General features: G+C 41.6%; 2 protein-coding genes and 4 pseudogenes across 2 annotated transcripts; 2 read left to right on the top strand and 4 right to left on the bottom strand.

Annotated features, from left to right (window-relative positions):
- Window positions 1–22,520: 22,520 nt before the first annotated feature.
- LOC107520363 lies at window positions 22,521–23,113 on the bottom strand (annotated as a pseudogene).
- Window positions 23,114–26,560: 3,447 nt separating this feature from the next.
- Window positions 26,561–26,678, bottom strand: LOC118602467 (annotated as a pseudogene).
- A 6,580-nt stretch (window positions 26,679–33,258) lies between these two features.
- MRPS6 (mitochondrial ribosomal protein S6) lies at window positions 33,259–104,283 on the top strand. Its single transcript, XM_036218887.1, has 4 exons — window positions 33,259–33,723; window positions 34,476–34,592; window positions 82,224–82,363; window positions 103,659–104,283. Exons 1-4 carry the CDS (start codon window positions 33,259–33,261, stop codon window positions 103,846–103,848), a joined length of 912 nt encoding a protein of 303 aa, XP_036074780.1. The 3' UTR covers window positions 103,849–104,283.
- SLC5A3 (solute carrier family 5 member 3) lies at window positions 33,594–67,350 on the top strand. Its single transcript, XM_016164091.2, has 2 exons — window positions 33,594–33,723; window positions 55,828–67,350. Exon 2 carries the CDS (start codon window positions 56,167–56,169, stop codon window positions 58,321–58,323), a length of 2,157 nt encoding a protein of 718 aa, XP_016019577.1. The 5' UTR covers window positions 33,594–33,723; window positions 55,828–56,166; the 3' UTR covers window positions 58,324–67,350.
- LOC118602587 lies at window positions 41,881–41,999 on the bottom strand (annotated as a pseudogene).
- Window positions 104,284–140,300: 36,017 nt separating the features above from the next.
- On the bottom strand, window positions 140,301–140,414 carry LOC118602609 (annotated as a pseudogene).
- Window positions 140,415–140,604: the final 190 nt, after the last annotated feature.

Below are 140,604 nucleotides of genomic sequence, written 5' to 3'. Positions count from 1 at the left end.
AACACTCGAAGAAAAGGAATCAGGGAAGGGGAGGGAGAGATCCTGCAGACTCTGTTTGTGATTTTTTTTTTTTTGAACGTGTATTTGTTGTGGAGGGGTGGGGGCAGGGCAGTGGGAAATGAAAGGACTGTATTGTTATTTTTGTTTCTGTTTTTTTCACCTAAAGAAATTTCACCATGGCCACTTCCAACCTGATCTCTCTAGATTTCAGAGCCTTCTAAAGTTAAGCTCAAGAACAAAGAGGTGGTATTTTTCCAGATGCAATCCTGGTGAGCCAAGTTTTGATACCTAAAAGAGGATCTGGAATTCGGGAGGCAGACGATTTACACCCCACAATTTTCAAACTCATTCAGATTATGGACTTTTAAAAAATGGTTCAGCAGCTTGCTAAAACACTTTGCCCATCTCTTTCCATGTATAACACCTGTGTGGTCATATCTTGCAGAGCACGTAAACCTCCACGCACATACCTTCCGTATGAGCTAGTGTTATATTTTGGTACACCATTTGGGACTACTGGGTTTACATCAGTATAAACCTGACACACTTCCGTGGTTTGCTAGCTATTTTGAGAATGATAGGAGCTCAAGACCCTGGCTGCCATTAGTTGGCCTGGAAGCCCTCTTTGCACTCGATGGCACAAGACCTCTCCCCACCGAGCAGTCGTGATAGCTCTGGAATATGAGCGTGGCATATGATATGGGCATGAGTTTACACAGAAGTGGAGGCCTCATGAGGTGTGTGGTGCAAGGCCTCAGGCATTCGGATGGGCCCCCAGTGGAATGCCGAGTAGGGTGGAACTGCTCAGTTAATTCGCTTTGGCATGGAAAGGGCTGCGGGGGGTTTGGATGAGACTCCCCCCCAGAGCATCTTCATTGGACTCATAACAACACCAGCCACTTGTTGTGCAATGTATGACAATGCAGGCTTGACCTACATCGTCTCTGTCTTCTCACCATACCTGGAAGGTAGGTAGGGAAATAGAGGGGCAACTCCTCCCGGGCGCCCACATTTCTCCAGCTGTTTCCAAACTGGGTACCCTGAGAACCCACAGCCTGTGGTTCTGGAATGTGAGAGAAGCATGGAGTATGGGCAATGCCTGTCGTCTTCAGGTTGAGCCAATTAGCACAGAAGTCAATACCCTATGGGGGTCACGGTGCAACATAGCATTGTGAAAAGAATGGGATCATGGGTCTTCAGCCATAAGTATGATATAATTATATCAAGAGGATGTGTCAGGAAGGGAGCATGATCGAAATTGGAGGTGAGGAAGATGAATCCTGATCTTCCATACTGGGAAGTAAATAGATTAGGTCTCAAAATTGAAAAATGAATAAGAAACCGTATAAACACGTTATTGTGAGCTAAAAGAGTTGAAGGCAGTTGGTTGTCTCCGAGGAACCAGTAATGAGGGCTGTGGGAGGCTCAAGCTTTTCATAACAAGCCTTCCAGAACAACTTAGCTCTTGAAACTACCGTGTGATAAAAAGAAAGGAAATCTAAATTAAAAAAAATTAAACTATGAATAAGAGTTATATTTATTGACTAGGAAACATTTCTATGATTTACTTTGGAATTTAAAATGCAAATTTCAGAGTAATGTGCATAATATGATCCAATATTCATTATTTTAAAATAAAAAGAAAAGAAAAAAATCATGAATATATATATATATTTGCACATTTGTGTCAGCATAAAGAATGGTGTGAAAGGATATACAGTAAACTTTAAGAGTAGTTGTGTCAGGGAATGAAAACAGGTGAAGAGAAAGAGAGATTATTTTCTATTTTTACCATTATCAACCATTTAAGAAAACAAATTTTAATGTTAAAATTAAGTACTTTTCTCCAGATAGTAAAATACTTTCTAACCTATAAAAAAGTACAGAAGATCAGGATCAGAAGATGATGCTATAAATCAAGGGTCCCCAACACCCGGGCAGCAGACAGGTATGGGTACCAGTCTGTGGCCTGTTAGGAACTGGGCCGCACAGCAGGAGGTGAGCGGTGGATCAAGGAGCAAAGCTTCATCTGTATTTGCTGCTGCTCCCCAGCACTAGCATCATGGCCTCAGCTCCACCTCAGATCATCAGGCATTAGATTCTTATAATTGCACTGGTCCCTGGTGCCAAAGAGGTTGGGGATCACTACAAATGGAGTCATTTGCTCTTGCTGAGTCCTCACTTCCTCATCTGTGCAATGGAGGATGCCACTCTCACTTCCTCCCAGGGTAATGGCGAGGATCAAAGGAGACCTCATGAACAAATGTGATTAGTCAAATGTCAAGGCTACATAGACACGGTGATTATTGTCCTAGGTCAGGGTTGTGGGGTAATATTCCTTCAGGCAGTGTGAGGGAGTACTTGCCTTTGGCAGGAAAGGACACCCAGCGGGGAGATGAGCACCAAGAGAGGGGGGTGGTACCCGGGGAGGAGTTAGTACTCAGGGAGGAGGTGTACCTGGTCCCAAGGATGGTACTCAAGGAAGACGTTGTTACTCAGAGAGGAAAATAATACCCAGAGGGAAGGCTGGACCCAGTGGGAAGGTTGGACCTTGGTGAGACTTGTCACCTGACTTGACCTCTAAAGGAGACTACTGGCAAAGGTCAGATGAGATAGAAAGAGACTACTTGTGAAATTCTTCACATTTAAATACAGAGCAGCAACACATCCCAAACCTTTGTGCTCTGCCCACAGTTAGGTGTTTTAGAACATCCATTCGTCCATAATCGTTTTAGATTTCTGCCCCAGGAACACTAGTTAAAATTAAAGTCAACATTACTATGATCGAACTGATCTCACATTTCTCCTGCCTGGAAATACCTACAATTCCTTAAAACAATGTTTCAATTTACCCCAAGTCCGGTGGCATTTTAAAGTGTAATAAAAAACCCACCCTCCTTTTCCTGCCTCCCACTCCTGGCGTTTGGGAGACGCCAGCACACACACACGGACTTTCAATCAAGGGGAGACTGTTTGTCCTTTGTTTTGTGCACCTCTGTTCTGCTCAAGTGAATTGCCGTAATAAACCTACAGATGCTGGTGACTCAGGTTGGATCACGGGAAGGAAGTGGGCGAGTCATGGTTGAATGACTTTGCGGTGTGCTTGCATATCCACCTGACATGTTCCAGAGCTTAAGTTAGAAGGATCATTAGGCCACTTTGGATTTGGAGCCATTCACTCAGCTAGCAAGCTTCCCAACCCACCTTCTTCCCGTGCATTTGCCTGCATTTGCATCTGTGGTCAGGCCTGATATTCTGTAGGTACATCTCAATCTATTAAAATATTGAATTACTTTCACACTGATTGCCAACTAATCATTGTCTGGACACTTCCGCACCTCCCTGAGGGCCTATGTCCATTCCAACTGGCCATCACCTGTTATTACTCTGATTGTTAACTAGTTGTGACCCTAGTGAATGGGGCAATGAAAACAAACTCCCACCCACACTGACGCTCCATTGACAAGGACCAGAATTAATGTCTGCTGGGTTTGGTTTATTTGTTTGTTTTTGTACTAAGAAAGTCCCTGGAATAATTCAACCAGATAAAATAAGCAGACATATGTCCTTAAAAAAAAGTCAAAGTTTGTATAATGGAGCAGATGCCATCTGGCCCAGTAGGAATTCATTGAAGGTGGGATCATTCTCTTTAATGTCAAAACTACCAGCATTGTCATCTATTTGTAGAGTCTTGGGGAATGTTGGAGGCAGAATTCAGAAAGCAATTCTAATTTGGAGCTTTTTAATGCTGAACTACAGTTGATCACCATAAGACGTGCTCACACCGCAAATCTCTCATTAAATTAATTTCCATATGTTTATCCCCTGCCCTGCCATAATATATGGTCACTGTAAAAAAAAAAAAAAAAAAAAAAAAGATATCTGAGTATATATTTTCCCCACCCCAGCTACTGCCAACCCTTTGCCTTCCCCAAAGAGTCTGTTAGTGATTTGATGTGTACCTTACCTAACCTTCCTAATGCCTGTATATAAACTTATATTTTAATGCTTAACATATGAATCATAGTATCTATGAGCTTCTTTTTCACATTCTGTACAGCAGACTTCTATAGCAGAGAGCACGGTGTGCACCCCAGACCCTGCTTCAGAGTTGAGGCACACATTTCCCCAGCTGTCAGGAAGTTAATTGGTGACAGATCACAGCCTAGTCTTTACTCAGGTTACCCTGGGCCAAAGCGATGCCTTCTCCCAAGGGACAACTCGTTTCCAGGGGTCCGGTCAAAGCAGGATATAAAGGCTCAGCCTTCACTCTGAGAAGTCTCCAAGCTCTCTGAGGGCATTTCCTGATAAAATGCCAGCCTGTATGCCATCTCAGATTCTATTTCCTAGGCACCAATCTAAGATAATGCCCCATCTTCTCAATATCTACCGAATATTCCGTTAAACAGAATCTAACAAATATGTTTAGTCTAGTCCCTTTAATCGTGTTTTATATTTTCTGTTTACTATTCTTTCTTGCTGCTTCCTTCTAATTTTTAATGGATTTTATCTTACCAGATTAATAGTTTTCTTTGTACTTTTTTCCCTTCCAGACAAACACTGTCTAATAGAAATATAATGAGAGCCATATACGTAATTTAAAATTTTCTAGTAGATACAAAGGTGTGATTCATTGGGGATCATCTTAGATTTTGATTATCACATACATTTAAAAAAAGCAAAAAAAGTGAAATTAATTTTACTAATATATATTATTTAATGCACTATAGTCCAAATATCGTCATTGAAATAAATATTAAAAGTAAAAAAATTAAGATATTTTAAAATTTCTTTTCGTTGTATTAAGTCTTTAAAATCCAGTAGGTATTTTACGTTTACAACACATCTCGATTTACACTAGCCACATTTCAAGGGTTTGATAGCCACACGTGGCTAATGGCTACTGTACTGCAAGGCCACTTCCAGAGATTTGACCATCAAAACTATATTCGAGACATCAGCAAAAATGGTGAAGTAAAAGACCTCCAAAAATTCTCCCCTTCATAAAAGCAACAAGCATGCTGGCAGAAAAAAATGTCAGAATCAACATTTTTAGAACCCTGGAAATTAACCAAGGGCTTGCAGCAATCTGGGGAGCATTTATTCAAGAAAAAAGAGCTGAATCTTGGTAAGAACAATGAGCTTTGTGTCATTTTAACTTGCCATTTTCCCATACCCTCCTCCCCAGCACCACAGTAGCCTTGAAATCCAAACAGTCTGTAATCACAGTGAGTGAGAACCAGGAGCCTGGTAGTCACTGGAGGAGACAAAACGGGGGTGGAGCTCCTTCGAAACCCCATTCTTAGAGAATTGTCATTATTTGACTTGTCTTATGTTCCTCGGAAGACCCCACTTACAAGGCTGCCTTCATTTGATCTGACTCAGAGCTCATCTAGTGCAAATAGCTCTTTTCCCTGGGGTGGGTGTTGATAATAATCAGAGGTGATGCAATTACAGAACATCACAGCTGCCTCAGGTGGTGGATAACAGCTGGGACAAACAATCGGCTAACTAAAAAGTTTAAAAGGAAAAGCTGGGAGAGAGATGTCCATAGGAAGCTTTCAAAACCTGCAATGTATTTCTGGGATTCTAGAAGACCTTGCAAAAATGTAGAGCCATGTGCGTGTCCAGGGCTGTGTGTGTGTTTAAGAAAGACCTGATAAGGCCTTAGCTCTCACCACTGGGTAAGATGGAGTTGTAGTAAAGTGCTTGGCTGAATGTTGAAGGTGTCTTTCAAAATACAAAGTGAACTTCTTGGCAAAGACTGAGAGCCTTATTGGTTTCAATTATCAAAGCAAGTGTCCATTGACCACTAAGCTAAACTAATCGGAAACTTCAGTGGCCTAATACAACAATAAATATACACTTTACAGAATTAGTTAAGAAAATTCAGTAAGCAAATAAACATTCAGCAACAACAAACAATAATAACAACAAACCTGGGATGGGATCTGATTTCTAGGGTTGCTGTATTATATTATTTTAAATGTCCAGTCTTCAACAAACAATTATGAGACATACAAAACAACAAGAAAGTATATCCCATAGACGAGGAAAAAAGCAGTCAAAGGAAACAGTCTCTTAGGAATCACAGACATTGGATTTACTGTACAAAGTAAATCAACTATGTTAAATATGTTATAATGACAACAAGGAGAAACCATGGCTAAAAAACCAAAGGAGGAAAAAAAGTCTTGTATATAGGAAATCCCAAGGAATCCACAAATATACAAGATTGGTATACAAAAAGCAATTGTATTTCAACACAATAGTAATGAACAATCGAAAAATAAAATTAGGAAAACAATTTTATTTATAATAGTATCCATAAAATGCTTAGTAATAACAACAACAAAAAAAGTACTTGTCCACTGAAAACCACAAAACATTGGTGGAAGAAACTAAAAAAGACCTACATAAATGGAAAGACATCCTGTGTTCATGGTTTGGAAGATGGCAATACTTCCCACATTGATTTTCAGGTTCAACGCAATCCTTATCAAAATCCCAGCTTCTCCTTTTTTGGAGAAATTGACAAACAAATTCTAAAATTCATATGGAAATGCAAGGGATTCATAATAGTCAATACAATCTTGAAAAAGAGGAAAAAAGTTGGAAGACTCACACTTCCCAATTTCGAAACTTGAGCTGCAGGAATCAAGATTGTGTGGTGCTACCCAGGGATAGACATACGAACAATGGACTAGAATTGAGAATCCAGAAATAAACCCATACCTTTATAGTTGATTGATTTTCAACAAGTCTGTGAAGACAATTCAATGGGGAAAAAAAGAATCTTCTCAACGGATGATGCTGGGACAACTAGATATCCACATGTGCGAAAGAATGAAATTGGACTCTTCCCAACTTCCAGAATTGTGAGAAATAAATTCTTGTTGTTTATAAGCCACCGAGTCTATCATATTCTTGTTATAGCAGCCTGAGCAGACTAAGACAAGAATAAAAACTATATATTTTGGAAAGTTTTATCATTTTTTCTAGAATATTCCCAATGTCTTTATGTTTTTACTTCCCCAATGGCTCTCCAAACAGGTTTACCTGTCCCATTGCACTAGACCTGTGCAATCGTGTCATTCAATCTAATCCACATTGCATCATATCTGGACAACATTTATCAGAGTTTGTAATAAAAGTTTGGAGTTTTTGTTAGTTCCAGTTAGAAGCAGTTTTCTTCTCTATTTTAGTTTCATTTTATTTATTTCCTTCTCTACAATTTTTTTAAATGAACCATAACTTCATAGGTTAACATTTATTACGTAAGTTTATTAAATCATACCTTAATTTTTATGACAATAGAGACTGCTTGAAGATCGATGTAAAAGGGTGATGTTGTTTTATTATTCAAGAGTTGACATATGAACAGTTTTAGTTGCGCTTTTATTTTTTTCTTTCTTAAGATGTTATTTTTACTGTTTTATTAAGAAAACTTTTTCTTAAATTCTTTTGGTGATATTTCTGTAGTAATGAGTTTACATGAACTTATAGGATTATTATTTTTCAATCAGTATTTTTTTTTTTCACTGAGCCCTTCTGTATAATTATCACTGTCTGAGTGCTATGGGAAATTTGAAAATATCTTTGTCCTTACCTTCAGAACATGTAGTTTGCTTAGAGGGCACAAAACAAACAAACAAACAAAAAACTCATAAAAATTGACAATTAAGAACAAATTGGGATATAGAGATAAAGATATATAAATGTTCAGAGAACAAAGGAATCAGTGTAGGATAAGAGAGTCATCAAATTATACATGGAAACTGTGAAACTTGTATGAAGCCTTAATAAATGAGTGTCATTTGAAAAGGCAGAGAAGTAAAGTCTGGCTTTTCAGGTGAGAGAAACAACACAGGAAATGGTTTCTGTGACAGTAAAGAGCCAGGCCTAATTATGTTTAAAGTAGTCCAAAAAGGCAGAAATTAAAAAGGAGACATCACTATAGATCCTACAGCCATCAAAAACGTAAATGGAGATCATGGAACAACCTTATGCCAATAATGAAATGGGAAATTCCCAGAAAATTCCTCATAGCAAAATAGACTCAAGAAAAACATAATATCTGAATAACTATTAGAGAAATTGAATACGCTATTAAAAACTTATTCTCAAAAAAACTCCAGTCCCCCAAGTCTTTAATGGTCAATTTAAACAAACATTTAGAGAGAGAGAGAAAGAAAAAAAACACCAATTTTACACATACAGTCCCAGAAAATAGAAAAAGAAGAAATTCCACAAAACTTTTTACATGAGGAAAGCATAAGCTTGTTGCCAAAACTTGACAAGGACAAGAAAGGAAAATTTAAGTCAATCGGACTCTAGAACTCCCAAACAAAAATCCCAAACAAACACTGGCCAATCAAATCCAGCGTTATGCAAAAGGTCATATCATGACCAAATTAAATATGTTCTAAGAATAACATTAGAAAACGAATCAATGTAATGTGTCACATTAACAAATAAAGAAAACTATGACTATACCATAGTCATATCCCAGAAAAATCTTTTGATAAAATTTATCATTCATAAAATTATCCTTAGAAAATCGGCAATGGAAGAGAACTCCCTCAATCTGATAAAAGTTCCCTGGGGGAGGAGGAGACAACAACCCCGTAGTAAATATTATAGTTATCTGTGAAATGTTGAAGGATTTGCCTTTGGAAATGACAGTAAGACACAAATGTCCACTCTTACTCCTATTCAACATTGTATTATAGTTCTTAGCCAATGAAGGAAAGTTAAGATATGTAAATTGGAAAGAAAAATGTAAAACTCTCATTCATAGATGATATCATAATATATATAAAATACCCAAAGGAACCTACAAGTATAGAAATACAGAAGGACAAGAGTAGCAAAGCGCTCTTAAGGAAAATAATAAGGCCGAAAGATTTGCTCTACTGGACATCAAGTTATTATAAAACTACAGTAATTAAGATAGTGTGTATTAGTGGGTGGGTAGACAAATGTTTCAGTGGAATAAAACAGAGAAATCTAGAAGCAGATTTATGCATATTTGGGCACTTGACATTGGACACAATTCTCTTTAATAAATGGTGCTGGGACAATTGGCTATCCATACAGAAAAAAAGAAACTCAACCCATATTTCACACCATACATAAAATTCAATTCCAGATGGATTATATACCTAAATGTGAAAGGTAAAATAAAACTCCTAGTTGATAATATCATTTTTTTTTTACTTTGGTGCAGGAAAGCCTTCTTAAACAGGACACAAAATGTATTAACCATTAAAATAAAGATCAATAAATCATACTTTATTAAAATTAAGAATTTTTGTTCAATAAAAGATATCATTAAAGGAGTGAAAAGGCAAGCAACTAATCAAAATTAAAAAAAAATCTTTTACAAACCAATAAGAAAAAGATAACTCAATAGTAAAAAGGACAACCAACTTGAGCAGGTACTTTACTAAAGAGGTTATCCAAGTGGCCAATAAACCTATAAATCAGAGATGTACAAATTAAAAACACAGTGAGATTCAACAACAAACACATCCATAAGAATGGCTACAATTAGAAAGACTGATAATAATAAATGTCGATGAGGATGTAAAGCAAAGGGAACTCTCATACACAGCTAGTAAAAGAACAAATTGCTACGGCCTTTTTGAGAAACAGCTCAGCATTACCTATTGAAGTTGAAGATACACATACTTTATAATCTTACAATTCAACTCCTATATCTAGGTAGAAATATGTACACATGCATGCACAAGAATGTCCAAGGGGATTTCCCCAAAATCTCAAACCTTAAACAGCACAAATGTCCATCAGTAGTAAGATGGATAAATAAATCCTGTTATATTCAGAAAGTAAAATAATGTAAGCAATGAAAATTAATGAACCTTAGTTGCATGAAATAAGAAACCAAAGGAAAGAAACCACATGCAAAAGAATGCATACTGCAAGATTCCATTTATATGAAATTCAAAAAGCGAGCAAAACTAATCTATAGTGTTTTGGGATATAAGCTTAAATGGTAAAACTTTTTTTTTTTTTTTTAAATCAGGGAAGTGAGTTCCATAAAAACCAGGAGAGTGACACTTTTATCTAAGAGGACATGTAAAGGAGACTTCTTGGGTGCTAGTGATATTCCATTTCTCGAACTAATTATATGGATGTTCACTCTGGGATAAACCATTGAGCTAAACTTTTTTATTTTTTCCTATCTGTATTTGGGTTTCTCTCTCTCTCTCTCTCTCTCTCTCTCTCACACACACACACACACACACACACACACACACACACGATTAGAAAAAAGAAGAATGGTTAAATACATTAAGATAAACATAAATTATGGCATTATGCATGCTGAGGAGCACTTTGAAAAAATGAAGTAGATTTATCCATAGAGACACTGGAGAGTTTTTGAAGACATATTATTACCACTGACTGAATGGGCAAGCATTTGGTGATTGCATGAAACTCTCACTTTGATAACATTCAAAAACTTCACCATTAACAGGTGACAAGTAGATAATGTTTATAAGAATGATGTGCATTTCTGAGTATTTAGTTACCCAGTCTAAGAACTGTATATGTTCTTATTTAGTTAATTCATCAAATCTTTTTTTTTTTTTTTTTTTTTTTTTTTTTTTTTTTTACCGCCTACAGCACCTGGTCTTCGTAGGTGGTCTCCTATCCAAGTACTAACGAGGCCTGAGCCTGCTTAGCTACGGAGATAAGACGAGATCGGGCACGTTCAGGGTGGCATGGCTGTAGATTCATCAAATCTTTAAAAGTCTTAAAAGTATAACAATGATGGAACAGCTTCTGGAACCCTGGGAAACTGTAGTAGAAATGTTGATAAAACATTACAGAATCAATTAGACATTGTGATGGAAATGAAACCCCAAGGAAACTGGCAAGGAACAGTAAAGAGAAACAGTCGCACCTGAGAAACAGGTATGAATGACTGCCCAGGTGCGATAGTCACAGAAGAGCTTGATATAGGACATGTATGTGAGTCTGTGAGCTGCCAGAAACACAGGCATGTTCTCACACATCCGTCAGGCACAAACGTGCTTTCGTATCCATGAGACAAGCCTCCTAAGCTTGCCTTTGTACTGCCGATTGTCAGTAAACCACAGGGACACTTTCAGAAATATGAAGTCAGAAGCTTCATCTTTCCATCACAAAGCCCCCTGGGCAGCTCCCTGCTTGCCCTCCCCACCCTGCAATCCATTCCCCACCTGCGGTGAGTGCTCCTTTCAGAATGTAAATTAGATCACCTCTCTCTCTCTGGCTTACAAACCTGCAATAAGGACAATTGTTATGGAATGTCAGTGCTGCATCCAAATTTTCTCATGTAATCCTCCAAGTACTCCGATACTGGAGCTGCTCTTGTGATTTCCAACTCACAGAGGCCCCCTGAAGTCACCCCGGCTAAAATAGAGGGGCTCTCTGCTGCTTCCCCAATGCTCGCTTCCATTTTTCTTGTGTTTTCTTCATGGATTTATCACTCTGTGAGATTCCTATTACCTAAGTGTTTATAGTCTACCTTTCCCCACTAGAGTACAAGCTCCACGAGGAGGGGGACTTTGTCTAGCTTTTCTGCCGTCATATCCCCAATGCCAAAATGATGCCTGGCACACTCAAAAAAAAAAAAAAAAATTGTTCCGTAAGCACTGAACAGTTGAACTTAATGCTACTCTCTTCACAAGCTTATTTAATGTTGCATCCAAAGCAACCAAGATAGTTCCTTGCGTTTATAATGATTATATAAATAAACACGTTAAATATGATGTTAACAAGAGTCTTTACATATATAGTTCATTTACCAGATGGTCATTCTGTACCATGCATTGTTGAGCACAAGTGATAAAAATTGTCCTTACCTTAAGGAGCTTATAAGTGTGTGTGTGTGTGTGGGGAGAGGGCGATGGGAAAGAGAGTACAGGCAAGCAAACAATGTCACCACACTGTGTAGTAAATACAGTTGTAGACGTAAACACAGGTGTTGGCGGCATAGAGAAAGGGCAGGCAGATCCGAAGGGAATGGGAGGAGAGTGTTAGGAAAAGCTTTCGAAAGGAGCTGGGAGCACAACTGAATTAGAACGACCACAAGTATCCAAAGAAGTGGGGAAGCCACTTGTCAAAGGCAGAGAAGCATGGTGCTCTGGGGGAGCAGAGAAGTTGTGAGTACGACTATATGGTACAGACAGAGATACATTGAGAGATTAAACGGAAAAGAGCCATTCGCAATGACCTTGAATTTCATCGAATATTATATCACGATGTCTGCTTGATTTCCCAGCGTATACCCACTTCTAGCAAGTGGCTGTCAGATGATAGGACCTCAGTAACTCTTTGCCGAATGAGGGAACGGGTTTGGAATGTTACCTGCAGCATCTCTTGCTCCAGGAGCCAGTTAGAGTTTTAAGTAGGGAAGGGGCCTGATCAGATGGATATTTGAGAAGGAACAACTTTGGGGGCCACGGAGTAGACAAAGGAAGACTCAGTTAGAGAGGGGTGATTGTGGGAGTGAATTCGAGGACCCTGTAGTGAGGCGAATCAGGAGGAAGGGATGGACCGAAGAGCTACCTGGCGACTGACTAGATGGACGGTAAGAAGTAAGGTGAAGTCTAGGAGGGTTGCGGATGTCTGGCATAAGGCCTGGGCGTTCGGCGGTGCCATAGGACATGGGACTGGAGAAGGTATAACCCAAAGAAAAGATACTGGGCTCAGATGGACTCCTGAATCTGAGTTGCATTTGGAACCTCCTGGGAGGGGTGGCTAATAGTTGGCCAAAATGTGGGCCTGGAGCCCAGGAGAGAGGTCTGGGCTGGAAGAGAAGATATAGGTGCCAGCAGGGTCTAAGTAGTGCATGGAACCCAACGGCATGAGGGGAGAGCTCAGGGAGGAGCCCTCCGGGGTGGGTGCTGCAGTGGTTCTTGAGGCATGGGAGAGGAAGAAGCCGAGAGTTGACCCAAAACTGGCCAGCAGGTGGTGGTGACACCAGACTTACGGTTTAAAGGAACCGATGCCAGATGCACAAGGACCTTGCCATTGAACACAATTGCAGCATGAAAGAATGTCCAATAAGACTGAAAGCTGAAAGGATGGAATGAGGTTGGAGGAAGGAGCTAAGGCAGGCAGCCTGAAACCAAGTAGGGAGTGGGTGCTGGAGCTCCCTTGGTACCCCAGGTGAGGTGCAGGTGGGGTGGCTTCTGGCAACCACTGGGTTAGGGCAGTTTCTATCTTTCGGTAACTTTCCATGTCACCTCCCAGGAGATTAGAACGTCTCCATTAAATATTACGCCTCTGGGATCCTGGCCTGCATTTATATTTCTGCTGCAATTCTCCCCACCCTGCCTCTGCTGCATAGCACTTGAGCAACCAGCTGTTCGGGGTGGGGTGGCTGGAGGGAGGGCCGGGTCCACCACATCTGCACGTGGGCAATTACATGTCTAGACACATTACTCACTTTCTCTGGCACAGATTCCCATAGAAATCAGGCAGTTCCTCTTCCTATGTCCTCTGACCTCTTTCCTGGTCCTGGGGAATTTTTGTTTCAGTTTCTTGGATACTGAGAACATGCGGTCCTTGCTGCTTGGGCCTCAGTTTCTCCTAGTTCTGATTCTAATCTGAGACCTACTCTGAACTGTCGGTGCCCCTTTTGGAAAAACTGATAATGGACCCAAGGAGCTAAAAATGATTCCAGAAATTCTACTTTGAGAGACCAGCTGAAGGAAGCATTCCTAAATGCAGAAAAATCTGATTCACTAAGATGTTCATCTTGGAATTAGTTATAAAAATGAAGAGTGAAAAAAAAATGAACTGAAATGTCCAAAAGAGGGGAATGATTACGTAAGCAACATTTCCTGTGAAATATAATGCGACGAGTTTTAACAATAGTTACAAAGGTTAATTAAGAACATGGAAATGCTCCTGTTTCGATAACAAAGAATCAGGCACTGTTTTAGACGCTTTTCTTGTATAAATATGTTTCACTTTCACAATAGTCCCGTGACCCAGGGCTATTACTTTTCTTGAAAATCGATGACGAGGTAAAAGGACTCGACTGATCTTGCACAGCTAGTGAGTGCGGAGCCGAGCTGGAACCCTGCAGCTTGATTCTAAATGCGACACTCAACCAGGATGCTACCACACATTCTGTTTTTGTTTTGTTTTTGCCCCAAACAAAAACTTCCCACACTGCCTCCCTGCACGTCACCGGTGTCCCTCCGGTGACGTAGAACGAGACCTCAGAAGGCACCGTGGACCCCTTCCTCTCTCTCATCCTCCTTCCAATCACTAAGCCTTGCTGATTTTTACCTTCGAAGTTTTTCTTCGAGAGGCAGAAAGATGTGTGGTTTTGGTCACCTTTGGGTCCCCAGTCTCCAGTACATTTAATGACTACTCCACGGTGAGCGAATCAATGAAGCCCATACTTCCGCTTGGCGTGGAGAGGTGGAATCCTCTCCCTTTGGATGAATCACTTTGGTCTGGATGGAGAATGAATGTCCCAGGGGAAAAATCACAACTGAGATGGGTAGATGGAGCCAAATCAGATGATCTGGCTCAGATAAACAAACAAACAAACAAACAAGTAAAATTATTTCAGCACCTCAGGTGGAGAGAAAATATACTCCATTTACATCTGTTTACTTGTTCATCCCTTCCATCAGAATACACAGTGAATGGTTATTAAACACTCCCCACATGGCAGGCAGGCTTCCCCTTGCTTTCCACACACTACTGTGTAATCCTGACCATAACTTTATGCCTTAGGTGTGATTATGTTATGGATAAAGAAACTGAGACCCAGAGAATTTAGTTACTTGGTCGAGGTCACACAGCCATTAAGCAGTGGAACCTGGTTTTGGATCTAGGCAGTCTGGCTTTGGCGTCATATGCTTAACCCCGAGCTCAGCTGCCCCTAATCAGCCACCTTTAGTGAGAGCTGCCCTGCCCAAAGCTCTTCTCCAAGAACCAAGCATCTATACTTCACGGCCATACTCTCTTGGATTCAGGTTGGATGCCCCTTATATGGCGGATCTCAAGTAAGATTCCTCTTCTGGACCAGAGTCGACGGTTAGTATTGGTGGACATTTGAATTCAGCATGAGTGTCCTCAGGACACTCAGGTTATAGGCCAGCAGATCCCACAGCAGGCATGGAGAAGCAGAGAGACAAGATGGGGTGTGAGGAAGAAGGAAGCAGAGTCAGACGCTTCATGAGCAGAGCAGAAATAAATACACGTCATCTCAGAGAAGCCAAAAATGACACATCCAATTCCTCAGGAGCCCCAGCTACACATCCTGTTTCTGGATTCTAGGATATACTCTTGAATTTTTTGATATATCCCTGTTTTTGTTTTTTCATTACAATGATTGCAAAATGATGATTAATGAGGTAGACAAAAATATGAAGAGTGCTGCAGACAGCGTTCAATTAATCCTCATCTTACAGCAAAGAGTAGCTATGACCTGCCGTGGGTATGTATGGGTGTGAGCCTGCACGTATTTATAGGGTATGACTACCCTAATCAGGTGATTAAAGTTGAAACTTGAAAGCTACCCAGAAAACACACGACACAGTATTATGAAACTAAATTTCAGGTGAAAGGTGTGGGCACAAAGTTCCCTCTTAACACAGTGGGCAGCTTCCTACTCTCATGTGCCACCCTTAGTATTCACAGCTGCTCAGCCAGAATCATTCTGGAGGTACCACGCACCCACATTCAGGTCCAGCGTTAACTATTCTACCAAGTCCTTGAATCTATAACTACGTTAAGGTCCTGAATTTTCCACCATTAGATTCAGTTGGCCTAAGACAGCAAATCTCTTAATTGGGTAAGTGACTTTGTGAACCTAGGAAAATGTAGAGATCAGAATATGAGCTGAATCGAAATCAGAATATTGCTACATTTTATTGATTTTAACATCTTGAAAATAGAGGTGCATTGTACAGTCAATGGCACCATACAATTGTGAAGGTGGTATTTCTTCTTCCTTGGTGATATTAAAATAATGTTGCATCTTATAATTGAAAACATCTTAGAGCCCATGAATTTAGCCTTTCTTTTGTGGTAGGGTTAGGAATAAGTTGTTAATCATCATTATAATATACGTGTTATTTAAAGAACTTGAAACATTGAAGAAAATCTAACATATTAGAGAGCCTGGCATGTTGAACTCGTGATTTTAATTTTAAATGTTTGAGGATAAAATTAAGTTTGCAGATAATCTTTGAAAGTCTATTATTGGAGTATAACCTAACTCCAAAGTACAGTGGCCTAAAGGTTATAGATATTTATTTCACTCTCATGTAACAGTCAAGTAGTAAGTGGGCTAGAGATGGAGCCAAGCAGATTTGCTTCATAAGGTCTTCTAGATCCTTCTCTTTTTTGGATCTGCCACGGCTTAAAGTATCATCTGCACAACGTGGTTGATGTTGGCTCACCACCACATCCAAGGGGAGTGGGAAAGAAGTGAGCCCAGAACGAGTGTCTTAAATGAGCTGACCTGGTCATAGCACCCATCATACCTGCTCATGTCCCATTGGCCCAAGCTGAATCACATGGCCACCGCCAGCTGCAAAATGTAGTCTATTGTCGGGTAGACATGTGTCCAGCTGAACTCTGGGGTTTTAGCTAAATGGAGAAAAGGGAGAATTAACACTAGAAAACATTTGACATTCCTCCATCATGAATCTTAAAAGACACTTCATTCACTAGATTGGTTAAAGTTCAATAATTGCTAAAAGGCTTAGAAAGATTTCACTTGTCAGTGTTCTATGTTTGTCAGGTCAGGTATTTGAAGTGTCTTAGAGAAACAGATGTATTTTCATTTTAAATGTCTTTAAAATGTTTTAGAAAATGAAATGTTTAGGATTAATTATTTAGGAGGACTTAGTATGTTAAACTTGAGTCAATTAAACAGTAATAAGAGAAAAAGTGAAAGTGATTAATATTATTTTGTGTAAAAAATCACTAGATTTAAATAAGAATAAGACTTGTGAGTTAAACATAAAGTCTTATGAAAAACCTAGGTTTTAAAATATTATGGGTTTTCAAATTGGCTTTTTAGTAATATACATTTAAATTTCCTCCATGCCTTTTCATGGCTTGATAGTTCATTTCTTTTTACTGCTGTATATCCCATTGTCTGAATGTGCCACAGTTTTTTTATCCATTCACCTGCTACAGGACATCTCAGTTGCTTCCAAGTTTTGAGAACGATGAATAATGCTGCTATAAATATCACGTGTAGGTTTTTGTGTGGACCTAAGTTGTTAACTCCTTTGGTTAATAGCAAGGAGCATGATTGCTGGATTATATAGTAGGAGTATGTTTAGTTTTACGAGAAATCATGAAACTGTCTTTCAAAGGGTCCGCACCATGCTGCATGCCCACCAGCAGTGACTGAGAGTTCCTGTTGCTCCACACCCTCACCAGCATTAGGTGTTGTCAGTGTTCTGGATTTCGGCTATGCTAATAGGTATGTAGTGACATCTCATTGTTGTTTTAATTTGCATTTCCCTAATGACGTATGATGTGAAACATCTTTTCGTATGCTTTTTTGACATGCGTATATCTTCTTTGCTTAAGGTCCTTGGCCTTGGCCCATTGTTTTAATTGGGTCATTTTTTTTCTTTCATAAATTATGCCTTTCATGTTATACCTAAATAGGCTACACACTTTATTATTCCAATTATATGACGGTCTAGAAAAGGCAAAATTAGACAGTAAAAGGATCGATGATTTCCAAGGGTTAGGGAGGAGAGAAGGATAAACAGGTAGAGCACGGAGGACTTTTAGGAAAGGGAAAATACTCTGCATGATAGTATAACAGCGGATACATGTCATTATACCTTTGTCCAAACCCACAGCATCTACAACACCAGAAGTGAAGTCTAAGACTATGGACTTTGGGCAATGATGTGTTAATGTAGGTTCATCAAATGTATTACTCTGGTAGGGGGTGTTGATAACAGGGGAGTCTGTGTGTAGGTGGGGGAGGGAGTATATGAAAAATCTCTGTACCTTCTGCTCAGTTTTGCTATGAATCTGGAACTGCTCTAAAGAATAAAGTCTTTAAAAAAAATTTTGCAACTTTAACACCTTGAATATTAATTAAAACAAGTAACTATAAGTGATCCTCTGCACATAAAAGCCTTTTTCAGATATTAAAAGTCTCAAGAGAGAGGCTTAAGAGTCTTTGGATGGGTTTCTGTTGCCTACAACTAAGTAAGTCTTGAGGAGGACACGATTTCTTTCCCAACAGTATTATTACATCATGTCTAGTCTGTCTCAGTGTTGTATACCTCTCAGCTACATTTCTAAATTTCATTCCTTTCATGACAACCCTCCGCACATGCATGGGCGGATGGCATGTCTACGGGGATGCCCGTCTAGCCCCACTCTTTCCTACAAAGTATTTCTCTTCACCCATGCCCCGCCCCAAATCTACAGGGTTCAGAGGTAGCTACCAGCTTGCCATAAGGATAGGAGATTGCCTACCCTTTAGATTTTGCTTATTGGCCCAAGGGCGGACCGCCAACTCAAGCAAGACTAATAAGAATGCTCATTGAAGGAGAGCTGTAGACTATCTCTAGGTGGCTAAAGGGATTATGTATAGGACAAGCAGCTGGGAATAGCTATTGTCTACTGGACAAACGGGAGAGCAGAGATAAAAGGTCCTTTCAGGGAGAGAATAATTAAGCTGATGGGCAAAGAAATAAAAATGAAAGATGGAAAGCGTCCTGGTTCTAGTCTGTTCCAGAGGCCCAGTCCTGGGAGACATCTGGTCCACTTATAATAATTCATCCTTCCCTTCTAAACAAATTAGAGTCAGTTTCTATTATTTGTAACTGAAAGAATACTGTCTAATTAATATGAAAATATATTAAGCTTATTGTGTGAAACAAACTTGTGGGTTTTATTAAAAATAAATAAATAAACTGCTTGGTTGTCTCAATTAGAAGAACTTTCAATTGTAGATCTGACCTTACTTTGGGTTATACGTCCAGGGACTTGTCCAAGGTGTGTGTCCTATTAAGTCCATGAAATTGAATTTATCTAAAACTCAAATCTTAGAGTAACTCTGGCCTGGTCATCACTTGCAAAATACCTAACATTGAGTTTAAGAAACTTACAGCCAATTAACCACTTTTTGTGTAGCATCTCATTGTACTCAGAGTAGTTTATCAGAAGATAGTTAAATTGCAGTTGGTGGTCTGTGGTAGAAACTACTGGGTTCATCACCCTCTCCCAGCTAAACCTGCATTTCCCAGACCCTCTTGAAGGCAATGCCCCCTTGTTCTTTTGAGCATTTCTCATCTCAAGGTCACAAGACTAAGTTCTGAGCTATGAATGGAGGTGATGCGTGCAACTGCTGGAACACTTCTTAGAAAGAATACCGTAAGACTTTTCTTCTCTTTTCCTTTCCTGCTCCTGCAAGGTGAATATGGTGCTGGAAGCAGGAATAGCCATGCTGGACCACAAGATAGAAGCCACGTGTTATAAATTGAGAGCCACGAGCTGGAAAGAGGCTGGGTCCCTAGCCCTGCTCCCATTTAGGTCTTTCCATGGAGCAGGAAGGGTCTGGTGAATATGATAAATGACCTCTGACTATTCCTCATGTAACCAAGTCCTTCACTCAGGATTCAGAATCGCGGGAGAGAGTCTGATCGTTGTACCTGGATCGTCTTCGATTCCCTGGCTGAACATGGGGTGGAGTAGGAAAAAATTCATCCATGTTGACTCTGGAGCAGGAGTCAATACCTCCAAGAGGAACCAGTGTTCTCTCAGACAAATATTCAGTGCAACCTCTAAGGATGCTTTCAAAGCCCACGAATCTGTGACCAGTGTTTTAGGATTCGGAGGGATTTGTCTATTCAGGGAGTTATCTCCTCTCCACATTCCTCACATCTGCTTATATATATAGTCTTTGCTGAATGATTCCAACGAAAGACTCACTGACTCATAGGTTCTTCTTTTGTAACGTCCTGAGATTCTTTTACAGAAAGCTTTCTTCCTGTCAAGCTTATTTCTTCAGCATTACCATTCTTTGACCCGACCAAAACATCTTGTGTTTATTCTCTTTCCTCTCTTCCCATGTATCCAAATGTTATCCATTCTTCACATTCCAGCTCGAATCCCACATTTTACATAAAACATCCCCAAACCATCCCAGACTAAAGTAATCTCTCTTTGGATTTTTTTTTTCCTGTAATCTTCATTAGGCAGTTAATCACTCTCATTTTACATATTTTCTATTTTTTTTAACCTTGATTCTTAAATCCCATTAGACGTTTTAATTTTAAACATATTTATATCTTCGCTCTCTACCTAGACCACAACTTCTTGAAGACGTGGACTATTTCTTATCCATCTTCGTATATCTTGTAGAACTTAACAAAATTCTTTCCACATAGACTTTTTTTTTTCCCTTAATTGATATAAATACCAGAGGTGAGTGTGGGCTTGACCGCTCATCTCAGAATCTGAGGAAGGGCAAATAGAGGAAGATGAGGGTAAAAGCATTTCAGAACACTGAACTAAAGGGCCTTTCCTCAGAGCATGATAATGACGTAAACGATTTACATTTCCTACAGTTTTTTTGAGGTATAATTGATACATGAAAAAATTATACATATTTAAAGTATACAGCTTAAGTTTTGACATGTATACATCCATGAAACTATTGCTTCAATCAAAATCATAAATACAGTCATCATCCCCCACCATATTTCCTCATGTCCTCTTGTAATCTCTCTTCTTCACTTCCATCTCAAGCAACCACTGACTTTTCTATCACTACAGTTTGAATTTTCTAGAATTTTCTATAAATGGAATCTTTCAATATAGTCTCTTTTTTTTTGGCCTGGTTTCTTTCAGTCAGCATAATTGATATTTATCCATCTTGCAGAATATATCGATAGTCCACTTCTTTTTATTGCTGAATAGTGTTCCATTGTATGGGCATATCGCAGTTCGTTTATCTGTTGATGGTCATTTGAGTTGTGTTCAGTTTTTGCCTACTACGAAGAAAGCTGCTATGGACATATGTTTTCATTTATCTTAGGTAAAAACTTAGAAGTAGAATGGCTGGGTCATATGGTAGGTCTTTGTATAATATTTTAAGAAATTGCCAAAATGATCGCACCTTTTTACACCCCGCTCAGCAGTGTATGAGAGATTGGGTTGTTCCATCTCCTCACTAACATTTGGTCTTATCTTTTTAATTTCAGTCATTGCAATAAGTATGTAGTGGGGTTTCGTTGTGGTTTCAATTTGCGTTTTTCTAATAACGAATAACGTGGAGCATCTTTTCATGTGCTTATTAATCGTCTTCTTTGATGAAGTGTCTGTTTATTATATATTGCGCTCATATAAAAAATTGAATTATTTTCTTATTGGCTTTTGATTTTAAGTATCTCTACATATTTTGGACATAAAGCCTTTATCAGGTAGTTTGTAAATGTTTTCTTATGGTCTGTAACTTGTTTCTTAACTATGTCTTTTCAGGAGTCAAAGTCCTTAATTTCGATGAAGTCCAATTTATCAATATTTTCTTTTTCAAATTGTGCTTTCGGTGTCGCAACTAAGAAATCTTTGTTTAACTTAGGGTCACAAAGATCTCTCTTCTAGAAGTTTTATAGCTTTGCGTTTTTATATTTAGGTCTATGATTTTTTTTTTTTGAGTATTTTGCATATAGTGTGAGATATAGGTCAAAGGTCTTATTTTATTTTATTTTATTTTATTTTATTTTATTTTATTTTATTTTATTTTATTTTATTTATTTTATTTTTGTAGCATCTCCACTGCACTCAATCCCTGACTGAGAGCAGCCTGAGGGATGTGTGGCCTTAGTACCAATGGAGCAGTGGATCCAGAGGGACAGCAGTTAGGGATCTGAGCATCATCTTTTCACTTCTGTCGTGTGCATGTAGCAAGGTACAATTTGTGTGATGATGGAATAAGCACAGGTGCTAAAGGAATACAAATAAGGTGCACCTGGTCCAGACTTTCAAGGTCAGGGTTGGCTTTCTGTGGGGCAGGGGTCAAAACCGAGACCTGCACAGAGAAGAGACATTAGAAAATCAACATATACTGTTGACGAAAGAGCAAACTGGGTCCAACACTTTGGAACACTGCTTGGCTTTATGTAGAAAAGTTGAAGGTTTGCCTACTTCGGGAGGTAGCATTCCACTCCTAGGTACAGCCCTGAGCAGAACTCTTTGCACATGTACATATATAAGCACTGGTCCACGTGTATAAGAATGTCCCCGGTAGTATTATTTGTAATAGTTGGATATAAAGGGGGCCACATACTACACCTGACAAGCTCAGGGGAGGCCAGCATGGCGGGCCTACAAAGTCCGAGACTGAGAGGAACCACATAGGATGGTCTGAACATGAAAATTCCTAATTCGAAGTGGTTCAGGGTGGGTAGTCACATCACAGGCCTGTAGCTTTTTTTGTTTCGTTTTGTTTTTCTAGAGGGTTTTCTTCAGGAGGAGGTCTCTTAGTGTCACAGCTGCTGCAGGCTGCGCAGGGCCTCAGCACAAGCCTGGATGAGGCTACACAGGGAGGTGCTGGAGCCCAGTTCATCTGAGGCCCTGGTCAGCTTCTGCAGGAGGGCCTCCTGCATGCAGGCCACAAATCTGTATTTGGAGGCATTGCAGGAGGGGAAGACACCTGGGATGCCTTTAGCCCTGCTGCAGCTCCCTCACAGTGCTCTGGACAGGGTACTGGGGGCTGAGGAGTGGGCCGAGAGCCTGAGGGGAGCTCTAGGGTGCAGGCGAGCTGGTGCTCCTGAGCTTGGGAGAGGGCAGCTTGGGCATTCAGGGCCAGATTATCTTTATCCACGTCTGAGTTGAGCTCCTGACAAGCCATACGGTAGATTTTCTAGATTTTCCGCTGTTTGCCTTGGAGGAAGATTGTCCCGCAGCCTGTGCAGGTCTCGCCCAGCACGCGGTGACCACGCAGCAAGGAGTCGCCCGTGAGCCGGCAGACGCGGTCCTGCTGCTCCTGAGACGCCTGCAGCATCTTCATTTCCGCTTTGGTGGGAGGCTCACAGGAGAAATCGTCAGCTTTAGCGCAGTTCATAGCCATGTTGTTGTTGTCGCCTAGGCCTGTAGCTTTCTTGACAAAGGTCAGTCTTTACCTTAAGTGAGCCTGTCTACTGTCCTTTTGCATCTAAGATAACAAGCCCTTGGAATGTCAGAGTCTCTCTTTTTTCCAGACACCCCACCCCAGGGCACACGCAGCCCACCGCCCCAGAGCACGAGACCACAGGAGACCACAGAACCCGGCACCCTTATCTTGTCCCCCACATACCATCTCCCCGGGGCTGTAAATGTTAATTATTAACTCTCCTGTACCCATCGATGTAAAAGAAGTGTGCGTTTCTCCATTTGACTTTTTATCCAATCCTGGAGATTTCCCTGCTTCTCTTTCTCCCACCTCCTTAGTCTACCACCCCCGATTTCACGTAAACCTCCTTATGTCTCCTCCTTTGACTCTGATGTATCTGCGAAACTGCCATTTTCAGGAGCATTTTCTTAATCCCTTGAGATTTTGTTTCCTGACAATTGTCGCCAGTTTGGCTCAAATAAACCCATTAAAATTTTCTATAGGACTAAGAATTGATCTACTATGTGATCCAGCAATCTCTCTACTGGGTATTTACCCCAAAGATTTGAAAACATTTATCTGAAAAGATATATGCACACCGATGTTCAGAACAGCATTATTCACAGTGGCTAGGACATGGAAACAATCCAAGTGTCCTACAAAAGATGATTGGAATAAAGAAGCTGTGGTTCATACATACAATGGGATATTACTCAGCTATAAGAAGAGATGAAATACTGCCATGTGCAACGACATAGATGGACCTCAAGATAATTTTGCTAAGTGAAATAAGCCAGACAGAAAAAGTCGAAAACCGCATGATATCACATATATGTGGGATGTAAATCTAAGAGCAAGAAACAAACAGGACAGAGACTCATAGACATGGACAATCGACTAGTGGTTACCAGAGGGTGGGGGGAGGGAGGAGGTAGATGGGGTGAAAGGGGTCAAATAGGTGGTGATGGAGAGAAATCTACAGGCAGTGAACACACAAAGCAATATGTATGACTTATTGTTGAATTATACACTTGAAACTTTAGGATTTCGTTAATCAATGTCACCATAAAAAAAAAAAAAATTCTCTGCAGGTTTGGACGTTTCTTACATTGATAATAGCCACCCACAGAGGAAACAATCCACTTTCATGGGCAGAACAGATAAATAATGGTATAATTGTACAATGTGATAGTGTCAGCAATGAAAATAATGAACTACAGCTACACTCAATAACTTGGATGAATCTCATAAACACAATGTTGGTGGGGAAAAGGCAAGATACTCATACTACATTCAAAAAGTAGACACAAATAAGCCACTGCTTAAGGCGCACATACATAGGTGGGTAAGACCATAAACCAAAGCAAGGGAAGTGGAGAGGGGTGGAGTTGTGTTTCTAAAGAGGCACAGAAGAGGATTCTGGGATGTGGGATTCTGGGATGCTTGTTAAGTAATCATTCTTTAAATTCTCCATATGCGTTTTATGCAATCTCCGTGTGTCTCATAACTTAAAAGTAAGTGGGGAGGGCATAAGAGTAAGCTAACTGAAGCAAGTGAGGTATGTTCCAGGCAGAGGGCAAAGGGCAGGAGGGAAAGTACATGCAGAGCTCAGAGACTTGCAAACAGGATGATGTGGTGTGCGGCCAAGAGGCCAGGGGGATGGAGGTAGATGGGGCTCCAGCAGGAGGAAGGGCCTCACTCTTCAATTGTTGAAGAGTTTGGACTTTACCCTGAGGGCAATGGGAAGCCATTGAAGTATTTAAGCTGTGGAGAGACCGAATCAAATTTGCATTTCCAGAAAGATCCTTCAGCCACAGTGGGAGGATGTGAATCACAATACCCAGGTGAGTGGCATTGAGGTGGTGAAAGAAAGGGTTCCTGGTCCTAGCCTGTTACCTGTGGCATGTATAGGCCCACAGCTGGAGTCAAGTTTAATATACCTGCTTTCAAAGTCAGAAGCTGTTCTTCCTCACCACGAGAAAAAACGCCCTGCTTTGCTGCATGTAGGGTCTTGTCATTTCTTAATCACCGAATCATTAACAACTGGAGGAGATTCGCCTATCTGATTGCTCTCTAATATCAACCAGGCATATTATTGGTTAAGGAGAAAGTGTCATTCTTGGTCCCAAAGGCTGTCTCATTGAGATTCTGAACATTTTGGAGCAGAGGAGAAAAGGAAAAAACAAAAGGATTTGGAAATAATTGATTATTTCAGAAGTTAATCCATAGTAGGAATCATTTAATAATAGCACTGTATGTAATGATTTGTTATCACAAAAAAATGACTTGTTCCATTCACAATAATATTATGGAGGAGCATTGCTCAACATGGTTATTTAAAGTTTTTTTAGTGATTGGGTGTCTAATATTAAGGTCCGTTGTGGACTTCTTTATTCAAGTTGAAAGCTAAATTCCCAGGATATTTCCTGCATATTCTTCTAAGGTTTCAGTAAACCCAGGCTGAAAGTTCAAGATGATTTATTGTGGGAGATATCACCTGATAACTCCCAATTATCTCGCGATTTTAATTGCGTGTAAAGAATTTTTTTTTTTTTTAGCAGCGTAGGTGGAGACTGCCATTGTATTTATTTTTTTAAATATGGGCAATTTGAAAAAATAGATACTATCTAATGGTAAAATATTATATCCCGATCTGATACATTCCAAAGCATAAAATCTTCCGCGTAGCTGCTTTTGAGGGGTTCGGTTCCCTACCAGACAGATAACTTCTCCATTGCAAACCATCACTTACTTCCTGGATATGTTCTCTTCTGGAATCCCTTCTGCCTCCTATAGGGTCTTGACCTCCCTGTCATCTTCTTCTTAGTGAAAGGAAAGTCCAATAAAATTTAGATCAAGGGCACAACTGTTTTGTCAAGGCAAACCTACCACTGAGTCGATGGGGGTCTGCGTAACTAATTTATTGCCTATGGGCTTTGCTCCTTTTACTAAATGTCTATTTGACCCTGTCTGATGACTATGAGAGTGTTCTCCCCCTGTGTAGATCAAAAGAGCCCCAGCAACACGGGGTGAGATGATCCTCACAGAGGACTGGACTTTGAGCCGATAACTTAGGAGAGGAGAAGTACTGGCTGGCAGTGTCACAACAGCCACCTTTCAACATTCCTTGGGTGGGCAAGATCATTTAGGTGGTGGATTCCACCAAGGCTTTAGGACTCTCACCTTCTATCTCTTGGTTAAAGCCCTGAATAGGGAGACTGTTTAGAGCAATTGTCTTGAGAAGATTATAATCTTGCTATGAGAATTTATGCTGGTAAGACATTCAGAGAAGAAAGCACTAATGCATTGAATTGTAATACAAGCTTTATAAATTAGAAGCTGAGGAAATGCCACCTATGGGTGTGACCAGAGCAAAAGAAAGCCAGTCCAGAATGCTTTCTTTTTCTTTTTTCTTTCCTTTTTTTTTTTTTTTAGCACCTACAGTACCTGGTCTTCCTAGGTAGTCTTCCATCCAAGTACTACCCAGGCCTCACCCTGCTTAGCTTCCAAGATCAGACGGGATTGGGGTGTTCAGGGTAGCATGGCCATAGACTAAGAATGCTTCTTGAAAAGAAACCTAGGGACCATTGCTGACACTTGCCTTGCTAGCTGCCCATCAGACATCCAGTCAGTCACCCAATCCTACAGCTTACATCTCCGAACACTCCCTCCTGCAGTCTCTGCTAGCCTTCAGCCTTGCTTTGGCTTTTGTAATGCCCTCAGACCTTTCCCCGCTTGTATGTTTGCCCCTCTTTGAATCCATTGGGGCCTGGCCCTGCACTTCTCAGGCCTCATGCTGAGTAATCTCCGCCCTCCCCGAGTTTATTTTGCAGGGTGCTCCCACCCGCTTTGTTTAGCACCTCCGCCCAGGAAGCCTTACCTCCTGAAGAAGCCCCCTGCAGATGCTGTTTCATCCTCCAGAAATCCCTCTCCAGCTCATGGCCTTTGTTTCCTTTTGCTAAATCTAAAATCCAGCCATATGTATTCTCCTTAACTTTGCACTTGTGGAGAAAACATAAAGCCATTTAGTACCTCCAATGTTAATGACACTTAACATTAAGAATATTTGTGGGCCCACAATAGGTTGTTGAGAACACTTTATAATAATGCTAAAAGAAAAACGAACTCCTTCAATAAGTAGAGATGCAAGAAGTAATTTGTCTTTTTAAAGTTGGAAAGTGATAAAACATATTAAGCATCTCTTTCCTAAAAATGATATTGTCGTAGGAAGAACATCTCCCACAAACATCTAATAATTTTTTTCACAGGGGTGAAGATAAGGAAGCAGCCCATTTAGGCAACATTTGCTTTACCTTTTCATTTCTCTTATAAATGGAGCCCAAATTTGAGCCCCCTCACCATGTCCCCCCACCCCGCAGTAGAAAAACATACCTAGTTGATCGAAATTAAATAAATAATTGGGAAGTGGTGGATTAAGAGAGGAATATATTAAAGAGCTCCCAATATATATGGTACACACAGGGTTTCATTCAGCAAGACACAGCCCATAATAGCACATACAAGTGGGCTGAGTGAGACAGGTGGACATTCATTTAGATAGTACCTAAAGCTTACTAAGAAGACAAAAAAGAATCAAAGTTAAGTTAACACGGCCAAGAGGATCTAAAACAGTGAGTGAGGCTGATTGTAGGGAGTTTAGGAGATGCCAGTGGGGTCATTTAAAAACAAAATACATTTGAAATGTTGTGACTTGGGTCTGGGCGATTGGCTGAGGAACAGAGATCCATACTGAGCAGCCAAGCAGAGGAGGGTTTTACAGGTCTAGGTCCTGGGAACAATTTGCTATGGAACAATCCCAGGTCTTAGTGAAGTGAGATTCAAAAGGTGGAGTGCACTCTCCCAGCAACGGACGCTCACTCTCTCTAGGGAGAAGATGACAGGCTGATGTGAGTGAGGACTGACCGCTTAAATGTGACATGGTTTGATGATGAGATTATTTTCTCCATTAATTGAAAACATTCATATTTCTTCATTTTCTAAGGGTTGTATGTGGAGACACAGAGTTACAGAAGCAGAAAGATGATTTGTGTTTACCTTACTTCTTCCCAATGATAATTAGAAGTCACCTTTTAGAATACTGGACGATTGTCTTCACTGTGGATTTATTCATTAGCAGGGATAAAACTGATATCATAGCACATAGCACATGGATAGGTCAAAGAATCTGGTAAACAAGGGTTTTTTTTCTCTCTCTGAGTTGCCCTAGCCCAGGGGCATATGGCCTGGAATAAATAATTTACCTTATTTCCTTATCGGATTCCTTATCTACAGACTGGGAGATCACTTATTTTATACACTTTCCACTTTTCACCTGTTCTCTTCCGGTAGACTGGGATCCTGGCGGGAAAGATCAATTCAAAGTTCTTGAGAGCCTTACTCCAGTGCACTTGGATGACAGGAATTCAGGTGACGTGGAGGTCCTGCCTTAAATTCTGCTGCTAAGATCTTTCTTTGCTTTGGAGAACAGCCATGTTCAGGTACGGGAAGGAAAACAGACCTAGAAAAGAGAGCCCAGGAGGCAAAGGAGAACCCTAAGAATGCTGGGTCATGGATGCCAAAGAAGAGAACCTCAAGACTGCAGAGGAGTCCCTGACACTGATACCTGGGAGACAGCCACTCGACGGGTGAACGGGAGACCAATGATGAGGGCATGGGTGAACATAGATGGCCAAGGCTGGTAGGAGATGTGGTTAGATCGGACACTTGGAGAAATGTGGCTATGGAAGAAAGAACACCTACAAGTTGAGAGGGCAAGGGGCTTAAGATAAGGCTTTTTCTAGCTAGAAGAGACCTACATGTGCTTAAAGGCATATGGAAGAAACCTGTGCAAAAGAATTTGGTCGCTCAAAGGAGGACCACTTATTTGGGTGCTAGGAGTGGAACTGCAGTCACAAAGAGGAGAGCACACAGTAGGACCTCGATAAACGTTCGCTGATGAGCTGGTGACACAGTTTGCACTGGCTAGTAAACACTGAGGTGCTGTGTGGTATCAGGGCTAAGTGAAGGCTCTGCGTTCTGTACGATTTGGGGCAAGTTGCTGAATATTTCCTAAGTCTCGTTTTTCTCATCTGTAAAATGGGGGACAAATGCTAACACCTGTCTTTGTATAAGAATTGAATGTTAATACATGAAAACACTTAGAACAGCTCCTGGCTTATAGTGGGTGCTGAAAATTAGGTTTAGTAATAAAAAATAATGAAAAATGACAGCTATCTTTAAGAATTTTAATGACCTTGTTTGAGCCCAAGCTCAAGTCTCATTGTATAGCAACATAAAATAAGAAGGTAAAGGTGATTAACATGACCAAGGGCATACACTGGGGTTACTTTTTTGAAATTGGACCAAATTTCAACTTCTGTTCTTATGTTTCTTTCCTATTCCCTCCCATGAAAACATACTTGAAAATAAATCAAGATTTTTGATTAATCAAATCTTAAACATGATCATACTAAATGTTTTGGAGCCCCTAAGTTACAATTTTTTTTTCTCGTATAACTGTAACTTTGTACTCTTGGACTAACATCGCCCATTTTCTCCTCCCCCCAGCTCCTGACAACCACCGTTCTACTCTCTGCTTCTATGAGTCTGACTATATTAGATGCCTCATGGGAGTGGTTTTATATGTTAAATGTAAGTGTCTGTGTCTGGCTTATTCACTTACAAAATGTCCTCCAGGGTTATCCATGTTGTCAGAAATGGTGAGATTTCCTTTTTTTTTTTTTTATTTTTTATTTTTAAGGCTGAATAATTCCCATTGTGCTATTTTTTTAAAAAAAAATATTAATTTCCTTTATTCATCCATGGACATTCACATTGCTTCCATGTCTTGGCTATTGTGAATAATGCTGCAATGAACATGGAAGCGCAGATATCTTCAAGATCTTTATTTCAATTCTAATAGATATATAACCAGAAGGAGGATTGCTGAATAACATAGTAGTTCTATTTTTCCCTCCCCTTATGAGCCTCCATACTGCAACAGTGTGCAAGAATTCCTTTTTTCCACATCCTCAGAACACTTATCTCTTGACTTTCTGATAACAGCTACCCTACCAGGTGTGAGGTGATATCTCATTGTGGTTTTGATTTGCATTTCTCAGATGATTAGCGATGCTGAGTGTCTTTTCCTGTACCTGTTGGTCATTTGCATACCTTCTTTGGAGAAATTCAGATCCTTTGCCCATTTTTTAAACCAGGTTATTTATTTATTTGCTACTAAGTTGTTTGAGTTCCTTATCTATTTTGAATATTAACCCCTTATCAGATATGGTTTGCAAATATTTTCTTCCATTCTGTAGGTTGCCTTTTCATTTTGTTGATTATTTCCTTTTCTGTGAAGCTTTTTAATTTGATGCAATCTCATTTTTTGTTGTTGTTGCCTGTTTTTGTTGTGTCGTATCCACAAAATTGTTGTCAAAGCCAATGTCAAAAAGCCTTTTTTCCTAGTTTTATGACTTCAGGTCTTATGTTTACCTCTTTAACCCGTTTTGAGTTGATTTTTTGTCTCAGGTGTAAGATAAGGGTTCAATTTCATTCTTTTGCATGTGGATATCCAGTTTTCCAAAACCACATATTGAAGAGGCTATTTTTCTTTTTTTCTCCCATTGTGTAGCCTTGGCACCTTTGTCAAAGATGAGTTGCCTGTATATGTGTGAGTTTATTCTGGGCTCTCTTTTTTGTTTCATTGGTCTATATTTCTGTTTTTGTTGTTGTTGTTGTTGTTGTTTTTTAATGCCAGTACCATACTCTTTTGATTACCATAGCTTTGTAATATAGTTTGAAATCAAGATGTGTAATGTCTCTGGCTTTGTTCTTGCTCAAAACTGCTTTGGCTATTCAGGGTCTTTTGTAGCTCCACATAAATAGTACAATTTTTTCCCCATTTCTGTAAAAAATATTATTGGGATTTTGATAGGGATTGCATTGAATCTGTAGATGGCTTTGGGTAGTACAGGCATTTTAATAATATTAATTCTTCTAATCCATGAACATGGGATATCTTTCCATTTATTTGTGTCTATTTAAATTTTTTTCATTAATGTTTTACAGTTTTCAATGTTCACTGCCTTGGTTAGGCTTATTCCTAAGTATTGGAATAATTTTAAAAAATTAATACATTATTGCAGTATTTTTTTTATATATCTAAATGCTGACCATACATAGTATAACATTCCAAAAATCTTTTGGTGTAGTTGATTGTAGTTACAGCAGAGAGACACTAAATATGTAGCAGCATTCCTTGTGATTTTATCACTAATTTTTAATGATTTTTACCAACATTCTGGTACTATGCTTAAAAAAAAAAAAGTCGAAGGGGTGAAAATCAGAGTAACTGCCTTCTCTTTCCCTTTCAGAAGAAAAGGGGTGAGCCGGTGGGCAGACACCAGCTTAGGGGTGGGGGTGCCGACTATGGTGAGGCATTTCCTTATGCCACTTGTCAGGTTAGAGGAAGTAGAGGAAGAAGCCAGATCCTCACGCATCTCTGGGTATTAGGGAAAAATTGTGGAGCTTCAGGAGGAAATGTTAACGGTTGAAGTCAGCTTATGGGACTGCCCTGGTCTTTGGCTTAGCATATTACTTCAGAGTTCATATTTTCTCATTTCCAAACTTTGACATGTGGTCCATAATGTGACAGATCGTGGAAGTAGGGACCATGCCGAAAAACTTGTAACTCACTTCTGAAGGTCCAGAAATTTTTTGCTTCCATGTTACTTTAGTATTCTACTACTTTTTAACTAAATGTGAAATTAGTCTACAGTAACCAGGTAATTTGTACTTAGACCTGTAGGGTTTGTCTTTGGAAGAACACAGGTTATGGAGAAGTCCAAGAATAGAAAATATAAAAAGCCAGATATCACAGAAAAGGTTGTGTTCGAACCATCCTTACCTTTTGTGGGAGATGGAAGGTTGCAGATGAGAAATAGTAAGGTCATTGAATAAGGTAACAAAGGATTTCCATACTTGGTTTAGAAGAAATACATGGTAAAACCACTGCATATCACCCTCTTAATCTGTGTGGTAGGAGAACCAGAGGCAGGACTAACAGTATGGGCTCAGCCTTCATATAGTCTGGGTCTAAGTTTTGTCTCTTTTAGTCTGTTTGACCTGGAGCTAGTCACATAACCTTTGCATGCCTATATTTCTGAATCCCTAAAGTGGGGTTAATAATAATGAGAATTTTATAATACAGGTAACAGCCTCACCGTAGTGCCTGATACACGGTAAATACTCAGTAAGTTTTACCAGTTAACATTAAGGCACTTTAAATAGTTGCAGGGGCCTCCATCTCTAAGGGGTGGAGCGAGAGAAAAATGCATTCAGTACAACTTCTGACAGCGAGTATAGCCAACTGCTGGAGGGAGAGGTGAGCCCTGCGCCCACGTTTGGGGGCCCAGGGGAGTGCAGAATGAGACTCCCCGCCCTGTAAGGAACAACACTCTGATCCAAGGCGGTTATGGTTTTACAGTACTCAGCTGGTCCTCTGAATAAACGCCCAGCATCTAATACTTTGGTTTGAGCCAAAGCATTAGCCTGTCCTTGGCAACAACACGTGGGTCATGCCAGGCTCCCACAACAAATGCCCCGTGTCGCCCCTATGTGCAGGCATGGTTCTCAACGGCTTACGTGCATCAAGTCGCTCAAAGGCATCACTGCCCTAGAAAGTAGGTGCCCTCCACGTCCCCTTTCTGCAAAAGCCTGCCCAAGGTCAGGGAGCTAGCGAGGGAAGGGGCCCGCCCGGGACCTGCGCGGCGGCCCAGTCTGCGCTGCGAGCCCACCGCGCCAGGGAGGGGGCCCCGGGAAGCCGCGCCTGCGGCCGCGCAAGGACGATGGGCAGTGGGCCTGAGTGGCAGGCCGCCTCGGGCATCTCCCACCGGCCTTGGGCACCCAGCGCGCGGGTGGGGAGACGCAGTCCGAAGCGGGAACGTTCCAGAACCTCCGTGCGCAGCCGGGGGCAGAGAGAGCCCCCGAGGCGGTCGCAACCCCGCCTGAAAGAGCGAGGCCACTGAGAAGGTTCCTCACAGCAGGGAGTCACAGGCGAGAAGCGCGCGCACTGACGAGACTGCACAGCAGCGCACGCGCACACGAGGGCGCACGTTCGCCCGCCGCCCAGGATGAAACGGAAGGCATGGAAAGTTCCAGCTGGTTCGAGAATCGTAGGTAGCAGGCGCGGCGGCAAGATCGGAGGGGGCGTGGAGGCTCCGTGGGCCCAGCCCGCGGCGCTGTCCCAGGCGGTCCCGCGGGGGCCGAGCATCCGGCGGGGCCAGGTCGCCAGGGGGAGCACCGCTGGAGAGGGCGCGCGGCCGCCCCGGGGAGGGGGCGTGGCCTGGCGCGGGGGGCGTGGCGCGTCGAAGGGGCGTGGCGGGCCGTCTGCGCAGCTGCCAGAGCCTTTAAGCCCGGGCTCGCGCGGCCCCGCCGCGCTTTCGCCGCCCGGCAGCCTTCGGTCCCAGCAGTTCGGCAGCTCCCCGCGGTCCCCGCCTCTCAAGCGTCCCGGGAGCCGGCTCGGTGCGGAGCCGCGCGCCGTGCCTCTGGGCATGCCCCGCTACGAGCTGGCTTTGATTCTGAAAGCCATGCAGCGGGTAAGTGACCTTCCCCTCAGAGCCCGCCTCCCCGCGCGGGCTCCCCACACGGCCGCCAGGCCACCGCCCCTCGCCCTTCCCGCATGGCCCGCAGGAGGCCAGGGCGGCGGGCGGGCGTCCGCACCGAGGGGGCGCGCGTGGGCCGGCCGGCGCGGCGAGGCCGCGTGCGCGCGGGAGGCGGGGGTGTGCCCGTGCGGGAGCGCGAACGCGGGAGGGTGTGCCTCGCACGCGGCCGGCCGGCCGGGGGGGGGGGGGGGGGGGGGGGGCGCGGGGCGGGCAGTGGGAGCCCAGCGGAAGGTCCGCGGGAAGACACGCGCGAGCGCCCGGCCCCGCTCCCGTCGCCGCGAAGCTGCGTTGTCTCCGGCCCCGCCGCCGTGCGCTCCACCTCCGCCTGCTCCGTCTCCGCCGCCCGCCACCCGCCACCACGCTAGCGCCTGCTGGCCGCCCCGGAACCGTCCGCGCTCAATAAAACCTTCTGCAAAGCGTGTTCGTGCAGTTCTCTGGACCACGGTCGCGTATGAGCTCTGTCACGTTAAACAAACAAACGAAAATATCTTTGACTTCTCTTTTTCTGACTTCAGCGAAAATCCTCCTGGCTCCGGGTGTCTTTAGCCCAGTTTCATTCATCCAAGTTGTGACCTTTTTTGCGCCTTCTAGAAGAAACTTTTCTCCTCCTGCTTTTGATTGATCTTGAGGTAGGGAATTTCAGGTTTGGAGGGATGATAAGCGAACCAGCAGTCCGTTCACTTCAGGTGGTGATGGTGTGGCCAAGGACGGGGGCCCGCGGCCCGGAGGGAGCTCTTCGTCCTCTGTTCTGGGTCAGGTACTCCTCAAGCCGTCGCCGAAACCCCCATTCTTCCGTGAATTCGGTAACGTAGAATGTGGTGTATCCTTTTTTTTTTTTTTTCCCCCAGCTGTTAATAAAAAATACAATGTCTGTACTTTGAAAACATAGCTTCTTACAGCACGAGAGGCCTGGGCACATTTTATGTTTCAATCAGTTTTGAGGAATAGCTATTATTAGGAAGTTTCGTTGAACTTAAACCTGGATCATGGTCCAGTTTCTATAGAAAAAGTAACAATCACTGAGTGTTGTGAAATGGTTACATTCTTTGCACCCTATCAAGTGGGAGAATACACTGTTGCCTCTTGATCAGGTCTAAAGAGTCTAGTCAGGCAAAGCGTGTTATTCCAGCATTCGGGAGAAAATAAGATTGTGTTGTCTAGCCCCTGAAATACTCCACCGTTCTTGGCCCTCCACTTTTCATATTAAGATATACTGCTTAAAGAGAATAGGAACAATGAAAAAACAAAAAGCACATTATTGAAAAGGAAATATGTGTAACTATTTGGATATTGTTTAAGCCCTTCCTTTATTTTGTGCCTTTTAGGAGATACCTTAGAAATTGGAAAATGTTAAATTTTTTTGTGTCACCTTGTTTGAAGGAGGAAACAGGTGATCATTGAAGAGTCAGGGTATAGGTATAATTGAAATGAAAATTTTGAATTCTTGTACTTTGCAATAGCTGTTAAGTGCATTGGTTAACATGGCTGCAAGTATATTAAGTGTATTTTTTTTATCATGTTAATGTATTTTTTTGTATCCAGTTTTTTCTGTGTGTGTGTGTGTGTGTGTATGCTCCCATACATGGAGCATACATTTTTTTTTTACCCTAGTTCAGATAAGCCACCTAGTACAGTTTGGTTAAAATAGTAATTCAGTACCTTCCTTGAAATTCTCACAGGAGGGCAGGGGAAAAAAAAAATAAACCTTAAGCAGATAATCAAGGTGAACTCCTCCCTGGAGGAGGAAGCCACTATTGCCTCTTGTTTGGAGTTCATCGACCTAAATAAGATTAAACAAGAAAAACTGTCTTTTTTTTTTTTTTGGTTCACAAAACTTAATTTTTAAGTAGGCTGTAAATGTATAACAAAGACTTAATGGTTTTGAACAATTTCGCTTGCTTTTAATTCAAGAAAATTGGATTCTAAAATAAGACCAATACTTGGGAGTAAATGAATGGAAAAAGTTAACGCTAGGTTTATTTAATTCAAAATGCCTCTGTGAGGTTGTAGCTCCATTTGAGAGGCTTGAGAAACCTCAGTTCACATCTTAAGCAGTTTGTGATCCTATTGCAGGAAGCCTAGTGTAACTATTCTAAGTTACATACTTTTCATATTTTTAGGTTCTGAAATGTATAACCTTTTACAGTGTACCCCTTTAATGTGATGGCTTATCACCCCATCCCCAAATAATTTACGAATCTTGTAATTGAGGAAATGTCCTCTGTTAGACAACTCTTAGAGCAGAAATGGAAGTTGAGAGAATATACTTTTTCCAGCCTTTTCTTGGATTTCCAGAAGTGTTTTCCTGTTTCTTTTCTGCGATGCTCTGTAAGTCTGAAGAGCATTCCTAGTCTCTTGTAGAGTATCACTCCCCTCTCCCCTACTGTTTTATTTTCTTTGACTCCCTAGCTGGACTCCTTTAAATGGAGCACACAAGAGTTTTTCAGTTTAAGATGCAGGTACAGTGTGGAGGCTCTCACAGCATCTTACGGAGACCCACATGTAGCAAAGTCATTTGTGAGAGTCCCCTTGAAAGATTTCAGGGTGTAGTAGCATATAGAATGAGTCTTTATTGAATTATACAATTGTGTATTAATCAGTCACTTAGACGTTCCATGCTATCTTTTTCTCAGTTTACAATTGGGAGTTACGAGTCTCTGCTTTTGTTGCCCTTCTGCCCTGTGCGTTTATGAATGTAGATACCAGTTCCTCCCAAAGAGGAGTTTATTTGCAGGTGTTTAGCCTGAATTTTATTTTAATCTATGTATATAAAGTCACGTCTGGCCCCTCCCCTTTTAATTTAGCATGAAAAGTAAAAGTGTAGTTAAATTCTGAAATTGGACATAGGAAAGTAATGGACCTTGCAGGCCTTTTAAAGGTAATGACTAAAGCTATTTGGAAACATAGTTGCTTAGACCATATTTATACAAGAGTCCAGAACAAAAAAGATTTTGAAAGTATTGTTATACATATATAACATCGAAAGAGTTTTGTTCACTTCTGGAGAACCAGTATTCAAGGCCATAGTGTGGAAGGGCATAGCTATGGAGGAAAGAGCGCAGGCCACAGGTCTCCAGGCAGTCTCAGTTCAGCCTGTGGAAGACCTTTTCTAAGTGAAAAAGAAACAAATTGCCTACGAGAGGGCACGTTCTCACTCCACTTCCACTTCCACCACAGCCTTGTGCAGTGGGATCATTCAGGTAGAAAGAGCAGGGGTCATGCATTTGGAGAGTGAGGTCTGACACTGATTTCTGAAGTCTTTCCCCTCGAGAGTCTGAGAAAATGGCTGAGGTCCTTTGATTTCGCTTCAAAATTAGATTTAAAAGATTGGTATTTAATTTCAGTTAGGTAAAAGATCGAGTTGCCAATACAAGAATGATAAAGCCACCTACTGTGTAGAGAGGCATAGGAAAAGCTGTGTAAACTGTTGATAACTTTTACACTTGGGATGGGTTGAGGAAGAGATTTTGAGGTGAAAAAAGATCTATGCAGAGCATTTGTACTCTTTGGATACTTAGTTTAGGAACACTTTAATTATCATCTTACTACACTCGCCTAGAGTTGGCATATTTAGAGTTATGAAAGCCTTGGGAGAATGTTTCTTCTTGAAGTCTCTTGCTACTCAGGAATTTTTACACGACTAATTAAAGGCTTAAATAATAACTACCTTAATTGCTAAATGAATGCATGTGTGTATAATAAAATAGCATTTATATGTCCTCCTGTATATATTTTTCTAGTAGGAATAAAAGCAGATAAGTATGGAAATCTTAATTTTTTTTTCTTTAAAACACTTTACAAGTTAATTTCTGTTTAATAACCCTTTTAATTTAATTGAAAAGCAAATTATATTTAAAATTTAAGATAACTCATCGAAATAGTTTTTTGTAGGGTTTTATGATATAATGAGTTTAATTTGCCCCCTGGGTTTTATAAGTTTAGAAATCAAGCGTAGTGTTATTGAGGTTTCTAAAATGTAGAAAGCAGTAGATTTTCTGATTGTACAGTGAAGAGTTACTTCTGTTTCTCTTCGCTCACGCCTTTTTGATTACAAAACCTGAGAAGAGGTTTGTATTTATCCCAGAGTTGTGTCCAAGTTAGGAGTTTCTGAAAGTAACAACTACAAAATGTTTGCACTGTAGATACCTTTGGAGGTGCAGGGTGCTAATGAACTCAAGTATGGGACAGGCCGATCCTAGTCATTGTAGCTTGGCTTGCTTGGCAATTTGATGACTAGGGAATGGTGACATTTCTACTCTCAGGTGGCGGCAGACAAAAGTTCAGATGGAACATCTTTGTTCCAGCTGTCAGATGGCTGAGTTAGTCTCATGGGCCCTCCCTGAAGAGCTTTGCATGTGTCTTAATAATCACCCTTACTGTTTTGTCTGCTTGAAACCAGACAAAATGGTTATCCAATAACGAAAGTCTTGAGCTTTGTGGACAATGTTGTACTTACATTTGGTATTAAAGTTTTCTTGGGTTACAGCTTATTGCCGCAGCAAGTGATTGAAGAAGGAGTCCTGTTTCTGCCCCTGAGCTACCGCTAAGGTACAAGGAGTGGCTTTGGGGGTAAGGAGTCCTTCCTTCCTCACCAGACATGGTTTGTATTTATGAAGAATGCCTGTCGGAAGTTGACATTCTGCCGTGAATTTTTTTCCTAATTGTTACTCATAACTCACACATTCAATACTGATGTCTCTAGGTTTTAAAAATCTAGGTATTTATATGCAGGCTGCTATTGAATCATCTAACCTTTAGATTACAAAATCACTTTAAAGAAAAGAGTTTGAAAGCAATGAGGGGCAAATTCAGAAATAATGTTTTTCATTTAGTGCCTTCGCTGTATTTGTAGTACGGGTGTAATTTTTCTGTTTAAGGTAAGCAATACCTCTTTAGTGGAAGGCAGTGTTCTAATAAAGCTTTTATAAACACAACACATGTAATTATCTCTTAAAGGAATCAAGCTTAAGGAATTAGAAAAATTTAAGGAAAGCGTTCAAATTTAATGAATGTCTGGTAAGTTTTCAGTTTATCTAAAGGAAAAATAAAATACCCTTATAAGTTTAGAAAAGGACAGTTAATCCAGTTCTCTTATCTTTATTGCTATTAGAGCAGGAGTTGGCAGACGGCTCACAGGCCAAGTCCAACCTGCTACCTGTATTTGTATGGCCTGTGAGCTGAGAAAGGATTTTACGTTTTTAAATAGTGGGGGGAAAAAATCAAAATTTTATGACTTGAAAATTACATGAAGTAAACATTTCAAAATCTATAAATATGGTGTGTTGGAATATAACCTCATTTATTTATATTTACTGTCTTATCCTTTACAGAAGAAATTTGCTTACTCCTGATTTAGAGTGTACAGACATAATTTCCTAGGTTTAACATTTCTATTAGCTTCTTATGGTGCTGTTTTCTGACATTTCTGCTTTGGTTTCTTCCTTTCCCTCCTCTTTGTATTCTGTACCTTTCACCTTCACCTGGATGGCTTGCCTTTGGTAACAAGCTAAGAATTCTGGCATTTTGTACTTTTCTTTCTCCTGGTTATAGCCGCCTGGATATTTATTCCCTTGGCACTGCAAACTCAATGTGGTTCAAACTTAATGAGTTGCCTACCTCCAAACTTGTCTTATTTCTGTTTGTGGGTTCTTTGTCTTCTGTCACCTGACAGAAGTTTTTACTTTGTACTACAGTTAATTGGGTGAACAAATTTTCTTGTAATTCTTCAATCTCAATCCCATATAGTCTCTTTTCTGCCTTTGTCTCATATTTCTTGCTTTATTCTTGTAGTTTCTTAGCTGTTCACTCTAACATACTGCTGAGGAGTTAATGCCTGGAGATATGCTTCTTGGTACAAAAGTAAATGTTCTTGAGAAACTTTAAAAGAATTAAATTGAGATGCATTGTTAACAAAATATAAAGCATTATGTAGTGTTATCTTTTTGATTATTTAATTGCCTTTACATAATAGTCCATTGTGTCAACACCGTTGTCAAATTACAACACACCTCTTCTTTTGAAAAAGACATTCAGATGAACTCTGGCATCTAAGGCCGCCTCTGATCGGACTCCCAACATTTTTTTTTAAACTTCATCTCAATTTCTTTCAGTCCCCATTCCATGTACCAAGTAAACCAAGCCACTGTAGATCCCCATTAATACCATTCCCTTTTATTTTATTTGGTGCCTGTGTCACACTGCTTTTCTTGGAATGTCCTCCTTTTCCACATTACCCCCTTATCTCCATGAAAACCTGCTTCAAGTTCATTTAACACATTTGCTACATTAAACAACTGTTGGAGTACACACTATAGTCTTTCCTTTGAATTTGCACGGTGTTTTCCTGTGTCTTTATCACATGGATCCGTTTTTACTTTGTATTGCATACAGTTAATTGGTGAATGTTTCTTATCCCTTTGCTAGATTACAAATTCTGAGGGTGAAATCTGTTTCATTTCTGTCCTCTGCTTACACATAAGGTCTATGCTTACTTAGCTGCCTTACAACGATTACTACTCTCATCTCTAAAACGCTTCTTGGATACGAGATAGCATGCTGACCTCTTGTGCTAGTAAGCTGCTTTCAAGTTAGTGCACTTTTGCTTGCACTGGGCTAGTTGTATACTTGCCAGAAATTGTGTTGCTTTCCAACACTGTTTCATGGCAGGTAATCTTGTTTTTACAATAATCGAAATATGTCGACTGATAAAATGAGTGCAAACTTTTTTTCTCCCTGGAAACCAAGTTGGATTCTTTGGAAAGATTTGATGAAGGTGAGTCACTAAAGTAATGGCTGTAGAATTAGATGTGGCTGCAATAACTAAAAGTTTGGGAGGAAGAATAACTTAGTCCAGGAGAATTCTGTATGTAGACTGCTTTACAAGGATTTCTTAAAGCCGCCCACTTTGATGAAACTGGAAATGGGAATTGTAGATTTATAGATGTGGTTTAGATCAAGCAAAAGGGACTCTACTCAACAAGAAATTGCCCATCATCGATCCTGTTCTCCAAGCGCCTTGACCCCATATTAAGATTGGCAAACAAATGTACATTTGTGTGTTAAACTTAAATAAAATGTTTAAGGTACGTATGTATGATTTTTTTGATTTCCTACTTTGGCTTTAATTCCTTTTTTCCCCCTCTGTTTTGGATATGATTGTTTTGGATACAAAAGCTTCTGCTTCAGTAAGTCGTCTGATGTTTGTTATGTCAGTGATGGAAGAACGTAAGCTTTGAACTGAAGATACTGCTGGTTGTGTTATGTTGGAGTTAAACAGAGAAATGGCACTGAGATACTAGAAAGGGCTTCAGAAAGAGATCAATCTGGTTTTGGCTTCTGACACACCTACTTCCTAAGGATCTTAAACTTTTTGGATCTTCGTGTCCTCATCGATAAAATGGGAGTGTTCCCTACATTAGAGAGTCTTTGAAGAGAAAGTTGAAACATGACCTTGGAGGTAGTAGATAGATGTTCAGTGTGTCATTAAAGTAGCTTTGTGATTCCAGGCAAGTTACTGAACTTCATTGCCTAGTTTTCCATTCACACTTTATTGATGAAGAGACTCCCAGAGATAAAATTTTTTGTTATTTTATCAGAATCTGAGACTGAGTCAATCCCAGACTATATTACTTGCTCAGTAAAGGTTCGAGTTAGTGAACATGAACCATTTTACCTAATAGCTTGCACGCTACTTAAACAAGGGCAAACTCTTTTATCTATGAAGTATACAGAGTTTTTCTATGAAGTACCCAGTGAACTTCACTAACTTAGAATGATCTCTTTGTCACAGAGATGGGTATCATTTATTCAACAGCTATTGGCCTTTGCCAGGCACTGTATGCACTGGGATTCCTCATCAAGGACTAAACTATTTGCATACGAACTTTGTGTTCGTCTCGTCTATCTGACCTTATGTAACTTCTTCTTAGTAAGACTTAAATGTGTCTTTTAGGCGAGAAGGTTGGGAAAATTCAAGTGAAGAGTAGAGAAAATCTATTTTTATTTATTTATTTTTTAAGCGAGGTGACCCTTGGTTGACAGATTGCAAGGACCTTGTCAGCTTACAATCCCTTATTTTTTTTTAATTTTTCACGCCTACAACACCTAGTCTTCCTAGGTGGTCACCCATCCAAATACTAACCAGGCCCAACCCTGCTTAGCTTCCAAGATCAGACAGGATCGGACTTGTTCAGGGTAGAATGGCCATAGACTGAGAAAATCTAAAGAAAATTATGCAGTTTAAGTTTAGGCTTAGGCTTAGGCTTAGGCTTAGGCTTAAGCTAAGGTGACTTGAAGCAGGTGTGGGGGGAAAACTTGGTGTTTTAACTTATTCAGTAGATGTTTGATTGCTAATTGTCCAACTGCTAAAGCTGTAGAAATGACCACTTTTCAGTAGAATCAGCAGAGGGAGCAGATGATATCTAGCCTGATTGATTCTTCTGCAAAGTGGTATTTTCAGTTAGGATTTTACTTTTCACTTTTGATGCAGCAAGATATTATACAACTACATTTTTCCTTTTAATTGGTGATTTTAAAAGGTTTGTTTCATTTCTATTGCTACAGATTTTTTCTTTGTAAAGGAATGAACAGTATTAGTTTACATTATAGCACATGTTGCTGGAATGTATATATTTTATTAACATGCTTAATTGCTTTTTTTTTGTAGTAATTGTCTTATAAGCCAGGAGTACCTGCGACCCAACAAGTCCAAAATAAGACCTTTTACAAGAGAATATGCGTCTTTTTTTGATAATGTGTTTAACCGTCAAAATTTTAAATCCAACTTTATTTCAGACTGAATTTGACATTTTTTTGTAACTATTTCATTTTACTCTTAAGCTGCTTAATGGAATATTGGATAGGGTATTGGGCACTGTATGAACCAGACTTGGGAAATGTGTGTGTGAGTGCATAATGGACGAAGAAACAGGAAGGTGATGATGAATAATAGTAATGCTGGTAACTAATCATTCCCATTCTTTCTGGGAGATGGCAATGTGAAGTATAAAATGTATCCATTGATTAATAAAAGCCGTTTAACAAAGTTGGCAAAGAGTAGACAGGTTGTGTATTAAATTCTAATCATTGTGTTTTAAAACTGGGTAAGTATGAATGTTGTTAGCTTTAGATTATTTTGTCATAGTTTGGAGTGTTTTAATGCTGGGTGGAAAGGCTTGGGTGGGGCTGCGGCAAAATGGAAGAGCTGTAGGGAGAAGGCTGTGTGTGTGTGTGTGTGTGTGTGTGTGTGTGTGTGTGGGCGCGCGCGCGCCCGCGCATTCACACTCTTGCTGGTGCTTATATTCCAGTCTATCATTGGTATGGGGGGTGTGGGCCAGCTCCTTTTCTATCCTGTTTCCTAACCAGGAGATCTGATATTTTGGATGTTGGCAACTTACTCAAAAATATTTCAGGACCATGGACCAAATGTATCTGTTGGTTAACTATGGCCACCATCTCATAATTTCGGATTTAGGTAATTGGCTTTAGGTGTTTTTTAAACATGTCCTTAATTGTCAGTAGACTTCTCTTTCAGCATTTAGGTTTCAGAAACTGCTGCTTATATGTTGAAAAACCCACCTTGGTAATTGGTCATTGGTTTATAGTAGGACTTATAAGATGCTCAGAAAATGGCAAACATTCAATTTTTAAAAGTAGTATCAATTTTTAGTTTTGGACTACTGGATTATGTATCCCACTTTGACTAATGTGTACGTATAGACTGCAGAGAGTTGTACAAGGACCGAAGTGTGACTTAGTGTAAACCGTCAGAAATTAATATTCATTGTCCATTTTTTTTTTCCTTGGGCGTCTGGGCGACTGTGCTAACCTAATCTAGGGGTTTGAAATACTGCTTCTGGGTAAAGGCTGCTTGTCTAGAAAATTACATTTTACATTTTTTTGCTTAGGATATATCTGTAAAGTTCACATATGACCCATGGTCCTTGGAATATCGTGCTACCATGGGAAAAAAAAGTTTGGTGCTTTTCTAGTCCGATTGTAGAATTAAAGGACAAAATGTTTTTTTGACTAGGCTTCGTGTTTCCATAAAGTGGAAACCAAGTTATTACCTTGACTGACTTTCCTTTTTTGTCTTTCCCACTTTCCTACTCTCACTTCAAATATATGACAGCAAATCTCAAATAAAAAAAAAATGAGTGCAATTTATTCTTCCCCTAGCTTTCAAGTCCAGAATACAGTTGATCTATTCTGTCCCCCAGGCCCACAATCGTTGTTACTATGATTGCAGTACCCTAGTTAAAGGAAATCCCTACCCACTTTGAGAATACTTCTGCAGAGGTTGGTGTGGATGAGAAGTTAAAAATGGAATTGCAAGTGAAAGAATGGATTTATAACCTCAGCCTGGAACCCTCAATGTTCACAAGCTGGCGTTTGCCCGCTTCCGCCCCAGAATGAAGAATTCCCAGTTTTATTTTTTTTTTTAGATTTAAGTTTTTAAAGCGTTCTCCTTGACCCCCGCCCTGGCTGTTAAAATGCTTTAATTTGGTTAGCCGAAGACTTACCCAGTAAGTTGTAACAGCCAGATTACTGTGGATGTAGTTGGGCATGAGTAAATTCTCACTGGTGACCAGACTGTAGTGGCACTTGGTGTTGGGAAGGTCCTTGTGTGGGAACCCGTGTGCCTTCTTCTCAGAAGGAAGGAGAACCAGTTAAAGTCCCAGACAGCTGCCCTGTTTTTAGTTTGTGTTCAGGTGTTTTATATGCAAATTAGGAATGTAAAACAATATTCAGTACTGGTTTAGAGATTTAAGGTGAGTTTCTGATGAATGAAAAGCTAAATTTGGGGGTAGGATCTTTGCCAGGCATATGTTATAGGAAAAGTGTCATTAAAAAGTGTCCTTTTAAATTGCTTGAACCTGTTAAGTAAATATATGACCCAGTAGTGGGTCACTTTGATTGTCATTCTTTTGCTGGTGTACTTCTTGCGTTTTGTTAGCATTTATGCGAGAAGGCAGTTGTGTGAGGTATATTGTCTGGAAACCTTAGACACCAGGTTTCCATCAGGGACTATCTAAGTCTGGCAGACCTGGTGGCCCTGTTGGCCTCAGGAATGCCATTCTCACGTGTGGACTGAGGACCAGGAGTTTTTGCATATTTCATTTAAGAAGATTAAAGCGAAGCAAAGAAATTCCTCCTAATGTAATTTCTTTAATATTTTATCTGATTAGGATGAAATAATTGGAAGCTATATAACTTTAAGATCTTGTACCTTCTGACATTCAATGAAGGCAGTTCTGATACTATTTCTCTATTTTTATTCCAGTCTACTTGTTCTATATTTGAAATACAAGAGAAAAACCTAGCTGCATTTGTAATCTACAATGCCATGCCTGTTTTATGTTCACTGCTTAGGTTCAGTTGAGGCCATAATTTCTACTAGTTCTTCCATATACTGTTAAAGTTATCCAATTAATGTGGTGTTACTTTTTACTTCTTAAAAATCTCATATTCCCCAAACCTTAGGGAACATTAAAAAGTTAAAATTTTTTCCAACCAAAACTATCTCCCAATTTCAGGATCTTCTATTTATGACTCAGCCTCCTGGGAGAATTAGAATCTAGTCTACCAGGAAGACTCGTATTTACATTTTTTGGCTTCAGTCACATGGAAAAATGAGAAGCTTTTTTATCTGTTCTTCTAGGAACTGTTTTTCTAGGAACATAAAATTGGAATCAAGTAGGATGAGAATAGAAAACACAAGGGTGACCACAGAGTTGGCCTGGTTGGATGGTCTTCCTCTAGAAACCTTATGGTTTGTAGTACCTAATTCTTAGTGGCTTGTAGAAGCAGGGTTTGTAGGGTTTGTGTGTGTGTGATTAATACACCCACACACACACATATAGATATATAGATCTATATATATAAATAATTTTTTTTTCCTTTTCAATACTCAGCTATATTAAGAGTTAGATAGTGTAATTTCTATTTTACAAATGGAAAAACAAGCAAAAGGTGCCCAGGATCACACGGCAGCTCGGTAAATGGTTGAGCCAGGATTCTAAAGTCAGTCTCAAACTAGAAGCTATACTTTTAATCACTGATTCTGTAGAAAAAAGAGTGTACATTGCAGTGGTAGTACAGGTCAGCGTCCCTTTAGATTGAAGAAAATACTTCACATTTATTTTGAGTGCCTAGTAGATCCCAGCACTGCACTCCCATGTGTTTGGGGAAGATAGTGGTGCACTAAGACAAAGTTCCAGCTTTAGGGGCATTTATATTCTAGTAAGGGAGACAATCTAGCAAGTGCTATCAAAGAGAAACCAAGCAAGATAAAGGGACAAAATGTAGAAAGTTCCATTTTCATTAGCGTGCCCAGGCAAGGCAGAGACTTAAAAATGAAGCTAGGGAGCAAGCCATGACCATTTATTGGGGACAGAAGAGAAGGAGCAAGTGCAGAGGCCTTGGAGCAGTTACATTAACTTGCATTCAGTTCATCAGGCTTTTGTTTTATATGTCATCTTCAAGCCTTTTCTGAAAGAATTGACAGTGCATGATAATTGTTTAATGCATAATTTTTTTCTACAGGACTTTTCCCCCTAGTAATTGATCTTGACGCTGCCTTGAGGTACATGTTTTTCTAATTTTATACAAATGGGAATTAAGACACAGACCTGGGCATAAATAAGAGTGTATATTTTAATGAACTCTGTATTGTAACTATCAGCCAGCTTCAATAGTTAATCAACACTTATCCAATGTTTCCTCATCTCCACCACTTCTCCTCCATTTCTCTGGAGTATTTTATATTTTCTTTAGCTTAAAATTTTAAATCTTTAGAAGAGTTATAAGAATTCAATTAATACCTGTAAGCTTTTTGCTTGGGTCACCAATTGTTAGAATTATATATATATATATATATACACATATAAAAACTGTTGTATCAAGTTGTTGTTTAGCCTCTTTGATCTAGAACAATTCTCAAACCTTTGTCATTAATGACAGTGGCACTTTGCGGAGTCCATGCCTGCTGGTCTGCAGATTCTCTCCATTTGGATTTGGCTAGCTACTTTCTCATAGGTTAAACATTGTTGACATGCATATTACTTAGGGATGTCAGTATATTATATCAGGAGGCATGTCAATTTGTCCCACTGTTGACTTCAGGTAATCATTTGATTTAGGTGATATCTACTAGATTGCTCCATTGTAAATGTACCCTTTTTCCTTTTGTAATTAATAAATTGTTTGTGGAGTGACAAATTTGAGACTGGATATTCTTTTGTCTTACAGTCTTCCACTGGTTTTAGCATCTGGCGGTTATTCTGAATCAGTTATTGCTGGATTACTTTAAATCAAATGCAGATGAAAAATTTCATCTAAGATAAAGGCTTTTAAAAAGATAACCACAGTGCCTTTATGCAATTAACATCTAATCCACGTTCGGATTCCCTGAATTGTTTCAGTTGTTTCTCCATAGTTGGTTTGCTTGAATCTGAACCCAGACAAGGTCAACAGGCTACATTTACTTGATGGCCTCTAGCCACATACCGATGTTTCGGTCAACACCAGAGTGCATATACGACAATAGTAAGCCGTCTAGCCTAGGCGTGTAGTAGGCTATACGTACCATCGAGGGTTGTGTAAGTGCACCCTGATGAAGTTGCCTAATGATGCATTTCTCAGAACGTAACTTGTCCTTAAGTGGTGCATGACTGTAATAGCTTCCCCCGCCCTTCCTCCCTTTCTGAATTCAACCATTTCCTGGTGTTTTATGTTTTCTATGAACTGGTAGGTAGAAATTAGATTCAGGTGGTTTCTCAAGAGTATGTAAGTGTTCCTGGGTGTAAGTAACATCCCATCAGGAGGCACACATGTCTGCCTTTTAGAGATAAGATTAATTCTTGGTGGGTACAAGTATCGTCAGCCTCATCTCCATTCCGAAGTGCCCCATCAACCTTTCTTCACCTAAGGGTTCTATCATCTATTGTAATCATTGCCTAAGGTTCATCATTTCACTAGGGATCGCAAAGGGTGATTTTTCTGATCGCATCATTCCTTCTTTATTGATCTGCTAGAGTTTTTCTAACTTGCATATATTTCTCCTTTTTTATACGTATCGTCCTGGAGAGTCATAAAAGGATACATTCTTCATCTTAACAGAATGTTTCTAGATTCCCTTAGTGATCCTCTGATATATCCTCAATTTTCTCATCTGTAAATTGAGGATAATTGTCATGCCTACCTCCTGGGGTTTTTGTTAGGATTAGATGGTACATGTAGTGTAAAAATGGTGCCTGACGTTACTGTTTGTAAATGGTAGTGATTAAAGTAACTTTCTGTTTTATGGGAACATTTAACTCAAGTGTAATGGAGAGGTGGAGAAGGGAGAGATTCTTTTTCTAAATTGACATCAGCAGGATGCTTGGACTTGTATAGAGTATGCCAGTGGAAAGTGCTGCTTGCCTACACTGACCTGTCTTTTTGACTGCGTGGAAATGACCATAATACCAAAAGTACTTACGAATGGAAGGTCCGCGCATATCACTGCACACTGTGAAGTGAGTGTTGACAATTGCAAGGTGAAATCTGGAGCACATTCTGTAGTGGAGTCAGTATAAGGAAGGGAAGTGGGCCATACTTAATACTGGGCAGTTAGGATGAGATGGTGGCTCCAGATACAGATTTTTACTACATCATGGCCCACTGAGATTTTTATCTAAACAAAAGACATTCTTGCTTTGATTTGCCTTGTCATTCCACACCCCCTCAGTTAGAGCTGTTTGAGGTTGCTGATCACTTTGGTGGAGGAGGAAACACTCTACTCCTTGGCCTTTTAATTTGCCATCTCTTATTGCTTAAAAAACAAACAAAAAACCCTCTGTGATTATATAGGATATTGGAAGTTTAACACTTGATCAGGTACTTAGTTATTAATATTTGCTTTATTCATTTAACAAACATTTGAGCACCTGCAGTGTACTAGACAGTGTTCTAGACACAGACTACATCAATGAACAACACAGACAAGAATCTCTGTCTTCATAGAGTTTACATTCCAGTAGTGAGGAGACAATAAATATAAGGTTTATAGTATGTTAGAAGGTGTCGAGTGCTATGGAAAAATAGGATAAATATAAAGAATGAGATGGTTAAGGAAGTTACTTTTGAGCAAAGTTGTAAATGACAGGAGAAGCAAGTCTTGTGAAAATCTCAAGAGTATAACTCGCATAGGAAACAGCCAATGTCAAGGCTCTCAGCATGTTTCGTACACTATGCATAGGGGATTAAGGGATGACTGCTTGCTCTGTTAATTAATGCCCTGTAGTGGGCCAAGGGCCAAAGCTTGGAAACAGGTTGAAAGGCTGGGACAGTTAGTTAACTGGATGAGATGGGATGGTGATTTGGACAGGGGCCCCTCCCAGCAGTTGAGATGATAGGTGGTCTGATTCTGGATATGTTTCTGAGGTAGAGCCAACAGGCTAATGGATTGATTGTGTGTGGGGTGAGAGAGAAAGTGAGAAAGCTGTTTGTTTAAGGCCGAGGGGTACTTTTGGCTGCCAGCAGTGAGGATTGGAGTTACCATTCCCTGTGATAGGGATACCGAGAGTAGAACAGGTGTAATGGGTACAAGCCAAGTTATTTTTACTCCCTAACAAAAGGATAGGTGGTCACAAACACTTCAGTAAGAACGGCGGTCCAGTTTTTACTATAACTCTTAGATCTGTGGATCATAATATGGCCTGTTCTTTTAACCTAGTGTCTTAAAATAATGTGAGCATTAGCGGTGAAGGAAAATTGGCTTGGATAGATTCATGTAGCCCATGGTAACAAAGTTAGAGGTAGAAAACTTTTGAGACCTTTTTTTCTCTTGTGGAAGGACTAATTAATACTGAGAAAGAGAATGAAGGCCACTTTGGATAGTGAGAACCTGGATAATCCTTGTTATAGCTGACTCGTCAAGGTCTTTCTGTGCTGTGTGTTTATTTACCTTCGAATCCTGTACCTGGAACTTATTTTTGTTTTTAATTTTTTCATTTACATATGATCATACATAAGTACTTAAGGTGAATTTTATCTTATGTGCTCTTTGCAGCCTATTTTGTTAACATTTGGTATGTTCCATCTCAGGTATTTTCTCTGAAAATTTTTAAGCGTGGGTGATGTTTGGTCTTTTGTTAATTAATATTGTTTATGTTTCTATCAATAAAAAATGTCTTTTTCATTAAAGGTAGTATTGCTTAGTGACTAAGGGCACATGCTCTTTAGACAGATGCAAATGTAAATGCTGTCATAAACAAAAATAAATTGCATCCTGGAGCAAGTTGTACTACCTCTTTGATTCATTTTTCTCATTTGTAAAATAATCATGATTGTTGTGAAGATTAAAGTAATGCATACACCATTGTAGGCACAGTACCTACAAGGTGTACTGTGTGTTTATTTACCTTAGAAGGATTTAGGTCATAAGTGTCACGTTTTAGTTTTTTATGTCCATTATTTATAACTTACTCATCTTAAACCAGTGTTTTATAAGCGGATGGTGCCGAGCCTCTTATATACATCTAAGAGTTTACACAAATATTTAGTCATTTGGATTATATGATATAGTATCATAGGCACCATCACTTTATTTCTTCTCTTAAAAAATAGGTTATTGGAGTTTGCTTCATATGTGAATGATACTGGATCATGTGTAAAAATTCAAACCAGCAGTGGTTTCAGAGTTGACCCTGTACCCAAAAGGTCTTCATTTTCTGAGACTTAAAAAACAAAACAAAACAAAAAAACATTGTAAGCCAAACTTCTAATTGATAGAAGATTAAAATGAATGTTTCTTGGCCAGTGTGTTGTGAAATGATGTATCTGGTGGCTTATGAACTTTCTAGGTGAATACATTTTGTTTGAAGAAATGGTCTACTTATGTTGGGGAACCATCCCTCCTCACTTTCCCCTCCCCCTATGTGGGAGACTTCAGAAAGAGCTGTTCTCTTCTGTAGAGGGTCGCTGGTGGCGGCTTAAATCGCTGCTCCCTCTGCCTCGCCTCCTACCCCTGAGATAGAATACAGTTTGACCATCATTTGAATTGAATCCGGGTGTCAGTCATTTCTTAGGTATTCTTAGGTACCTAGAAATGTAGGTACAATGGAAATGCCTTGTCAAAGAGATTTAAGGGCACACTCTTTAAATGTTTTAGGGACTGTTACATCATATGATTACACATAGTATTGCCTTCAGCTCTGCTTGTAGTTTCAAATTGTCTGGAAGTCGTATCAGTTGTGTTAAGAACTCTTGTTTCTCTTTAAAGTGTCACTGATAAACCATCACCATATCCATCCTCTACATTTTTAAAGTAAGCAAAGCTTCAGGAAGGTCTTGTATGAGTAAGTACATACTCTGCCAAGCACCATTAATCTGTTCCACTAGTGGAATTTGCTTTACTCGACCTTAAATCAGGATGACAGGTGAAAATATACATGAAAAGTCCGTAAGTAGAATTTTACATCAATTTAAATTTCTTTGTATTTTACTTGAATAAAGTTATGTGCATAAGTGCTAATAGTTGATGTGGTGGTTGGGACCCTCTTTAAAGTATTTGTGAGAGACTATATTTAATACATTATTTTATCTAGTTCTTTTTTCTATAACGAGGATCCTCGTATGCCTGGCATATAATTGACAGTTTAATTAGAAAGCAGCTGATTTCATTTCCAGTCTGTACAGGTTGTAGAAGATAAAGTGACATTTGTTGAGCACCTGCCTGTTGCACTCGCAATATTACGTGCTTTTTACATGTTAACTATTCCTTAATTAAATCATTAGGAGCTGGGTGGTAGTTTCATTTGATAAAAGAGACAGTTGAAGTTCAGAGATTATTCGCCTGAAGTCCTACAGTTAGGAAGTGACAGAGGTTGGACCCCAGCCCTTAGAAGCGTGACTGCTTTCTTGACTAACTAACTAGTCATGTAAGTTTTCAGAGGTGTCTGTGTGTTCTACAGACCTGTAATTACTAGCTGGTAAAGTTAATATTTTTCATTGGCTCAGAATATGAGCAGGAGTTGGCACGGCTATTGGCAGTGCTGGGCCGGGCTGGGGCTGTTCAGGTTGTGTTCTGAGTGCGTGGTTCTTAAATCAACTCCAAAGCTAAAAATATTGTCGTTTGGTCACTTTTGGGGCAACTGTATTTACCCTTCATTCGCCCATGTGCCTCAATGAATTTATGATGACTTGGAGCCCTGATGGCTCTAGTGATTGTTTTTCTTGTTCTCAGGTTTTTATGACAGGTGACTTTCTTTGTGGTCATATGCCCTTGATTTTACAGGTTGTCCCAGAATCATATCCTAGTTTGGAGTATAAATTTTATGGTTGCCCTAGATATTAGAAGAAAAACGTTGGATTTGGTCATTATAACTAACTATATTTTGGTTATGTTAGCTGAAGGAATTTCATTGCAGATTTGAATTTTATCTTATTTTCCTCTTTCTAATTGTTCAAACACAGCAAATGTTTATGGATACCTCTGTTTGGATTAACTTTTCAGTTGTAATTTAATTCATTCAAGTACCTGAAATTGTACCAAAGTTATATTCTAATTTTGTGAAACACTGTCAATAAAATATTACTAAGGAAGCCCCCTCCTTTGGGAGTGTGCAGTTTCAGAACACCTCGTGTTTGAGATTTGGCTAATTCTATTCTGCCCGTTGCCACTAGGGGACCACTTCCATATTCTGCAATTACTACTTTCATTATGGAACAATTTTCTTAAAAATTTACTACTAAGGACCCAACCTACATACTTAGTGTTTATTATGCTTATTACTTCTCCCACATTTCTCACTTACAGAGATGTACTCGAACTGTGAACCAGCTTAGTCCTAGAAATATAAAAACATAAATAATAAGAAAGCTTCATTTTAGCTGAAGAAAAATATTTTTTATGTATTTTCTTCTAAAAATAAAGGAATTCTGGATAGTGGCCTTCCGTAACCCTGGGTTTCACATTCACAGGTTCAGCCAACCTTGGATTGAAAGTTCCAAAAAAGCAAAACCTGAATTTGCCACGCGCTGAGCAGTACACGCAAATGAAGTGATGTGTAGGCATACCCTGATGTAGCCTATGTGCAAATACTGCGCCGTTTCGTATAAGGAACTCGAGCATCGATGGATTTTGGTGTCCGTGGGGGTCGTGGAACCGATCCTCCATGGGCACAGAAGGATGAATGTATTTCTGTCATAGAAATGTTTGTTGCTTTAAAAGGAAGAGAAATATGTAAAACTTTTATCGTGTATCTTAATTTTGAATTATTTTTAAGGAACACACAGTTTATCTCCTACAAGACTGAAGTTCAAGGCTGTGACAATCTCTGTTCATGACTAGAATGTGAAATGTAGTTAGTCGCATTGTATTACAGTGTTTTATATTTTTCTACAAACTAAATTGACCTATTTTTGGTTTTGTTTTGTTTTGCCTTTTCCATTCTTTACCAGGTGCTGGTCTCTGGATGTGTTTTTGTTTAGATTGGAAAAATCTTAAACCTGCTCACTGACTGGTATGGTATGCAGTAAGATAGGACAGTCGGCAGAGACTTTCAAAGACTCTTTCAAAGAGTCTTAGGCGGCATAGGTGCAGAGTTAATGCAGCCTTAGCTAGTTTTTTGGCCACTCTCTGCTACTTCTGTGGGCAGAACATCTTTTCTTTCTAGCTTACCTGCTGTTGTAGAGAGGTTAGCAGTTAGACCTAGCACAGGAATTTCAGTTAGTCTGCGCATTCATCAGGGAGGATATCCGGCTTGATAAACCATATTTGATAATGAAAACCAATGTTCTTGATACTAGCAGTGTCTCATAGAGATCAAGAAAGGAAGTGCTTGTTTTGCTTCCAAGAATTTTATTCTCTGGACAAATAAGCTGTTGCAGTGGCTGCTACAACATACACCTTACCCTACCTCCCCTCCAAACAAAAACACAACCAGATCTGTCTGGGTAATTGTCTCTACTTCAAGATAAGAGATGGTCAGTTACTGACATTGAGAAGAGTGACACCTGAAAGGGACCTCTGACCAGTGAGTTAGGCTTATCTGTATGAGTTGGAACAATGGCAAGGATATGGCTTCGATGTTGGATAGCTGGGAGAGCTCTGTTGCAGGCAGGACTTCATAACTGCCAGCAATAGTTTTAATTGTAATTAAGGACCTGACCCTTATACTGAAGCATGAAAGGTACCTTTTAAAATAATTAATGCTTATTAGCTGTCTGATAATATTTTATTAAAAATTCAGGTGGTTCCTCCTAAATAATGTCCAAGTTTTTTTTTTTTTTAAGGTTAGAAAGTTTTTTGGGTGGGAAAAATGTAGAAATCTGACCACCTTCAGGGTTTGGCAAATGTGAAGTGATACAAATCCCAACAGTGTATTTTAGGCTTTTGCCTGTGGCAGTTTTATTTATGCCAGTCATTATTGATACTGGCTTTTAGGAGGAAGGATTTTGAGCAGTTTTTAGTATAGTTTTTAGTATAGTTTTAGTATAGTTAAGTTACGCTTAAAAAAGGCATAAAGATGGGATTAAGACATTTCTATCTAGGGCAGCTTTATGAGTTAGACCTAATAACCTAATTCGGTGGGCATTTAACTTTAGGCAGTATTTCCAGCTCCTTTTCTAGCCAGTGAAAGGTGTGTTTTTTTTAGTTTTTAGTAATTCATCTATGTTGAATAGTTTTGAAGAGAAATGGCTTTAGTATCATTTATAGGACTTAAGTTTGATACTGATATTTAAAGGAAAATGCCTAAATCAGCTTTGTCCAGCATGGAAAAATATTTCACTCTGAGGTTGCCTGATCACAAAAGCAGAAATCACTTTAGAGGTTAATGTGTTGAAGGCATTAGGTTCAATAACAAAATGTTTTTCGCTTTTATGTGTCAGCTACAATTATAATTAACTTTGGAGATTCAGAATTTGTATCTTTTCCAGGAGAAAACCCATCAAATTCATAAACTCAACTTTAGGTAAATTCAAATATGTTTTTCAGAATGATTTTGTTAATCCAGGGCTGAAAAATATATGATTGACTTACCGAAGGTGATTTATCATGTAATAGTTGACAAATGTCTGTTTCATTGAGGTTTGGAAGATATAATAAAAATCAAATTTTTCATCTTGCAGAAAACTTTTACCTTATCCCTCCTCTCCTTTCTATACCCTTGAACAAGAAATCATTGAAAGGAAGAAATATTCAACAAAATCAAACCTCGAGTCAGTGTTTTTATCCTTTCAGAGATTCTCTTGGAATTAATTGCCTGATAAAAAGGAAAGGAAGGAAATTACCTCTTTGAACTTTATTATTTTTTTTTAAATCATCCAATGTCTTTTTTCGAGGAGCAGAAACTAAAATTTTAGGGTGTTGAATACGTTGTATGTTCCTAGTTTTCTTGAGTGAAATGTTTTTTTTCCTTTTAGGACAGGAGTCATCTCATAATTTCTGGGTTCCTGTATGATAACTAGTACAGATGTACATTTTTAGTAGGAATCTAGGAAAATTTATGACCGTGGATTTGTACAGACTAAGCATACTTGGTTTTCTGTTTGGGGTTAGATGAAAGCACCTCGTAAACACCACCTGCCTGTTCCATCCAGGAACCAAAGTGGCGGCTATGAAGTGTGTTACTCTTTGGATGCATAGCATTTGGAGATTCATTTTGGTACTTTTTATGAATAATTAGCATCCCCCCCTCCCTCGAAGATGCTTTAAGGTTTTGGTGCCTGTTTGATCTGAAATTACCACATTTAGATGAGAAAGGGCAACATCATGGTAGGAAGTTCTTAGTTGCTAAAGTAGGCCACTTAGTTGCTAGAGAAGTTATGAGGTCGATGAATTTTGTGCTTAGTTCAAAATGATAAATATTCTCACTGACTTGTGCTAGTATAGATTACTTTTTCCTTTGGAACTGAAGTATATTTTGAAAGTTTTTCTTTTATAAAGAATGTCTTGTTGCGCCGTTTTTTTTTTGCTAGACTGAAAGTTTCCTCATCGCTTGGTGAGACCCTCCTCTAATTCAATCTTTGTCTTTTGTCTTTGCTGCCTTGCAGGGTTGGTACAGTAGGCTTCACTAGACTTAGCTGCAACTCAGAATTTCTCCTCCAGCACCTGAGTAAAATGCTGATGGTCTTGTGGAGAGTGGATTAAGAGTACGAGCTAAGTTCTCAATCTCAATTAAGAAGCGGAGGAAAATTTAAACTGTCTCCTTCAAAGTTTATCACAACCACCACCATCAAGACAGCAAACCAAAGGACAAAGACTTTGACCTGCTCTGTTGCTCTGTGTAGTCCAGTTCACGTATGGTTTACAGACTTGGCTGGGGTACTAATGAGTAAATAAAAAGTTGGACACTTCTGTCATTGGACACTTTTATTCACAAAGTTACCAAAATGAGGGCTGTACTGGAGACAGCAGACATTGCCATAGTGGCCCTGTATTTTATCCTGGTCATGTGCATTGGTTTTTTTGCCATGTGGAAATCTAATAGAAGCACCGTGAGTGGATACTTCCTGGCTGGGCGCTCTATGACCTGGGTGGCGATTGGTGCCTCTCTGTTTGTGAGCAATATTGGGAGTGAGCACTTCATTGGGCTGGCGGGATCTGGAGCTGCGAGTGGATTTGCAGTGGGCGCATGGGAATTCAATGCCTTACTGCTTTTGCAACTTCTGGGATGGGTTTTTATACCAATTTACATCCGGTCAGGGGTATACACCATGCCTGAATACTTGTCCAAGCGATTCGGTGGCCATAGGATTCAGGTCTATTTTGCAGCCTTGTCTTTAATTCTCTATATCTTCACCAAGCTTTCAGTGGATCTGTATTCGGGTGCCCTCTTTATCCAGGAGTCTTTGGGTTGGAACCTATATGTGTCTGTCATCCTGCTCATTGGCATGACTGCTTTGCTGACTGTCACCGGAGGCCTTGTTGCAGTGATCTACACAGACACTCTCCAGGCTCTGCTCATGATCGTTGGGGCACTCACACTTATGATTATTAGCATGATGGAGATTGGCGGGTTTGAGGAAGTTAAGAGGAGGTACATGTTGGCCTCACCCAATGTCACTTCCATTTTGTTGACGTACAACCTTTCCAACACAAATTCTTGTAATGTCCACCCTCAGAAAGATGCACTGAAAATGTTACGGAATCCAACAGATGAAGATGTTCCATGGCCTGGATTCATTCTTGGGCAGACCCCAGCTTCAGTTTGGTACTGGTGTGCAGACCAAGTCATCGTGCAGAGGGTACTCGCCGCTAAAAACATTGCTCATGCCAAAGGCTCTACTCTAATGGCTGGCTTCTTGAAGCTTTTGCCGATGTTTATCATAGTTGTCCCAGGAATGATTTCCAGGATATTGTTTACTGATGATATAGCTTGCATCAACCCAGAGCACTGCATGCAAGTGTGTGGAAGCAGAGCAGGGTGCTCTAATATTGCTTACCCACGCCTGGTGATGAAACTGGTTCCTGTGGGCCTCCGAGGCTTAATGATGGCAGTGATGATTGCAGCTCTGATGAGTGACTTGGACTCTATCTTTAACAGTGCCAGTACCATATTCACCCTTGATGTGTACAAACTCATCCGCAAGAGTGCAAGCTCCCGGGAACTAATGATTGTGGGGAGGATATTTGTGGCTTTTATGGTGGTGATCAGCATTGCATGGGTGCCAATCATCGTGGAGATGCAAGGAGGCCAGATGTACCTTTATATTCAGGAGGTAGCAGATTACCTGACACCCCCAGTTGCGGCCCTGTTCATTCTGGCAATTTTCTGGAAGCGCTGCAATGAACAAGGGGCTTTCTATGGTGGAATGGCTGGCTTTGTTCTTGGAGCAGTTCGTTTGACACTGGCTTTTACCTACCGTGCCCCAGAATGTGATCAACCCGATAACAGGCCAGGCTTCATCAAAGACATTCATTACATGTATGTGGCCACAGCATTGTTTTGGATCACAGGACTCATTACAGTAATTGTTAGCCTTCTCACTCCACCTCCCACGAAGGAACAGATTCGTACTACCACCTTTTGGTCTAAGAAGAGCCTGGTGGTGAAGGAGAGCTGCTCCCCAAAAGACGAGCCATACAAAATGCAAGAGAAGAGCATTCTGAGATGCGGTGAGAATAATGAGGCCATCAACCACATCATTCCCAATGGGAAATCCGAAGATAGCATTAAGGGCCTTCAGCCTGAAGATGTTAATCTCTTGGTGACCTGCAGAGAGGAGGGCAACCCAGTGGCCTCCTTAGGTCATTCAGAGGCAGAAACGCCAGTAGATGCTTATTCCAATGGGCAAGCAGCGCTCATGGGTGAGAAAGAGAGAAAGAAGGAAACAGAAGATGGAGGCCGGTATTGGAAGTTCATAGATTGGTTCTGTGGCTTTAAAAGTAAAAGCCTCAGCAAGAGGAGTCTCAGAGACCTGATGGAGGAGGAGGCTGTTTGTTTACAAATGTTGGAAGAGCCTCCGCAAGTTAAGCTCATACTAAATATTGGACTTTTTGCTGTGTGTTCACTTGGAATTTTCATGTTTGTTTATTTCTCCTTATAAACTTTTAAGGATATGATGAGACACTAACTTAAGAAAATACTGGTCTTTGAAAAAAAAAACACATAACCGTTGCATCTCTCAGGCATTGTTTACGCCGTAGGTTTTAGCCAAATTTTAATTAGCAGAAAATCATCTATTTGCAAGACTTTATTTTCCCAGAGATGGATGAAAAGTAAATTTTCAACCTAAATGAAGCAAAACTTGTTTAATGGACTGAATTGTGCAAATGTGGTTTAAAATTTTTCATACCAAAGTAAGGAGAGACCAATTATTCTCATAGAGCACTTAGAACAGAATGTATGCTAAGGTAGCACGAATAAGGTATACTGTCTGCACTGCCAAATCGTGGTAGACCTTGTTAACCTGAAGTAGAAGACTCGATCATTTGAAAGTTTTTTCGTCTGTCTCTGTACTCCCTACTATTAACAACAACAACAACAAAACGGAATTTGTAGACATTGTGTAATCAATTGTGTATTGAAAATCTAATGTGCTAGTGGGGTCCTTGTTTCAGGACAGGTTAGTTGCCAGGTTCATTTTGTTAGCATGAGCCTGTGGGTTCTGATTGCCAAAAGAAAGGAGGAAGAACGTCTTCCTGTAGCTGTTCTTGTACAACCAGTATATGGAAAAATGTTTGGGAAAAAGTTTGTTCCACTTCCATTTTTTTTCTATTTTGACTGACATTTAAGTGAACCATACTCAGATGACCACCAAGTATGTCTTTATAAAGTTATATGTTAATGATTGTATTGTTAAATGATTATGGGGGAGAAGATGAAGTAAACATTGCTGATGATCCCCACATTTATTGACCAAATTAAGGTTGTTTATTTTAGGAACTGGTAGCCCCTAAGCAGTGTTTTGATCAGTTTATGCCAAACAGGTAATTACTCATACTCCACTAATTCTCTAGATATGATGTTGCCATTTGGTGACATTCTTTATTAGCCAGATGTCTTCCAGGCAGATCCAGTTGGAAGATGTGTCTAGAAATTTGAAGAAAAATTGACACTGCCTTTGTGCTGGGTTGTCCTGCTTGATTAAATCACGATATGGTGAGGTTGAATTTTTAGGTGGAAAATTTAATTCTGAGGTCATATTATATCCTTGGTAAGTTTTTTTCTTGATATACTTTTTTTCAAAAGACTCGCCATCTATACCTGGCCTCCTCATTTTTGCTTAAAATGTTACACTAACTTAGAGCATGAGGATATTTCAATGCAAACCAGCTATCAGTAACAAAAAAACTCAGAATGCATGCTTTGGTGTGGGTAGATCGTCAGTATAGTCTTTTTATAGAATGGATAGCATGTTGAAGAGTTGCAACAAACGAGAACTTCTGGGTTTAGTGGTGTGTCTTATGGAGGATACTACAGGACTTGTGTAAGTAATTATAGGACTCTTTATCTTGACGTGGCTTGGTACACAGTCACAATCTTCATAGATGGGAATCTGTTTTTCACAGGCCGATTCCCCTTCCCGAGGACAGGGTACAAAAGATGTTAGAGCCAAGCTCTACAGATTATGTAGTTCTGTGTCTGTGTGTACAACAGTGTCCTTTTTCAAAAACTCCATGACAGATGAAGGAAGCTGATTGTGTATCTACTTTCTTTGACTTTTCTGTAATCTCTGATACTTTTTAAAGTGCATGATTTTATTAAGCTTATATTTAGGGAAAATTATTACTTTTTTAGGTACTTTTGTAGATTTTGAATCAAAACTCAGTCCTAATGATTTTAAATATTTTGTATTATATAACCTAGTTTCATTATGATGGACTTAATTAGTCCAAAGTTGATCTTAGAAATTATCGGGTAGCATAATGTCTTCCCATCTCCAGGAGGCTTTCTGATAGACTGAGTCTGTAGATGAAAAAATAATTCACGTGTGAATAGCATGATTTCTGAGAGCTTAGAGTGCCTTGTAGGATTTTTTTTTCTCAATTCTTATGGTTTATAAGTTGGGGCCAAATAAATAGGGACCATTCATCTCTTGTATGGAGGCTGGGGTTGTGACATGTCCAGGGTTACAAAGTCCACTGGAAAGAACAGAAAACTAGGTGTTCAGATCTGGACTCATGGTTTGTTCTTTTTTCAAAGAACTGTTCCTCCTCTGAGACAACCTTTTGGTATTTGGAGAAATAATAGGGTCTTAGATTTTTCAAAATGGCATCAAGTTGTAGGAATTCAAATTTTCTTTGTCTCTGAATACACTGCTGTATATAACTCAGTAGTAATGATTGGCACTGGCTGAGCAGCCTTCTTACCCATTTTATTTACAGCGTAAATAAATAGATGGTGTTTATGGAGAGTCTCCCCCCTTTATTTAATGTTAGTCCTAACAGTTTGTAGTATTAGGGTCCCCTACTTTCTCTCTGCTGTTGTCTTAGTATGATACGTAAAATACATCATCTTGTGTCTCTGTGTGTGTAAATAGCCGTAGGTCAAGTTTAGAGTACTAATGCCTGTAAATAAGGAATGATTATTAGCATATCCGTTAGGATTGTTTATTCTTGCCTGTATAAACATCACTTTATTTAGACTGAAGTCCCTGAAGCTTGTCCTTCTTATTGCTTCCCAGTAATAGACAGTGTGCTTAAAGTATGTGAATTTCTGATTGCAACTTCATTTCAGGGGACCATTCTTCAGTCTGTTTTTTATTAAAATGATTGTTCATAGAATGATACATGGTCTGTCTTAAGCTAGCAAAATGTTCATAGTTTACACTAACTAAATGGGTCCTAAATGGTGATATTGATCTCTAGACATTAACATGTGTATATTTTTATATCGATTCAAGCTAAGGTTCAGAATTGACTAAGAGTGATAGTGACTAAAACAGCTAAGAGTCAAATCAGAGTGAGGACACTGATCTTCCCAGGTGGGCGAAAATATGGTCTTATTTTCTGTTAATGGTATCCCCAGTTCTTAGATTTTTGTCCTCTCAGGCATCTTAGTCTCAAGATCTGATGAGAAGAGCTTATTACTCTGGTATGTAGAATGATAATTGGTTCCTTTGTTGGACTTCTAATTTTTCTAAGATTTTTTTTTTTTTTTTTTGTCCTGCCACCCCAAGATAGTAAGCAGCTTTTGAAACAGCTGAGCCATTTTTTTTCCTTGGCTGTTCTTTCCTGGTGAGGTTATCACCCTCATCTTTAGGTTAGAGAAGCATCAAGCAGTAGCAATGGCGCAGTGTCCTTAGGCCTGAATTTAGCAGTTCTAATCTCCTGAGGCTTCCTTTTCTCTTGGATCAAAGGATTCATTGTCTTTTTGCACAAAGAGGGTCTATCTAGTAGCCATAGCTCTTAGGGGTGATGCCTGAGTAATTAGCAGGGACCCATCAGTGAAACCTCAGTTTTAAGAATTGAGTGGAAAGATTGCTATCTCTATTCTCTAACCTGAGTGGGGCGAGGAGGAAGCTGAAAAGTCTTGTCAGGGCTTTTAGAGTTTTTAAGTTTCTATTTCTCAGTACATTGCTTTCTTCCCTAGACTGGTGTGTGGATCTTCCCCCCTTTCTCTCTTAATATCGTTTAATGTAGCCTGTGGATGATGATTATTCTTTACCACCCTATAGACTGGCTTTATTATTAGCTATTAAAAGGTTAGACCTGTCAGTGTTGCCACTTGGAACTATTCAGCTTACTTGCTTTCCTTACACTTTACTCCTCTGTGTCATTTTCGTATGAGGTATAGTGACTTGAAAGGACCACATGGGTATCTAGTAGTGACACCTCACCATTCCCCCGGTTTAGGTTGAGCGAGATACAAAGACCATGTCTGTTAAATTATGTTACTACAGAGACTTGCCATGACAAATTTTCCTAAGAAGAAAGAAAAACTAGAGTGAAATGCTGAGAAGTACCTGGGTGATACGTACTTAAGTTGGTAAAAGAAAAAAGCTTGAAATGTGCGACGTAGAATTATATTCATTGAATTCTATAACTTGAAGCATCTTAGCTATCAGCTAGCTTAAACCCCTCCCCATGTAAATTAAGATACCAGTGAATAAGATCTGGCCTGTTAAACCTTGGTTTGATGTCAAATATTATAAAATAGTTTATTAACATATTTGAGGTTAAAATACAGATATTTGCAGTGATACTTTAGTAGGAAAAAATGCTTTTAGGCTTCAGTATTCATAAGATTTCTCATTAGCCAGGTGACTAAATGACTAATTGCTTAAATCATTTCAATGTTGACATTAGTCTGAGTGGCCTTTACAAATGCGGGGTATATTTTATTTGTGTGTATACCCACCTAACCATTCAGAAAGACTGGTCTTTCCACTTATTTTTTCTCCCTCATTTTAATTCTTCACCTGTTCTTTCAGTACTTATCAGATTCCCATTTTGATCTTTTGTCAGCTTAATTCACTTTCAGGCTTATTGCATGGTGTGCAAAAGTGCTGCTTTGCCCAAGTTTTGAAAACTTGGATACGAATAATGATTCATTAAATATAGGTGTGTTTAAGTAATACTAAATTTCTGTTAAACTGTTAATTCTCAAGAATGATTTTCTCAGAATTTGTGTTCACTAATAATAAAAATCCTAATAATTCATCAGTATTCTCAAAACTCCTTTTTTAAAAATTAGGGAGGCAGCAATGGTTAAAATTCATCAGTCTCTTTGAAATGATGGTATCACAGTGCAGAGAGGAACGGAATTTGTTTTGATGCCAAAAAGCCTTGTTCTTGCAGTAATTCAAGGTGAAAATATGGAGCCAGTCAGTTGGCTTCTATAGAAACCCTTTTGTATTAGGTATGAAGCTGCATTACATGAGAAGTAATCTTTTGATAACTATACTTGGTTAGGCTTGGTTGACTTAACTCCGGACTGCAGACTGCTTTTCCTCTAAGGTCACTTCTCTTAATTTAGCATGTTTTTTGTTAAACTCTTACCTCTGTTGGAAGGACTAGGTATATAGGTGGACCCTAGAACAGAATTTAGCTAAGATTTAAAACAGTTAATAGGCTTTGCCAGTGCTGAGTCCCACACCATTACTTACTTAGTCATATAAATGTTTTTATTTAAACTTTTCTCTCCAATGCTGGGACTAAGGCTTTAAACTACTGATTCACTTTTAAAGGAATGTTGTGAGAATTGATGGAATTTCTGTTTCTATCCATCTCAAATTCTTTATAAAAGATAGGACTTAGTTTTTGTTTTGGGTGTAAGCACCCCATTTTCATAACTAACAGTCTTAACCATTGGCATATAGTCTTTTACTGAGAAATAAAAAACATATGATGTGTCTGTATCATTACTCATCTCATGAACTCTGCTTTCTAGGGGAGTACCATAATCTGAAGCTGTTGACTTAAATTATTAATCTTACTTTATGTAATAACTGTTAAAGATTGGTTTGGTTACCTGTATTCATGCAGCATGTTTGAGGAGAGGGATACTGGAATAAAGCAACTGAAGTGCAAGTAAAGACGAAGCACAGCGGTGTTCAATGCATTCCTTTTAGTGTAGCAGCAATAGCTCTGCTCTCCTCAGAGAGAGCACTATACCGTATATTCCATGATAATGCCTACTCCCCACACCAGTTCAAGACAGTTTGCAGTCCTAGAACTCTATATAATGAGGGAAATATATATTTTCAGTGATTTTTGGCAACAGCACAAGCTGACAGTAATCGCGACCTTGTTGGAGACTTATATCTTGGAAAATTTGCCTTGTATCCTAGAGCTACTGGATAAAGGAGTGTTTACTTTTTGTTATGGCCTCTGGACTAAGCCAGTCTAGATAATTTTTTAATATATCAGTGTAGGATAGACTTCTTTAAGTGGAAAGTTCCTTAATAACTCACTTTTTTGTTATAATAATTAGAAACTGAAATTAAGCTCATTGCTGTTACTGAAATCTCAAATTGGCAAAGGCCAGTATATAGGTTATTCTGTAATATAATCAGCTTCTGAAATTTATGTGTTTTGATTAGTGCCTTCTGGTTGCCAATATTGACTCTGCTAGTTTACACCTTTCCCTTTCTTGATTGAAAAGTCTTGTTACAATTTCTCTTTTTAAATTTTGGTATAACTAGTGAAGTAAAAAAAAAAATACACTATATTTACATACTTTATATGCAGCCTTTATTTTAGGTTCAAGGAAACCAGGTAGCTCTAATTCATGTTGCAGTTTAAATGTTATTTATTATCTGTATTTGTTTCTTTTATTTCATTAATTATAAGTATAAAGTTACTTATATTAATTCCGTGAGTATTTTTAACAATCATTTTCCAGTGTAGGTTTGACAGGTATACCTGAGAACGTGTATGTGACAACAGTATCACATTCCGTGATAGGGAAAAGCTTAAAGTAAAAGTCCACAGAAAGCACAAAATTATTTCGCATGTGTGTATCTCCATGTGTAGAAAGCACAAGACTAATGGTATTCTCGTATCCCACAAGTGCCAGTAAGAAAGCCCACCAGGTGTATGTCTGGGGAGTTGTTAGGATGGAGGACCACAGTACTGAAAGCCCTAGACAATGAGATATCTGAAGTTATGGGTGCTAAATGATAAGTGATTCGACGTAGTATTCTGAATGTTTGTATTTCTTTGGTGGAAGGAGAGAATACAGATATCAAGAACACTACAATTATATTTAGGGTTACTATCTAAAATAGGGTCTGTGTGCTCTTTTCCTACAATCTGGAAGCAAAGAAGCAAGGGTAGATTTTTAGGTTTTTGGTGGGTGGAACAGTTTGACAAACTTCTGCTTTAAGCCGTAGAGTCATTACAGTTTTTCGTTTTTAAAAAAAATCTTTTTAGTAAATTCAGCCTTCCATCAACAGTACACTAAAAACATGGAGCAAGGTCACACTTTAATGGGGGAAATACTTTAATGTTTATATAGGTTTGTATGTAAGAGATGAAGTTAACTTTATTTTTTCATACGCACTTCATATAAATAGAGCAGAATTTGATCCAGGTATTCTAAGCATCAAATTGATTTTGAGACAGATCTGCCAAATGATGAGCTACTTTGCTTTTCACAATTGTTTTAAGAGTCTAAAGGAATCTTTTGCCTGTCCCATTACCCACTTCACGCCTAGACTAGATGAGATCTGTGAACATGGGTGTAAAAGAAGGTGATGTGTTTTGTTCTGCTCCGCATTGCTGTGATCCTATCCCTGACATTCTTCACTTGAATAGCCTGTTTTTCACGAACAAGTATATCTTTGTCTTGGGTTTTGCCCATATCTCAAAAAATACAACTCTCAGAGTGGGAGAGAAAAGTGACTGCTTTTGTTCCTACTCTCCTCTGTTTTGTGGAGTGATCTTCTGAGGTAAAGGCTTGGCTAACGTTAGTGGTGTGTGGGAGACTGAAGCTGGTGTGCGTGACGGTGACAGGTTTTAGGAGAGTTACTTAACCTGCGCACTTGGAGGGGGAGATCCTTCCCTCTAGCAAAAAAAAAAAAAGATGTGCACCTACAGCATTATTTTAGATTGTAAAGCCTCAGGCTTTGGGGCAATGAAGGGAGAGGAAAGCCAGAAATGCAGGAAAAAGTAGAGGTTTGAGGAACATTGTTGGCCTAGCAATATGTGATAAGGCAAAGCAGTTATAATCTGTTAGTCCTATGTAGTATGTGTTCTGTACATTTAAAGGTTGTTTTTAAATTTCATATAGTTTGTAAAAATGTAATGCTTTTCAAGATTCCTTTGTCAGACTATCTTTTGTTTATAATTCCATGGAAAATTGCTTTAATTCGTTAGGTGAAAGTAGTCCTAGCAGTGTAAATATGTATACTTAGAATTTTCTGATTTCACTGTGAGATCTCTAACTTTTGAGTGGCAAACAGATCAACAAGTCTTTTGCTCATGGATTTTTCTGTGGGGTTGTTAAAATGCAAAAGCTTTATTTTTTTTAATAATGACAATATTACATAAGCGTCAGATGATGGTATGGAATCTTCCCCTGCTTTCCCCCACCAATATTGCTTCAGTTTATTGATTGCCAGCAGAGTTCAGAAATAGAGCAGGGATTTACCTGTTCTTTGCTTGGACGTCCCATTTTCTGTTGCCCAGACCTATGTTGGCAATCACGTATGAACTGTGTTATGCTTCTCAGTGCTTTTTTTTGTTTGTTTGATAAGGTGGATATCAAAACTAGTTGCTGTGCAAAAGTTAGTAGTCTTCTTCAAGAAGAAAACCAATTCCTTTTCTAATATCCTGTGAAATTGCTTCATTCATTTCTTTATTTTTAAGCCAAATGTCAGCAGAATACTGCTGCTTTTATCTAGTAATTTTGATATGTAAGTATTAATGCATTTTTAAAAGATGTCTACTTTGAGAAATGTTTTTCCAGTGTCCTGCCTATTATGCTTTGTTCAGATTTTTCTGTAAAAGACCAGTCTGTGCACTGGGGGCGTGTAGTGTGTATTGTGTACATGTATCATTTCATCAATTATGCATTATAGACCAAATGTGATTATAAATGAAGTTGTTGAGTTATTGGTGAGTTTTTTGAATTGTAAACTGATCTCCAGTGTACCCTTCATTGTCCGCAAGTTTTTTTTAAAGATGCGACTAGTTGGGTCCATTTCATACAATGTTTTAGTTGCAAACAGAAAGTAGAATTTGGTATAAGCCAGGTTGTTTCCATACTGAAAGGAATACCATTGAAATAGTAGATATAGGATTATTAACCATACATGACAGTTCTAACTTGACTATTCTAACCTATTGTATACAATCTGGTTTTTTTAAATTGTAGAAATATATGATTTTAATTTAATGTGTTTTTTAAAGTGTTTAAAAAATGAAAAAAAATGAAGCAGATCTGTTAAAGAGCTGTCAGTTTTCATTACTGACTGTAAAATACACTGTTCTTCGTGTACCGTGTGTTATTTTGCCAGCTGCTGCATTAGCCTTCAAAAGTATTTGGAAACTGAAGATGAACTACATTTCTTGCAAAGTATATTCCTTTCTGTGGTATCTTGTCCTGTAACTGAAGTATAGTAATTATTTTATGAAATGTTAGCATTTATGTACCAACTTTGAATAAAATGAAAAATTTACATTTCCTTGGCTGAGTATTTTCATTGTGAACACATCTACCCTCAGTTTACAGTGTTCTGGGCCTGAGTTGAAGAAGCTTCACCTCAGTTCCTGGTCTCTTGGCTCATGAATGGTTCCGGTGTTTCCCCTGCCAGTTATTGCTATTGTTTTACCTTTGTAAGCATGGACTCACAGGGATTGACTGAGAATTGAGTTGTATGCAATTCATTGAGGAAATAAAAACATGTTTAATATTTTTCACTTCTAATTTTGAGATAATTTCAGATTATAGGAAAGTCATAAGAATAGTATGGAGAACTCAGGAATCATCTTCATCGAGATTCACCAGTAGTTAACGTTTTGCCACATGAGCTTTGTCATTCTCTCTAACCATATGTACTTTCTTGAGCCACATGAATAAGTTTGAGGCATTCTCATCTGTCCTGTGAGTACATGGGGATGTATCTCCTAAGGACAGTCAGTCACAATATAATTATCAAAATCTGTTAAGTAACAGTGATATATTCTTTAAAGTATTCAAATATTACTTTTCCAATAATGTCCTTTTGCAGCAACTTTTTTTTTTTTAAATCAAGCCAGTCGCATTTTATTTAGCTCTTACATCTGTCTCCTTTAATCTGAAACAGTTCCTCAGCTTTTCTTTGTTGTTCATGGGATTGGCATTTTGGAAGTTTAGAGATCAGCCATTTTGCAAATGCCCCTCCTCAATTTGGGTTTATGTTTCCTTATTATTAATTCACATGATGCATTTTTGGCAGGAATACAACGTAAGCAGTGTGTCCCCAAAGCTTCACATTGGGAGGCATGTGATGTCCCATTATTGACATTAACTTTGACATTTGGTTTAAGTGGTGTTGACCAGGTTTCTCTAGTCAGGTTACTCTTTTGTTTTGGTAATGAGTCATTTGTGGGGAGATAACTGGAGATCGTGTAAATAAACTCGTTAAACTTGAACCCCTACTTTTAGTATCCATTGATAATTAGTGAGTAAGTTATTGCCGTATGGTGCAAAACTGATTCTAAGTTTTTTTTTCTTGCTGTGCTGAAATCAAGATCTTCCTCTTCCCCATTCATTTATCAATATGAACTCATGGGCTATTTTATTTTGTAGGTTATAACCCATTACTGTCATTTTGCTCAAATGTTTCCAGATTTAGCTAGCGGAACTCCCTCAGGCTAGTTTCCGTGTCATTTATGAAACATTTCCATCACTTTTTGAGTGCTTCCTTATTCTCCAGCGCAACTAGGTGTTCCGGGTTCACCTTACGCTTTCCCTGCCTCAGTCTGAATGAAGCAGGTATTCAGCAGGGGGGTGGCGTTTGGAAGTCAAGGTCTGGGCATGCGCGTTCTTGCAGGCGTGATCATGGTGGTTACTTCTGATGCCTCCGGTGCTGAACCAGCCCCAGAAGTTTCTCTTGGGCTTTCTTCCATTCTGTTTCTATTTCTCTTATCCAGCAACAAGAAATGTGATAATGTTGACATGTTTACTCAATTTTTTCAATCTTGCAACTCCTAAGAATTAAAGAGTTTTACATGTCTAAAAATGTCTTTATTCATTTGTTCGAAAATTTGGCTGAACATAGAATTCAGGATTGGAAAGTATTTTACTTTAGAAATTTGGAAATATAAGACCAATTTTTTCTTTTTTTTCTGGCTTCTAGTCTTGTGTTCTGAAATTTCACAATTGTGTGCCTTGATAAAAGCTGTTCTTTCTTTGTGCTGGCCCTCAGTGGACCCTTTCAGTCTGGCAACCCCCTGTCCTTCTGTTGTTCTGGGATGATTTTTCTCCTCTTTTATTTTGAACCCCTTTCGTTCAGCTCTTGGACCTTCTAGGCTGGTCCACTTGGTTTATATAGTCTTGTCTTTTGATTTTCATCTTTTTTCTTTTTTTTCCTTTTCCTTTTTCTTTTTTCTTTTTTTTTTTTTGCTTTCTAGAGGTGTTTCTAAACTTTATCTTCCAATCCTTCTACTGAAAAAAGAGTTTAAATCTTTATCAGAGTTTCAATTTTGAAGAGCACCTTTGTTCCCCAGATTTTTATAGATGTATGCTGTATGATTTCATCTCTGAAGATACCAAGTTTCTCTCATCCTACATTGTTCACTCCATTTTTTTCTTTTTGTGTCAGTCTTTTATTTTAAAGCGTTTCCTCTGCTGATCGTCTGCTTATATTCAGGGTGGACTAAAAATGCTTTTAATGTGTGGGCGGAGCTTGTTGGTATCATTGCCTGACCTTCCCTGCCTGGCTGTTTGTTGGTTGGCTCACTCCTGCAGTAGTTAGAACAGGTCACATTCCCCAGAGAAGATTCTTCCAGTTTTTGATTGAAGGATAAAATGCCCCATTATTCTGGGAGATAAGCAGGGAAAGAGCACAGGGGCCTCAGCATTCAGCTTGCATTTTTTTCTTAATCCCATTTTGGTAGGATAGCCCCACTTGGAGCTGTGTCCTCCAGTCCAGAGAGTAAACCTCCAAACATGCATCTGGAGATCCATTTACTCCTTAAGCTTTCAACCAGCTTTTCAAAATTTTTGTCTCCCACTTCACCCCCACTTTCAGAGGTACCCAGTGTTGCCAAGTCCCAGATATTTTGAGAAATTCTACAGTGTAAGTATGGTTGACTCTTAGTTGTCCCCGATTACTTTATTCCAAATATTTATTGCCGTTATTCCCTCTTTTCTCTCTCCCTCATTCTTGCAGGCGTGTACGATTAAAAACTCCTTTACAAGTAGTTCTAGTTTGTTTTCTGAAGGGAGCATAATTAGGTGGCTTGTTGGATCTCCAGCTTACTGCGAAGTACTGGTATCCACTGTTCACTTAGCATTTGAAGGTGGGAATTTTATAGCCTATTGCCTATTTCTGCCCTTCCCAAAAGAACATGTGACCATCAGAAGCACAGTTGGAGTTTTAAAATTTCACTCTTTTCTATAAGTGCAGCCTGATGATTGTTCACACTTGAATGGGCCTTAGGAGGTGTATATTTGAGTTTTCTGTACAGTGCATTAATGCTACCCTTCATTTTTAGTATGAAATTGAACCTATGTACTCAGGCCATGAAACATGAACAGATGTAGGGAATATGGTTGATTATCATCATTCGTGGTAGTTATATTCTGTAAAGTCACCTTGAACACAGTAAATGTTGACTCTGCCCCTTAGGGGAAATACATGCTTTGCTTCCCGTAAGCCTCTGGCTGGTCACCACATTTTTGTCAGCCAGTCAGTGCATAACCTTCTTTTACGTTTGTTTGCATTCGGAGACATACATAATTGTTGATTTGTAAACATTGAACTCAGGGCCAGTAGCACCCTAACTCATACCTGAATAAAGCTTATTTTCTCCATACAGCACATCGAAGTCTCCTTGTACTTAGGAATACTTAGATAGCAGTTCATTACAACACTTGGGATCCATTCTTTTCCTTACTAGTCACCAACAAAAAACTCAAAAATGCGAAAAACATGGCATTACATAGACCACAAAACAAGAAGGCAGAACCCCACCGTGTTGGACCTCAGCTTAGGAATGTGTGTTGGATAACTGAAATTTTCTACAACTCTGTGCATGCACATGTCTGCAAACAACTGAAAATGAGGCAAGAGTATCAATTTCCGGTTTACAAACACATTTTAGCTAGTAGGCTAATTGGCATTTATAGATTCCACAAATAATGAGAATTAGCTGTAATTGTGAAGCAAATCAAATACCTATGTAACTACTACCCACAATAAATTGAACTTTTTTACCCCCCGTTCCAGAAAGTTTATTTCATTTTAAGAATGTTCTGATTTTACAGTGTTTCTTACTGACCCCAAATCTTGCCTCTTATCTTCTCTTTGAGTATTTGAAACTAAACATTCAAGGTAAATATTTTCTCAAAATTAAGCTTAACCTTCATTCTCTGGGGTGTTCATCAAAGGACATAGATTTCAGACTGTTTACCATCTGGGTCTTTGTATTTTCTTGGACAACTTTGAGGTAATTGATGTCCCCTTTTGTATGTGGCCTCCAGGGTAGACACCGCTGATGTTGGACTGTAGAAATGAGAAATAAAAATGAGGACTAGCATTCCCTTGGGTTTTATTCTCCTAATTCTAATGAGAAATTTCATTGTTGGAGCCAATGGCAGAATCTCTGTAAAGTCCTATTGTCTCTACAAGGGGCTTACTGACTCAGTTTCCAGAAGTTTTTGTAGTTTTTCAGAGTCTGGGTTTTGTTGTACTATTCCCTGTATACTCTAGGAGTTGAACATCCATTGGTTTTTTGTTAATGGCCTAAGAATCTTAGAAGTTTGGAGGTACTTTTATGAGTCTCCCACTGTATCTTTGTTTTTCTGTCTTTCACCTGTTTATTCCTGCTTTCTTGACTCTACATCTCTGTTTTTGACTAATAGGATGTGCTTTAGCTTTCTTATGCCATGAAGATATTATTTTTCCTTGATTTTTATGACTTGGTTTAGTCTTCTTATTAGTTAGTTACTTTCATCTCATCTTTCCATTTATTCTTTGATTTATATATTCATCACTTATTGAACAGTGTATGCCAGGTTCTTTGCATCTCCAGCATCTAGTAGAGTAAGATGCCAACTTGGAGAGGCTTCGTAAGGGAAGATGAACTCTTTAATAATTACACTTGCCAGGTGTATGTGGAATGAGAGGAGATATACATGGGATTACAGAGGAAAGGCACACCTCTAGAAAGTAGCTGAATCTTAAAGGATGGTTTGGGTCCTTTAATTCCTCTGTGCTTTTATACCCTTTCTCCTCCCTGCTCTTCAGAATAGTGCGATCCCTTAAGTACCTTCCTCCCACCACTTAAATTAAGCACAATTGCAGTGGCCTACTTTGTGGACACACTTTTGGTCTGTTGTTCAGCAAGGTGCGCAAATCTGTCTCTTGCTAAAGCCCAATTTTCTGATTTTGTCAGTACACATTTAAAAATTTTCTCTTAATCCAGTCAACTAACTGATATTTTTGCTAAACCCATACACTGATATTTAGAAGATTCACTGGATCTAAGTAGAATTTTCTTATAACTGGTTTGTCTCTACTATTCAAAATCCTTTGCTATTGCTTACCTTCCTTGGTCTCTCTGTCATTCCAATGCGGTCCCCATTCTACTGTCTGAGGAGGTTGAAATAGGAGGCAAAGGTGGGGAATTGAATTGTGCATGAAGGAGAGCAATCAACAGGACAGGTAGCTCAATGACGTTTACCTGATTCCTGCTCTCGCTATCAGTTTCACAAGCTTTGGCATTTCATTTACTTGCTACCATAGTAACCAGGACTCCTGCCAATCTTTTCTGTTTCCCGGCTTTTATTCATCTGTATGTGCATCTGGAGGGGGGATGGGAAGAATAGAAATGGAACTCTCCCAGTAAAAGGATTGTAGATTTCCGAGCATCCTGGTACCTTAATGTTGACATTGTTTCCAGCAATTTAAGTAATATTAACCATGAGTAGTCACCTATTGGGATTGTTGTTTTCCCATTTCACATTCAGGGAGGGCTTCGTTATTGTTGTTAACAAAGTGGAGCTTTTGATCCTTAAATTAGGGTTGGGGGAGATCATTGTTGAAAATCCTTTATAAGCTGCAGTTCAGCCAGAATAATTTATCTCTAGAGAAGTGAAGCAATTCCTACTAGAATATGGTTTTTACCTTTTTCACACCTGGGGAGCTTTAAAAAATTTCTAATGCCTAGGATATTCGACTCTCCAGGCCAATTGAGTAGCAATATCTGAGGGCGAGACATAGCATTTCATTGTCGGCTTCTCATTTTTGAAGCTCCAGGTAATTCTAGTGTTCTCTAACCTTGGCGATTCTGCCTTTTTGCTTTGACTTAGGCAAACCAGGAAAAGAAAGGTTGGTTATATGCAAGTGAGTCCCCCAGTTTGGCCTTAAATGATGTCTGAATGATGTTTTTGGGTTTGAGATCTCAGAAATAAGTGGAATAATGAAGGAACAAACTCTGTTATGTTTGAACCACATAGATTTACTGTTAAATGAGGTACATAGTAACTGACAACTAGTAAATTCATTCAGAGTTGGATCTCATAATAAAAATTTTTTTTGCTCTGTGGGGTTCTTTAAATTGGTTTGTTTATAGCCTTCTTGATACCAATGCTGGTTTTATTATTTTTATTTTTTTATTTTTTTACGTCTACAGCACCTGGTCTTAGGTGATCTCTCATCCAAGTACTAACCAGGCCTGACCCTCCTTAGCTTCTGAGATCAGACGGGATCGGGCTTGTTCAGGGGGTCATGGCTGTAGACCCAATGCTGGTTTTAATAGATGAGTGTGCACTGACTGCAGGGGTCCCTTGGATGACCACAGCATATAGCTTAAATGCATTCTGCCTACCGTGCAGCTGAAGTTACTTTGCCGGTCATCATCTGCCTTTACATTTGCAAATTCAGCCATGCTATGAACTATGACTCTGTTTGATTGTTTGTACTGTGTTATTGCCATGGCATTAATCTCAGCAGTCATTGTACTCTTGTTCCTTTGATTTTTTTTCTTTCATTCTTCTCTGGGTCCTTTTCATTTTCATCACTAACCCCAAATAATACATTTTCATGTTAAGATTTTCTCAAGAATCTCAGTCCCAGTCTCATGACCATAGAATGGGCAGGTTTCTCTTATTTTTCTAATCTTGATTTCGTGGGTTACCGTGTTCTTAGGACCAGACTTGGCCTTGTCCTGTCCCATCTCTTTGGTCTGCCATTATTGTAGGATAAGTTATTTCTGGGTTCCTGACTTCTTGATTACAGTTTCTCCCCTGATTGCTGAGAGAGAGCAGCCAGTTACAATAGTTCGTGATGCTGGAAGTACAGCTTGCAAGGCTCTTTCTGTAGCCACTGAAAACTGTCCATGTGTACCTCTGATTATTATATTACTAAAAACTTACATGGATGTGGAGTCAGTAAACGAGTTCTAAATGTTGAGCCATAGATTCATGGCTTTAGCATAATTCACAGATGATGGCATCTATTAAGATGGCAATTGACATAGACTTAGGGAAAGTTCTTCAGAACAAAACTGAATTTGCCCAAAACGAACTTGGTTTCTGAAACACCTTTTGTTGCTCATTGTAAAATCAGATAGCAAAGGAAAGTATAAAAAAATAAATAAATTTCTGCTCCTGTCATCTTATTACCTAGGGAAAACTAGTAACATGCTCATCCAGACTTCTTTTTCGTGTATTTGTACATAATTAATATTTTTTCTTTTGAAAAAAAATTGTGGATTGGCCCTGCATGCCGACTTCTATCTTTATTATTAAATTATTTTTATCTCAGTACATAAGGATCAACATTCTGTTTGTTTTTTTTTTAACGGCTACATAGTACTTAGTGAAAATAATATATTGAACCAGTCTTCTGTTAATGAACAACTTTGTTTCTATTTATTCACTATCCTAATAACTTTGTAGTGAACATTTTTATAGCTAAATCCTTGTGCCATCGCATGGCAATTTTCTCAGAGCAAATTCCTAGAAGTGACTGGGATTGAAGGTATACACATTTTAAACTAATATATATTGATAAATTACCCTCCAGAAAGTTTACATATTTACCAACAGTGTAGGTGAATGTTTGAAGAAACTGAAATCTTAATGTTCTGGTCAAAAAATTGCTTTGAGTGGAAAAAAGCAGTGGCTTCTACCTATACTAGACACAGTACCCACATTGATTCTACCCCAAATATACATTTCATCAAAATCTTACTGTCATTCTGTCACACTGTTGGTCCAGACCCACTCTGCGAGCACCCTAACTGGCCTCCTTTCCACCTCTTGAAGGGGTTCAGCTGCCAAGGGCTGGCTGAAGTCTGTTGCCTCCAACCCACTAGTTAGAAGTAGTTGCTCCTTCTGAGTTCATGTAGCATTGTTGCCTTTCGCTTCCGTCTTGCCTATGTTTCAACCTGCCTTTTATTCGTTACTCACACGTGTCTGTCTGCATATTTATATCACAAATTTTTAAAGGGCAGGGACTTTGTGTTTCACAATCCCTTTGGCTACTCTTTTGGAGGTGGATGTCACAGTGAGCAACTTGGAAATACTCGTCTTAAGGAAGATACTTTGAGAGGAACGTTTCCAGACGAATATTAGATTGAGTCTTAAGAAATGGTTAATATATGAGTGTTCTCGATTCCCCCAAAAGGCAATTTATAAGGTTCAATATATACTGTGAGGCACAGAATTTTGTCTTAAGAGATCATTCAGTTGTCTCTCTCCATTTTAGGATGACAGGCTGTATATATTTTCTCTTTTACAACTAATTTATTGTGTACATTAACTATATTCATGAGTGCTATTCACTTAATACATATGTTAGCAACTCTTAAAGCTCTGACCATTAATGGTAGCTTTGACCATTAAGTGGTATGTCTGAACTATGAATTACAGCACTTAATATAATGTTTTCTTTAACATGTGGGCTATTTCTGTTTTTGCAATGCATACAACAGTTTCACTGCATAGCAATATTCATTACTTTCCTAGTACACTTCATGTATGTCCCCCATCCTCTCCCACACTTTTTAAGCGTGTTAAGTCTTTGTGCAGTAGTTATTCCATATTTGTTATAAATGGTCTATTAAATATGATTCATGGGAAAAGTAATAGAGCAGATAAATTCTCCAAAGTGTTTTTTATCTTTTGACCTTTATTGGAGCATTTATGTGTCTTTACTTTTTTTTAGTATTCTAAACTTGTCCTTACTGAATTTTATTCTAATTTTTAGAATTACCTGGAGAACTGCAACTCTTCATTCAGCCAACTGTGGGGTGGAGGTGGGGGCAAAATGAGTTATCTTGAGTCAAGAATATTTGATAAAATAGTTCCCGTGGAACCAATTTCAGAGTCGGACTTTGCGAGTGCCATTAGTCAGGGCTGGCCAATGACTTACACACTTCGAGGTAGACGTTGCCCACTCCATTTTTCCAAGATCTTCTAATGACAGAAGTTCCCTTGAAGCCTGTTCTCTTGAAAGGTACTCCAAGATTTTCTTTTTCGAATTGCTTTGACAATCCCACGGTAGAATTTTCAGGAACATTTCTCTAATTAGAAATGTACATTTTTCAAGGAAATTTTTTTTTAAGGAGATAAACCTTGGAATTAAGATTTAGCAAAGAATGAGAAAGGCTTTTACTTTACATTTATATTTTCATAGGTTTAACAGTTTTCTGGTCTCATTCTATCTTCCCTAAATCCTTCTTGCTCCTGAGTTGTACAACTCTTTGTAAAAAGTGAGAAAGGTAAAAATGTAGGTAGGCGCCACATGCCTCTAAATGTTGTGGATTCTGCTTGATTTTTACTTGCTGGTGGACTATGAGGGCATCGCAGTGATAGTTGGGTGCATCCGAGGGGCACTGGCTCAAAACTGTCAGAGAGTCTTATTTACAAGATTGTTCTGTTGACAAGCTAATCTAGGATGAACATGTTTAATTAGATCAAACATTCATTGTCAACCAGTGGTGTTGTTTATGGTACTTCCATAAATTCTTACTTTAAACAATTTAACTGAATGGGACAGTAGAGATGGTTTTCCTTTTATTTTTTCCCATCTCTTTGCTCTCATCTTTATTACAGAAACTTTGCCCATTAGAATCGCTAGACCTGCAGCTTTCAAAATGAGGTCTTAAGGAGCTTTGGCTTCCCAGGCACCCTCTTGGGATCATCACAAAAGCAATAGTGAATAAAACAGCTAGAGCCTTAGTATGAACGCAGGCAACAGCACCAGACTTCACCTGTAGTCAGTGTATTCCTCACTGCCGTGCATCTGTGGTTTTTACAAGAAGCCAATTTCAGTTCGGAATGTCTTTCAGTGGGATGAGTGGTGCTGGAATAGTACTGGAATTTAATCTTGGCAGGGGCTTTAGAAGTTAGCAAGTCTGACTTCCCAGGCAGTGCAAAGACTGATCCGGTGGTCATCCTTTATGTGTGCACTTCTGGTGGTGGCGAGGCCGGTGCTTCACAAGGCGGCCCATTGCACTTTCATGTAGTGCGTTCTTATTTCTATATCCAGTCTCTGTTTCTCCGTAGTTTTTTTAACCCTTTATTCCAGGCTAACACTAGGGTCCAAACAAAATAAAACATATATTTTTTTTGTGAAGTAATCTTGCATATAGTTAAAGTTAGCTGTTGGGTTTTCCCTAATTTTTCTTTTATAGACCGAACCAGTCTGTTCAGTTTTGTAGACCACTAGTATCAGTAGTTAATAATAAGATCAAAAGTTGGTTTTAATTTTGTTTAGGAGGAATTTTCTTTTTAAAAGTATTATTTAGTATACATTTTTTGGATAGTACTCACCTTATCAATAAATAATTAGAACAATCTAAGTTTAACATTTGTATATTTATATATCTGAATTTGATATTTTTGAAATACATGCAGCATTTAGTTTCACTTCTATTAAATGAATTCTGGATTCTTTTCAACTACAGTATCAATATTAACTGCATGTTGACACTATGTAAAATAAATAGAGAAACACTAGTAACTAGTACTATAATTTTATTATAGTCACTACCCTGTTGTTGTATATGAAATATGAGGAAAGTTAGGTTCCTTGAGGAAAAATGGGAATAAGGAAGCAAGAGATCCTCTTAATGATACCCTAATTTATTTAACAACTATTTCTAGTGCCTGCTCCAGGTTATGGACTGTTTTCGACTTTGGGAAATCAGTTGTGTCCAAGATAGACAAAAGTCCTCGCACTTCTGAAGCTTACCTTCTAGTGGTGAAAGGACATTTATAGGTCGCCTTAAGTGCTGGTAGAATGATTTGGGAATCACATAAAGAGCACGTGGGGTGTGAGGGGCACTTTCATGTGATGGGGATATCAGAATGAAGAGCATAGAAAGAAAAGACTCAAGCTTCGTGCGCCCCCCAGGGTATTCTGAGAGTGGTAATGTGAATGTTGTTCATGTGAAACTTGGAGAGACAGAAAATTTGTTGAACAACTAATTTAGCTCGAAGAAACAGAGACACAGATTTAATTTTACATTGATAAACTTTAATAATTTATCCAGGCTTATAGAACTCATTACTGAATGAGCTGGGGCTGGAATTCTTTTACCTGGTTCCCACTCACAATCATTTTCCAGTGTCTTTTCCAGTTTTCCAGTGAACGTTTGCAGTCCCCTTGGTATTGCTGTCCTTTGCCAAGGTTGTGTTTCATCGACAATGGTGGATTGGAAGAAAGACCTGCTTTCAGATGGGTGGGAGAAGCCTGTGAGAAGCATGCTCAGCTCTTTTAGAGTAATTGGGATGAAATGGTTTTAATTAAGTGAGAACTGCGGCAGCAAGATCATTTATTTCTTGTAGACCATGTGTTTTTACACATTGAACATTGTGCTGGATTAAGCAGAACTTTTTTTTGGAAGCCTAAACATTTTATTTTAATAGATTTATAGGTTCTAACAAATGAGGAAAGTTGAAGTTGGCAGTCTGGGTTGATGAGGAGCTTGGTGGATGGCTGGTGATTTTGTAGAATCCCTTCTGAATCCTGTGGCGATTTGAACAGTCAGCGGATGTTGTTTATGAGGTCGGTGTCCACTTGACCCCGTCCCGTGGGGGATTCACTGTGCCTCAGTGGCCAGGCTCATGGTTTTATTTGGGTGTATTTTAGAGTGAGTGGATTGAGGCCTTGCCGACTTCCTCGAACCCATTACAATATAGAGCAGAGAGGTTGGCTAGATAGTAAATAGTTTAGGCTTTGTTGGCAGCATAATCTCTGCTGTCGTTACGGATGTGCCTTTAGCATGTAAACACTTGAGTCGGAATTTAAACAAGGCAAGAGGTATTGGGATATATTCCTTTTTAATCAAGCAAAACTGAAATTTAAATGTATGATTTGGGTAGCTAAGCAAAAGACTAGTAATTAATCAAAGTTGTTTTTGTCAAAAAATCTTACCCATTCTTTATTTGGATAGACTGTTTATCTACCTTATTTTTAAAGTTAATTGATGCACTACCAGGTCAAGAAATAGTTTTAATGAAATGAAATATACCCTGCTGTTAGTAATGAGGCTTCTCCAAAAATATGGAAATATCTGTGAACTAATGAGATGTGAGAAGAATTTAGTCTCCATGTTGATTAGAACTATATTAAAATATGTATGTATACTTTAAGGAGAAATTGCCATAGGCTTTTTACCTAGTGTTAATGCAGAGAGATCTTGGCCCCTATTTTTATTGTGTTCAGGAAATTTTGTTTTATCATAAGGTTTGTTAAATACATAAACAAACATAATTTTCAGTAGGCATTTAACAAATCCCTAGTGGGCTACAATATGAAATGAAAGCAAAAATTTTATTTCTAAACCTTAAACTAATACTTAGTGCAGTCACAGCATTTTAGCAGTTTTCGTCAAAGAGAGCTTATAGGAAAAGCGGATTTTCTTTGGTTACCCGAATGTGCACTTTAAATTGTTCTGTAGTTTTCTTTTGATCAAAACTGAGCCACTGGAAGGTAGCCTTTTCTTAAGTTCACTCCCGCACTTCAAGGTCGCTGCTCGGATCTGAGGAGTCGCGTCCCTTTTCCTTGCCAAGGTGTCCTCCATCCTCCTCCCCCTCACTTTGCCTTCTTTGTCACTGTTCCTTTTCTTTGCATCAGGCTCGTTTACGTATTAGCTGCCATGTAATCTGAAAGTCATGGATCTCTCAAGAGGCCCAGTTCCTGAATGTTAAAGCTCTTTTGCTCGTTTTTTTTTTTTTTCCTTAAGATTAAATATGTAACAAAACACTAGACCAGTGTTGGGGTGGATAACAGTTACACAATAAGTTAGAGTTGCCATTGTTGTTAAAATATCCTACATTTTTTCCTCTTTACTGGTTCATTCCCCTTTATCTACTAACTTGCTCATGTTTCTCTCTCCTAAAACACTTTGCTCAAACTTAGTTACCCCACAAGTTCTAGCACTTTCTCTTCATTGCTATCAAACCTGTCGTGGTAAGCTTTGCAACCTTGCTTCTGGCCTCACCTTGGTAACTGACCATGCAGCCACCGTACTGTGGCTTTGCCTTCCTCTCTCCATCTTCTACCCTGTCATTTTGGGGGTTACCTCTTTTGTTAGTTTCCATGATTCAGCCGGCCTGATCTTCCTTGTTCTGTTTGAATGTACATTTTCTACTGGCTTCTCTGACTTCGAGTCTTCTTGTCGGCCCCAGATATTTGTGCTCCCCAAGGTTCTGTTGTTGATCTCTTTTATTCTCCCCCTACACCCTCCCTCAGTGATTTCTTAACTCCTGGGGCTTCAGATAGCCCTTCCATGCAGATGGTTATTGAACCTGCCCTATTGTTGTTGTAAGTTTATTGTATTCTAATCTGCCCTGTTGTAAATTTAAGGTTTATATCTTGAGCGGTCAGCCTAGAGGAGCTGTCGGCATCTCAGACTCAGTATATTATAGAACGGTGGTCCCCAGCCTTTTCGGCACCAGGGACCGGGGCTTCTATTAGAATCTAACGCCTGATGATCTGAGGTGGAGCCGAGACGGTGACGCTGGCGCTGGGGAGCGGCTGCAGATACTGATGAAGCTTCGCTCACTAGCCAGCTGCTTACCTCCTGCTGGGCGGCCCAGTTCCTAACAGACCCCCGACTGGTACCTGTACCAGTCTGCGGCCAGGAGGTTGGGGACTCCTGTCCTAAACCAAATTCATCTTATATTGTTGTCAACCAGCTTCTTCAGATGACCCTTGAGCTGTTAACAGCAGTACCATTCCCTCAGCCACTCTGTTTTGGGGCCGCCTTTTGCCACACCTCTCCCTCATTCTCCACATTACATGAGTTGCATTTTCTCTGGTTTACCCTTGTAAAGCATATTTCAGCCAGTGTGTGTGTGTGTGTGTGTGTGTGTACATACACAAAGAGAAATATCTGGAAAGAAATTCACCATAATGTTTAAAGTCTTTTTATCTCTGGATGACGGGATTTTGTATCGTTTGAATTTTGTTTTTTGTTTTTTTTTTATAACAGGCATTTATTGTTTACATACTCGTATCCAACCTATAATCTTACTTCTCAACCCTCTCTTGTCCTCAGCTTCATCCAGTGGGACTCCTAGCTATTTCCTCAGTTCACTCATACTTTCTTGCCTTTCCCCCTTTACTCAGTGCCTGGTTCATTTGTTCTTTGCATTTCCCATTGTCATTTCTCAGGGCTTCTCTCCAGTAAGCGTTCACTATGAAATCCATCTCCTAGCTGAATGTGCCTTCTCCTTCCATGGGCTCTCTGGTTCTTGCACCATTTTCTGTGTTCAGGGACCGGAACATAGAACATGGTTTTCTTACATGGTTTTTGTGTTAATCCCTTTATTAGATTGTAAGCTCCATGAGGGCAGAGATTGGGTCTTACTCATCCTTTCTCCCTTTTGGTTACAATCTCCCAATATTTCCTTGGGGGATAATTCCTTGTCCTACTGGCTGTGCTGTTGGTGGGACAGTCAATGTATCCTGCCAAAAGGATGTTCTTTCTCTGGAGTTTGAATTTTGAGTCATGGCACACAAGGACTGACAATGATTGGCGCTGATTCATCCTGGCCAAGGTGCTCTGAAGAAGTCACACTCATTAGTTCCTGCCTCCCAGATCCCTGAAGCTGCTCTGGTCCCTGAACTCTCCGAGGCCTAGTTCTTCAGATTTTCCTTCGTATCTGTGAGCTGTCTCATATTCTTATAATAAATGTCAGTTTCTCTCTCTGTCTCTCACTCTCTTTCATAATTTTAAAGATAGCGAAAGACAGTTTCTGTTGTTTTTACCCAAAGATTTCTACCAAGAGAGCTATTATGATTAGAACTGACCAGACTTAGTCATTCTAGTTCTTATATTTATTCTGATGTTTTTTTTTTCCTTCTTTTTAAATACAAAACAAAACAAACAGCCAGAGACTGCCGCTGCTTTGAAACGTACGCTAGAAGCCCTGATGGACAGAGGGGCAATAGTGAGGAACTTGGAAAACCTCGGTGAACGAGCGCTTCCGTATAAGATCTCTGCCCACAATCAACAGCACAGGAGAGGAGGGTAAGTGTCTTCGTAAATCACTTGAAAAATGTCTTTGATCAGCTCAGTAAAGAACACTGTTTAATTCATCTCAGAAGTTACTAAAATTTCACAGTCAGATCCTTTCGTGCTGGGTGGTGTCCAGGTATTTACCCTAGCAATGTGGTGTGGCAAAAGGGAGGCAGTTACGCTGACCCGTAACAGACTGTACTTGGAGTGCAATAATAGGCCATGCGAGGAGCAACAGGTTCATAAGCTTTTGATTGTGGGAAACTTTTATCAACCCAACCACTGTTTTCTCTTGACATTTCTTTCATTTTTGCTGCGAAAACAACAATTTTGCCTTGAAAACAAACAGTGAGCAATGTATTGTTCACATGCTTGGTACATCTTTCATAAATATGTAGGTTGCCAATAACAAGCAAAATGTACTGCTTATGACTGATGTGTATAACCAGAGCCTAACCCACAATATAAAAATGCTTTTTCCTACTCAAGCAATAATAACAGTTTTCTGCGATGGAATTTTTTCTCCCATAGTGTATAGCAACTTTCTCAAACATATGTCAAGGATTTGATTCTGTAGTAATAACTGTCCTTTGTAGAGATTCTTTGAGATTCTTTGAGACCACTTTCTTGAGTTGGTACGAAGCATCTCTAAGCACGAATGGTGACTTTTTTAGGCCCATGGTTTCTGGTTTAGAGGAAGAATCATCTCATTATTGGGTTTCCTGGAAGTAGGTGATAGAGACGATGGCATTTCGTTATTAGCATGGGGGAAGGGTCCAGCAGAAGAATACTCAGTTCTCTCTGGTACTCACCAGCTGTGTGGCCTCCAACAAGTCATCTAGCTTCTCTGGTTCCTGCTTCTTTGGACACTGAACTTAGGTGTTGTTCTCCCATCCACATTGTCACAAGAATCAAATGAGATAACCTCCGAAGATGCGCTCTGTGGACAGGTACTGGGTGCTGCTTTTCGTCACGTGGAACTCGTGGTCTTGCGCAGGTGCAATACGAGTGGAGTCTCCCACCGAGCCTTTGTTAGAACGTTTAAACCTTCTGCTGAGATGTGGCACCTCCTGCAAATTTTATCTTTTGATTGCTTCACCTTGTTTTGTGCTAGTGTTCAGCTTCTTGAGAATACCTCTGAAGAGAGGGCCTGAGGCGTTGCTAGGCAACATGAAATGCACAGTGGCTATTCCTCTTCCACAGTAAGTGAGGGATGGAGATTGTGTGTATAATATTAAAAAAAAAAAACAACAACCTACAAAGGAGCTTGGTTTTAACAGCAAGGCTGTGAATCCTTTTGCCTTTTTGTTTAAAGAGGAGCGTATAGAATTTGGCCAAGAATTCTCAGCCCCCCTCCAATGGAAGGCACCGAACGGGGTGAGGGGTGAGACGTCAGTTTCCTCACACGTGTGCTTTGAGGGGTAGCAGTAGGAGCGCTTTCTTCTGCCCTTTGCTTGAAGTGGAGGATTTGGCTTTGTCGAGGGTTGGTGTGACCAGCATTCTAGAATTGGCACTTCTCACGAGTGCCCGGCTGGTGCTGATGCTTCTGTCTGAGGACCACACTTTGAGAACCGCTGTATGAACTCATTTCGTTTTCGGGCTCTGTGTACATCCAGTACTAGGGTTGGGCGGTGCTTTTTCTCTCTTATGGATGGAACAAATGCAGATCCTGGAAAAACCCACCTGGACCTACGCCAGAGTTGCTGACAACACTAGCCTTACATTCTGATTCCTGACAAGGTGCTTGTGCCCCACCGAAGCCTGCGTTACCGTGTTCATTTATATCTGAGGATTTTTTTTTAGATTCCTCACTGAAGGAGAAGCAACATTCTTGAAATGCGTTATGTATGGACACAGAAAGGTGGTGCCCAGCCCCGATCAGGGACTTTCCTGTTTTGAGCTTGTTTTTCTGGGATAAATCAATGTCTGGTATTTATTTACATTTGTCCGTCGATTTACATGGATTTTCCATTCCATTCATTTTTTTTTTAATGTGGAAGAAAACTGTGTAAAGAGTCCACCAATATTTTAAAAAATACTAAAGAAATAGGCCAATATAAATCATAAAAATATTCACATATTTTTACAAAAATATTAATGAAAATTTAGGAAAACCAAAATAAATTTTATTTGCTGTCGGTGTGTACTATTATATAAAGCAATCGACCTGTTTAATTGGCACAAAGTTAACTATCTTTATCACTTGAACTATTTGGAAGTACTACTTTGGTTTCATTACATTACTTATGTTTATGTTTTTGGATGATCTTTTTCCTACCCCATGTTTTGTCAATTTTTTATAAATTTTTCGATATTCACCACAACATTTTTAAAAATCTTTTCGAAATTTTAGGGCTCATTGGATGTTTGGATCAATATCTAAAATTGCAGTTTCCAATTATGTGGTCAATTGAAGAGCGTTGTAAATATTTTCTGCAGTGAATGCAACTGGTTCAGGGTCACTGCTGTAATCATCGGCAGGACGGGCTTCAGATATTAAGTGAATTAATTCATTATCAGTTAATTCATAATCAACCAGTGATTCGTTAATATCATCTACATTCAAATTGTCAGAGCCTTCTTGAAATTTATTTAATAAATTAATAATGCTAGTTAATTCCTCTTTAGTTGTTGGAACCATATTACTTGTTACAACTATTTCTGGCCATTTTGCTTTTCAGGAAGCATTTAAAGTTGATGGCTTTATATCATTTAAAGCTGAAACAATATTCTTGATACAGTTTAAAATTGTGTATTTATTCCAGGCTTCTGTAACTGTAAGTGACTCATTATCTCCAAGTTTATTATTAAAAAATATGGTTAACTTCATTTAATGTAATTAATCTTAAAGGTGGAAATAATGCCTTTATCTAAAGAGTGGATCAAGGAAGTTTTATCTGGTGGCAAATATACAACTTTTATATTTGGATGTTCTAAATTGTGTGGATGACCAGTGCATTATTTAAAAGTATTTTTAAAAGAAGACATTTTTCTTTCATATAATTTTCAGCTTCTACAGGAAAATATTTGTAAAACCAATCCCGAAAAACATTGGTAGTCACCCATGCTTTTCTATTTGCCATCCAGTGAACGGGAAGGTCATTAATAATTGTGTGTTAGTAAGTATTAGTTCTTTGTACATTGCTGAGTTAAGCTATGGGTTTTCAGAAAGAGTAATGGCCAGTAATGGAAATGAAAAAGAACAGTGTGAAATGAGACCTCGTAAATGGAAACTGCATATAAAAAATCCATGTAAACGGGGAGTGCTTACTGTATATTAAAAAACTCACATAAAAAAACACCGCGTAAATCGAGGGATGGGTATATTTAAGGTAATGGTTTCCAAAGTATGGTCTCTGAAACACTAGTTCTGTAGATATGCTCCACCAAAAAACATGGAGTCTGTGTGTGTGTGTGTATGTGTGTGTGTGTGTGTGTGTGTGTATGTGTGTGTGTGAGATCAGCGGGACATGGGAAGCTTTGCATGATCTATTCCCTTCTAGAGAGTCACAGCACATATTAACAAATAATTGCTGAGAAGCCCTTCATTCAGATGCCTTCATTTATCAATTTTATTTGACCACGTTACTTTTTTTTTATATTCAATATTTTTCAGAGTGACTTGGTACATGAGATGAGAGGCCAGTGTGGTTTGGAGTTACCTAAGGTGAAGATTTATAATTGAGTGGTGTGTCAGATATCTGCAGTGTGGAGTCTAAGTTAGTCTGATGTTCTCTTGGCTTCATCTCTAGTCCTCCCATAGTTATTAATTCCAGTGCCATTTGCACCAGGCATTTTATTCATTTGGCAAGTTCTTCAAGTGCATTGCACATAGGCACAGAAGGTTTTGCAGACGTGCATTAAACAGATGATGTGCCAGGGTGTGCTGGGTGCCGAGATGGCTCTCTTTTATGAAGTTCAGAAGAAAGAATAGACTTGTCCCTTACACATTTGTTAGCATTCAAAAGATGTTGGCTCTTTCTGAACAGCCGTGGAGGCCACGATGTGTTATCTGTAATTTTGGTGGGGCACTGATTTGAATCCTAAAGCTTTTGCGCGGGAGCCAGTTTTTTTAGCTGGCTAATGAGTAAGCCTAGATGCCCCCAGGGATGTACATTGCATTGTGGTGCTGTTGGTAGTATGTGTTCGTTGCTTTTACATTTTATGGGAAGAAATTATATGTCCTAGTGATATTCCTGGGGCTCAGGATCGTTTCTGTGATCGTCGTGGTTGCTGACGTCGAGTTTTCAGTGGCTCAGCTAGGCACCAGCCAAAGGGGTGTAAGGGCAGGCCTGAGCTGACCGCCACACTTCTCCGCTGCAATTATTTGCTGTCGTGTCGGTGAGTGGCTCTGCCATTCTCTTATCCTCGCCGCCTTCCCCCACACCCATGCCTCTGCTACCCACATGCTGAGTAGTCCTGAAAGAAAACCGGGGTAGAAAAGTGCTCAGGTAGGAGAGACCCTACCTTAGGGTTATCAGGGAAGGAGGAGGCAGCGGTAACTTGAAAGTGGTACCTGATGTTTATTATTATATCAAGTCTGCATATGCAGTTTGTGTCAAAAATATAATTGTTGCGGTCCAAACAGTAATTTGTCCAGTCCCCGCTTTAGAAACAGGTTACATTCCACAAATTTGTAAGTCTGTTTTTTATAACTGGGAACCTGTTTTTTCATTGGAACAACTTAATGGTTAAAATCTCACACTAAGCCACAGAAACTTACCTAACTCATAATCTCTGAAGATCAGTAGAATCGGGCGAGTCATTTTTGTGCAGCTGAGCACCATTTTAAAACTTGTCAAAAGTGCTGTTCTGCGTTCCATCTGGCAGAGTGGAGCTTGAGTCTGGTCACATTTATCAAGGATGGAGACACTACCGAACACGTGTAACTTATTAGTAAGACTCTTTCCAGTGGAGTCACTTCCCATGTCAGTCGTCCCCAGATGATGTGAATTTAGGAACAGGGAGGCATTTCCCAGATGCCCCTGTTGCCATTTGGGCCAGGTTGGGGTGACTGGGAATTTCAGGGCTTCTGGACCAGCCTTCCTGATGGAGGCTTCCAGCCCGATCACCTGTTGTTTCCAGGCAGTGTCTGGAAACCACTGGAGCATCACTCGGAGCCGGGGGCATCTTAGAAGGCCTGGGATTCGTTCTCTCAGCTCTGCATTTGCTTTGGTCTTTTGGAGGCCCCCTAGACTTTCTCTCTACCTTTACAAGCCTCACCTTGGTACCCTCATCAGCTCTGTGGGAAAAGCAAGGTTGGTGTTGTGGAGCTGTCTTACTGTATTCCTCGGAGTGTAAAAGGGGACGATGTCACATGTGCAGAAGGGAGCAAGCAGTTGGGAATAGATGCTCACTTAGACTCCTGCTAAGGGGCAGGCATTGTCCTGAGTTGTAGTAGCAGTCACCTCTCCAGGCCAGCGTCTTCCTCCTGGGCTGCAAACACGAGTTTAAGGCTCTTTTCCCACTAGGTGGGGCTGGACTGAGACAGTGGTTTCTGGCGCAGGAGAGGGAGCTATAGAAGGAACTGCAGCCCATGTTTCTTTGTTGGGCGTGCGCCTGTTCGTAGGATGCCCCAGGTTGGCCCCGGCCGCTTCCACCAGGTCTGCTTCTACGGCAGGGACACTGGGGTGGCTTCTGAACATGTGTGCTGTGAGAACTGTTGAGGTAGTGGAGGTAGCTTTTCTTGCCTGTTCTGCCCTTTCTTTCTCCGTTCTCATCTGCTTTAAAATGTGAATAGGATATGAATAGGTGCTCATAGCAGAGATCTACTGGCCTACATATAAGACGCCCTTCTATTTACGGGTAAGCAGAATGATAAAAATAACTGGCTCTGTGGTGAATCAGTGGAATTTTACTGACTCGTTCCCCAAATGTGTCTGCAGCTTACTCCAAGAGAGCTGGCACCCGCTCTAGAGGAGACTGATTCTCCTCTGTAGTTTTCCCGTTAGCTAACATTTCGATGTTCTTGCGCTTCTTGCCAGCATTAAGTCCGGGCCAGCATCCCGACCAGATTCTCGTGTGTAGGTAGGTACTCTGCCGTGGGGCTTCAGGCCAGGGCTGCAGTGGCTTTGAAGGTTTCTTTTTAGTGGCAGCGCCCCAAGATTTGTAAAGATTCCATAGCAGACTTAGTGTCTTTTAAAATGTAGGAGACCTAACAGATATAAAAAGAAATGGGGCTTTTCCATGCAGAGGCTGTCTTGATTTTAAGGTAAGTAATTCACTGCCTCAGTGAAGCCTGACTTCACAGCAAGGTTCAACCAATACAGTCTAGGAACTGGCATTCGACAGATCTGTTTCCTGACTTCAGAAATGCTCCAAGATGCTTCATGGCTTCACATCCTTCCCCCTCCCCTCCCCGTCCCCCTCGCCCACCCCTGCCTCACTCCCTCTGAGCCACTGAGCGCTTCAGTGGAAATTTCCACTTGTCTGCTAGGGGGAAGGGGAGGCTAAGAGAGTGTGTGGCTGTGTCTGAGAGAGACAGAGACAAAGAACTTTAATTCAGGCAAGCACTTTTTATGGAAAATTTGCACATACAGGGTTAAGACCAAAGTAAAATAAACAAATACAGCTTTTACATTTAGGATCATTACGAGAAAACACATTTTCTCCCTCAACAATGCAGAGGCAGGGAATTTGAGGGGATGGGGGCTGGCAGCCCTGGACTGTCTGCATAGCTTGTGTCAGAAGCTGACTGGGTGTACTAGGGCCTAGGACCTTAGGGAGGAGGAGCAGAAACACACTGAGAGCTTCTGGCTTCCTCGCGCAGCCGCTGCAGTGGAGGGGGTGACTTTGGTGGCATCCTTTTCTAATACTGGCCTCAGTCTTTCCTGGGGAAGCCATTTCTCTGGTTCTTCTCAGATCTCTATGGGGTTTCAGTTATGGTAGTAGGGAGGGTTTTGTAGTGTGAGAGTGTCTTAGGAAATACAAAGAAGGATAAATCAACACCTTGAAGACCACACGGGCAGGTTCTAGCCATGAAATAGTTCGCCATTTTAACTTTTGAACATGGGACTCTGTGATGAGAAATGCATTAGTGTACCAAACCTTATTTTTTATTTTCTGGTCCTTTCTCTTCTTGCTAGGTATCAATCCTTTCCTTCCACTTCTGCAGAGTTGGTGCTGCATAAAAATACTTTTCTTTAAGTATTAAGTGCTTTTCTATAGAAAAGAGAGATGCTTGGGTAAAGCCGATTTCTAGCTTATGGAATAAATGATTCCACAATTAGAACCACACATAGGAAAACCACCTTTAAACACTGCTGGGCTTCGCGTTTAAGGCGATGGTAATGCTTACATCAGCCCTACCTGGTTTGCAGCATCAGTTCACTGGTGCCGTTGAACACATGGCTGCAGGTGCTGGGAATGTGTAATTAGATTTTACGTTATAAGCTGGATGCTTCCAAAATGATCTGTTCATTTATTGATTGTCATTGATTAGTATAAAAGTAGAGAATGGAAAACTAGCTATTTGAAGAACTTCATTATTCTTTTTCTTATTGGGATGTTGGCTTTTGGGTACATGTAGCCATTTGCCATTATAGTCATAATTCTAAACTGTTTTCTCTTGAATGAGGAGCTTATTGTGAGGATGGAGATAAGAAAGAGTCCACATCTGTTATGATTTTGGTCATGTTTTGACTCTGCCTAACTTGATGGGGGGAAGAAAAGAAGCAAACATCGATATTTCATTTTGGTTATTGAATCTTCTTGGTCCTCCCTTTGCTGAGGGCCAGGAGGAAGGGGGGCCAAAAGCACTCTCAGATTCCTCTAGAGACACCAAGCCCCTCTTTTGGCCTCTCCCCTTAAACAGCAGCTCATCTGAATTTCAAAATGGCTTCTCCATGGCAACCTTCAGCGGGATGTAGGCAGTGGATATCAAGGGAGTTACAAGGTCATTTTTTCAATCTAACTTCCATTTCTATAGGTCTGTTATGGATCTGTGCTATCATAGGAAATGGACTCTTGCAGGCCTCCCAGCCTGCCCAGACCCACAACTGCAAGTGAGTTGTTTCTAGACCTCACTTTCTTCAAATTGCTCTCTCGTGTCTGTAAAACATCTCATTGTCATTCCTCAGGGCATCTGTACTTAGAAAGCCCAGCAGCTAGGAGTTGGGTGTTCTTGATAGCCTTCTGCAGGACCTGGAGAGTTGTGGAAGTGGTGGGAGCCTAGGTTTTTGCCAGCACAGCAGCCCTTGTAATTTCCTCTCCCCAGCCGTCCAAATGTTCCAGCAAGTCAAGGCCATGTGCGCCTCATGTTGTTAGCCTCCTTCTGAGGTTTGCCCATAGTAGATTGTTCATTGACTAGTTAAGTTTGTCCCAGATAAGTAGGTGAGAGTATCTACTGGCAGTAACCAGGGCTTGGTCATGGTCTTTCCGGTATGGGAAGCCATAATGGACCATTGACCCATGTTGCTTGGGTCACTAAGGCAGATGGAGATTGACTTTGTCCTGCACTTTCTCATCGTTCCATGGTGGGGAGAGACAACTTGGTTCCCTAGGAGGGGAGGTAAGAAGTTCAGTTGTCAACTGGGAGTGTGAATATATAAGGTCTGCCTATCTCCGAGCCACTTCTCCCTATCTCTGTTTTGATGGTGTTTCCTTTTTGTGGAAATTTCCATGGTGTAATAAGGATCATGGGTGTAGAAACAGCCTTTGCCCACACGAGCCCAAGGCACGGATCAGCAGGGTGATAAGTGCGAAATAACTGCCACAGCTGTGGTTGTGGGCACAAACCCATTTGCGTGTGGCCCTTGCTCTGTTTGGGTTTGGTTGCTAGAGGTGAGTCGTGATTGGGGGAGGTAAAGCAGGGTAGGTAAAAAAAAGTAGAGGCTAAAGAGGTTTTGGTGGTAACAGGAGCCTCCAGAAGTCAAGCTTAGGATTTCCAGGCCTTTTTCTAGGACTTCTCTTCATCCTCGAGAAACCTCCGAAATGCCGGCTGCTAGGTAGCAAGAGATGTGGTCGACAGACTGGGATCTGGACTCTGGGCGGGGCCTGCCTCTCAACTTTGTGACCTGAAGCAGATAATTCCCTGGTAAGCAGCATGGAAGGATTGGACTGCATTGTCTTCATGGTCCTCTTCAGCATTTATAGTCTGTGATTCTGTAACGCATTGGACCCAAAGCTATCTGTAGCTTCTTGTGTCCTGGAGTCAACAGATGGCTCTGTTAGAATCCTGGCTGTGGCCACTTAGTAGCTGAGTGACCTTGAGCTAATGACTTAATGGTTACAGAATGCAGGGGAGGCAATGTGTAGGAAACACTCTGAAAAATACTAGGGTAGTAGTCGTTGCTGGGGTCAGGGCTGCTGGACCCAAAACAACACCAAACACCACTTCCTCTTCTTTCATTTCCTGAATTTCTACATAGATTGGAGCTTCTGCTTCTCCATCATCCTCTTACTCAGAAGCTGTATAAAAGATGCGAAAGTACTTTGCAAATTAGAAAGTTCCATAAGACGCATCCCTTTTAATGTCTTAAATAGGAGGTTTCCGATATATCTGGCTTCTAGTTTCCATCCTTAGGTATCCTTTTTACCCTTATTACAAAATGGTATCCAAAAGCCTTGGGGGTATGTCATAGAATTATTCGGTGAGTGCCAGTGCATGGAGAATACTGTTCAGGAAGACTGTATAAGAATTGATTGTGGGCAGTTGAGTTAGTTGTTGACAACTGTAAACACACTTTGTCCTAGAAACATCTTTAGACTCTGAGGCTAGCCCATAAAAATGCCTCTGTGGTACAGTTGAATGGAAAATGGAGGAAAACAATTTTTGCTAAACCCTACACATGGTATTTGAATAACCTGGATACCTGATTGTCAGGCTTAACTCATGAGAGCAGGAGACGCCTGTGGAGGGGACTTGGAGCCCTTAGGGCTGGCTGTGGTGATTATTACCCGGTTACTGCCCAGAGCATGGCGGGCCCTTGCTAAGTGCTCCCTTCCATGTTACCCTGTGTAATATCTGCATTTCTCCAGTGCACTACCTAAGACTGTCAGCACAGGGCTTTAAGTGTAATAAAGCAAAAGAGGGAGACTCTCCTAGGGAAACCAGACAAAAGGCAAGGAAAGAAGAAGGAGTTCAAAGAGGATGCATATGTGTTTAAAGAAAAAAGAAACCTGTGATAGAATTAAGGATGGTGGGAATGTTGGCAGACAGAAGGCGAGGTCAGAACTTGTCTACGGTAGTTGAAAGGACAGTTTAATGAATACTGAATGAAAAAACAAATGGATAGACTGAGAAGCCATTTCGAGGGTTGTGTCGAGTGAGAGAGTTCCCTGACCCAGCTGCCAGGTGGCCATAATTATTTCGGGGTTGGAGGAGCGAGTTAATTGCTGCGGGTGACAAGGAGAAGGTAATTTAAGGTTAGTCGCACTTACTTTTTAGGCTCTATTTCAGAGTCTTACTCAAGGTAAGTAATCAATAATTAAGTATTCAATAAATGAGAGCTTCTTAAGTTGGTGGCTGCAACCCTCGTGCTTGCTGTATGGAGTAGAAATAAACAAGTGGAGTTAAACCTTGGAAAATTCAGACAGGTTGGTGTATAATTTTCAGGGTAAGCTCAAACGGTGGTCTCACCATTGAGCAAATGTGTAAGTCATCGACTCAAGAAACTCAACAGATAGTGGAGGAGTTTTCACCATTTTGATTCATTTCTCAAGAAACCCTGGGAGTCTAAGTCAGCTGCAATTGCTCCCTTACCTCCGTCACTCCCATATCAAGTCATTTACTAAGTCCTGCCCATTCAACCTCCCGCATACCATATTTATTTTTTTGTTTGTTTATTTATTTTTCAATTAGAGTTGGCATTCAGTATTTTATATTAGTTCCAGGCGTACAGCATAGTGGTCATACATTTACATAATTTATGAAGTGGTCACCTGATTAGTCTAGGACCCACCTGGCACCATACAGAGTTATTACAATATTATTGACTATTCCTTATGCTGTACTTAACGTCCCTGAGACTGTTTCGTAACTGCCAATTTGTACTTCTTAATCTCTTCACCTTTTTCACCCAGCCCCCCAACCGCCCTCCCATTTCGCAATCATCAGTTTGTTTTCTGTATTGATGAACCTTTCCGTTTTGTCTATTTTGTTCTTTAGATACCACATATAAGTAAAACCACATGGTATTTGTTTTCCTCTGTCTGACTTATTTCACTTAGCATAATCCCCTCTAGATCCATCTGTGTAGTTGAAAATGGTAAGATTTCATTTTTTTTTTGTTGTGTATGCCTAATATTCCATTGTATATATGTACCACAACTTCTTTATTCAATCATCTGATGATGGGCTCTTAAATTACTTCCATATCCTGACTATTGTAAATGGTGTTGCAGTGAACATAGGGTTGCATATGTCTTTTTTAAAATTAGTGTTTTGGTTTTCTTCGGCTAAATACCCAGAAGTAGAATTGCTGGGTCATAAGGTAGTTCTATTTTTAATTTTTTGAGGAACCTCTGAACTAGATTCCTTTATATACCATTTTTAAATCAATAGCTTTGTAGAAATATTATTGGTACACTAATTGCACATATTAAAGTGTACAATTTAATAAGGTTTGACTGTATATACTACGAAATCACCACAATCAAGATAATAAACAAATTGGTGACCCCCAAAAGCTTCCTCCTGCCTCTTAGATTCTTTCTTCCACTTGTCCCCCAGTCCCTAGCAACCACTGATCTGCTTTCCTTCATTATAGATTAGTTCATATTTTCTAGAAACTTATTTAGATAGAATTAGATAGTATGTACTCTTTGATTGTAGTTTCTTTTACTCATTAAATTATTTTGAGATTTAGCAACAGTATGTAGCAATAGTTTATATTGCTGAGTAGTATGCATTTATGGCTATACCTGCTTGCTTAATCAGTTTCTGTGTTGATGGATGTTTATGTTGTTTCCAGGCTTGGGTTGTTAGAAATAAAGCTGCAACAAACATTTAAATACCAGTTATATGGACACATGCTTTAATTTTCTCAGATGAATACCTAGGAATGAAATGGCTTAATCATGATGGCAGGGGTATGTTTAACTTTTTTAGAAAAAGTGCAACTGTTTTCCGAAGTGGTTGTATCATTTTGCATTTCCACTAGTAGTGTCTGTTCCTCTACATACATAGAGTACCAGTTCCTCTGTATTCTTACCAACACTTGACATGGTCAGTCTTTTTAATTTGGTTTTAAACCAAATGTGGTTAATTTACTTTGATTTTAATGGTTTTAATTTGCATTTCTCTAATGACTGGTGATATTAAGCGTCTTTTTATGTACTTCTTTACCATTGTATTTTGAGTGAAATGCTTGTTCAGATCTTAACCATTTAAAAAAAATTTTTTAATTAAATTTTAAAGAGTTTTTTATATTCTAGAAACAAGTCCTTTATCAGACTTGTGATTCATAGATCCCAGTCTGTGGCTTGTCTTTTTATGATCTTAACAGTATTTTTCGAAGAGCAGTTTTTAATTTTGATGAGGTCTAATTTGTGAAAATTTTTTTTAAGGATTGTGCTTTTGATGTCATGTCTAAGAAATCTTTACTTAACCCGGGGTCGCAGAGGGTTTGTTAAAGGTTTCTTCTAGTTTTATAGTTTTATGTTTTGTTTAGATCTATGTTCCATTTTGAATTAACTTTTGTATGTGGTACAAGTATGGGCCAAAGTTAATTTTTTTACATATGGATATCGAATTGTTCTAGCACCATTTATTTAAAGGATTATCCTTTCTCCACTGTACCACCTTTGCACCTTTGTCTAAAATGAGTTGTACGTATATGTATGGATCTGTTTATGGACTCTATTCTTTTGATCTGCATATCTTTATATGAATACTATGCTGTCTTGATTACCACAGCTTTATAATAAGTCTTGAAATCAGGTAGTGTTTGTACTTTAGCTATATCCTCTATTAAAGTTATTTTTGCCGTTCTAGGTTATTTTAATTTCCATATGAACTTTAAAGTTTCTAACAAAAGAGTGTACTATGATTTTGATTGGGATTCTGTTGAATCTCTAGATCAATTTGGGATAATTGACATCTGAATAAATTTGAATCTTCGTACCCATGAACAAGGTATACCTCTCCATTTATGAAGGTTGTCTTTAATTTCTTTTAGCAGTGGTTTGTAGTATTTAGTGTACAGGTCTTATACATCTTCTGTCAGATTTATCCATAAATATTTCATATTGTCAAGCTCTGGTTATTCGTTGCTCGTATATAGAAATACAGTTGATTTTTTGTATATTAATCTTATATCATAACCTTGCTAAAGTCACTTAGTATCTTTTTTTTTTATATAAATTTCTACAAATTTTTTTACATACTCAATCATGGTATCTGCAAATAGACAGTTTTACTTCTTCCTTACCGATCTGGACACCTTTTACTTTTTTCCTTATTGTGCTGTCAAGAACCTCCCGTAGAATGTTGAAGTGCGAGAGCAGACATCCTTGTTTGTTCCTGGGGGAAAACATTCAGACTTTCACCATTTATAGTAGGATGTTAATTGTGAATTTTCCAAAGATGCTCTTTATAAGGTTGAAGAAGGTCCCATCTCTCCCTACTGTGCTGAGAATTTTTGTCAGGAATAGATGTGGAATTTTGTTAAATGCTCTTTTTTTTTGGTACCTGTTGTAATGATCATATGATTTTTCTTTTTTAATTTGTTAATATAGTGATTTACACTGATTAATTTTCAAATGGTAAACCAATCTTGTGTTCTTGGGCTAAACCCTACTTGGTTATAATATATTGTCATTTTATATATTTTATTGTCGTCTAAAATTTTGTTCAGGAATGTTTTCATTATGTTCATGAGGGATATTGGTTTATTATTATTATTATTATTATTATTATTATTATTATTATTCCCCTTTTATTGTAATGTCTTTGCTTGGTCTTGGTATCAAGGTAATGTAGGCTTCATTGAACATATTGGGAAGTGTTTTCCTATTTTCTTGACCAATTTAGATCAGAATTGGTATTTTTTTCTTAAATGTTTGGTGGAATTCACCAGAGAAGCCATTCAGGTCTGTATTTTTCTTTGTGGGAAGGTTTTTAATTACAACTTTAATTTCTTTAATAGATATCAGGTTATTTAGATTATCTATTTCTTTTTGAGTTTTTATAGTTTATGTTTTTCAAGGAATTTCAGTGAAGTTGGTCACATTCATTGCAAAAATTATTTATGACTTTCCCTTACCATCTTTTTAATACCTGTAAGATTTTTAGTCATTTCACCTCTCTCGTTCCTGAATATTAGTAGTTTATTTCTTATGTCTTTTTGTTGAGGAGTCTGACTAGAGATATATCAATTTTATTTTTTCAATGAACTAGTATTTGATTTCATCGATAGTCTTCTTGTTTCTCCTTGTTCAGGCAGGGATTATTGCTCTGATCTTTTTTGGTCTTTCTTTGCATTTAATTTGCTCTTTTTCTAGTTTCTTAGGTGGAAGCCAAAATCATTGGTGTAAGTTTTTCTTCTCTTACATAGATGTTTATTGCTATAAATTTCCTGCTAAGTACTGTTTTAGTGGCATTCCTCAAATTTTGATATGTTGTTTTATTTTCTTTTTAATTTCTTCTTTGACCCATAGATTATTTAGACATATATTTAGTTTCCAAGGATTTGGGGATTTTCTCAAGATTTTTCTGTATGACAGCTTTCTTTAGATTTATTGAGACTTGTTTTATGGCCCAGAATATGGTCACCTTGGTAAATGGTCTGTGTGCATTTGAGAACAATATGTATCTTGCTGTTGTTGGGTGAACAGTTCTATAAATGTCAAATCTAGATTGTTGATGGTGATGTTTAGTTTTTCTATGTCATTGATGGTTTTCTATAAACTAGTTTTATGAATTACTAAGAGGAATGTTGAAAGTCTCTAGCTATAATTATGGATTTTTTCTACTTCTTTCTTCGGTTCTATTAGTTTTTACTTCCTGTGTGCCGAAGCTCTGTTATCTGCTATATACACATTTAGGATTGTTGTGTCCTCTTGGTGAACCCATTGTTAATGTATTCTATTTTTCCCCCTGATAATTTTTCTTTGCTCTGAAGTCTACTTTGTCTGATATTACTAAGTCACTCGAGCTTTCTTTTGAGTGTTTTTACATGTATATAAATAAAAGGACATGTTTTTCTGTCCTTTTATTTTTAATTATTGTTTACTTGGATGACTTTCCCATTAGGCTTGGCTTAGAATGAATGGTTGCCTGGGAAGTTTTCTTAGGAGTTTTGAACTTTCTTTATATGGAGTTACAAAAATGCCATCCTTTTTCTCATGACTTCTTTCCTTGCTGAATCTGTCCGTTTTCAATTTGATCTACTGTTTTCTGTGAGGAGTTCACCTTTGATGCTAACACCACCACTTGCAGATACTTACTGTGGACCTGTTACGTGTTACCCTCTGTTCAGGGTGCTGGGGATATAGCCACAAAGTCCTTCTTAGGGCAGTTACGCTTTGGTGGAGTGAGATAGACTGTAAATGCGTACTGTGTCAGTGGTGATAAAGTGCAATGGGGCGGGGGGCAGACACTGAGTAAGGGACATAGAGGAGTGAGACTTGGGTCCGGGCAAGGAGGCCGTTGCTTTAGGAGAAGTCAAAGGTGGCCTCTCTGTTCTGACAAGGTGACATTTGGACAGAGCCATGGTGGTAGTGAGAGATGAGTTACTTGGACCTTGGGCGAAGAACATTTCCGGCAGAAGGAAGAGAGAGTGCAAAGACCTAGTATGGGAATGTGCTTGGGAGAAAAGCGTGGCTAGAATAAGGTCAGTGGTGTCAGAAGGCCATCATAACCAACTGGAGTATTGGAGAAGTCTGAAACGCTGCACTGAAAATGGTCCTTTAACGACACTGCGCTCCAAACCAAACAGTACGGGGAGGCTTCAACTTTTATAACAGAGTGGTGGCCCGGGCAGTGAGTAAGGACCCATCCTCCTTTGTGTTGTTACCTAGCCGAACTGAAGACACTGTTGATCTTTTAAGACCGGCGAGCTGTATGAGGTGCCCCTCTGCATCTATTAGTCTGGTCCGAGAAGATGGACATTAAATTCTCTCACCGAAGATTCAGATAATTTCCATTTTTTCCCCCATGGAGCACACAGTTCAGAACCCCAAAATGAAGTCAGAGGCGAGAGGCTTGAGAGGCTGGGAGTGTTAAAAGGCTTTAATAGATGCATGGCCCCCACCGATCACCTCTCCCGTAGGACTCCTTTTTAGGTTGACTGAGTGACTGTAACTTGAAGATCATGAATTTCTAGACTGTCGCCAGAAAAGCTGCCTTGTCCAGTCTGTAATTCTGCCGACCACTGCACCCCCACTATAAGCTCAAATCCCAAAGACTTGGGGGTCCCAGGGACTGGGATTTTATCAACATGAATAAACAGTGTTCATGTGTGAAAAAGCTGGTGGCCTCACCATCAGACTCTACCCCTTCTTTATGGTACTTTCCCGAAGCATGGCTACTCTGGGGCCAGGTCCCCTGGGTCAGAGGTTTACTCTCCCTGGATGGCCTTCCTCGGCACCCACTCGGGTCTGACCTGGGCCGCTCTGGGGCCTTTCTGCACACTGATGAGGTCTCACTAGAAACACAGTTTCAAGGGCTTAACTTGTCTCTGCCTTGGTCTTGGAGAGAAATATTTTATTCCGAAGTGCAGGTGCAGAAAACAGGTAAACAAATGGCTAAAAAGAAAATGGGCATTCCTTAAAATATGGTTTATATTTCAATGTGAGTTTTCTTATAGTTAGAGGGAAATAATTTGAACTGGAATTGATAATTTGGTAACTTCCATCCTGCTTTTAGGTTTGTACATCCAGAAAACAATGGCTTCTTTTTGGTTTTTACTTTTCTGTTTACCTTCGATGCTCTTCCCAGGTTTCCCTCATCCCCCACCCCTGCCAACTTCCGTTCTCTGTATCTATGAGCTTGTTGTTGTTGTCGTCGTCGTCGTTGTTGTTGAAGATGCCACGTGTAAGAGAGATCACATACAAGAGAGGTCACATAGTATTGGTCTTTCTCCGCCTGATGTTTCCCTTAGGGTAGTGCCCTTGAGGTCCATCCGTGTTGATGCAGGTAGCAAGATTGCATTCTTTTTTAGGGCTGAATGGTATTCGTGTATGTGGCACCTGTGTGTGTGCGGACATGTACCACAGTTTCTCTCTGCATTCATCCATCAGTGGACACTTAGCTTGCTTTCATGTCTTGGCTATTGTAAGTTATTTAGTGAACATGGGGGTACATATATCTTTTTGAGTTAGTGTTTTAATTTTCTTTAGATAGGTACCCAGAAATGGAATTGCTGGATCATTTAGTAGTTCTATTTTAAATTTTTTGAAGAACGCTCCATACTTGTTTTTCATAGTGGCTCCAATTTACATTCCTACCAGCAGTGCATAAGGATTCTCTTTTTTCCATATCCTTGACAACACTTATTATTTCTTATCTTTTTGATAATAGCCATTCTAAGAGGTATGGGGTGATATCATAATGGTTTTGCTCTATGTTTCTTTGATGGTAAATGATGTCGAGCATCTTTTCATTTATCTCTCAGTCATCTACATATCTTCTTTATACCTCAACATAATACCTTTATATTACCTTTATATTACCTTTGTTGAGATTTTATTTATCATAAATGTGTGTTGTATTTTGTTAATTGTTTTTTCTGTATTTATTGAGATGATCATAAGATTTTTATCCTTCATCATTAATGCGCTGTATCACGTTAACTGATTTGCTGATAGTGAACCATCTTTGCATCCCTGAAATAAATCACAATTGATCATAGCGTATGTTCTTTTTAATGTGCTGTTGAATTCAATTTGCTAACATTTTGTTGAAGATTTTGTATCTGTGTTCATCAGGGACATTGGCCTGTAATTTTTTTTCACGAGGCATCCTTGTCTAGTTTTGGTATCAGGGTAATGCTGGCCTCATAAAATAAGTTTGGAAGAGTTCCCTTTGACTTTTGGGGAGAATTGAGAAGGATTGGTGTTAATTCTTAGAATGTTGGTTAAGATTCACCAGTGAAACTATCTGGTTCTGGACTTTTGTTAAGAGGTTTTCGATTACTGATTCAATCTCCTTACTTGTAATTGATCTGTTCAGCTTTTCTATCTCATCATGATTCGGTCTTGGTAGGTCATATGTTTCTAGGAATTTATTTCTTCTGGGTTGTCCAATTTGTTGGCTTATCATTGTTTGCAGTAGTCTCATGATCCTTTGTATTTCTGGGGTGTCAGTTTTAATGGCTCCTCTTTCATTCAAGTCCTCTCTTCTTGAGTCCTCATTATTTCTTGGTGAGTCTAGTTAAAGGCTTGTCAGTTTTATCTTTTCAGTGAACAAGGTTTTAATTTCATTAATCTTTTCTATTTTTTTTTAGTCTATTTAATTTCTGCTCTAATTTTAATATTATTTCCTCTCTTCTACTAACTTTAGACTTCATTTGTTCTTTTGTAGTTCTTGAGATATAAAGTTAGGTTGTTGGAGACTTTAAATTTTTCTGGAGGTAGGCATTTTTCTCTATGAACTCCCCTCTTAGAACTGCTTTTGCTGCATCCCACACAATTTGGTATGTTATACAGGTATCCCCTCCTTTTTGAAAGTTTGTGTTACTTCACTTACTTTTACAGAAAACCTGTGTTAGTACCAGTTTTTGCCTACTGAAATAAATCTGAAGAGGATTTTTGCTTTTACAAAAAAAGGCTAAAAGCAAAAATAGAATTTAGCATTTGTTTTGCGGCGAGTTATTCCAGAAGCAGTGCACACCCCGAAGCAGTGAGGGGCACTGCCGAGCCCTGTCCCCAGGAACTGCACTCATCATCTCGGCATCAAGCCACTGTTGCTTTGAGCTGTGTCTCTGCGCATCTGTGCTTTATCTTGAGTTATTTTGTGCATCTATTAGCAAGATGTGTCCTCAACTATCAGAAAGGCCTAAAAGAGCTTGTTAAAGAGTGTTAAAGCATAGCATTCAACTGGGTGTAATTTAGTGTTTTGATAGTTGCAAATGAATGAAATAAAGACATTGTATAGGCATTGGATTTGGGTCTGGGATCACTCAAACACTTTTCCGTATAAGTTAACGATAATTGCTTGTTTATGCCGTTTTGGCTTATGAAAGGTTGCATAGGCATGCTCTACCTGCACTTCCGTCTTCATTCATCTCACAATGGCTTTTTGATTTCTACTTTGACCCATTGGTTGTTCAGTAGCATGTTGTTTAATCTCCACATCTTCGTGAATTTTCCAGATTTCTTTGCGTAATTTCTGTTTCATACCATTGTAGTTGGAAAAGATGCTTGACATGATTTTAATTTTCCTAAACTTATTAAGACTTGTTTTCTGGCTTAACATAGCCTGGGAAATGTTCCACGCGCACTAAAAGAATATGTATTTTGTTGCTTTTGGAAGGAATGTTCTGGTATAACGTGTTGTTTGGATGGAATGTCCATCTGATATAATGTGTTGTCTAAGGCAGATGTTTCCTTATTGATATTTTTTTTGTCTGGATGATCTGGACATTGATGTAAGTGGGGCATTAAAATCCCTTACTATTATCGTATTGCTTTTTCTCCCTTTAGGTCTGCAAATACACAAACACATGTGTGCGCACACACAGGTGCTCCTATGTTGGGTGCATAAATATTTACGAATGTTATATCCTCTGGTTGGATTGGCCCTTTTGTGTTGTGTGACGCCTTTGTCTCGTATTGCAGTCTTTGTTTTAAAGTCAGTTCGATGTAGGCATAGCTACCCCAGCTTTCTTTTTCCGTTCGCATGGAATAGCTTTTGCGTCCCTTCGCCTTCAGTCTGTGTGTGTCCGTACAGCTAACGTGAGTCTCTTGCAGGCAGCGTATAAGTAGGCCTTGTTTTTCCTCAGTCACTTTAGGTCTTTTGATTGGAGAATTTAATCCCTTTACATTTAAAGTAATTATTGATAGGTATCTACTTCTTGCCCTTTTGTTAATTGTTTATCAGCTGTTTTTTAGTTTCTCTCTGTGTTTTGTTCTCTTGTTTTGCGGTTTGATGACTTTTGTTAGTAGTATTCCTGTATTCCTTTCTCTCTCTCTCTCTCTCTCTCTTTTTTTTGGTTACCATGAGGCTTGCATGTAACAACACTTATCTGTAATCGTCTATTTTAAGTTGATAACAAGTTATGTTTGATCACCTTCTAAAGCTCAACATTTTAGTACCCTCTCTCCACTTTATGATTTTGAAGTCACATTTTACATCTTTTAATATTGTGCATCCTTTAACTAGTTATTGTAATCATGGTTATTTTTACTTCTTCTGTCTTTTACCCTTCATACTAGCTTATAAGTGATTGATGTACTACCTTTGCCGCATACTTACTTTGCTGATGAGGTTTATTCCTTAGTATGTTTTCTTGTTCCTAATTCGTGCCCTTCAGTCCCTTTACCATTTTCTGTAAGGCTTGCTTAGTGGTGGTGAACTCTTATCTTTTGCTTATGTGGAGAACTTTATTCCTCCTTCAATTCTGAACAACTTTGCCAGGTATTCTTGGTTGGAAGTTTTTTTCTTTCAGCACTTTGCCTGTATCATGCTGTTCCCTTCTGGCCTGCAATTTTCTGCTGAAAAATCTGCTTATAGTTTTATGGGGGTTCCTTTGTATGTAATAAGTTGTCTTTCTCTTGCTGCTTCTACTATTCTCTCCTCATCTTTAACTTTTGACATTTTAATTATAATGTGTCTTGGTGTGGTCTCTGTAGGTTCCTCATATCTAGAATTCTCTAGGCTTCCAGGATCTGCATATTTGTTTCCTTCCCTAGGTTAGGGAAGTAATTTTCTTTTTGTTCCTTGTCAGTTCTGAACATGCAAGATAGCTCTAGACAAGTCCCAGGTCTTTTAAAATCTTTTTTCCTTGTTTCGAAAGTATATCTGATGGACTTACTGTATCTCAGGTACATTAAGTTACTTGTAAAATCCTTTGGAAAATCCGAAGACCGCCAAATATGTTTTCACAGAAACCATCAACTAATAGTTTATTGAAAAATTCTGCCTTGAACAGCAAATTCTGTTCTTGCACCCATACTTTCTAGTGTTGCCCACTGTTTGTAATGTCTCAAGCCTTTTTTGCTACCAGGAAGTTTGTTTGGGTTCGGATTTCCACAACAATGTAATGGGAAGAGATAGAAGAAAAGGGAGCCTGGCTGGTCAGCTGGTGGTGTGTATGTGTGTCGTTGATGGCTTTATCTGGGAAGGAGTAGAATGAAAGCTTTGACCAAAATAGTGTTAGTGCTGTATTCAGAATGCAGGAATTCACAAATTTTTATTTTATTGCAGGTATTTCTTAGTGGATTTTTATGCACCAACAACAACTGTTGAAAGCATAATGGATCACTTATCTCGAGACACTGAAGTCATTAGACCGAATATTGTAAAACACCCTCTGACCCAGGAAGTAAAGAAGTGTGAAGGGATTGTCCCGGTCCCACTTGAAGAGAAACTATATTCCACAAAGAAGAGGAAGTGAGAAGATTAACCACATTTTAGCCTTATGTTTAATTCTCTCATTTCTGAGCACCATGGATTAATAATGTACAAGCTTGACCTTTAAAATTAAGAGAATGTGTTACAAGTGCCATTTGATTTTTCTAAGGCATTTTTAGCCCAAGATCCCCTTTGCTGTGAGAGGTGGAGGAATGACTTGCTTAGAGCTACTTTGTAAACTGTGGCACCAGCACATCCTTAATTTTGTTACATTGGTGTAATTTCTTTGTCAGTGAGGTCTTTTTGCTCTGTAACAACACTAATGCCATTTTGAACCACAAAACTTAAAACCGCCTTGGATTGTAAGCTAGTCATTCAGACTGTGTAACCATGTGAAATAAAATGCCATTCAGACTGTAAAACCCTGCTGTCGATGTGAGTAACTTTTGGTCAGAGTAATAAACATGATTTTAAGACACTTGGGTAGGTGTTTTGTCTCCTCGCCCACCCCAGCACAGAGCACGGCCACAGCCCCCGTCGGCCCAGAGTGCTGGCGTGTGGGGCGGGCTACCTGCTTGCCAGTCCAGTTCAGAGACTGGGCGAAGTTGGGTAGGGGTCAGCGCAGTGGGGGATGTGTCTGACCCTTGACCACTGGGCATTCTCTGAAACAGTAGCTTTTCCTTCCTATCTCATAATTACCTTCTCGCCGTGGTGGGTGCTGCTCTTCGTAGAGGGACGTGTGTTCTGTGGCAGCGGAGCCCTGGCCCTGCCTCCTGCCATTCGCATCTCCCTCTCCACTGCCCCTCAGCCCTGGCGGGCCTCGTCGCGGAAGGAGCCACTTTGGAATTCTACTTCTGCATTCTCTGTGCTACGTGATGAGTTGGAAGCCGGTCGCTTTTGTGTTGGGGGTGCCCAAAGCTGGCGCCAGTACTCTGGGCCAGTGGCATGCTGAGCCCTTAATTTAGGGGGAGCTGTGTGAAGATACATCTCTCTCCTTTCTCTCTCTCTCTCCTCTCTCTCTCTCTCTCTCTCTCTCTCTCTCTCATTTGAAACTCTCATAGACCTATTTTTAAAATACATGTCCTGGAAATAAAAAGACAAGTTTTGTTTTGAACGTGTTTGAAAGAGGTTGGCTTTGGGCTGTTGTTATATTTCTGAGACTAAGAACCAACTAGCCTTTGCTTGAAATGGATGTAATTAGGGTTACCATATTTAGCAAATAGCAGCGCGTGATGCCCAGTTAAAATCGAATTTCAGATAAACAGCGAATCATTTTTTCGCATAAGTAAACTCCAATAGTGCGTGGAACATTCTTATGGCAAAAAAAAAAAAAAATGATGTTATTCAGATTTACTTGGGTGTCCTGTATTTTGTATGGCAACCTTAGTATAACTCCAAGGCGTAAACGGTACCTAGCCAGAGACAGAGCCTGCTGTCAGCAAAGCCCTTAAGAGGAAAACGAAGTCAGTACCCAGCGCCCTGGCTTTTCGGCTGACTACGCCGTCAACAAGGTGAGTGTGAAGAGCTTCGGAAGTCACGGACCATCATAGCTGGGATGCTCCGGCTTGCCACAAATGTGTTCCCTCCACTGACCAGAAAACCGATTTGGAAACTAACAAATGTTATTCCTGGTCAGTCCCAGATAATTTACTCTGTGAGCCTGAATTTACACCACAGTCTTAGAATCAGTGAGTGCGACCTGCCTTTTTTTAAAAAAAAAAACTCGTTTTCGTAAAGGTACACACGTGGTCTCTGCCCCAGTCCTAGGAAGCCCAGGACTCACGGTGATGGATTCTTTAGCGGGTGTGGCTAAGGCTTTTTCCCCAAACAGCCCCTGGCAAGTCCTTAGAGCTGGTGAAGTAGATAGAAGAAAGTGACCTGCCTTTTCCCCTTCCCAAGGGGTCCCCTGCACAGGGGATCTGTCAGCAGCAGCAACACGGATGACGAATGCGTGAAATATTGGCGGAAGTACCAATTCCTAAGTGGAATCTGGTTATGTTAATATCTGTAACGAGATCATGTCAAAACAGGGAGGGGGCCCAGAGATCTGGCCTCGGCCCCTTCCGCCATGGTGAGACCGAAGCACAGACGTGCAAAACGTGCCCCGAGAGCCAGGAGGAGCCAGTTCCTGACCAGTCCAGGGCCTCCTCCCTCCGCGACGCTGCCAGGCTCTGCCCTGGTGAACAGATTCGTCGCTTTGCTTATTCTGAAGAGCCCAGACAGTAGCCAGCTTCGACTCACTCCAGAGACAGAAAGCTGTAAAAAAGTCTCTGAAGAGCACTCGTTCGGTAAAGGCCATTAGGAACCGTAGACAGGAAATAAAGGGATAAAGTGGGGATTATCTGGAAAAAATACGGCTTCCTTTGGCATTTCCCGGAACTGCAGGCTCCCACCCTGCAGGCTCCCGCCGGGGCCCCTGGGAACGCAGCCGTCTCCCAGGCGGTCTGCATCTCGATGCTTCCACTCGGGCACCACCCTGGGCACGCCTCGCACTTTCCTCGAAGTCGATCACATGCGTGCTACATGCCACGTGCTGTGCCGGACGCGCTTTCTCTGTTCTGTCATTTAGTCCTTGAGCAGCTCTTTGAGAAAGAATTCTTATCCCTGTGTTTTGGATGAGGAAATGGACTCTTGAGAGATTTGACCTTGACACCCCCCCACCCCCCACCGCCCCGCCTGCTCCCCCGCAACTACCAATTGACAGCTGGGATCTTGAACTGGAGACCCCGACACCATGTGGTCTTTTCAGCTTGTCTTTGTCCCCTTTGGTTAAGGCGCCTGGGTGTCTGGGGTGACTCGGCACCTCTCAGGTAGTAACAGTTGTCGCGGCCTGAGTGTGGTGCTGACCCTTTTGTTTCCCCTGCACTTGCTGGTGCCTGAGAAGGCGATTGACGCCATCGCGCATTCCAGGCCAGGAGGTGTCCGGAATCCTGTGGCACGGTTTAGAGCGTTAGGAAGGAGGCTGGCTGAGTAGGGCGGCCGTGCGGCGTGCCAGCCCCTCTCCTCGGAAGCTCCGAACTGAAGCCGCTGCGCCTTTTCCGGAGGTGCTGATTCAGCAGTGGACCCTCAGCCCCCCGAAGGGGCCCTTGCCCCCTTGCTGCCTGTCAGAGTGCCAGGCGTTTGAGCAGGGCACGTGGCCGGCCGTTGCCAGGCTTCGCGTTTGCCGTCCGAGCCGAGTGTTGGGTCCTTCTGCCCAGGTCAGAGGCACTGTTTCGGTGGCCGCTGCTTCAGCGGATGATTAAGAGCAGGGTGCTGGAAGTGGAGCCGCGCACAGGGCGGCCCCTGTCCTCGTGGGCTGGCGACTCGGAAGGCAGCAGAGCGTGGTGCGGGGCGGGAATGCGGCAAAGGGGAAGAGCAGAGGGTGGGGGCAGGAAGAGACAGCGGGGCGGAGACCGAGGAGCCCCTCGGGCGGTACTGGCAGAGGGCACAGCACGTGCAGATGCCTCGGGGCCCTGAGCTGGAGAACAGAACGAAGGGGAGGAAAGGGGACCAGACAAGGAATCGAGGGGCTGGATCTGGGGCACCAGGCCCGAACACGAAGGCAGAGGGGTCTGCTGAAGTGGAGTGAGCCACAGGGCACGAGCAGCCAGGCCTCGAGGCGGCGACGTAGTCCTGGAGTGCCCCCTTTGGGCTCAGGTCCTCGTGCCAAGGCGTCTTCCTCAGGTTGGCCACCTTGACTGCGGTCTGCTTCGGACGGGGCCAGGCTTCTGTAGGCACTTTGTGTTTTGCATGAGGCAGGCTCGGGGAGGTGGAGAATGAGGTGGAGGCTGTGGGCCCGAGGACTCGTCTCAGACGCGCCTCCGAAGCTGCTTCTGGAGGCATTCGTAAGTCACAGAAGCGTTCCCAGGTGTCTGAATCAGAGACCGAGGCCTGGACCACGGAATGTCGTTAAGCCCAAATGAGCCTTTTATATTTTTGCTGAAAGACCAAATTTGTGCTGAGATGAAATGTTTGAGTAAAGGATTAGAGGAGGTTTGGAAGCCCGAGCTGTGCTTTCGTACTTCCGGCTGAGTCTGAAAGAGTAGGGGTCCCACCTCACCAACACGCCCGCGGGGTACAACGCACGCTTTCAGGGAAAGCTGAGTGTGGGCCTTGTTCCTTTACACTCCTCGCAGCTCCTTGAGGCAAGTCTCACACCCATTTTATAGACGGGACACCCGGATACACCCGTAGTATGGCGTCGGGGGGAGGTTTCCAGGGCCACTGCTGGGATTCTCGGTCACCTTAAAAAAAATGTAGTAGTGGAATGAGCAGGGAACTCTGGGTCAGACACGTCTCTGTGGCCCACGTTGCCAACCACCAGCCACAGGACCTTGGCCGGTTTCTTCTCTTCCCTTGGCCTCAGGCTTCAGTGACTTCGTATGGAAAACGCGTCCAGGGAAACAGAAGAACCCACCCGGTCTATAAGGCCCTGACTGCGTCTCACTGGCCAATTTGCAGAGGGGTTATTCCGTCAACGCCTTTAGAACGGGGGAGTTAAATGGGAAAAGGTTCAAAGAATTTCTCAGGCTTATTCTTTGCACACTTATTTTCATCCTCTGGTAATCATGGCTATTGTTTTCATAGCCCACCAGTAGGCTCTGGGGCTATTACTCTAATTCTCAACAGAATAAGTTCTGCATTTGATCAGGAGAAAACAAGGGAAAGGAGCCCGGGGGCCAGCACAGTCATTTGCTGGGCTCGAATGACCAGTATTCTCTTTGCTCTGAGAATGAAGCTTGAAAGGACATAGACTTAGAGCCACAGCAGGAAAACAGGGTAGCAGCAAAGAAGTCCCTAGTTGTGTCGAAGTCTGGTTTTGGGGGCAGCTGCATTACAACCCCCAAAAGCAACCCTCAAGTTTGTAGCAAGAGCAGCCATACCTAGACAACCTCGCCCACTCTCAGCTCCCCCTAACCCAACGCGGAGATCAGCAGAAGTCGGACTCCTGAAGCCATACCGTGTCTCTAAGATGCTCAAGATCTCGGGGTCGCTGCAATGAAGCAGAACTGGTGTCTGTGTGTTGCAGCTGGCTCCAAGGGCGCTGGCCCTAAGCTGTGTCTCGGGAGGGAAAGGTGCTTTGGTCTTATTTCCCCAAGATTTGCCCCAAGGTGATTCCATCGTGAGTGGGAAAGATGAAGGCGCATTGTCTGGTGGACTACGCCAGAAGTACGAATCATACAAAACGGACCGTTGACCTCTCCCTTCCAAATAAGTGGGGGACTCCGCAGTTTCCATGAAGCGTGTATCCAGTTAAATGGTGTGACTTGGACATAGCGCTCTTTGTCTGAATGGATCCCCGAACTGTAAGCACCTCTTCGTGGAAGACTAGATTTGCTTTTTTGATAGGCATCAAACTGTTAACTGGTACAGTCAACTGTCGTTATTCAAAGATTCTGTTGCAAAATTGTCTGTTCGCAAAACTTTATTCGTAACCTCCAAATCGATATGGTGTTTTCACATTCATTCATGGATAGAGCTGTGAAAATTTGAGTTTCTGGATGAGTCCGTTCCCAGCCAAGGTTGAATAGGGCGACACTCCACATTCTTGTTGTAAACAAGTGTCTTTTTCATGGTCTATTTGGTGACTTTTATTTTTTATTTTTTTTATTTTTTGCATACATGTGCCTTTTGTTGGTGGTTTTGCTGTTTTAAATGACCCTCAAGTGCAGTGCTGAAGTGCTGTCTATTGTCCCTGAGTACAAGAAGGCTGCGATGCGCCTTATGGAAAAAATATGAGCTTCAAGTTAGCTCGTTCGGGCTTGAGTTATAGAGCTGCTGGCCTTGTTCTGTGTTAATAATCAATGATACAAATTAAATAAGGTGTCTTCGAAAAGAAACACATAAAGCAGGATAATGTACTGGTGGGTTGCCGTAAACGTGATCAGAGGCCAGCAGGAACCTGTCCCTGTATTTCCCCTAGGAGCAATGGTTTAGTGTTGTCTAAATCAGTGTTCACAGCAACTTTATAGGACATAAGTATCGTGAATAATGAGAATTGGCTGTATTTGGCTCTGGGGTTTGTGCTTTGTTTTTCTATTGAGGATCTCCTTGACATCTTCCTATAATTCTCCAACTTTTATCTGCAATAAAGGAGACTTTTATTTCCACCCTCGTTCTTATTCTGCTTGTCTGATGTGTCCTCCGCCACACTGCCCAGCACTCTTTCTCATCCACACTCACCTTCATTCTCCTCCTCCGGCTCCCGCCCAGTAGGGAGCCGCGGTCTGCAGGGGCCAGGGTCTTCTCTGAAAGGAATGCGTAGGAAGTACCTTGGCGAAGGGGTTTGGGGATGTGGCAGAAAGAGCTAGGCTGTAAGCGGAGGGCCTGAGCGTGATATCTCAAGGGTTTTCAAAACACTCTCCAAATCAAATACATTTGAATTACCTATAAAACAACAACAAAGGATTGTTCACAAAGCAAAATCACGAGGAATTTTAAGAAGCATCGATTTCATAGTTAGCGATTTTTGACCCAATGTTTTGAAAGCTTGTTTTTCCATATACTCCTTACCAGATATAAATATAGTATATATGGAATAAGTAATTGAATGTGGTTAAGAAAAAACGTTAAGGATTTTTCTGCTCAATGCTCCCTTGTTCCTTCTCACCAGGATGGCATGGTTTTGGGTTGAATCTCTATTCTGGTGAAATGCGATGCTTTAACAATGAATTTCCTCACATTATAGCATTATTCATATTATTCTTTCTCAAAACTTGCACATGGACTCAAACTAGCAACATTCTACTTTTTAAAAAATTCAAACATAAAGTACAGAAGATGCTATAACAAATGAGGTACTTACCACTCAGATGGAACAGATATTATGTCTTTGCTGTATTTTTTTTATCAGATCTTTTATTTTAAAGAAATACAATATTAGATATAGTTCAAGTCCCTTTTTATACTTTTTCTTATCTATTTCTTCCTTCCCAAGAGGTAGCCATTATTCTAACGTCAGTGTGCAACATTTATATCTGTGTTTCACTACGTATATATGTGGCTACCATTTATAATACTGCTTCATGGCTTTTCAATGAACTAAATGGATTTATGGTATGGAAGGTTCAACAATAGCAACATGCTTTTTTTTTCATTTATTGTCATTTTGAGATCTATCATGCAGATCTAGTTCATTGATCACTGCCCTATAGGCTGCCATGTGTGACTGAATCACACTTGGGCCACTTGCCTCTTGATGGGCATTTCCAAGTTTACAGTGTTTCAAGCAATGTTGCAAAGAACGTCCTGGCAGATACATCCTAGGGCATAAGTGTGAGTATTTCACTAGACATTGACTTGCTAGTTCATTGGGTATTTCCATTTTCACCTTTAGAACGTGATGGACCAATTTCAAAGCCATTGTACCAATTTACACACCCAACAGCAAAATTTGACAGTTCCTGTTTTCAAATGCCTCCTAATACGTGGTATTATCTAAATGTTAAAAGAAAAGAAGCCTTCCTAGTCTAATGAGTGTCAAGAGGTATCGCTTTGAAAATTACATTTTCTTGAGCTTATTTTCATGGTAATGGTCATTCTGTTTTTTTTTTCCCCTCCCCGTTAATTGCCTTTTTATGTACTTTGCTAATTTCTTCCCTGGATTGTCATTTTTCTAACCTAAGAAAACAGAAAAGCAATGCTTTCTATACAAATGCAGTACAAGAGTGTCTAAGACCATCACCCTGGCTTGCCCTGCCATTGGCAAGAGGGAGGAGGTGGCCCCAGATTCTACCTGCTTCTGGCAACACCCCTTTTCACTTTGCCTCCCCCGCCCACTACCCTCTAACACACACACACACACACACACACACACACACACACACACACACACACAGAGCCAGCTCTGCTATCTACCTTGAGAATTTAAGACTAATATTACTACGCTCTTTAATGTTAAGGGTGGAAAATTTTCAGATGGCCAACTTCTGCTTCTATAACCTACTTGCTTCTTTAATGTTAACCAGGGTGTAGTTCTAGGAGATATCCTGTGCAAAGGTATGCTAATGGCCAACTTCTGCTTCTGTAAACCTGCTTGCTTGTTTGATGTGGTTTTAGGCTTTATAAGCTACCCCCTCTGGAGGCTCAGGACTGATCTCCTCTAACCCTGCGTGGTAGAGAGTCAGTCGCTGGCCGGCTAATAAAGGCTCACAATTCATCTCAATTGGCTCTGTGGGTCTTAGATTTGATCGCACCACAACACTTAATCTTGTTCATGAGAGGAGTCACGAGAAGGCCAGGATTTCCAGATCATCTCTCGCCCTCGGCAACCCGATCCCCACTCAGCTCAGCCTGTTCCATCTTCTGACTCATCTCCCTCTTCGATCCTGAAACCTGCTCTCTTGCTGCCCCAAGTGGAATTCAGATCACCCCTGGAGCCCCCGCTCCCCTGGGCCCCTCAGTAGTGGCTGTTTTCTCCCCCATGACACTTTTCCCACTAAGCCCAGAGGCAGAGTTGACACCCTGCTCGGTCTTCCGCCCCATCCAGACCATTGCCTGTAAGAAATTACAGCTTAAAAATGGTCTTAAGTAAATAAAGAGGTGTTAGATGAAGACACTCATCAGTTGCGAACCATTTTCTCAGAGGATAGAAGAAAAAGAAGATATGCCCTTAAACTGATTCAGAGAGGGCTTGAAGGAGAGACCCTTGCTTGGGAGGCCGACAGTGGGTTTGCTCAGTCCCAGGAGGACAAAGGTCAGGAAACACCCCACCTGTCTGAGAAAGTCCAAGGAGACTTTCCAGAAGGTTCCTCGACGTTCCTATCCTATGATGTCTCATGAAGGTATAAACTCACCTAATCTGCTCCTGGAAGCCGAAGTGGCCGTGTCCTTGGCCAGGGCTGGTCTTGGGAGAGCCGGCGGCCATCTGTGAGACGGGAGGGTTGCCAAGGCACCGTCCCTGCTGCCAGGTTGAGCCGCCTGAAATTCTACCAGGTGACAGTGACTCTTTGGTCATCAAAAGCCTAATGGAGTGTGAGTGATGCGCTTATGGTTTTCTTTTTTTTTTTTTTCTTTTCAAGTTCAGGAAGGAATGTGTATGGAGATTTTGAGATGACCAGTTTAGGATTTCTGTCTGGAGGAATCGTTAAGAGAAATCACCCAAAACTTAGAAGTAAGACAAAGGGACATGTCCCCCCTGTGTCACATGGGCCCACCCAAGCATTATTTATTTAATCCTTGAGGAGAAATATACCTGGGTGTGAATTTACTATTTACTCGTTGATAAGTCCAGACACAGTAAAGTTACATGTTAACGTGCCGATTTCTGTCCCTTAGAAAAGATAACGCCAACGGCTATGGTCTCCTTCCCATTGACCAGTTTTGTATCTAACGCGTGATCCGACCATCATTCTCAGATTCTCTTCTGTTTTTAAATGCCAGTAAATTCCACAAATGCTCTTTCAACCATCTTTCCGATCCCACCGGTTTGCGCGTTAATGAGTTAAGTACATGTTGGACCCACGTTCAGTTTATTTATGTACGAGAGTCGTGCGTAACTTTTTGAGTTAATACCTTGACAGGAGGGAGGAGAAGGAACAGTAGGACCATAGATTTAAGAGCGCGACGTCGACGCTCATCTGCACAGGTGTTTTTAGGGTCATTCTTCGAGGGAGGAGGATCCGTCCGTTCTCATGGAACCCACGATTAGCCAGCCCCTCCGTGAGCCAGAGGGAGTTGGCTTTTCTCCCACCCGAACAGCTAGCTGAGCAAGGTCAGCAGGACTGGGTATGGGTGAAGCCGGTGCCGCCAGAAAGGAGAGGAAGGAATTCTGATAGAATGGTTCGGATTCTGAAACGGGAACCCCTGATGGATGCTAATGTCAAACTGGCGAATCAGATTCCAGAGGCAGAGGGATTCAGGGAGAGTCGGGGCTGTGGCCTGGCTGGGGAGAAGGGGACCGGAGCTCACTGGAGTGGAGGAGTTAAGGCAGAGAGTGGCCGGGAGGCGAAGGGGCCACCCTTGGGGATGTTGACTTTCTTCCAGGCGACAGACTCTGGCGGTGGCCAGAGGGGTCCTGTCCCCTGATGCCGGGAGGGAAGTAGGGTGCCTGGAGGAGAGCCAGGCTCCATCCAGCCTTGGCCAGAGGTGAGGGACTCAGGAACGCCGAGGACGACAAGGAAAGACGCGTTTAAAATGGAATGGGGGCATGGAGTGGGGTAGGGGTGCCACAGGGCTGTAGTGCAGCGGTCCCTATGAGAATCTAATGCCTGATGATCCGAGTCGGAGCAGAGGGGTGGGGATGGTCGGGCTGGGAAGCAGCTGCAAATACAGACGAAGCTTCACCGGCTCACCCGCCACTCCTAACAGGCCACAGACCAGTACTGTGCCCCGGCCTGGGGGTTGGGGCCCCTGCTGCAGAGGGATCAAGAGTCTAGGAGAGAACTGGTAAGCAGAGGAGCCAACATTTTGGACCATGCCCCAAAAGTCCCGAGTTAAGAGGCACAAAAGGAGAAAATCGGCCATAAGAGGCCCAACTGTCATAGTGAGTCACTGCCTGCCCTGCCCCATGGCGCGGAGACACAGGTCAACCTTAGACATCAGCTTCTATGGTGCTGACGTCTCATTCTCGGTCCTTCTCAGAAAACGGCCTCTTCTGTCTCACAAGGGCCCAGCGATGGGGAGCCTCGGACTCGCCTTTCCACGCCTCGGAAGCACCACGGTGCCTGCAGCCCTGGGGCCCCGGGGCTCGCTCACACTCGGAGGGCAGGCTGCAGACCGACGACCTCCACCCGCTGCTCCCACCCCGGGGCTGCCAGTCGGGCCCCTGTCTAGACTAGATGCCCCATCTCACTGCAGAACCCCACACCCCCCGGCTGCCAGCCGCAGCTCCGGAGTGCTTGGGGCCCCCACTCAAGGGGTCTGAACCCCCCACAGGCATCTCCCAAATAAAACAAAACACCGCGCTTCTGCGCACTCCCTGGGCGGACCTTTGTCACTCCCTGGGCCTGTCCATCGCAGCTACAAACCCCAGCTCTATCTCTGTTGTGTTTTTGAGCCCGTTTGCTTTCGATGACGGTTTGGTTTTGAAAGGGAAGAGGCGCGCGCTATCTAGCTCTCTGTTTCCTTTCTCAGATGGAGTAATAAAGCTTATTTATAGTGAAATTGTTTTTTTTTCCCCCCATTGTGGCATATTTTGTTTTTTTTTCACTGTACCACCTTGCATTTTGAATCGCGTGGGGGAAGTAACGCCTAAAAGAATGTGTGTGTGTGTGTGTGTGTGTTTCTCCTGTTGTTGACGGTGGAAAAAAAAGACGTCACATCCTATTAGTCATTTTGTGCCGTGAGGCTTTTTTTTACCTGTCACCGGCAGAATTACACTTTACACTCAGAAGAACGCTCTGTAGGAACACTTTCGATTCGGCACAGGGGGACGGACGTAAGACTCGGGGCACAGCCAGGCCCACGCCTCACACCCGAGGTCCGCGCCTCCCACCGTGGATGAGTCCCTCCACGCTGCAGCGCACGGCAGAGCCTGGCGGTGGGGCTTCTGGACGGAGGCGCGGAGCGCTGTCACCGTGCCCTTCTGCCTTGCCCATCGGAGCAGCTGGCACGCGGCTCCACTCTAGGTGTTTGGGTAGCGTCTTCGCTCACAGCCGCTCTGTCTGCCCAGGTTGCTTCTCCATCGTTCTGGTCTTGAGTTTCTTGGGCCTGGAAAGAGGACAAGGAGAACCTCTGCCCTTGGAACCGAGGAGGGTCTGTGACTGCCCCCCGGCAGGCTTGCCAAAGCCCCGGTTGTGTTTCACGTGGAGCTTTTGTTACAGGCTCGCAAGTCTTAGGTTTGAATCTGCTTTTTCTAGCATTTTTTACCTGTGTTTGTTTGTTACCGTATTGGGCTAAGTGGGTGCGTTAAATGAGGTGTTTGTGCCTCTGTCTTCAGATCTAGGAGAGAAAATGAAAATGGAATCGTGGGGAGCGTGCTTGCTGGGCCCCAAGTCCCCACGATTCAGGAGGGACCTTGATCAACTAACTCCTCCTGCTCTTGTTTCGGGTGGGGTTGCCGACTGTCCCGTTTTTCTGCAGTTCAGCCTCTCATTAGTTGCTTTAAAAAGCATCCTACCCATGTGAAGAGATCAGAACCTCATGCATTGCTGGCGGGAATCTGAAATGGGCCAGCTGCCTTGGGAAACAGTCTGTCAGGTCCTCGAAAGTCTAGACGTCGAGGTACCATGGCACCCGGCAACCCCACTCCTGGGTGGATCCGAGCAGAGCTGAAGACCCTCCTCGGTACCCAGAAGAACTGAGAAATGCGTGTCCACACAAACACTTGTATACAGACGTTCATAGCGGTGTATAAGAGCCGAGTGTAGAAATGACCCAGGTGTTCAACCGATGAATGGATAAGAAACATGTGGGTATAGTCATACGTTGGAATATTATTTGGCAATAAAGAGAAATGTAGTTACTGACATGGGCGATGACAAGGACAACCCTTGAAAACATGCTCGGTCAGGGAAGCCAGTCGCAAAAGGTCACGAATCGTGGGATTCCATGTGTATGAAATTCCGGAAGAGGCAAATGCATAGAGACAGATTAGTGGGGCAGTTAGGGGGCGAATGAGGAGGGACAGTTAGTGAATCTGGGGTTTCTTTTTCGGGGGTGACGAAACTGTTCTGAAATCGATTGTGGTGATGTTTGCATAACGCCCTGAATACGCTGAAAGCCTCCGAATTGTGCCGTTTGAATGGGTGTGGTGTGTTGCTAGGCGAATGGTGTCTCAAGTCGGCTGTTACAGAAAAAGAGGAGGGAGTCCCCCAGGCACATGGTGCCGTCGTGGTAGGTGACAGTGGGCGTGGAACAACCTACGCGTGTCTCTGGGACTTCAGAATTCGGCTTTTGTGTCGGGTAGACAGTGTGTGGAGACCGAGGCAGGTGGGGACCTCTGCCCGCAGTGGGGACCGTGCAGGAAGAAACGGGGGCCCTTCGTGTGTCTCATCTCGTGCCCTGCCGCCCACAGACTCGCCGCCCCCACGGGGCGTCTCAGACTGCGCCCCGGCTTCGCAGAGCTAGGCAGGTGCAGCGGGCCCACACAGTTCCCCTCTCGGAGCGCCCACTCCTGCAGCGCGTGGACGTGGCCTTCAAGGCCACAGACATTGCTTCCGTTCGGGCAGGCACGCCCGGGGATCACGCACTTTGTGTTCCAAGGTGCCGAGCTTCTGTCTATAAATGACAAGTCTTGTCTCGTCAGGAATTCTAGCGAGATATTTAAACCAAAGATAGAAATAAATCTTAGGGGCGATTTTTGCTTTAAGTCAAGGAAGCCGTTTGTATCGAAACACGTGACGACCACAATACCCATTTGTTTATTATCGTTGTTCTTCTGCACATCTCATTCGAGTCTCACGACAACCCTCAAACGTAGTTGTTATTGCCATTTTCAGATGAGGAAACTGAGGTTCGAAGATGCGCGACGCTTCCTGCAGCCCCTCAGCCTCCGAAGCCCGGCCTTTCTCGCTAGACGGCAGGCTGACTTCCTGCAGGTCTTTGAAACCTGCGATGCCTGCCATGGAGTGGCACCATGGTGGCATTTTCAGAAGCGTGCCATCTGCCTCGGGATGCACTCGCCCTCAGGCCGGCAGAGCCGCGCGGGAGTGATGGTGAGAAGAACCAGCTGCGGTGTGGTTTCGTGTTTTCCGACAAGCACTTCTTCGGGCGAAGAAGCCGGCGCCCAGGCGGGGGCAGCCGCCGCCGACAGCCCTCACCCGCATGGCTCTCGTTAGTGATTAGGAGGCAGACTGGGCATCGGGAAGCAGTTCTGCACCTGCTCCCCAGTCGTAAATGTGGGGGCCCTTCTGAAGTCACGGACAGGAGGAAAGCCTGTAACATACGCGTTCATTCACTCATTCCGATTGCTCATGGGTGATTGTTTTCCCACCCTTGGCTTAGTCTGGGTCTGAGGCAAGCTTCCTGGGTCCACGGGTAGAATTCTTCTAGTTTGGGTCCAGGAGACAAGTCGTTCTTGGTAACTCCTGGTTTCATGCCGGTGGCTCCTTCCAGCTCCCAGCCTCTCCTGGCCCAGCAGCCGTCCTCCTCTTCCAGAGGGGACCCCAAAGCCCAGGGCAGATGTTGGACTCAGCGAGGCCTTGGGCCGTTTTTGATACTTCAGCTACTGTTCACTGCTTTGTGACATCCCTTTTTGTCCAGGGCACTGTCTCTTTGGGTTTGAGCCCAGCTGCATCACAAAATCTGTTGTATTTTACTCAGTGTTTCCATTTATTTGGAGCAGGTCACCCCGCTTTCTCCATCATTTCAGTCTTTTGCATTGACCAGAATGTCTGTATTTCCACTCTTTTCTTTGTGGCCTGATGGTTAGGGACTGAATGTTTGTGTCCCTCCAAAGTTCGTGTTTTGAAATCCTAACCGCCGAGGCGATGATACTAGGAGGGGGTGGGGTGATTAGGCCCCGAGAGTGGAGCCCGCATGAACGGGATTAGTCCGCTAACCAGGACCCCGAGGGCTTGCTTCCTTTTGTCTCTCTTCGCCAGGTAAGGATACGATGAGAAGATGGCCATGTGGAAACCACGAAGAAGGCCCTCGCCTAGAATCCGGTTATTCTGTTCCTCTGATCTTGGACTTCTGGCCTCCAGGACTGTGAGAAATAAAGGTTTGTTGTTTGAGCTGCCCAGTCTATGATATTTCATTATATAGCAGCCTGAACTCTTAAGACACTAATCATGGTCACCTTTTGTAAAATTATTAATGAGTGTTTGAAGAGAATTTGCTTTCCAAGTTGAGTCTAAATATCCACACAGCTCTATGATGTTCAGCTTATTTGTTACTCGCTTTCTCCGGATCTTCACTACCTGCTTGACGGTCTGGCTTGTCAGTCTCAGAGAACCGCTGAAGTATTCTGCAGTGACGGGGTTCATCTGTTTCTTTTATTTTTGAAAAGTTTCACCACATATTTAAAAGCAGTGTCCTTAAGGACCGCATGATGATTCGTGACTCATTTTCTCTTTAGATTGCACCTAATATCGTGATAAAATATTCCTTTCCATCCTATTTAAAGCTATTGGTCTTAAATTCCATTTTATCTGAACTTCTATTGCTTCGACTCTCATTGTGTTTACCCTTTCCTGATTTTTTTCCTCTCTCTCTCTCTTTTCAGGCTTTCTTCGTAATTTGTGTTTGGCTGTTTTTCATAAATAGCACATAACAAATAGTGCTTTAAAGGTGTATTTCAACATATTTGTCATGCAGTGGAGGAATTTAGTCACATTTATTGAGATGTCTGATGTCTTTGGTCCTATTTTTTCAACTTATCTTTTTTTTCTTACAATTCATTAAAGTTTCTTCTTCTCCTGCTATTTTTTTACTTTTTTATATTTTTTTCTCAGCCGGCCAATTTTAAAAAAATTCTTCCTACCCATCTTTGTCCCCATCTTTGTTCGCAATCGGAAGTTCACTTGTGTATCTTTTTTTCTGATTTGATTTTTCTTAATCCAGAGTACCTCTGAGTCTTTTCTCAGAAATAGAGCGTGGCTAGTATACTTAAGTCCCTGCAAGTCCCAAAGTGTCTTCTTTCCCTGGCCTCCCACATGCATGATCCTGGCCAAGCAGAAGGAGCTTGGATCAGAGCCTTATCTCTCGAAAGCCTCAAGCCTGGCTCTCCTGCCTCTGCATCTCAGGTGTTTCCCGTGAGGAATCTGGTGTCACTCGAATCCTCTTCCCTGCGTAAATAATTTGTTCTCGTCCTCTGGTAGCTGGGGGTTGGGAATTCCTTCAGATCATGTCCAGGTGTGATTCTTTTTTTTTTTTTTTCAGTTATTATTCTTAATCTTACTTGGTACTTAGAATTTACATTCTGGTCCAAAATTTGGTCTTTATACAGTTAAAGAGCATTTTCACCTATTTGTTTTTCAAGTTGGTTCCTCCATATAGTTCTTCTCTCTTTCCGGAACTGTAATATTTAATATTCAAGAGCCAGTATTTTCTCCGTGTGCAGTATTCTTGAGTCTATACTCCCTAGATCTTCTATTTTTTATTTATGACTTTCATTTCACTGAATCTTTGCTCTGTGCTCTGAGATCTATCAGATCACTGATCATTCAGATCAGCTTATTACTGGCACCCTTATGAGAAAGCTTGGGGCTGACAGACGGCTATTGACTGTTAGCACATTGTATTTTTATGCAAATTGCTTGGGGATAATTTACACCTGGAGGCAACAGGAAACCAAACTCCTTGATAGGGGACTACTCTGTAAGGGGCAGCTTCTGACTCAGAGGCTGACCCCACACAGCGTTTTCAGTCTAACTGATCCCAGGATGAAACCACTTTGTAGAGGAAGGTGCCGCCGTATTGACGTGTTTGAGATTGAGTTTATCCTTCGACCCCCTTGGTTACTATTTCCTGGGGTCCCTTCTTTTCCCCCTTTTGCTCTGTTTACAGGCCCACACACTTGTTCATCACTCCGCCGCACGTTCTGGGTCTCGGTCCCATTTGTCGGCTTCCTCCCGAGCCTGTGAGCGCCATTCTCCCTCCCACCTGTATTAGTCAGCCCAGGCTGCTATTATAACAGAGTCCCACAGACTGGGCAGCTCAAACAACAGAAATGTATTTTTCACAGTTCTGGAGGCTGAAAGTCCAAGGTCGAAGCGTCCATAGATTTGATTTCTTCTGAGGCTTCTCTCCCCTTGGCTCGCAGGTGGCCGCCTTCTTGCCGTCGTCACGGAGCCTTTCGTCTCTGTGCATACATTCCTGGTATGCCCACATGTCCTCTTCTTTTAGGGACACCAGTCACATTAAGTTAGGGCCCACCCTCATGACCTCGTTGAAACTTAATTACCACTTCAGAAGCCCTGTCTCCAAATTCAGTCACATTCTGAGCTGCTGAAGGTTAGAATGAATTTGGGGTACACAGTAGCACCCCTCCAGAGCTTAGTGCAGACTTGGTCTATAGTACATGCTGAAAAAAGGTTAGTTGCACACCTGAATGAAAGTCTCCCAATTTGTTCTTTTTCCCTATTTTAATTTTTCGGCAAGTTGTGTTGCATGGGATGGCACCAAATGTTTTCTTAAGATAAATTAAAAGAACTATCTATTGCCTATTTTATCCTTAGCCAGTCATATTTTGTATAACACAGCTCTGTAGTGGCGTGAATACATGGTCCTTTCTCCCCGCCCCCCCCCCCCCGCTCCCCCGCCCAATATCTTTCTAGTGCATGGTAAGAAAATGAGTTCTGTGCCTAAGATCAATTCAGCCTCTAGTCTCTGTGACAAAGCCACTTTATTTCTCACAGGTTTATGTACAGGGATTTGAATTGGTGTTATTGTATGCCGGATTTACCTGCCTTCGGAATTAAGTTCCCCTTTATATATTTTAGCATGCTTTCTCTGTTTTATCATTATTTATTTTCATGTTCTGCCCCAAGCTCTTACAAATTTGAATTTTTTTTTCAAAAAGCACAGAGAAGTACATTATACCGATTATGCCAGTTATTTGTGGTTGTTCTTCTAGTTCATAATAATGAGAAGATGGAATTAAAGTTTTTTCCTTTGGCTGTTTCTTTTCTTTTCTTTTCTTTTTTGCATTCTTCATTTCTGTATTTTTCTTTCAATCTCCTCATTGAATTTTCGATCTCTGAAATAGCAGTTTAAAATAGCTATCTAATGGTATATGTATCCACAGCAGCATTTGTTGCCAAGCACACAAAATGAATGGGTTCCTTATTCAAATGTTAAGTGCCTACATAGCAGAGTCTATGTATAGAACTGAGATCTGGTATTGGATTCTATGATGGCTATCACCAGAATGACAGCTTCCAGTGGACCTAGAATGTCATCGATTCTAATAGTCCACAAATGCTATGTAGTAAAACAATCTGATTCTCTTCTGTGCACGGTCTCAAGGGCCCAGAGAAGTTCATGCGCTGGCCATTCTGAACAGCTGGCTATGACCCACATTTTCCATGCTCTGGTTCTCTTTTGATTCATGCGTTTGACTTTCCATCTGCTGAGACACTCTTCCTCTCCTGCTCACTGGGAAGCCTTTCCTAATCCCAAACCAGCCTAGATGCTCTCCAAGGGCTTCAGAAGATCCTAGCGGCCCCTCCTTAGCATGTATTATAATGCTGATTCGAAGTGACTAATGGTATGTCTGTCCACTCTTTTGGCTAAGAGTCTTTTCTATGCTATGGGCCTCTTTAGAAGCTGATGAAGCCTATGGATCATATCTTAGAATCATGCTTTTAAATGCATGAAATAAAACACATCGGAGTTTTTGTTTGTTTGTTTTTGTTTTCCCAGAACAACATAGACTAAGCACATTCCATTCTGTCTCCCAGTGAATCCTACTATAGAATTTGGACAGAATGTGTAGAAGAGTTACTTGAAGACTCCAAAAAGCAAACGGTAGCTGGCAAACTGGAGAAGACAGAATTTGAAGGACCCCTGAACTGGTGGTGAGTTACCATTCTCCCTCCTCCAGAACCAACCAGCCTGGATTCAGCACCGCCTGAAACCATGAAGTGAACACGGCTGTCAATAGAGAGAGCCCCAGTAGAAGCCCTATGGGGAGCAGGAGAAAGGACTCCTAATACTTAGAAGGAGTACAGAAATCCCCCCTCCCTTTTTTTTCTTTTTTTTAACTCCATTCTCTCATGCGCCCGGTCAAACATCCTGTGGTGTCAGGGGCAGGAGAGCCCATAGGATCCTAAAGATGAGGGAGGGGAATCCTCTCCCTGCTTAGAGGGGCTGTGGTCCCAAGTGAGCGGAGCAAATTCCCAAAGCCTTTTCTTTCTCGGTGTCTCCTCGCAACTTGTCCCTGGATTCAGATGCGGATGCAGTTGTGGGAAGTGTCTAGAGGAGCGGGCTAAGTAGAGTCCCAGCTTTCTGGCCAGGGGACTAAAAACAGTTGAGCCCCTGGGAGTTGGAACGTACCAGAGAAAGGGAAGAGCTAGGGAAAGCAACCCCTTAAAGTTGTTTATGAACTTCTGTGCTCACCCCTGATATACGCAAGATTAGACCTGACCCGAAATACATACCATAGACTTTCAGAACTGAACTACAAAATGGATCATTGCCCAGGTTTCAGACTGGCCACTGCATCGCACACACAGGGGAACAGATCCGAAGTCTGGGAAAAGAGAACTTAGAACCACAACACATAGAAAACTGGTTGGAATCATTGACCTGAACTCAACCTGGGTGATTTCCTGTTTAAAAAAAAAAAAAATCTAGAGTCTTTTTAGGCAAAAATCTAGAGTCTTGTAACAATCCGAATTTCCAAGATGCAGTTAAAAATTACTCAGCACATATGAAGAATAGGGAAAATCCCAGTTAGTATGGGAAAAGACCATCAACGGAAGCCAGTGATATAGTCTAAAGCAGCTATTATAAAAATACACAAACACGTAAGGGCGAACATTCTTAAAATGAATGAAAAGATAAAAAGCCTCAGAAAAGAAATATAAGATCTAAAAATATAAGAACCAAAAGAAAACTTTAGAATGGAAAAATAACCGAAGCGAAAATCTCACTGGATGGGCTCAATGGCAGAATGGAAATGACAGAGAAGTAGGTCTTCAGTATAGATCAAAATGAGCAGGGCTTCGTCATCCTGTTGGAAAATACCAAAAAGTCTAACAATCTTGCCATAAGAATCCTAGAAAGAAAGGATGTGGCGTACAGAACATGTTTGAAGAAACTGGCTGAAAAATTGCCAAATTTGTAGAAAGACACAAACTCGTAGACTCAAGAAGCCTAGGAAACCCCAGATAAGATAATCCCAAAGAAAGCCATGCCCGGACGCATTATTATCAAACTGCTAAAAGAAAAAAAATATTTAAAGTAGCCAGAGAAAATACTTATAGGAGACCATAATTTAAATAGCCACAGATTTCTCCAAAAAAAAAAAAAAAGGAACATTTTCAAAGAATATTAAAAAAATTTTTTAAGAAGAACTTTCAACCCATAATTCTATATCCAGTGAAAATATCCTGCATGAAGACGAAGGGAAACTAAGATACTTCATTGTCACCAGCTCTGTTGCTGAAGGAGGTGCATCAGACAGATGGAAAATGAAACCAGAAGGAAAGTTGGGACATTAATAAAGAAGGAAGAACAACAGAAATGACATATACCTGGATCAATGTAATAGCCTCTTCTCCTCCTGAATTCTTTAAAATACACCCGATGGTTAAAAACAAAAACGATAGCATTGTCCGGTGAGATTTTTAATGTATCTTGGTGTAATAAATGCAACTACCACAAAAAGGAGGGAGGGTAACAGAACCTGTTGGAGAGTGATATATCACCTGACGTGGTAAATGCTGAATCTGCATAGACTGAAAAGTAAAGAATGCGTATTTTAATCCCTGGTACGACCGCATTGCACAAAGAGATTGACGGTAAGAATGCAATAGATAGGTTAAGATAGAAAACTAAGAAATGTTTCAATAACATAAAAGAAAGCTAGACAAGGGAAAATACCAAAACAAAATATGGAGACACAAACAGAAAACAAATAAGAAAATGGCAGACCTAAATCCTAATGCCAGTAATTACATTAAACGTAAATGGACTAAACACACTAATAAAAGACAGGTCATCAGAACAGATTTTTTAAAAAAGATTCAGTTATATAACTGTTTACAGGAAAATCATTTCAGGTATAATGACCTAAGCAGGCTAAAAGTAAAAGGCAAAAAATATATATCAGTAATCAGAAAAAAGCCGGAGTGGCCAGAGTAATATCAGACAAAGCAGCCTTCAGGGCAAAGAAGTTACCAAGGATAAAAAAGAACAACACATAATGATAAAGGATCAGTTCTTCAAGAAGACACACAATCCTAAATGGATATATACCAAATTAAAGACCTTGAAAATATATGAAGTAAAAACCACAGAACTTAAATGAGGTTTAGAAAGATTCACAGTTAGTGTGGAGCATTTAATCTATTTACATTTAAAGTAATTTTTGACAGATATGTAGTCATTGCCATTTTATTATTCATATTTTTAATCTTTTATTCTTCTTAAAGAAGTCTCGCTAACATTTCTTGTAATACTGGTTTGGTGTTGATGAACTCCTTTAGTTTTTTCTTATCTGGGATGCTCTTTATCTGTCCTTCAATTCTAAATGACAGCTTTGCTGGGTAGAGTAATTTCGGTTTGTAGGTCCTTGCTTTTCATTATTTTGAACATTTTATGTCAGTCTCTTCTGACCTGCAAAGTTTTTGTTGAGAAAGCAGCTGGCAGTCTTGTGGGAGCTCCCTTGTAGGTAACTAATTGCTTTTTTCTTGCTGCTTTTAAGCATCTCTCTTTGTCTTTAACCTTTCGCATTTTAGTTATGATGTGTCTTGGTGTGGGCCTCTTTGGATTCGTCTTGTTTGGGACTCTCGGCGCTTCCTGGGCTTGTAGCTCTAGTTCCTTTGCCAGGTTAGGGAAGTTTTCTGTCATTATTTTTTCAAATCGGTTTTTAATTACCTGCTCTTTCTCTTCTCCTTCTGGTGACCCTGTGATGCAAACGTTGGTATGCTTGGTGTTGTCCCAGTGCCCCTTAAACTAGTCTCACTTTTTTGGATTCTTTTTTCGTGTTGCTGTTCTGAATGGGTGTTTTCTGCTACTTTATCTTCTAAATTGCTGAGTCGATCCTCTGTTTCATCTAATCTACTATTAATGCCCTCTAATGTATTCTCTATTTATTATATTCTTCACTTCTGACTGGTTCTTTTTTATGTTTTCTACCTCCATTTTTATGTTTTGTATCTCCTTGTTAAAGTTCACAGCGAGTTCATCTCTTCTCCTAAGTTCATTCAGCATCCTTATAACCAATGTTTTGAACTCTGTATCTGGTAGATTACTTGTCTCTATTTTGTTTTTAGTCCTTTTTCTGGAGCTTTGTTCTGTTCTTGTATTCGGGACATGTTTCTTTGTCTCCGCATTTTAGCAGCCTACCTGTTTTTGTGATGGTGTGTTTGGTAGGGCTGCTATGTCACCTGGTCTTCGTAGAGTGGCCTTATGTAGTAGGTGTCCTATGGGGCTCATTGGCACACTCTCCCTGGTCACCTGAGCTGGGTGATCCAGGTGTGTCCCTTGTATGGGTTGTGTTGGGCCTTGGTTGCTGTTTGCACGTCAATGGGAGGGATCGACCCTCAGGCTGATTGGTTGTGAGGACTGGCCGTGACCTGCGGAGGAGCCGTTGTGCAGGGCCTGACCCTACAGAGCAGGATTCACTTTAGCAGGGCTCCTGTGCCTGCCCCGTCTTCCCTCTGGGTGTGTTGTCCTTAGGTGCAGCCCTGGAGGTGCTTTGGCTTGGTCTGAAGCTGACTACTGGCTGTGCCAGCCCCAGGGCCCCTCCCCACCACAGGCCAAATTCAGCCTCAGCCTGTGCGCTTCCTGGGACTAAGTGGCATGAGCTACCAAGCAATCCATAGATGGCCACCACCAGCACTAAGCTTGTTGCTGTCTTGAGAGACCAAGTTATGAACTGAGGATGGCTGCTGCTAGTGTTGGGCTTGGGGCTGCTCAGCAAGAGGTACGGGGCACACTGAGGCCAGATGCTGCTTGTTTGGGTTTTGTGAACTTTTGAGAGATTTGAGAAAAGTCTGCAGCATAAGTCAAATTTGGCTATTTGTATGGAAAAGGCACTGGAGGTGGCTTGGTTGGGCTAAGAAGTTGGGAGGGGTGGGGTCCCAGGGAATCATATGAGCAGGGCGAATGGTGTTAGCCACGTTGATGGAGACTCAGATATGGTGACGCCTGCGTCTGTACACTCCTGGAGTAGGGAGGGCTCAACAAAGGAACAATGGATTCTGCCAGCATTTCTGTCTGGGAGAAAGCTACCCTTCCAGCCCTCACCCGAAAGCCAGACAACTCAGGTCCTCCCCATGTGCCCCTGGCACCTTGCGAGCTGCTGCCTCAGCGCTGGAGCTCAGAGCGAGTGAGTCTGTCACTGAGTAAGTCCATGCGCGGGCCCTTTATGAGAAAAGTCTGGGACTCCTACACTCCACTCTCTCACTCAGTTGTTTTTCACAGCCAGAAGTTGTGGGGACTTCTCTTCCTGGTACTGGAACCCTGTGCTGGGGTGCCAGTGTGGGCTGGGACCCTTTGCTCCTCCATGGGGTCCATGGAGATATCCCTCCTGGTTTTTAACCACCACACACAGGTGTGGAACAAGCCCGTTCAGTGTCTCCGCTCCTCTTACCTGTCTTGAGGTGGCTTCTTCTGTTTGTCCTTGTTCATAGGACTTCTGTTCAGCTAGACTCTGGGCTACTTCAATAATGGTTGTTCTGTATTTTAGTTTTAATCTTGATGTGGTCATGAGAAGAGGCGAGTGCAGCACTTTCCTACTCCAGCATCTTGACCAGAAATTCTAAGAGCAATTTTCTTTATTTTTGAAATGGGTTAAGGACAAGAACAATTCCCTTCTTTCATGCGATTCTTTGGGACTCATTTTAATAAAATAGTGTGGCTTTGTTTTTTAACTAAAAGACGAGGTGAACTATGGATTGCAAATGCTTTCATGACTACTAGAAATATATATATATATATATATGAAAATGGAACGCATAATCTTGGCTTTCTCTTTAAGTAAGAAGCCCCTACATGAAGTCCTTTTTGTGTCTGTATGTAAATGTGGTGGTTAAATTGTCAGTGACATCACAGTCTTTATTAGTTTTCACAAGCCTGCAGTGAACTTCACGTCCGATTCTGCCTTCAGTTCAGGGCTTATGTGTAATGCCTCACATACCCACTGCAATGTTTTAAAACTACTGCGTGGTTCCTTTTCCTTCACTTTACCTCTTTGCATTTCATTTTACCCTCATATCTCACGAGCACACAGTGTCTTCTTTAATGACTAATTGTATTGAGTATCATGGCCAGTCTTAGAAGCATTGTAATCTGAATGAAGCAATCGTTCTCCACTTGATCACTCCTGTTTATAATTTTTTTAAAAAATAATGGAAGTTGTCATGTGAAAATGAGGGTATTAATTTCTTAACCTATTCTAAAACTTTAGTTCATATGTGTCAAGGAAATAGACTGTAAGTGCTAGTATGTGTGTACGCTTGGAGCAGCAGAATAGGAGGAGACCCAAAAAGCCTTAAAGTTAAGTAAAATTTGGAATCAGTATTTAAATTAGGTATTCTTTATGGGCTGAAGTTATTTGAAAGCTGAATAGCTGATGTCAAAAATAGACTTCCCTTTCTTTCCAAAGTGTGGCAAAAATAACCACATGCCTTTCTTGGACTCCTGACTCTCATCCCAAAGGGTTTTCTTGTCTAAGAACCAACAATTCCTTGGATGGAAACACTGGATGGGCTACTCATTATTTTGAGATTTAGGAGATTGCTGATTCTTGGCAGACCTTGGTTGTTTTTCTAGAGTAGTAGGCAAGTAGTTGGACAAAAAGCAAGAAAGCTGATCCATGTAGCTGGCTTCGGGTTCTCCGTTAACAAAGGGGACAAGGTGAGTGTTCGCCCTGCTCATTCCCCTCTTCGTTTCATGAGAAAAGGTTACGGAGGCTACAATTGTGGTGTGGGATCTCGGTCTCCTGAAAAACAGCAGGTCCTCTTCTCGTCACCTTTGGTATTGCCAGCCACTTGAGGAAGACTTAAGCAATGTCTGCCTGTTGCCAGCGTGGCCAGTTGAGGGGTTAGAAATAGCAGGATTGCTTGTCAAGGAAGAACAATCACTTCATTGTCAGATTTTTTTTTTTTTTTTTTTTTTTGCTATTCATCCAAACGCTGGGTTGCTTTGTAGCACAGTTGGAGATACTGTGTTGAGGAGCCTTTGCTCATGGCAACGTTTCCTCTGTTCGCTGTCTGCTGCTTCTTGCGTTGGAAAATTCCATCCTTTAACACTGGGATTATATGTCACCATTGCTGAAATCATAGACAGAGTCCACTTAATTTGCTGCAAGCATGGGAGATAGCCAGAGAGAATAGGAGAGGCATAGCGTTCTCTTGTACAAAGAGAGGATTGAACAAGGTCAGTGAACCAAAGAACCAGCAGGTCACAAACCCTCAGGGGGTCACAGAAATCTTCCCGGGTTTCCTGTCTTCAGGAGCAAAAGCGATGCCTGCTTAAATGAAAAAATAAAAATAAAAAAATGATAACATGTTTGAGATTGACCATAATAATTGAGCTGAGTGAGGTCTTTGAGGGCTCATTATTCCATTTTCTGTACTTTTGTGTATTTTTGGAGATTCCAATGATAGAAAGTTTTTAGAGAAAATATTTAAAGACTTCCATCTTTCATCTCAGGACAATTCGAGAGCCCTCGAGTGGGTATCATGTTCGCATGCGCGGCAGGGCGGCTGCTCGGCTGCGCATGCTCGTGGGTCGGCCTCAGTCAGTTTAACTGTAAACTGAACCGCCAGCGCTTGTAACCCCTTGCACAGTTTCAAATGGCCTTTATTCTCAGCTGCATGTTCTGTGGTCCATATCCTGAATGGATCATTTGTTGAAGACTAGAAGCATTAGCAACACAGATGCTGAAATTCATGTTAATTCAGTAAATTGCCTGATGATAATCTTCGCTTTATCTTATGAAAGATAAAAAATGCAAATATAAGACATAAAAGAAGATGGTCTTTTTGTCATTAAAATCTATCCCTCCTAAGATGCCCTTGGACCTCAGAAATTTAGTGTTACAGAAAGAAAAGACAGTGACGATTATGTCTAATTTTGGTTTTCATTTAGAAAGAACAAACAGTTGTACAGAAGTGATCATAAACAGCAGCTAGTTGAGTTTTTTAAGCGCAAAATATAAGAATTTCAGACATGAAATTCTAATTAATTGCAACCTGTACTTTATTTAATGTGAACGCCAAACAGCTAACACAAAATAACACTTTTATTGACTTCCCCTGTATCTGAAGGCCTCGAAAGGGTTATCATGAAATGTATTGTTTAGTCACCGTTTCCTACAGGCTTTAGGGCACAGATATGGTAGAAGTTTCTAGAAATAGGACACATTATCAGGCTTAAGGGTTTTAGACCTACACTCCTGAAATTCATTTTAAAATACATTGAATATTAAAGATTAACTAATGTGAGATTTAGAGTACATGTGGGTAAAATATAAAATATTTTCCTACTCCCGGTTTCTTCTTTTCCATAATATGCCCCCGTTGGAATCGTCTGTGCCCGTCCCTCACTTTCTGGCCCACTTTGCTGCTTGCCATGGCTGGGGCAGCCAGCTTTGCACAGGTGTAACTAGACAGTGCCTCGTTTCAGCTGCAACATACGTCTCCCTTCCCGCCCTGGGCTCCTCTGAGAGGCCGTCCTGGTATACCTGCCCATGCAACTTGGAAGTCGTGACGGAGTCGACACTCCTTGAGACGACCCTCCAAAAGGGAATGGGAGTCTGTGGGTTCGCGCTTCACTTTTTCTGCTCTCGGGCTGAAAATTCTGTTGTGCATTCTGTACGGCTTAGAGGGCCCTCCCAGGAGATGAGATGGATCTGATGGCCACCTTCTTACCGTCTCTCCTTGCTTCACTGCCTCTTGCCCTTGACTCCTGTCTGCTGGGATCACTCTCCAAAATAACCTCCCTTTCCAAAAGCCCGTGTCACGGGCTCTGCTTTCTATGAGGAACCCAGGCTAAGACACTAACACAATATAATAAATTGAAGACATGTATATGAATTGCTAAGAGATTGGTTGGATTGCTAAGAGATCTCTGTGAATAAGGTTCAAAGGGAAGTTTGGGAAACACTGGGCCAGATCACCATTGGAATCACAGTATGTAGAGTTAGAATTGTCAGGGCCCCATCCAGCTCTACGGGGTTTATGAGTTTCTGTCTTCCATGAAGAATGATGGGAGAAGATCCCCAAGCCTGTTGAATATCTGAGAGTATGTGTGACATCCGAGAGAAGGAAGGAGCAAGACTAAGCAGAACATTTTCACAAACATTCAGAAATCCCACAGTCTCAGGAGTCTTCTGCACTATTTCTGGATGTAATTATAAAACTGCAAGTGACGTTGGCCTGGTCCTAGGTAATTGTCCGTGTCACTCTAGGGTGTGGTCTCTGCCTGTAGGTAAAGGTGGAGGCCCGGCAGGGCCACTTTGCTTCTGTCATGATCCATCCCATGGAAGAATGACCTTTGCATCAGCTCGGTGATTGGCTGGGGTCTAAGATTCTGCTATCTAGTTACCCCCCTGTACCTCTCTGTACTTGCGCAGTTGAGGCCAGAGCTTCTCAAAGTGTAATCCCTGCAGGAGGCCATCTTCTTCTGAAGGCAGGTTTCCCACTAGCAGGGAGGTTAGAAATGCCAGTTCTTGCGTCCCATCTCAGATCTTCAGCGATCTGTTCAGACAAGCCTTCCAGGTGATTCAGGCTTGAAAACCACTGCCCTGGGCCCTTTCCTTCTCACCCTGGCTTTGGAGCTTAGGTGGCCTTCAACGTCGTTTTCACATTCCTGCCCAGAGAATGGGCTCAGGAAACAAAAGATTGCTTGAAGCCGAGAGGTGAGCATGGGGGCTAGGACAGTGTAGGAAGCCAGCTTCCAGACAGATCATGTTCTGGATTGTGGAAGTCAGCTATTTGGGATGTGAGCTGTTTCCCCAGGGTGGTAGACAGGTTCCCACGCCAGCACGCAATGGCGTATTTAATCCTGAATCCAGCTGAAATATTGCTGTGTCATAGTGAACAGAGTGGATCACGATGCTCTTGTAGTATCAGGAACCGATCAAAGCAGAGCAATACATGAAACACGGAGATGGTATTTTATTTATGCTGCTATTGGTGGTGGAAGGAGAGGCCGACTCGGGGAGGTGGATGAAGAGAGACGTGGGGATTTGTCAACATGATGAACGAGTGTTGGCCTTTCTCCTTAGAATGCCATGGTCCTACTTAGGGTTTTCTTGAATGTGGTTCTGGACGGTTAACTTCTCTTTTTCTGAAGGCAAATTTCTCACTAGGAGGGAGGTAATGAATTCTGAGACAGGTTGGCAAGAGTCGAAAAGGAGAGCGGAAAGAGAAAGAGAACTCAGGAGAACGTGGATTTGTCTTTTATGAAACGAGCATCCGGTGAGACAGAATTAACTTGAGTTGTGACGAGTGAGAGGTGGGTGGGCAGAGAGAGGGTCGAGGTTCCCCTGTAACAAAAGAGAGAAAAGAAAGCAGACAAACACTGACCATACGGTTTGGTGGCTGCTGTTCTAGAAGGCTCTCCCCGCCCCTCCCCTCCCCCGCCCCCGCCACCCTTGTATTTCCTTTAGAACTGGCCTTTGGACAGTGACATTTCATGTCACATTGGCCCTTCTCTGGCTCCAGATGGGCAGCTGACCAGAGGCCTTGACAGTGACCACTAATACAATGTAAGAAGGTGAGCTGGACCAATCCAATATCCCCCCTTTCCTTCCTAAGCATTTGAATTAAGGAATGCTCAAAGCATTTGTTCAGTCTGTGATGGGAGGAAGTTACGTGTGATTACATGTTCTCGAATGAAATGCTTCTAACTAAGTTTCCTGTGGTGGCTAAAATACTTTCTTTTTGGGTTCACTGTGTATTGATTAGCTATTCTATTTTTGCACCATACAAATTATTGCTGCTGGTGGTCAAATGGCTTTATTTGGAGAAATGTGGTAGACCTAATGGAATGAGTTAATTGAATAATATCGCTGACAAATGGCTCCATACACCAAAGAAGGCTTGAGACTTAATTACCAATGTCATTTATCTCTCTGTTTGCACCCCAACAATAAGTGACTCGTTTCTCATTAACATTGGGTCATCTTCCAAAAGAGAAGAAAAGAGGCCAAAATATCAGGAAGGGGAAAAAAAATTGATATCTTTGTTCCCCGCCTCATTATCCTGATAAATCATAACAGACTCTGTTAATGAGATGGGCAGCCTCCCTGGCTGACTCCTGTCCAACAATTACCTCAGAAAGCAGCACCGCTGGGCACATTTCCTCCCCTTGGGAGGAGATGAAAGGAAGCCTGTGACAAAAAGAGGAATCAGTCCCCCAGCCATGCTGGGGGAGAATCACAGTTGTCAAGGCAAATTTCTAGACTGAGGGCTGGAGCTGTTTTAGGGACATCACTCGTGCATTATGGTGACGATGGGGTGTCGGACGCTGCCCTCTTAATCTAAGGCTTAGGTAATGGTCCCGGTGCCTCCCGCTCCCCCGGGAAGATGAGAGCCTAAGTAAACAGGGGAACAGGTGTAAGAGGGCCTGACTCGATCTGGCCCAATTAATTCCTGAGTTCGGGCTTTTGCGTTTGGTCACTGGAAACAGTGAATTAACTACAGCCGGAATACAGCTAATCCCTTGGTTTCGCTGCGACTGTGTATTAAACAGTCTGGACTCGCTGGGAACACAAACGAAGGGGTTGCTGAAGCGTTGGTACCACGCATGCTCGCGGGGGGAAGGCTGGGCACCGAGGGCGGCCGTGCGCCCGGCCCGGATGGCTTGCCTGAGACCGTCCTGGGTGATGCCTGTTGTCCTTGCAAAAGTATCACAGTGCCCTCTTTCACTCTCAAAGAAAAGTCCCAGTTGGACTATAAATTAAATGGTAACTGTATTTCAATGTCCGTTTTAAGGTGCCTTAAAAAAAAAAAAAAACAAAAAAAAACCTGGAAGAGTGAGAGCTGTTGCGGGTTGAATTGTGTCCCCCAAAAGATGCTGAAGACCTCACCCAGCCCCGTACCTGTGACTGTGACCTTATTTGGGAATAGAGTTGTTGCAGATGATCAAGTTACAATGAGGTCGTCAGGGTGGCCTCCAATCCAGTATGACTGGCATCCATATAAATGTGAGAAACTCGGACCCAGAGACAGGTGTGTGCCCAGGGAGCCCGTCTGCAAGGATGGAGGTGGAGATCGGGGTGATGCTTCCACGAGCCAAGGACCCCAACACGGCCAGCAACACAGAAGCTGAGGGAGAGGCCTGGAACGGATCCGCCCTCACAGCCTCAGAAGGAACCTCCCCCGCCCTCACCGTGACCTCTGACCTCCAGCCTCCAGACCCCTGCGACAATACAATTCTATTGTTTTTAAGCCATTCCTTAGTGGTGTGGCTTAAACTAATTCAAGTGGGTCCTGGTGACAGTGTGTGAAAACAGTCTCCCTGCACTTAGGTTGTGCAGTTTCCAGAGAGGAGCCGTGTTGGTGGCAAAGGCTGGCTAGTTCCGATGCCAAGGTCTCCCTGCCGGGCGCGGGGGGCCGGGGAAGGGGGCGGCTGTGGTTCTGCGCCCCAGGAGCCAGCAGTCTGGGGAGGCGGTGCTGCTGACCTCGCGCTTGGTTAGTTCGATGTGAATATGCATCGCGGGCGTGGAGCAGGGAAGGAAGCATGTCCTTGGGGGAGGCCGCCCAAACTGGGCTGGACGGCAAAGGGCGCCCCGAGAAAGGGACAGCTAAGCTGATCCGATGAGCACGGGTTACCCGGATTTAAAAAACGGGGAGCGCAGGGAGCATGGCGAAGGCTCTAGGGCAAGAGGGAGCAAGGGGCGGAGCCCCGAACCCCGAGAAACGCAGCAGCGGAGCCGGAGGCCCGAGTCCTTCGCTGCTCTTCGTCTCAGCTGCATCACCTCGTCCGTCAAAGGTTTAAGGGACACTTACCGTGTGTGAGACCCGGCTGGCTCCAGGGGCCGGGGGACGCCAGTGACGGAGGCCTCCCTGCAAACTGCCAACCAGGCGGTCGGTGTCCCAGGGCTGGGAAAGGGGGTGCCAGCTGCCCGAGAGGACAAAGCTCCTGCTCTGTCCGGAGAGCTGGGAGCGGTGGTCGAGGCCGCCTCCACGGCCAGTCTGAGGAAAACACCCAGGGGCCAGAGGGCCAGGTGGGAGGGACCAGACGCTTCCGTCCCTCGTTCAGGGGTCGCCGATCTCTCTGGCCAGTAGTTTGCATGTGACTGGACTTGGAGAGGTCACACGCCCCTCCCAGAAGCACTGCTCCTTTCTGAGGGTTTGAGGTGGTGCTATTTCCGTGGAGCGGCATTGTGGCTGCAAATCGTCCAGGTTTCGTTGGGGGCCATGGCAGGACATTTCAGAGCCTTCTTCAGAACACCTTCGTGGGGGCCCCTTGCCTTGGAGGTTCCACACCCCACATCCTTGGACTTGGGTTCCCCGCGACCCACCGTGGTGGCTGCCACCTAGAATTTAGGCCTCAGTCCCCTTGCCAGAATCGGAGGAAATAATGAAACCGGTGGTTGCGGTACTGTGCCTATGTTTTTGAACTCTAGCCTTGGCGGTCCTTAGGTGCGGCCCAACCCAAAGGGGCCACGACCAGTGTGCCCTTTTCATGATGGATTTCCAGGCTGGATGTTAAAGTCATCATCTTCTCTAGCAGACTTCGGTCCTCTGTCTCTGGTGGGCCTCGGACAAAAAAGTTTGGGTAAGACACAACTGGGCTCCGATTTTGTAGGCATGGCATTTCTTATGTAAGCGTACAGGTCTGCATTTCCAAATGAAAAATAACAATAATAATTAAAGTTTCTCTAGGCTTCTCGGGTCCAAACCACTCTTGCAAAACCACCTCTGGATGAGCTTTAAGTGTCAGCAAATCAGAAACATGTGGATTTAATTTCCTTTGAAACACACCAGGGAAAACTAGGAGGCAGCAGGGCTTGGCAGCCGGCTTCTCGGGGTTTGCCAAACCCCAAATATCTCACACGCCGTGGGGGCCATCGTGCTGCCCCCCGCCCCCCTGCAGCCTCATCTGGCCAGTTCAGCCACTGAATTTCTTGCTGTGCCATCTCGGTTTTCTCTGACCATCAGGCTGGTCTCTCGGTTCGTTCCAGCGGCCAGAAGGACACTGTTAACACCACCCACACGCTTAAAGAGACTTTGGGAGCGGGACGAACGCTGCAGTGAGGTGTCAGGTTGGCCCCGGCCTTATCTCGATGAACAGGCCATCTTTGCAGCCATTATTCTGCTCTTTAAAACCCAAACCGACTGCGAGAGAGGTTTTCCAACTTGATTTCTAGATGGGAAAGTATTTTGCTTTTATGGTGGATGATGGTATCAGGTCCCAAGGGTATTAGGTTTCGTGATCATCTGACACTCACGCGTATAATGTGAAACATGTCCATAGCCTGCAAAAAGACCACAGGCACCCCACCGTTAGGTTCCAAAGTAAACACGGACCCACAAACCTCCTGGGAAAATAAAGGAGCAATTTCGGTAAAGGAGAGAAGCCACAGTCCGTAGCTCTGATATGTCCCCAAAACCCCCCGATCCGGGTCTGCTAATTTCAGAGTAGGGATGTGCCAACAACAACCGACCCTTTCGTTATTTTTTTTTCCTTGATATTAAATGCCTCTCTTTTTCTTCCTGTATTTTCAATGTCCAACAGCCTCTTTCGTCTAAAATAATAATGCGCATTAAATGCAAACGGCAAACTGAACCTTAAAAAAGTAGTTTTTTGCATCCGAAACAACTACCGCTTTCGCGCGTGCTATGTGTGCATACGTACAGATGCGGACTCTTCTCGTTATCCTCATCTTAACAAAGAGGCGATGGACACAGCCCCGGAGAGACAGAGTAACCTACAAATCACACAACTCGTAAGTAGCAGCTGGACTTGACCTTGGACTTCCAGGCTCCAGAAATGGTGTTCTTTTCAGTACTTTTTACTCCATGGCTATGGTTCATTTTATGTGTCAACTTGACAGGCCAAAGGGGTGCCCAGATATTTGGTTAAACATTATTCTGGGTGTTTCTGTGAGGGTGTTTTTGGATGCGATTAACGTTTAAATCGGTAGACTGAATACAGCAGACTGCCCTCCTTAGTGTGGGTGGGCCTTGTCCAATCAGTGGAAGGATAATAGTACAAAAAGGCCAACTCTCCCCTGAGTAGGAGATCATTCCTTCTGTCTGATGATTGAGCTGGGACATTGGCTTTTTCCTGCTTTTGGACTTGAACTGAAATATCAGCTCTTTTTGGGTCTCGAGCCTTCGGGCTGGATCTTTACCACTGGCCTTCTTGGGTCTCAGGCCTCCAGACCCGGGCTGAAACCGCAGCACTGGCTCTCCTGGGCTGCAGCTTGCCAGCTCACTCGGCAGCCCTTCAGACTGGTTGGCCTCTGTAATCGCCTGAGCCAGTTCCTTACAATAGGTCTCTTAATCTCTCTCTCTTTCTCTCTCTTTGTCTCTCTCTCTCTCTCTCTCTCCACCTCTGTTTCTGTCTCTATCCTATTGGTTCTATTTCTCTGCAGAACCTTAAAACACTCTTTTCTTATTTGATCGACCAGGCAGTCCTGGGAGTTAGCTGGGTTGGGTACTATCATTGCTATTTGCCAGATGAGAGAAGACAAGACCTGGAAGATGAACATGAGTGAGCACGTGTGCGTGTGTGTGTGCGCGCACACACACACACACACACACACACACCTGCATGCATACATGCACAGACATGTACACACCACACTTTAGGACTAGGATCAGATCCCAGGTCCGCCTGTTCCTCATTCAGGGCTTCTTCCCCGCGGCGTCCACAGAGCAGTCGTGATGGCGATGCCAGGTAACTCTGCAGAGTCGTTTATCCCCAGACCTGGAATCGTGAGTCCTCCTTTCTGGAGGAAAACCTGCCTCTGAGTATCGGCCTTATAGAGGAGCCACTGCTATTTGTTTGTGCTTCAAATTTCATGTTGTAAGTTCTAGCTGCAGAAAACAATGCTGCCAGGAAGGAATGAAACCTCGCAACTTCCCACCTGGAGACAGTGAACACGGGGAAGGACCCCTGAGAGTAAAATTACCCTCCAAACAACTGCGCGCTAAGCAGGACGAGGATGTCTGGCCAGTAGAATTTCTGAGTAAGTGAGGGCAAAAACCTCACTATCTTTGTTAGCTGCTGTAAACGCCAAACCATCCGATGTGTCGAGACTATTGGCCCTTAACCTAGGTGAGTACTCAGTCTGTTTCTTTGTCTTCCAAAGCCATCTCGGCCTCAGGGTTACGAAGAAATCGCATCTCCCCCGCCCGCTCTTATCTTTACCATGTCCACTCTGGTGGTCCCGGGCGGCAGCTGGGATGTCAGACATTGAGGATGTGTCTCGACAGTTCATCGAAAGCCAAGGGAAGATGGGTGAAGGAACGCTTACGCACCTTCCACCGCGCTCATCGGTGGTCAGGATTCCAGGCGGAGGCGGCGGTGGCCTCCTTCTGCTGTTTGTAAGTAGCAGGTGGGAACTGTATTCCGGGCTTCCGCAGCCACAAGATCGCGGCATAGGAGAAGGATGTCTAAGAAGGCAGCGCTGGGACTGCCACGGTAGAGAGAGGGCAGCAGGCGGGCCCTGGTTCTTGCAGGCAGAGGGCTTTGGTTTTAATTAGTGACACCTTGCAGATATGGGACACTCCCCCTTATCTGTGGCTTTGCCTTCTGCTGTCTCCCTTACCCACCGTCGATCTCGGCCCGAAGATATTAAACGGAAAATTCCAGAAATGAACAATCCACAAATTCAAAATCGCACGCCGTTCCGAGTGGCATGATGAGAACTCGCACATCCGGCTTCGACCTGCTGGGAACGTGAAGCGTCTGCTCGTCTCCGCGCTGGAGACGCTCCCCGCCCGTTGGTCACTGACTAGGCACCTCGGTTATCAGATCGACTGTCTGTCGTGGCGTGACAATGCTTGTGTTCAGTGACCCTGTTTTACTTAATGGCCAGGAAGAGCAAGATCAGTGATGCTGGCGAGTCACACGCCAAAGAGAAGCTGTATAGTGCTTCCTTGAAGTGAAAAGATATGTTTGTACCTACAGGAAAAGAACGTATATACAGAGTCAGGTGCTCTCTGCGTTTGTTTCGGGCATCCGCTGGGGATCTTGGAATGTACCCCCTGTGGATAAGGGGAGGCTGCTCCACAAGGATGGGATCCTTGCACTGGGTAAGTGGATAGCATTCGCTCTGGGCCAACGGGACAGAAACAAGTTCTCATCCCTCCACCAAAAACCTTCTCTGTCTCTCCTGAATCCCTACTCCTAGAACAATACCATTTTCAAAAGGTCCAGTTTGGGCTTCACACTGTGAGCTAGTCGCTGTGAGGAGTGGAGAAGAAAGAGCGTTTTCCATTTTATAAATAAGCCTCAAACTCACTGGTTTTGCCTGAAGCCAAAAGCTCCTGACTTCCACGGGCTTCTCTGTGACGGATGATGGGTCTGTTTTTATACTTTGAGAATCAGGGCCCTTTTCCCCTCTTCCATTCGACTTAAGTTCTTGCAAGCGGAGTTAAACAAGAAATGCTATTTCTCATGGAAATGGTTTAATTGCAATTATATCTGCACGCAGGCTGGTTTTCAGAGTGGCTCAAACGTGCTGGTCAGCTACTCTGCATCGAGGAGGAAAATGGAGGTGATCGAAGCATTTGCATCAATGGAGGAAGCGGAAGAGATCTGTCCATTCATATTGACCCTTGGAGATCGATTTCAAGTGATGCGGCAGTTCAGGCCTGATTATTTGCCCAGGAGCAGGCAGGGCTCTTGTCCCGTGTCCTGTAGCTGGGACCCTCTCCCACAGGGGGCCTCAGTGTCAGATGCCATTTCTCAAGCTCCCAAGTGGCCAGGTGTGTTTGGTGGGTCCTGGCACTGCCTGGTCACATTCCATCTTGGTGTGATTGTCCTTGCAAGCCAGCCAGCCCCCGGTGGTGTTGGTAACGACACAAAAAACCCCATATATCTGACTGGACGAAACTGGTGGCTTTCTACCTGGTTCCCTTCTGGAATATTTCCAGTCCGTGAAGGGGTCTGATCGCACATTAGATTGACCTAAGTAGCCTTTAAAAATATCGATTCGAATTGCAATCTAAGGAAAAAAATCTACAGATGCCTAGCCCTGCCCCAGATCAATGAACTAGAATCACCTGGGTATTGGGCCTTGGCATTGGCATTTAAAACATCATCTTAGGTGGATGCTTCTAACGTGTGGCCATGGCTGAGCACTCCTGAACTAGAGAAATGAAAGCTATCTCTCAGCTGTGTTTACTGGGATTGCTGGGGCTCCTTTCTCTCTCTCTCTCTCTCTCTCTCTCTCTCTGTCTTTCTCTCCTTCCCTCCCTCCCCTGTCGCACCTTTCCAGGTGGTGCTGTGACATTGTGTTCATGCCCCAGGGGAGGTTTCCATTGTTTAGGGCTTTGTTGTTAGGGAAACAGGGAATGCATAGGGGAAGCCCACCTGGCAGGCGGACACACACACACACACACACACCCACACACACTCTCAAATCCTTGTCCCAGGCTGACATGTGCTCACACTGGTCACCCGGCTGGGCACGCAGTGTACCCAGTAACCACGGGGGCTGCAGTCCCTGAGCTCAACTTCTAGTCTGTGGGATTTCTTCACCCATATTGTGGTTCCCCATTGATGGAAAAAGGTACTAAGTTTACATCAGTGGTGTTAAAAACTCTTTCATCTCATGACCCTTTCTAAGGGACTTTCTAAGTCCTATAAATGCCATACCTGCTCATCGTAAGCCATGCACAGTCCAATTATGATAAAAAGGTTTATAAGAGACACACTCTAATTAATTAATTAATTCATTCATTCATTTATTTTAGGCGAGGCGCCTTTTAGTTGACCTCACAGATTGCAAGGACCGTGTCAGCTTACAATCCCTTGTTTTTTATTTTTTTGCGCCTACAGCACCTGGTCTTCCTAGGTGGTCTCCCATCCAAGTACTAACCAGGCCCAACCCTGCTTAGCTTCCGAGATCAGCCGGGATCAGGCTTGTTCAGGGCGGCTGTAGACAAGAAATACACTTTAAATATAAGGACACAGATAGGCCTAAAGTAAAAGGGTGAGAGAAGATGTACTACGCAAACTCAGCGTAGAACACTCGTGTGGCTATCTTAAGATCAGAAAAAGCAGGCTGCAAGGCAAGGAATGTAAACGGAGGTCACGCCCTCAAACACTCGTCCGTCCCCCCTCTCCCGACCTC

This window comes from Rousettus aegyptiacus, unplaced genomic scaffold (assembly GCF_014176215.1).
Source record: "Rousettus aegyptiacus isolate mRouAeg1 unplaced genomic scaffold, mRouAeg1.p scaffold_m13_p_4, whole genome shotgun sequence".
In the NCBI taxonomy this organism is placed as follows: Eukaryota; Metazoa; Chordata; class Mammalia; order Chiroptera; family Pteropodidae; genus Rousettus; species Rousettus aegyptiacus.
Note: the sequence above shows the minus strand (reverse complement) of the source record. Positions and strands in the feature narration are given on the sequence as shown.

What these genes read in the sequence shown, in the direction of transcription:
- MRPS6 (XM_036218887.1), top strand. Translation starts at nt 33,259, where the DNA reads ATGAAACGGAAGGCATGGAAAGTTCCAGCTGGTTCGAGAATCGTAGGT. An exon ending in TTCTGAAAGCCATGCAGCGG is followed by an intron (nt 33,724 to 34,475) that starts GTAAGTGACCTT and finishes CGTTCACTTCAG; the next exon opens with GTGGTGATGGTGTGGCCAAG. An exon ending in CCCATTCTTCCGTGAATTCG is followed by an intron (nt 34,593 to 82,223) that starts GTAACGTAGAAT and finishes CAAAACAAACAG; the next exon opens with CCAGAGACTGCCGCTGCTTT.
- SLC5A3 (XM_016164091.2), top strand. Translation starts at nt 56,167, where the DNA reads ATGAGGGCTGTACTGGAGACAGCAGACATTGCCATAGTGGCCCTGTAT.